This window comes from Hypanus sabinus, chromosome 7 (assembly GCF_030144855.1).
Source record: "Hypanus sabinus isolate sHypSab1 chromosome 7, sHypSab1.hap1, whole genome shotgun sequence".
In the NCBI taxonomy this organism is placed as follows: Eukaryota; Metazoa; Chordata; class Chondrichthyes; order Myliobatiformes; family Dasyatidae; genus Hypanus; species Hypanus sabinus.
The window spans coordinates 13,730,682-13,874,860 of NC_082712.1; the positions used below are offsets into that span (position 1 = coordinate 13,730,682).

General features: G+C 46.7%; 1 protein-coding gene across 2 annotated transcripts; it reads right to left on the bottom strand.

Moving 5' to 3' along the window:
* Positions 1 to 56,485: 56,485 nt before the first annotated feature.
* phf24 (PHD finger protein 24) lies at positions 56,486 to 121,222 on the bottom strand. Of its 2 annotated transcripts, none has more exons than XM_059973814.1 (8): positions 120,983 to 121,222; positions 103,705 to 104,197; positions 80,313 to 80,498; positions 75,649 to 75,727; positions 72,392 to 72,594; positions 70,612 to 70,778; positions 61,721 to 61,822; positions 56,486 to 58,552 (listed from the first exon to the last, which is right to left on the bottom strand). In XM_059973814.1, exons 2-8 carry the CDS (start codon positions 104,080 to 104,082, stop codon positions 58,456 to 58,458), a joined length of 1,212 nt encoding a protein of 403 aa, XP_059829797.1. In that variant the 5' UTR covers positions 104,083 to 104,197; positions 120,983 to 121,222; the 3' UTR covers positions 56,486 to 58,455. The 2 variants fall into 2 exon arrangements, with proteins under 2 accessions (XP_059829797.1, XP_059829799.1); XM_059973816.1 differs by lacking the exon at positions 120,983 to 121,222 and adding an exon at positions 107,121 to 107,207.
* Between the last annotated feature and the right edge of the window lie 22,957 nt (positions 121,223 to 144,179).

The window sequence follows — 144,179 nt, forward strand, 5'->3', positions numbered from 1 at the left end:
CTGACGTTGCTCCACTGCTTAAGACAAGCTCTAAAAATAAAGTAGAAAATTATAGTAGTGGGAAAGTTACTGGAAGGTATTCTAAGGGACTGGATGTATCAGTATTTGGATAGACCAGGACTGACTAAGGATAGTCAGCATGGTTTTGCATGTGGTAGAGATTTCCGAGGAAGTTACCAGGAAAGTTGATGAAGGCAAGGCAGTGGATGTTGTCTACATGGCCTTTCACAAGGCATTTGACAAGATCCCACATGGGAGGTTAAACATAGAAACACAGAAAAACCTGCAGCACAATACAGGCCCTTTGGCCCACAAAGTTGTGCCAAACATGTCCTTACTTTAGAAACTACCTAGGATTACGCATAGCCCTCTATTTTTCTGAGCTCCATGTACCTATCCAGGAGTCTCTTAAAAGACCCTATTGTATCAGCCTCCAGCACCTTTGCCGGCAGCCCATTCCACGCACTCACCACTCTCTGCATAAAACTCTTACCCCGACATCTCCGCTGTACCTATTTCCAAGCACATAAAAACTTTGCCCTCTTGTGCTAGCCATTTCAGTTTGGGAAAATGACTATCCACATGATCAATGCTTCTCATCACCTTGTACACCTCTATCAGGTCACCTCTCATCCTCCGTCACTCCAAGGAGAAAAGGCCAAGCTCACTCAACCTATTCTCATAAGGCTCGCTCCCCAATCCAGGCAACATCCTTGTAAATCTCCTCTGCACTCTTTCCATGGCTTTCACATCCTTCCTATAGTGAGGCAACCAGAACTGAGCACAGTACTCTGGGTGGGGTCTGACCAGGGTCCTATATAGCTGCAACATTACCTCTCAGCTCCTAATCCCACGATTAATGAAGGCCAATGCACCGCATGCTTTCTTAACCACAAAGTTAGCCTGTGCAGCTGTTTTAAGCATCCTATGGACTTGGGCCCCAAGATCCCTCTGATCCTCCATACTGCTAGGAGTCTTACCATTAATACTATATTCTGCCATCGTATTTGACCTACCAAAATGAACCACTTCACACTTATCTGGGTTGAACTCCATCTGCTACTTCTTAGCCCAGTTATGCATCCTATCAATGTCCCGCTGTAACCTCTGACAGCCCTCCACACTATCCACAACACCTCCAACCTTTGTGTCATCAGCAAATTAACTAACCCATTCCTCCACTTCTTCATCCAGGTCATTTATAAAAATGACCCGGAGTAGGGGTCCCAGAACAGATCCCTGAGTCACTCCACTGGTGACTGACCTCCATGCAGAATATGACCCGTCTACAACCACTCTTTGCCTTCTATGGGCAAGCCAGTTCTGGATCCACAAAGCAATGTCTCCTTGGATCCCATGCCTCCTTACTTTCTTAATAAGCCTTGCATGGGGTGCCTTGTCAAATGCCTTGCTAAAATTCATATACACTACATCTACTGCTCTTCCTTCATCGGTATGTTAATCACATCCTCAAGAAATTCATTTAGGCTCATAAGGCATGACCTGCCTTTTACAAAGCCATGCTGACTATTCCAAATCATATTACACCTCTCCAAGTGTTCATAAATCCTGCCTTTCAGGATCTTTTCCATCAACTTACCAACCACTGAAGTAAGACTCATTGGTCTATAATTTCCTGGGCTATCTCCTCTCCCTTTCTTGAATAGGGGAACAACATCCACAACCCTCCAATCCTCTGGAATCTCTCCTGTCCCCATTGATGATGCAAAGATCATCACCAGAGGCTCAGCAAACTCCTGCCCCTGGGATATTGGTCCTCCTGCGATTCAACCTGTCCTTTTTGTACAGGTCACACCTGCCCCAGAAGAGGTCCCAATGATCCAGAAATCTGTATCCCTTCCCCCTGCTCCAATCCCTCAGCCATTCATTTATCCTCCACCTCATTCTATTCCTATACTCACTGTCACGTGGCATAGGCAGTAATCCCGAGATTACTACCTTTGTGGTCCTGCTTCTTAACTTCCTTCCTAGCTCCCTGTCGTCTGCTGGCATGACCTCCTCCCTGCTTTCAGGTTGGTCAGGAAGGTTCAGTCACTCAACATTCAAGATAAGGTTGTAAATTGGGTGAGACACTGGCTTTGTGGGAGAAACCAGAGAGTGGAGGCCTGTGATTTGTGGAGTGCTGCAGGAATTGGTGATGGGTCCATTGGTGTTTGTCATCTATATCAATGATCCGGAACATAGAAAATTGAGGGGAGAATTGATAGAGGTATATAAAATTATGAGGGGTATAGCTTTTTCCTCTGAGGTTGGGTGGAATTACAGCTAGAGGTTATGGGTTACACTCACACACACACACACACACACACACACACACACACACACACACTCACACTCACACACGCATGCACACGCACACACATGCACACGCACACACATACGCACATACACACATGCACACACAAACACACGCACATACACACATACACACACGCAGAAGTTTTACAAAGTACTTTGATGTTCTGAGCCAGTTTACTCCCCTCTTCTGCTTCTCCTGTGACTGACCTGTGTCAATCCTATAGTAGGGGAGTCTAGGACCAGATGACACAGGCTCAGAATGGAGGGATGTCTGTCTAGGACAAAGATGAGAAGGAATTTCTTTATCCAGAAGGTGGTGAATCTCTGGAATTGATGACTGTGGAGGCGAAATCATTGGGTATTTGTAAAGCAGAGGCTGATAGATGGGGAGGAGGCAGGAGATTGGGGCTGAGAGGGGAATGGATCAGCCACGATGAAATGGCAGAACAGACTTAATGGGCCAACTGGCCTAATTCTGCTTCTATATCTTATGGTCTTAATGTCAAAATATCATCAGTATCTTTATATCATGGACCTACCCTGCTAGGGTTCTTGAGCTAAGTAATTACCCCAGCGTGGTTACAGGGATCAGAGGGAGTGGAAAATTTATTTAACAGATCAAAACACTTGTAATGGAATAGAAGGATATCCTTTTCGAACACAGATGAGGCAGTATTCATTGTTGTTGATATCTGTGGAGACCATGTCATTGAGTCTATTTAAAGATGATCGGTTCTTGATTCTTATGGGTGTCAAAGGTAGGAGAAGGCAGGAGAACAGGGTTGCAAGGGATAATAAATCAGCTATGATGGAATAGTGGAGGAGACTCGAAGGGCTGAGTGGCCTAATTCTGCTCCTGTGTCTTATGACCTTACGGTCTTAGAGTGCAGAAGAGGTTCCGTGGAAGAGGAGACTAAAGGAAAAAATTTGCAGGGGTGGAGATGATATTAGAATGATTTGTCAATTTGTGCAATAACCTCCTTAGTATGAACAGACAACACGCCTCTGCATAATTTGGCAGCAGCTGTGTTTGTAAGATAGATTGGTTATCTGTTTATGGAAGTAAAGTGGACTATGAAAATATCATATTATTCCATGAACATGACTGTGCTGTGACGTAATGGAACACAACACCCACACTGAGCAAACCCTGCGCAGATCAGGGAAGGTGCAATTCTCCGTGACATTACATTCCTCGTGAAGGGTCTCGGCCCGAAACACTGACATTTATTCCTCTCCACACATGCAGCCTGACTTGCCCAGTTCCTCCAGCACTGTGTTAGTCACTAATTTTGGGTGTCTGGTTTTCTGTACTCTGAAGATCCGTGTGAATTATTTCAGCCCAGCTAAGCTGCTGGAACTTTGAGAGGTATCATTTACACTGTGTTTTTCTCTGCAGCTACACAATGGGACCTTTGTATTTGAATCACTTGCAGTTACCCTGGTTTTTAAGTTGAAACCCTGGATGTGTTTCAGGGAGCTTCCACTGAAAGTGTCTCTGCATGGTTGTGGGATGGGAACCAAACTGAAGAGACTGGAGAAGAGGAGGTTGGCTCACAAATAGAAAAAGCTTGCAGAAAGTGCGAGAGGGAAGAGTAGATGGTGATAGAGAAGGGACGCGCTCAGACTGAAGGTTTCAGATGTGGTCTATTTTAACGCAAGGAGTGTTGTGAACAAAGTCGATGAGCTTAGAGCATGAATCAGTACTTGGAGCTATGATGAAGTGGCCATTTCAGAGGCTCAGGGACAGGAATGGTTACTTCAAGTACTGGGTTTTAGATGTTTCAGAAAGGACAGGGAGGGAGACAAAAGAGGTGGGGGCGTGACACTGTTGATCAGAGATAGTGTCACAGCTGCAGATAAGGTGGACGCCATAGAAAGATTGTCTATGGAGCAGATAGGGAAACAGACCCTGGAAAGGTGTAATAATAACAGAGATGTCGTGACGGGAGATTTTAATTTCTCAAATATCGATTGGCATCTCCCTAGAGGAAGGGGTTTAGATGGGGTGGAGTTTGTTAGATGTGTTCAGGAAGGTTTCTTGACAAAATATGTAGATAAGCCAACAAGAGAAGAAACTGTACTTGATTTGGTATTGGGAAATGAAGCTGGTCATGTGTCAGATCTCTCAGTGGGAGAGCATTTTGGAGATAGTGATCATAATTCTATCTCCTTTATAATAGCATTGGAGAGAAATAGGAACAGACAAGTTAGTAAAGCATTTAATTGGAGTAAGGGGAATTATGAGGCTATCAAGCAGGAAATTGGAGGTTTAAATTGGAAACAGATGTTCTCAGAGAAAAGTATGGAAGAAATGTGGAAAATATTCAGGGGATATTTGTGTGGAGGTCTGTATAAGTACATTCCAATGAGACAGGGAAGTTATGGTAGGGTACAGGAACCGTGGTGTACAAAGGCTGTAATAAATCTAGTCATGCAGAAAAGAAAAGCTTACAAAAGGTTCAGAGAGCTAGGTAATGTCAGAGATCTAGAAGATTATAAGGCTACTAGGAAGGAGCTTAAGAAAGAAATTAGGAGAACCAGAAAGGGCCATGAGAAGGAAATGGCGGGCAGGATTAAGGAAAACCCCAAGGCATTCTACAAGTATGTGAAGAGCAAGAGGATAAGATGTGAAAGAAAAGGACCTATCAAGTGTGACAGTGGGGAATTGTGTATGGAACCAGAGTAAATAGCAGAGGTACTTAATGAATACTTTGCTTCAGTATTCACTAAGGAAAAAGAACTTGGTGATTGTAGTGATGACTTGCAGCAGACTGAAAAGCTTGAGCATGTAGATATTAAGAAAGGGGATGTGCTGGGGCTTATGAAAAGCATTAAGTTGGAAAAGTCGCCGGGACCGGATGAGATGTACCCCAGGCTACTGTAGGAGGTGAGGGAGGAGATTGCTAAGCCTTTGGCAATGATCTTTGCATCATCATTGGGGACAGGAGAGGTTCCAGAGGATTGGAGAGTTGCGAATGTTGTTCCTGTATTCAAGAAAGGGAGTACAGCTAGCTCAGGAAATTATAGACCAGTGAGTCTTACCTCAGTGGTTGGTGAGTTGATGGAGAAGATCCTGAAAAGCAGGACTTATGAACATTTGGAGAGATATAATATGATTAGAAATAGTCAGCATGGCTTTGTCAAGGGCAGGTCATGCCTTACGAGCCTGATTGAATTTTTTGAGGATGTGACTAAATACATTGATGAAGGAAGAGCAGTAGATGTATATGGATTTCAGCAAGGCATTTGATAAGGTACCCCATGCCAGGCTTATTGAGAAAGTAAAGATGCATGGGATCCAAGGGGACATTGCTTTTTGGATCCAGAATTGGCTTGCCACAGAAGGCAAAGAGTGGTTGTAGACGGGTCATATTCTGCATGGAGGTCAGTGACCAGTGGAGTGCCTCAGGGATCTGTTCTGGAACCCTTACTCTTCGTGATTTTTATAAATGACCTGGATGACGAAGTGGAGGGATGGGTTAGTACGTTTGCTGATGACACAAAGGTTGGAGGTGTTGTGGATAGTGTGGAGGGCTGTCAGAGGTTACAGTGAGACTTCGATAGGATGCAAAACTGGGCTGAGAAGTGGCAGATGGAGTTCAACCCAGATAAGTGTGAAGTGGTTCATTTTGGTAGGTCAAATATAATGGCAGAATATAGTATTAATGGTAAGACTCTTGGCAGTTTGGAGGGGATCAGAGGGATCTTGGGGTCTGAGTCCATAGAAAGCTCAAAGCATCTGCACAGTGTGGTTGAGAAGGCGTATGGTGTATTGGCCTTCATCAATCGTGGAAGTGAATTTCGGAGCCGAGGAGTAATGTTGCAGCTATATAGGACCCTGGTCAGACCCCACTTGGAGTACTGTGCTCAGTTCTGGTCGCCTCACTATAGGAAGGATGTGGAAGCCATAGAAAGGGTGCAGAGGAGATTTACAAGGACGTTGCCTGGATTGAGGAGTATGCCTTATGAGAATAGGTTGAGTGAACTCAGCCTTTTCTCTTTGGAGCGACGAAGGATGAGAGGTGACTTGACAGAGGTGTATAAGATGATGAGAGACATTGATCATATAGATAGTCAGAGGCTTTTTCCCAGGGCTGAAATGGTTGCCACAAGAGGATACAGGTTTAAGGTGCTGGGGAGTAGGTACAGAGGAGATGTCAGGGGTAAGTTTTTTACACAGAGAGTGGTGAGTGAGTTGAACGGGCTGCCGGCAACGGTGATGGAGGTGGATACAATAGGGTCTTTTAAGAGACTTTTAGATAGGTACGTGGAGCTTAGTAAAATAGAGGGCTATGGGTAAGCCTAGTAATTTTTAGGGTAGGGACTTGTTCGGCAGAACTTTGTGGGCCTAAGGGCCTGTATTGTGTTGTAGGTTTTCTGCTTCTATGCATTGGTACTGTTTCATGCACCCACACTGAGGTTGTCAATTTCATCAACTTTGCCTCTAATTTCAACACCCTGCCCTTAAATTCACTTGGTACAGTTCTGACACCTCTCTCCCTTTTCTTGATCTCTCTGTTTCCATCTTTGGAGACAAACTGTCACCTGACACCTTTTATATACTTACTGATTTCCTCAACTATCTTGTCTACACCTCTTCCCACCTTGTCTCCTGTAGAAATGCCATTCCCTTTTCTCAGTTCCTTCATCTCCACCACATCTGTTCCCAGGATGCACTTTCCCTTTCCTGGACATCAGAGATGTCGGCATTCTTCAAAAAAACAAGCTTTCCATTCCTCTACTATTGATGCTGCCCTCACCTGCATCTCCTTCATTTCCCAAACATCCACGTTTAGCCCATCCTGCCTCTTTAATAGGGATAGAGTGCCTTGTATCTGCCTACCAACCCATGAGCCTCTGCATCCAGCTGCAACTTCCATCATTTCCAAAGGGATCCTATCTCCAAACACATCTTTACCTCCCCCTCCCTCCACTTTCCAAGAATCGCCCAATCCATGATTCCCTTGTCTATTAGTCCCTCTCTGCTAATCTCCCTCCTGGTGCTTATCCCTACAAGCAGCCAAAGTGTTGCACCTGCCCATTCACCTCCTCCCTCACCTCCATTCAGGGCCCAAACAGTCTTTCCAGGTGAGGCAGCACCTCACCTCTGAATCTGCTGAGGTAGTCTATTGTATCAGGTGCTTCCGAGGCGGCCTCCTCTACATTGGTGAGGCCTGTTGTAATTTGAGGCACCACTTTATCAAACACCTCCACTCCATCCACCAAAGGTGGAACTTCCTGGTGGCCCAACAATTTAATTCCAGTTCCCATTCCTGTTCCAACATGTTGGTCCATGACCTCCTGCTGTGCATGATGACAACCCCCTCAGGATGAAGGAACAACACCTTACATTCCTTCTGGGTAGCCCCAACCTGATAGCATGAACATTAATTTCTCCTCCAGTAAAGAAATTTTTCCCTCTTCCTTCCTTCCTTCATCTTCTATTGCCCACTCTGGCTTCTAAGCTCTTCTCACCTGCTCCTGGTGTCCTTCCTCCTTCCCTTTTTCCCACAGTCCACTCTCCTCACCCATCAGATTCCCTCTTCTCCAGCCCTTTCTCTTTCTCACCCACCTGGCTTCACCCACCACCTTCCAGCGACCCTCCTTCCCCCACCCCCGCCTTTTCACTCTGGCGTCTTACCACTTTCTTATCAACTGTTTATTCTTTTCCATAGATGCTGTCTGACCTGTTGAATTCCTCCAGCATTTTGTATGTGTTGCTCTAGATTTCCAGCATTTGTATAATTTTTCTTTTTTTGTGTGTTGCTCTGTACTGCTGCCACAAAATTTCATGATATTAAACCTGATTCTGATTCTGTGGGCTTTGCTCATTTATTTGAAGAATACAGAACAACCAAGAGTGAGCAAGAGGGCTAGAAGTTAAGAACATGAAACAGACCATTTGGCCCACAAGTCTGTACTGAACTCCATGCCAAATTAAACTATTCATGTGTCTGACTGATGGCCTCTTGAACGCCATCGGACCTGATGGTTTACTTCTTAGATTGCACTGTTTAATTGTTATTTTCTTTGCAGCTGATCAATTAATTACCTGCTTGTATTGTAAGTAGTTCTAATGTGCTTATAATAGTTTAATTTGTTGCAGGTGGCTATATAAAATATAATTCTGGAAAGCTTTGGAAGTTTCTTTGTTCTGCATTTCTTGAATAAACACTTTCTCATTGGTTAAGTTGGTACTGCAGTATTTGAGTGAGTACTTTCCAATTGGCTGTCTCTTATCCACAGATTGGAATGGAATTTTCCTCATCTCTATAGTATAAAATAACTAAGCACAGTGCAATGGCATCTTAATTGTGGGTATAATTAGGATGAGAAAGACGATGGGGAAACGGTTGGAGGATGGGTTGAGAGATAAAATTGATCAGCTATGATGGAACAGCAGACCAGACTTGATGGGCCGAATAGCTTAATTATGCTCCTGTCTCTTATGGGCTTAAGGTTTTAACCTTCTTAGCTTCTTTACTCTTAGCTCTCTCTTCACCACTGCCTCTGGCACTGTCTGTTCAACTTTCCTCTGTTCTATCAATTCTTCAGAAATCAATCATGAAGCAATAGGTTTATGCCTCCTTCTTGATTTCTGGGAAAAAAAACCCTTGGATTAAAAACACCAGAATCCAGGAACACCTCTGTGGTGAACTACATATACCTGTCTGGACACACCCCTCTGCTGACTGCTCCTGTGGCTCCTCCCACAGACCCCTGTATAAAGGCTATTGGAGGCACTGCTCCTCCCTCAGTCTCCAGGATGTTGTGTGATGGTCTCTTGCTGCTGACTGCTCTCTTCCAGCTAATAAAAACCTATCTCTCGCCTCACGTCTCTGAGAGTTATTAATGGTGTATCAACCTCCTACCACTAACACCAGTAACTCATCCATCACTCTCTATGAAAAACTTGTCCCATACATCTCCCTTCAAAATCTTCTTTCCTGTGTTAAATGCATGTAACCAATAGTTCAATCTCTGGAAAAGGACTTTGTCTCTCTCCTCTATCTACACCTCGCAAAACTTTATAAACCTCTATCAGCTCTCCCCTCAGCCTCAGACACTCCAGAAGAAACAGAGGAGGTTTAGAACATAAAACATTACACACAATACAGGCCCTTCAGTGCACAGTGTTGGGTCGACCCTTTAACCTGCTCTAAGATCATTCTAACCCCTCCCTCCTACATAGTCCTTCATTTTTTTTAATCATCCATGTGTCTAAGAGTTTCTTAATATATCTGCCGCTACCGCCACCCCTGGCAAAGTATCCCGCACACCCACCACACAGTCGGTGTCAAAAAATGCCGAGAGGAGCTGATAGGGTCCTCCTCTAGCCAGAGAGGGGCGAGTAACTTGAGCACATTCCCAGAGAGAGCTGAAGGCTCTAGAACGGGTAATCAAAAATGTCCAACATCACCAGCACCAGCCTACGTGCCAGGGCAAGGACGTAGATACAGAAAGGTGCCCTAAAAGTGCCAGTAACATCATGAAGAATCCCACCCACCCTGTGGATGAACTGCTTGTCCTGCTCCCATCAAAGAAGAGGCTGCATAGCATCCACACCAGGACCACTAGACTCAGAACAGTGACTTTCCCCAAGCAGCAAGGCTGATCAACACCTCCACCCACTAACCCACCCCCCCACATCACACCCACCCAACCACCACTACTTTATCATTTTCTGTCAGTTGCCTTATGTACAGACACTCCTGTGCCTGGCGTCACTTCATGGACACACAATCAATCTTGGTATATAAGCTATCTTATGTATTTATATTTGTGGTGTTTTTTTTAGTTATTGTGTTCTTAATCACCTGTGATTTTTGCGCTGCATCAGTTGCAGAATAATTATTTCATTCTCCTTTACACTTGTGTACTGGAAATGTCATTAAACGATGTTGAGGATTGGTGTGAGCAGAGTCACTGACAGTGCTTGCAAAGGATCTAGATGGGTACTTGAATCTCCCAGCCACAGAGACCTACAAGACAAGTGTCCTAGAGCCAAAGGATTCTGCAGCACTGATGGCACACCCTTAATGTGACCAAGGTGTCTTTGTGAGCTGATCCCATTTTCCTCCAAACCTGTCAATCATTGTTATTGGACCCACCTCTACACTTCCGCTGGCAGTTCATTCCGTACACCCACTACCCTCTGTGTGAAAAACCTCTTTAGATAGAACAAAGAACATTATGGCATAGTACAGGCCTTTTGGCCCATTTAACCTACTTTAAGATCAATCCAACTCCTCCCTCTCGCATACTCCTCCATTTCTCTATCATCCACATGCCTATCTATGAGTCTCTTCAATGTATCAGCCTCTACCACCATGTTCCACACACCCACTGCTATCTGTGTAAAATCCCTACCTGACATCCCCCCCTATACTTTCCCTTAATCACTCTAAAATTATGCCTCCTCATATTAGCCATTCCATCCAGGAAAAAGGTCTCTGGTCATCCACTCTCCCTATGCCTCTTATCATCTTGTACAAGTTTATCCAAGCTCTCCTTGTAGTTCATACCCTCGAATCCAGGCATCATCTACTTCTGACCCTTCCTTTCCAGTCTCAGGACAAAACATTGACTTTTTATTAGTGCCTGACCTGCTGAGTTCCTGCAGCAATTTTGTGCGTGTTGCTCAAGATTTCTTGTTGCATGAATGAAGTCACTGGAGAAAAGTACTGGTAGATACAAAGCAGCTTCTGTATTCAACAGCAGGCATCATACGGAGACGCTTTTGGTCGAAAGGTCTTGTTGGCCAATGAGGGGCTCCATATTTTATGTGCTAAACATGAAAGGACAACTCCATATTTGCAATGTATGGACAATGCTTTCTTTGAAACCACACACAACCTTCACACCTCATGATTCTCATCCACACCACAGACATCTAAATGAACTTTAATCAGCAATGTCTGATCTGGGATTCATGGCTCTTTGGAACCCATCGTTCAGAGCTACACTCCAAATTAAATCCACAATACATATTCAGATGTGAATGTTAATTCATTTGCTAAGTGTAAATGTGCTAACCACAAAAACTGCTCAAATAGTCCCTCCTCTTGGACTTCCTGGACAAAAATAAATTTGTACTCAGGAAGGTCAAACTAAAGGAAGATCTACTCCAACAGGCCAGCAAAAATGTTCTGCCTCGGAATTCCACACCACCTTCCCCCCCCCCGCCAGTTATTTTATGTGCATCTACATCTATCCCTAATCACTACTTACAACATGCTAAGCAGACAGATTGTTCCAGAAAACAGTCTTTAGAAATGCAGCTTCCTTCATAAGTCTGACGGCTCTTCCCCTGCTGAATGATTCACCCCTGCATTCTCTGGTAACTAAGGCTACATCCACACTACGCCGGATAAATCTGTAACCGAAGCTTTTTCTCTTCGTTTTTACCCTCCGTCCACACTAAAATGGCATTTTCGACCCTGAAAATGGAGCTTTTCAGAAGCGCTTTCCAAGGTGGGTTATTTTTGAAAACGCTGCTCGGGCAGATCAGTGTGGACGGGGTAACCGGAGACTTCTGAAAACGCTATCAGACGGCAGCTTGGTATTTCAATGTTTTCTTGAATGCAACCTAACAGTTTCAGAGCAGATGGCAAAGAGACTGAAGCCGGAAGAGTTAGAAATGTACTCACCAAATACTTTGACCCATAACTTACTGAATAAATAAGTATACTGTACTCACTTTGCCCTGTTTTCTGCCCTTGCTCGTATGAAGGTGGTTTACAGTATCTCTATAACACTGGCTATCACCCCTAAATGACCTGCTTCATCTTCTGAAGCCATTAGTAGACCATCTACATATTGTAAGCTGGTCAACCAGTAGAGTGTTAAGCTGAGCTTTTCCAAAGTCTGTGTCATGACCTTATGAAAAATGACTGGGCTATTGTGCATTCCCTGGGGGAATCTGGCGGTGTGCCTACTCCACACTGCTGACAAAGCAATCATCCCGGCTTCAGTCTCTGACGATCAAGGCAGCTGCAACCATACTGCGAGAGAGCTGGAGAACAGGCTTGGGCAGGCTACCACACGGGAGGTGTGGAGAGGAATGACGAACATCACTGACTTCAATCAGCCTAATGTACAGCCTCAGAATGCAGCCATGAATGGCGGAATGAGTTAAACCAATTCTTCAATAGGTTTGACAATTGCCCTCCTGTTTACAATCCCCTCAGCAAACCAGTCCAGGTGCTGAGGCACACAATGCTCCCTTAGCAACAATGCTTGCCCACCTCCCTCCTCCTCCTCCCTCATCCAGTTTGACACATGGATAAACAACACAGGCTACCACTGTCTACATCCCCTCCTTGCCCTGCATCTACCATCCACCCCAACTGCTACTGTCCCGATCTTCACCTCCCCCTGCCCCCTCCTTCCACCAATCCCCAGTCATCATGGACTCAGCTTCACCACTGAGCGGGTGAGAAGGGCTCTGGGGAACCTCAGACGCAGCAGAGCAATGGGACCAGATGGTGTGAACCCCAGGGTCCTGAAGGAGAGTGCTGATCAGCTGTGTGGAGTTCTCCAGTGCATTTCCAATCTGAGTCTCAGCCTGGAAAGGGTTTCGACTGTGTGGAAAATATCATGTACCCACTTCCTGGTACCCAAGAAGGGCCAAATGAAAATCTTCAATGACTACCGTCCAGTGGCCTGACCTCACACAGCATGAAGACCCTAGAGAGGCTGGTCCTGGCTCACCTCTGACCCCTGGTCAGATCAGGCCTCGATCCCCTGCAGTATGCTGACCGGGAGCACGTTGGAGTCGACGATGCTGTCATCTTCCTGCTGTACAGAGTCTGCTCCCACGTGGATAAGCTGGGCAGCACTGTGACGATCATGTCTTTTCATTTCTCAAGTCCTTCAATAACATACGGCCCTCACTGCCGGGGGAAAAGCTCCATTCAGTTCCATTGTATCCTGGATAATGACCACGTGACTGGCAGACCACAGTTCATGCAGCTTCAGGGCCGTGTGTCAGACACTGAGTCACGTCATCTGCACAAATTCCCTGATGACTCAGCAACAGAGGGAGGGTGGGAGGGTGAATACAGGGCCCTGGTGGAGGACTTTGTCAATTGGTGTGAGCTGAATCATCTGCAGCTCAGCATCAGTGAGGCAAAGGAGACGGTGGTGGACTTTAGGAAGACTAAACCTGCACTGCTCCCTGTTACTATTGATGGTGAGGATGTGGACGTGGTGAGGACCTATAGGTACCTGGGGTGCACCTGGATGACAGACTTGATTGGAGCATCAACACAGAGGCTGTGTACAAGAAGGGCCAGAGTCGCCTCTACTTCCTGAGGAGACTGAGGTCCTTTGGAGGGTGCAGGCCTCTCCTGTACACGTTCTACCAGTCTGTTGTTGCTAGTACAATCTTCTATGCAATGGTGATCTGGGACAATGGCATCAACATGGGTGATGCCAACAGGCTCAATAAAATAATTAGAAAGGCTGGCTCTGTTATAGGAGTCAAACTGGACACACTGGAGGCTGTGGTAGAACAAAGGACCCTCCGGAAAATCCTGGCAATTCTGGACAATGTTTCTCACCTTCCGTATGCCACCTTGGCTGAACAGAGGAGCACTTTTAGGAAAAGAATAAGACAACTGCGCTGCTCCAAAGAAGTCATTAGGTTCTATAACTCCTATAGCCCGGGACTGATGACCCCCCCTGTTTAAGGTGATGTATTTTTTATTCTTTCTTTCTCCTCTTCTGACATTCGTATACCTGTGCACTTGTAATGCTACAGTGACACCGTCATTTCCTTTGAGATCAATAAGTTGTCTATCAATCCCTGTTAATTGCACGAGTTCGCTGCCCTGGCTTGTCTATATTACTTCTCCCTTTCCTGAAACTACAACGGCCCCTGCTTCCCTTAGGATGTCTGATCCAAGGACAGACATTATTGAGACATACCCAGAACTACACTGGGAACTGCTCTCCCCCGATTGAATATTTGCGACTCACTTCTTTCTGCTTTCACTGTTTTCCCTCCTACACCGCGAATATCAGTGGCCTGTCCGGTTGTTGGCATGGGGAGGTCTGTATCGATACCGATGCCCCTGAGTCCACTAACCTGAACATATCGTATTGCCGTCCCCCTAACGGTACGTCTGCGGCTCACCAGCACCGGCAGTGGGGCCGCCGCCCCCGCGACTATTTCTGGCCCAGGAGCCGTCTTTACTCGCTCTTTGATCTGATCGACAGTCAGACTGGGCACCGATGGGGTAGGAGATGGCGTGTCTGCTGTGATGTTCACCTGTTTGTCTTTGGACACCGCCTCCAACCTTGTCCCAACAGGCCGCACCTGTATCATATCAACTCCTTTACCTTGCCACGTCTACTCCAGCAATTCCCCTCTTCGTGCGGGCAAACACAACAAACCCTCTGGGACATCACAGCAGCTGCATCCGCTGTAACCACTCTACGATTTCTCTTGCAGTTTGCCCCCCCCCCCCCTCACCCCGGAATACTCCTCATACGCTCGATACTTACATTGCGCATAATCCATGGCCGTCTCATCAGCTTTTTGAATCACTGTCATCACCGCTCCCCAATTACTCACCTACTCACCTATTTTTGAAAAGTACTCAGCCACTTAGACCTCTAACATCGCCGGCCACACGATGGGCCGGGAAGACATCCCACTCCCGACTCTAATCATTGTTGCTGGAAGGAAGTCACCGGAGGAAAGTACCGGTAGATACTTGAAGCTCCAAGCTTTCAAGAGCCCGGTGCACAAACTCCTCTCATCTCTGGGAGGGAAGTCACATGCTTCTTCATAAGCTATCATGAAGGGGACCAGGATGGCAATGCTTGGCTGTTGGCAGGTAGGGTTAATACCTGACTTTCAAGAGCACTTGTGAGTTTATGTTCCAGCTGGACTTAGTCCTTGAACTGCTGGAGAACAGTGCGGAAAGATCAGGTGCTGTTTTCTCCCGGTAGGGATTCGTTTTTAGTTCCAAGTGCTCCTGTAACGTTTTGTCAGTCTCTCTGAATTATGGAGGACAGCGTGTGTATAAATGTCTCTCTCCAGCAGACGTCATCACGATCATCATGACTCCAGTGTCTCTTTATTGTACATATGATTTTTTTTTTGGTGTTCTATCGCTGAGCAGCAGTGAACCATCTGACTGGCCAATCAGAGTTCTCTTTGGGAAGTAGTTGATCAGCATTTCTGATCTGTCTATTGTTCACGATTGCACTTAATAAAAAAGCAATACAAAGCAGCTTTTGTATTCAACAGAACAGGTACAGCCGGCATCATATGGAGACACTTTCGGTTGAAAGATCTCACTAGCCCAAAATGAGGCTCTGTAGTTTATGTGCCAAACATGAAAGGACAATTTCATATTTACAATGAATGGGCCATTCTCTTAAATACCCTCCACACCCTTTACATTTACAAGAATACTAAAATCATTCTCATTCTCTTTACACCATTCCTGTAACGGGGCGACCAGATCTGCACACAAAACTCCAAGAACAGATTTTATAACCATTGTTAAGTGCCAGAATCGCAGCTGAAGGGCAGTTGTAGTTGGGAGCTGGATATCCAAGGTTACTTGTTGTATTGGAGGAATAGCAGATGGGGTGGCATGACTTCACTGGCAAAGAATGGCATCAAGTCAGAAGAAAGATGTGACATAGGATCGGAAGATGTTGAATTCTTGTGGGTTGAGTTAAGAAACTGCAAGGGTAAAAGGACCCTGATGGCAGTTACATACGGGCCTCTCAACTGTGGCTGGGAGGTGGATCACAGATTACAACAGGAAATAGAAAAGGCATGCCAAAAGGGCAATAATATGGTAGTCATGGGAGATTATAACATGCAGGTCAATCAGGAAAATCAGTTTGGTAATGGATCTCAAGAGTGAGTTTGTTGAATACCTGAGTGATGGCTTTTTAGAGCAGTTTGTCATTGAGCCGACTAGAGAATCAGCTCTACTGGATTGGGTGTTCTGTAATGAACTGGAGGTGATTAGGGAGCTTAAGGTAAAAGAACCCTTGGGAGGCAGTGATCACAATATGATTGAGTTCAATGTAAAATCTGATAGGGAGAAAATAAAGTCTGAAGTAGCAGTATTTCAGTGGAGTAAGGGAAATTACAGTGGTATGAGAATGGAGTTGGCCAAAGTAAATTGGAAGGAGCTGCTGGCAGTGAGCAGCAATGGCGTGCATTTCTGGGGAAAATGAGGAAGGTGCAAACATGTGTATTCCAGAAGTGAAGAAATACTCAAATGGGAATATAGTACAACTGTGGCTGACAAGGGAAGTCAAAGCTAATGTAAATACAAAAGAGAGGACATACAACAAAGCAAAAATTAGTGAGAAGACAAAGGATTGGGAAGTTTTTAAGAACCTACAGACAGCAAATAAAAGAATCATTAGAAGGGAAAAGATGAAATATGAAAGCCAGCTAGCAAATAACATCAAAGTGGATAGTAAAAGCTTTTTCAAGTATGTTAAAAATAAAAGAGAAATGGGAGTGGATATAGGACTACTAGAAAATGAGGCAGGAGAAATAATAATGGGGGACAAGGAGATAGCAGATGAACTGTGGAAGACACGAGCAGTGTTCCAGATGTTGTAGTGTGTGAAGGAAGAGAAGTGGGTCCAGTTACTGTTACAAGGGAGAAGATGCTCAAAAAGCTGAAAGACCTAAAGGTACATAAATCACCCGGAGCAGATGAACTGCACCCTAGGGTTCTGAAAGAGGTAGCATTAGTGATTGTGGCAGCATTAGAAATGATCTTTCAAAAATCATTGGACTCTGGTGTGGACTGAAAAATTACAAATATCACACCATTCTTTAAGAAAGGAGAAAAACAGTAGAAAGGAAATAATTATAGACCAGTTAGCCTGACCTCAGTGGTTGGGAAGATTTTAGAGTCAATTGTTAAGGACAAGGTGATGGAGTACTTGGTGACACAGGACAAGGTAGGACAAAGTCAGCATGGTTTCCTTCAGGGAAAATCCTGCCTGATGAACCCATCAGAATTCTTTGAGAAGATTACAAGTAGGATAGATAAAGGGGATGAAGCGGATGATATATATTTGGACTTTCAGAAGGCCTTTGACAAGATGCCACACATGAGGCTGCTTACCAAGTTAAGAGCCTGTAGTATTACAGGAAAGTTACTAACATGATTAGAGCATTGGCTGATTGGTGAGAGGCAGCGAATGGGAATAAAAGGATCCTTGTCTGGTTGACTGCCAGTGACTAGTGGTGTTCCGCAGGGGTGGTGTTGGGAAAACTTCTTTTTATGCTGTATATAAATGATTTAGATGATGAAATCGATGGCTTTGTTGCCAAGTTTATAGATGACACGAAGATTGGTGGAGGTGCAGGTAGTGTTGAGGAAACAGGTAGGATGCAGAAGGGCTTAGACAGATTAGGAGAATGGACAAGAAAGTGACAAATGAAATGCAATGTTGGAAAATGCATGGTCTTGCACTTTGGTAGTAGAAATAAATGTGCAGACTATTTTCTAAATGGGGAGAAAATCCAAAAATTTGAGATGCAAAGGGACTTGGGAGTAGTTATGCAGAACACCCTAAAAGTTAACTTGCAGGTTGACTTGGTGATGAGGAAGAGAAATGCAATGTTAGTATTCATTTCAAGTGGTCTGGAATACAAGAGCAGGGTTATGATGCTGAGGCTCTATGAGGTACTGGTGGCCTCACCTTGAGTATTATGTACAGTTTTGGGTTCCTCATCTCAGAAGAGATGAGGAGCTGACATTGGAGAGGGTCCAGAGGAGATTCACAAGGATGATTCTGGGAATGAAAGGGTTATCATACGAGGAACATTTGATGGCTCTGGGTCTGTACTCACTGGAATACAGAAGAATGAGGGGGGATCTCACTGAAACCTTTCGAATGTTGAAAGGCCTAGACAGAGTAATATGGAAAGGATGTTCCCATGGTGGGAAAGTCTAGGACAAGAGGCCATAGCTTTAGGATAGAGGGACGTCCATTCAAAACAGAGATGCAGAGAAATTTATTTAGCCAAAGAGTGGTGAATTTGTGGTATTTGTTGCCATGTGCAGCTGGGGGGGGGGCATGTTGTTGGGTGTATTTAAGGCAGAGATTGATAGGTTCTTGATTGGACACGACATCAAAGGTTACGGGGAGAAGGCTGGGAAATAGGGGTGAGAAGGAGAAAAAAAGGATCAGACATGATTGAATGGCAGAGCAGTCTTGATGGGCCAGATGGCCTAATTCTGCTCCTGTCTTATGGTCTTAAAACTAAACAATGTCTCTGGTTGTGTCAGGTTAACCAGAATAACCAGTGATGAACAAAAAGGCCTTGCTAGGTAGTACTGAAGGGTTAAACAGAATATTGGAGGGTTATTGAGTCTCTTAAGCTATCAGACTCTTCAATATCCAGAGCCTGGACTGACACCTTGCCCTATTGTCCTGTTTATTATTTATTGTAATGCCTGCACTGGTCTTGTGCACTTTATGCAGTCCTGTGTAGGTCTGTAGTCTAGTGTAGCTTTCTCTGTGTTGTTTTTTTTAATTATGTAGTTCAGTCTAGTTTTTTGTACTGTGTCATGTAACACTATGGTCCTGAAAAACATTGTCTCGTTTTTACGAAGTACTGCACCAGCAGTTATGGTCGAAATAACAATAAAAGTAACTTGATTTGACTTGAAAAGATTAGATTGATCATAGATTCAGTCAAAACAGTGCTAGATGTATGTGGGGTGCCTTTCTCATGGTGAAAAGAGAATTGTCCTCCACTGTACACTGCCCCAGAAGACATAGGTACATTGTTGATAGAAAAATGGAGATATATGGAAAGGAAGAATTAGGGTAGGTTGTAGGGATGGCACAATATTGTGGGCTGAAGGGCCTGTACTATGCTGTAGTGTTGTATGTTCTATGCCCTATGAGTTACACTGAGGAAGACTTTGCACAGGGAGTGGTGGGTGCCAGGAGAGGGGCTGGAAGCAGATACGATAGCGATGATGAGTCACATGAAAATGCAGGGAGGACAAGTTTTATTTGTCACGTGGATAGTGACACCTCCTGGGAAATGAGTCTATGACCAACACAGTCCAAGGATTGTGCTGGGGGAAGGCCGCAAGAGTCAGCTTGCTTCCAGTGCCAACGTAGCATGTGACACATACTAACACTAAACGGAACGGTTCTGGACTGTGGGAGGAAACCCACACAGTCACGGACAGAGCGTATAGACTCCTTGCAGACAGCGGAAAGAATCAAACCCCAGTCCCCGCACTGTGAAGCGTTACGCCAGCTGCTAGACCACGTGCAGGCAGACGGGATTAGTATGGATTGCCAGAAACATCGTCCTTGTGTTGCACTGTTCTGCTCTAAATTCAGTCTGTTCATTCTCTGTGTATTGAACAGCCAGCTCCAGGCCAGACAGGCTCCGACAAGATCTTGGAACTGAAAATCAAGATGTACTGTTGAAATCAGATCTCACAGGGCTTGGTGGGTGTAGCTGTCACCTACGCAAGGCTGGAGGTTGTCAGTGAAAAGTCAGATTTTTACAAAATGAGTCACAGATTTTATTAGACAGCGTTCAGAGTCTGATAGTGTGCACAGAACTTACCGCGTAAGGACTGACCACCGTAGAGCCCCATAGAGTCATTCAGGCCCTTCGGATCTCTGAGTTCGTGCAGGCCATCAACCACCCATCTACACTGATCCCATTTTATCTGTTTGTTTGTTTGCTTGTTTACTTATTTATTGTTTATTTCTTTAGAGATACAGCACAGTAACAAACCCTTCCAGCCCATCGAGCCCTCACCACCCAATTGCACCCACGTGACCAATTCACTTCCTAACCCAACCTGTATGCCTTTGGAAAGTGGGAGCTTCCGGAGAGAACCCACGTGTCCACAAGGAGCACATTCCTTACAGGCAGCGATGGTGCTCTGTACTCCGGGCTGCAGGGATTGAAGAGAGAGGCTGTTGGGACCAGCGGTGAGAGTCCGGCCAGTCAATGCACTGCTCCACAATGTTTACTCTGCTCTCCTCACTGCTAAGGTTGAGGCTGTGGCCTGCACTGGCTGCCCTGGGCTTCGTGCCTGTGAGCACTGTGACATTTTACTCCGCCGTGTGATGAACTGAGGCCGAGGTTGCAGCCTGCACCGGATGATCCGGCTTTGTGTCTATGGACCCTCCTGCATTCAAATGTTTTTATTGTTTACATGATTTGTGTTTTTCTTTTCTTTCTCTGCACATTGGGTGGTGTCTTTTTTTAATTGAGTTCTCTCAGGTCCCTTGCTTTGTGGCTGCCTGTTAAGTTGTATAATTTATACATACTTTGATCATAAATATACTTGAAACTTTGAACCTGGGTCACTGGTGTGATAGTGTTACACCAATTGCTCCTTTTCCCCACATTCTTATCAGCCCCTCCCCCACACATTACTCTATCTTATTCATTTATTTAGAGAAACAGCCCAATGAACCTGAGCTTAATTACAGGACAATTTACAATGTCCAATTAAACTACTAATCAATATGTTTTTGGACTGTCGGAGGAAACCAGACTGTCAGGAGGACACCTACGTGATCACTGGGAGAACGTACAAACTCCTTACAGCAGATGCCAGATTTGAACTTTGAACTGATGCCCCCAATTGCAATAGAGTCATGTTGACTGTTATGCTACTGTGGCGCCTCACCCGCTCTCTAGGGGCAATTTAGAGTGGCCAGTTAGCCCACCGTGTCTTTGGGATGTGGGAGGAAACTGAGTGCAAGGGGTTAACCCACATGGCACAGGGGGAGAATGTGAGAGTCTCTGGACAAGTTGAGAAATCGTGCCTCAGTCATTGTCTTTGCTGTCTTCGATCGTAGGATATGACAGCAACCTCTCGGTATCTTCCCCGCAGCACAATGTCAGCAGAACATAGAACAATATAGAACATAGGACACTACATCATAGTACAGGCCCTTCAGCCCACAATGTCATGCCAAACCTTTACCATTAATCGCTAGATTCTCTCCACGTTCCACGCGCCTACTACTCTCTGCGTAAAAAAAAGTGACCTCTGACATCTACTCTACACTTTCCTCCAATCATCTTAAAATTAAGTCCCTTCGTATTAGCCATTTCCACCCTGGGAAAAAGTCCCTATGTCCATCTATTGAGCTGATCTGGGAGTGATGGATTGTTGTCACTTATTTCCTTTGTCTGATTTGCTTTTATTTTGTTTTCTTTACAAAAACAGGGAATTATTACAAAAATCTATCAGGAGGTTCTATGGAACTGGGAAGAATTCCGAGAGGAGTTCCGAAGAACTTTATTAGTACACAGTCATACTTTGATCTCTGTGGCTTCAGCCTCCTATAATGAATTCCAGTGTAGCTGGAGGGAAATTCCCTGTTTCTGGACACCACAGAATTCACAAATAGCAGATACTTCCTGATCTTATTAAAGATAATTGGAGATTGTTGCAATCAGTTTTCAGAAAATAAAACCAAACTGATACTTTGTGGCCGGTGAAACCAATCATGTAACCATATAACAATTACAGCACCGAAACAGGTCGTCTTAGAAACATAGAAAATAGGTGCAGGAGTAGGCCATTCGGCCCTTCTAGTCTGGTCCGAACACTTACTCTCACCTAGTCCTACCGACCTGCACTCAGCCAATAACCCTCCAATCCTTTCCTGTCCATATAACTATCCAGCAAACACGAGGAAATCTGCAGATGCTGGAAATTCAAACAACACACTCAAAAAGCTGGTGGAACACAGCAGGCCAGGCAGCATCTATAAGGTGAAGTACTGTCGACTTTTTGGGTCGAGACCCTTCGTCAGGACTAACTGAAAGGAAAGATACTAAGAGATTTGAAAGTAGTTGGGGGAGAGGGAAATGCAAAATGATAGGAGGAGGAGGTGGGATGAAGCTAAGAGCTGGAAAGATGATTAGCGAAAGTGATACGGAGCTGGAGAAGGGAAAGGATCATGGGACGGGAGGCCTCGGGAGAAAGAAAGGGGGAGGGGAGCACCAGAGGGAGATGGAGAACAGGCAGAGTGATGGGCAGAGAGAGAGATAAAAAACAAACAACTAATATGTCAGGGATGGGGTAAGAAGGGGAGGAGGGACATTAACAGAAGTTAGAGAAGTCAATGTTCATGCCATCAGGTTGGAGGCTACCCAGACGGAATATAAGGTGTTGTTCCTCCAACCTGAGTGAAGCTTCATCTTGACAGTAGAGGAGGCCATGGATAGACATATCAGAATGGGAATGGAACATGGAATTAAAATGTGTGGCCACTGGGACATCCTGCTTTCTCCGGCGGACCGAGCGTAGGTGTTCAGTGAAATGGTATCCCAGTCTGCATCGGGTCTCACCAATATATAAAAGGCCACACCGGGAGCACCAGACGCAGTATACCACACCAGCCGACTCACAGGTGAAGTGTCACCTCACCTGGAAGGACTGTCTGGGGCCCTGAATGGTGGTGAGGGAGGAAGTGTAAGGGCAGGTGTAGCACTTGTTCCGCTTACAAGGATAAGTGCCAAGAGGGAGATCGGTGGGAAGGGATGGGGAGAACAAGTGGACAAGGAAGTCGTGTAGGGATCAATCCCTATGGAAAGCAGAAGGGGGGGAGGGAAAGATGTGCTGGGTAGTGGGATCCTGTTGGAGGTGGCGGAAGTTACGGAGAATTATATGTTGGACCTGGAGGCTGGTGGGGTGGTAGATGAGGACAAGGGGAGCCCTATCCCGAGTGTGGTGGGTTCAATCATCAATCACCTTTCCAGCTCTTAGTTTCATCCCAACCCCCTCCGGTCTTCTCCTATCATTTCGCATTTCCCCCTCCGCCCACTACTTTCAAATCTCTTACTATCTTTCCTTTCAGTTAGTCTTGACAAAGGGTCTCGGCCCAAAACGTCAACAGTGCTTCTTCCTATAGATGCTGCCTGGCCTGCTGTGTTCCACCAGCGTTTTGTGTGTGTTGTTCATATACCTATCCAATTTGTTTTTAAATGACAATAGCAAACCTGCCTCGACCACTTCTACTGGAAGCTCATTCCACACAGCTACCACTCTCTGAGTAAAGAAGATCCCCCCCCCCCGTGTTACCCCTAAACTTTTGCCCCCTAGCTCTCAACTCATGTCCTCTTGTTTGAATCTCCCCTACTTTCTCAATGGAAAAAGCCTATCCACATCAACTCTATCTATCCCCCTCATAATTTTAAATACCTCTATTAAGTCCCCCCTCAACCTTCTACGCTCAAAAGAATAAAGACCTAACTTGTTCAACCTTTCTCTGTAACTTAGGTGCTGAAACCCAGGTAACATTCTAATAAATCTCCTCTGTACTCTCTCTATTTGTTGACATCTTTCCTATAATTTGGTGACCAGAACTGTACACAATACTCCAAATTTGGCCTTACTAATGCCTTGTACAATTTTAACATTACATCCCAACTCCTATACTCAATGCTCTGATTTATAAAGGACAGCATACCAAAAGATTTCTTCACCACCCTGTCCACATGAGATTCCACCTTCAGGGAACTATGCACCATTATTCCTAGATCACTCTGTTCTACTGCATTCTTCAACGCCCTACCATTTACCATGTATGTCCTATTTTGATTAGTCCTATCAAAATGTAGCACCTCACACTTATCACACTTAAACTCCATCTGCCATCGTTCAGCCCACTCTTCTAACTGGTCTGAATCTCTCTGCAAGCTTTGAAAACCTACTTCATTATCCACAACACCACCTATCTTGGTATCATCTGCATACTATGTATCATCTGGATACAATGGAACCACATGAGCAATACGCCAATCCTCCGGCACCATCCCCGTTTCTAATGACATTTGAAATATTTCTGTCAGAGCCCCTGCTATCTCTACACGAACTTCCCTCAAAGTCTCAGAGGGAAGACCTGTCAAGACCCGGAGACTTATTCACTTTCATATTCCTTAAAAGTGTCAGCACTTCCTCTTCTTTAATTATCATAGTTTCCATAACTTCCCTACTTGTTTCCCTTACCTTATTCAATTCAATATCCTTCACCTTAGTGAATACTGAAGAAAAGAAATTGTTCAAAATCTCCCCCATCTCTTTTGGCTCTACACATAGCTGTCCACTCTGATTCTCTAAGAGATCAATTTTATCCCTCACTATCCTTTTGCTATTAATATAAAGGTAGAAACCCTTTGGATTTATTTTCACCTTACTTGCCAAAGCAACCTTGTATCTTCTTTTAGCTTTTCTAATTTCTTTCTTAAGATTATTTTTACATTCTTTATATTCCTCGAGCACCTCATTCACTCCATACTGCCTATATTTATTGTAGATCTCTCTCTTTTTCCGAACTAAGTTTCCAAAATCCCTTGAAAACCATGGCTCTCTCAAACTTTTAACTTTTCCTTTCAACCTAACATAAACATAAAGATTCTGTACCCTCAAAATTTCACCTTTAAATGACCTCCATTTCTCTATTACATCCTTCTCATAAAACAAATTGTCCCAATCCACTCCTTCTAATTCCTTTCGCATTTCCTCAAAGTCAGCCTTTCTCCAATCAAAAATCTCAACCCTGGGTCCAGTCCTATCCTTCTCCATAATTATTCTGAAACTAATGGTATTGTGATCACTGGATCTGAAGCGCTCCGCAACACATACCTCAGTCACCTGACCTATCTCATTCCCTAACAGAAGATCCAAAACTGTCCCTTCTCTAGTCGGTACCTCTATGTATTGCTGCAAAAAACTATCCTGCACACATTTTACAAACTCGAAACCTTTTACAGTACAGGCTTCCCAGCCTATGTGTAGAAAATTAAAATCTTCCACAATCACAACCCTATGCTTTCTATCTGCTATCTCCTTACAAATTTGCTCCTCCAATTCTCGCTCCCCATTAGGTGGTCTATAATACACCCTTATAAGTGTTACTACACCTTTTCCATTCCTCAATTCTACCCAAATAGTCTCCCTAGACGAGCCCTCTAATCTATCCTGCCAAAGTACCGCTGTAATATCTTCTCTGACAAGCAATGTAACACCTCCTCCTCTTGTTCCTCCGATTCTATCACACCTGAAGCAATGATATCCAGGAATATTTACTTGCCAATCACACCTCTCCTGCAACCATGTTTTCACTAACTGCTACAACATCATATTTCCAGGTATCAATCCATGCTCTAAGCTCATCCACCTTTCTTACAATGCTCCTAGCATTAAAATAAATTCATTTAAGAAATTCTCCACCTCTTCCTCTCTGTTTATCTCTAACAGTACAAAGAACTTTACTGTCTTCTTTTTCTTCCTTCTCCCATACATCTGTTCCTACACTCTGGTTCCCCTCCCCCCTTGTATCTAGTTTAAATCCACTGGAACCTCTCTAGTAAGCCTACCTGCAAGAATATTTGTCCCTCTCCAGTTCAGATGTAAACCGTCCCGCTGGAATAGGTCCCACCTTCCCTGGAAAACTGCCCAATTATCTATAAATCTGAAGCCCTCTCTTTTGCACCATGTCTTCAGCCATGTGTTGATCTGCACTATCTTACTATTTATAAACCCGCCTGCACGTGGCACTGGTAGGAATCCAGAGATTGCTATCCTGGAGGTCCTGTCCTTTAACTTGGCACCTAGCTCCCTAAACTCACCTTTCAGGACCTCCTCACTCTTCCTACCCACGTCATTGGTCCCTACGAGGACCAATCATTGGGTATGAGATCACACACAAAATGCTGGAGGAACTCAGCAGGCCAGGCAGCACCTTTGGGTAAAAGCACAGTCAACGTTCCAGGCTGAGATCCTACGGCAGGTTGTGAGATGTTTTGATTCTGTGCCTTTTAAACTACGTGGGAAAAGACAAAAGAGATTGGACATTTTTAAAAGAGAGCAATACACATAAAATGCTGGAGAAACTCAGCAGGTCAGACAGCATCTCTGGAAAAGAGTAAAAAGCTGAAGTTTCCTTCATCGTCATGAAGGGGTCAGCCTGAAACGTCAGCTGTTTACTCTTCTCCAGAGATGCTGCCTGGCCTGCTGAGTTCCTCCAGGACTTTGTGTGTGTTATTTTGACCTCCAACACCTGCAGATTTTCTCTTGTTCTTAAAAGAGATTTGCTTCATTTGTCACTTATACATTGAAACAAACAATGAAATATATCAAATAAAAATCAGCGAGGATAATGCTGGTGCCCGCAAGTGTCCTCCCATGTGTCCACTTAGGTTTCCTCTGGGCCCACTGCGGTTTCCTCTGGGCCCACTGCGGTTTCCTCTGGGCCCACTTGGGTTTCCTCTGGGCCCACTGCGGTTTCCTCTGGGCCCACTGCGGTTTCCTCCCACATTCCAAAGACGTTCAGATCAGCGTTAGTACACTGTGAGCGTGCTATGTCGGTATAAATTTATAAAGTACGTGATGATGGCAACTGACACTGTGGTGAATTGTTTCTGGTTGAACAAATAGGAAGCGTCATGAGAGAGAGCTTCTGGATTCTTTCCCGAGAGAGGCAACACTTTATCAGCCTCTAACCTATTGGCACAAACATCGGTTTCTCCTTACGGCAATGTTTCACTCCCCCCTCCCCTCTTCTCTATTGTCCACTCTGGCCTCTTAGCTCTTCTCACCTGCTCCTGAGTCCCTCCTCTTTCCCTTTCCCCTACAGTCCACACTCCTCTCCTATCAGCTTTATCTTTCCCACCCACCCGGCTTCCCCTGCCCCTCCCCATCTTTTTATTCTGGTGTCTTCCCCCTTACTTTCCAGTCCCGAAAAAAGGGTCTCAGTCCGAAACAGCGACTGTTTATTCATTTGCACAGATGCTGCCGGACCTGCTGTGTTCCTCCAGCATTGTGTGTGTGTGTGTCGCTCTCTCCTGTGCCAATAAAGACTTTGATATTTCCCATTTACAGCTTCTGTGTGGCTCAGTTTCAGTCAGTCACAACTGTCTGGAGTTTGACATTCAGATTCAGATTCATCTGACTTAATTGTCACACGTAAACCGAAGCATACGGTGAAATGAGCTAACAACAGCTCAGTCCGAGGATACGCTGGGGGTAGCCCCAAGCGTTTCATCGCGCTTCCGGCACCCATGTAGCAAGCCCACAAGTTACCAACCCTAACGATACGTCTTTGGAATGTGGAATGCCGCAGTCATGGGGGAGTGTATAAACTCCTCCCTGACAGCAGCAGCAATTGAACCACTGGCACTCTTAAGTGTCACGCTAACTGCTACACTATCATGTCACCCCGATTTTAGTCTGCAGTTTATCGTAATTTCAAGTGTTTGCACTACGGAACAACAGATTTCACGCTATCTACACTGAGTGGCCACTGTATTAGGTACACCTGTACCCCTGCTCATTAATGCAAATATCTAATCAGCCGATCGTGTGGCAGCAACTCAATGCATAAAAGCATGCAGACATGGTCAAGAGGTTCAGTTGTTGTTCAGAATGAGGAAGATATGTAAAGGACAGGCAGGTGGTAGAGAAGGGACGCGCTCAGTCGGAAGGATCGAGGTGCATCTATTTTACCGCAAGGAGTGTTGTGAGCAAAGCGGATGAGATTAGAGCATGGATCAATACTTGGAGATACGATGTGGTGGCCATTACAGAGACTTGGATGGCTCAGGGACAGGATTGGTTACTTCAAGTGCCAGGTTTTGGATGTTTCAGAAAGGACAGGGAGGGAGGCAAAAGAGGTGGGAGCATGTCAGAGATAGTGTCATGGCTGCAGAAAAGGAGGAGGTCATGGAGGGGTTATGTACGGAGTCTCTGTGGGTGGAGGTTAGGAACAGGAAGGGGTCAATAACTCTACTGGGTGTTTTTATAGGCCACCCAGTAGTAACGGGGACATCGAGGAGCAGATAGGGAGACAGATCCTGGAAAGGTGTATTAATAACAGAGTTGTCATGATGGGAGATTTTAATTTCCCAAATATCGATTGGCATCTCCCTAGAGCAAGGAGTTTAGATGGGGTGGAGTTTGTTAGGTGTGTTCAGGAAGGTTTCTTGTCACAATATGTAGATAAGCCTACAAGAGGAGAGGCTGTACTTGATCTGGTATTGGGAAATGAACCTGGTCAGGTGTCAGATCTCTCAGTGGGAGAGAATTTCGGAGATAGTGATCATAAATCTGTCTCCTTTACAATAGCTTTGGACAGAGATAGGAACAGACAAGTTAGAAAAGTGTTTAACTGCAGTAAGGGGAATTATGAGGCTGTCAGGCAGAAAATTGGAAGCTTAAACTGGAAGCAGATGTTCTCAGGGAAAAGTATGAAAGAAATGTGGCAAGTATTCAGGGGATATTTGCGTGGAGTTCTGTATAGGTATGCTCCAATGAGACAGGGTAGTTATGGTAGGGTACAAGAACCATGGTGTACAAAGGCTGTATTAAATCTAGTCAAGAAGAAAAGAAAAGCTTACAAAAGGTTCAAAGAGTTAGGTAATGTTAGAGATCCAGAAGATGATAAGGCTAACAGGAAGGAGCTTAAGAAGGAAATTAGGAGAGCCAGAAGGAGCCATGAGAAGGCCAAGGCAGGCAGGATTAAGGAAAACCGCAAGGCATTCTACAATTATGTGAAGAGCAAGATAATAAGACATGAAAGATTAGGAACTATCAAGTGTGACAGTGGAAAAGTGTGCATGGAACTGGAGGAGATAGCAGGGGTACTTAATGAATGCTTTGCTTCAGTATTCACTTTGGAAAAGGATCTTGGTGATTGTAGTGATGACTTGCAGCAGTCTGAAAAGCTTGAGCATGTAGATATTAAGAAAGAGGATGTGCTGGAGCTTTTGGAAAGCATCAAGTTGGATAAGTCACTGGGACTGGTCAAGATGTACCCCAGGCTACTGTAGGAGGTGAGGGAGGAGATTGCTGAGCCTCTGACAATGACCTTTGCATCATCAATGGGGACAGGAGACGTTCCGAAGGATTGGAGGGTTGCGAATGTTGTTCCTTTATTCAAAAAAGGGAGTAGAGATAGTCCAGGAAATTATAGATTATTGAGCCGTACCTCAGTGGTTGGTAAGTTGATGGAGAAGATCCTGAGAGGCAGCAATTATGAACATCTGGAGAAGTATAATATGATTAGGAGTAGTCAACATAGCTTTGTCAAGGGCACGTCGTGCCTTACGAGCCTGATTGAACTTTTTGAGAACATGACTAAACACATTGATGAAGGAGGAGCAGTAGATGTAGTGTATATGGATTTCAGCAAGGCATTTGATAAGGTACCCCATGCAAGGCTTATTGAGAAAGTAAAGAGGCATGGGATCCAAGGGGACATTGCTTTGTGGATCCAGAACTGGCTTGCCCACAGAAGGCAAAGAGTGGTTGTAGACGGGTTATATTCTGCATGGAGGTCGGTCACTGGTGGTGTGCCTCAGGGATCTGTTCTGGGACCCCTACTCTTTGTGATTTTTATAAATGACCTGGATGAGGAAGTGGAGGGATGGGTTAGTATGTTTTCTGATGACACAAAGGTTGGAGGTGTTGTGGTTAGTGTGGAGGGCTGTCAGAGGTTACAGCGAGACATTGATAGCATGCAAAAACTGGGCTGATAAGTGGCAGATGAAGTTCAACCCAGATAAATGTGAGGTGGTTCATTTTGGTAGGTCAAATATGATGGCGGAATATAGTATTAATGGTAAGACGCTTGGCAGTGTGGAGGATCAGAGGGATCTTGGGTCTGAATCCATAGGGTGCTCAAAGCAGCTGCGCAGGTTGACTCTGTGGTTAAGAAGGCATATGGTGCACTGGCCTTCACTAATCGTGGAATTGAACTTTGGAGCCAAGAGGTAATGTTGCAGCTATACAGGATCCTGGTCAGACCCCACTTGGAGTACTGTGCTCAGTTCTGGTCGCCTCACTACAGGAAGGATGTGGAAGCCATAGAAAAGGTGCAGAGGAGATTTACAAGGACGTTGCCTGGATTGGGGAGCATGCCTTATGAAAACAGGTTGAGTGAACTTGGCTTTTTTCTCCTTGGAGCAACAGAGGATGAGAGGTGACCTGATAGAGGTGTATAAGATGATGAGAGGCATTGATCGTGTGGATAATCAGAGGCTTTTTCCCAGGGCTGAAATGGTTGCCACAAGAGGACACAGGTTTAAGGTGCTGGGGAGTAGGTACAGAGGAGATATCAGGGGTATCAGAGAGTGGTGGGTGCATGGAATGGGCTGCCGGAAATGGTGGTGGAGGCGGATACGAAAGGGTCTTTTAAGAGACTTTTGATAGGTACGTGGAGCTTAGTGAAATAGAGGATTATGGGTAAGCCTAGTAATTTCTATGGTAGGGACATGTTTGGCACAACTTTGTGGACCGAAAGACCTGTATTGTGCTGTAGGATTTTCTATGTTTCTAACTGATTTTGACTGTGGATTGATTTTTGGTGCTAGACAGAGTGGTTTGAGCATCAGAAACTGCTGTCTCCTAGGATTTTCCCACACAACAGTCTCTGGAGTTTACAGAGAATGGTGCAGAAAACAAAAAGCATCCAGTGAGTGGCAGTTCTGTGGGTGAAAACGCCTCGCTAACGAGGGAGGTCAGAGGAGATTGGCCAGACTGGATCAAGCTGACAGGAAGGCAACAGTAACTCAGATAACCACAGGTTACAACAGTGGGGTGCAGAAGGGCACCTCTGAACACACGACACATAGAAGCTGGAAATGATGGACAGCAGTAGCAGAAGACCACAAACATATACTGAGTGACCTCTTAGCACAAGAGGTACCTAATAAAATGGCCACTGACTGCACAGGCTGTAATAATTAATGTGAGTCAGAATTTGAATCTGATTCTGTGATGTGACTTTCAGGAATCACTTCAATAAATGCTGTCCTTGCCATTGACATTTAGATTCTGAAAAATAAATTAAGAACCCTCCATGGTTTCTGCTTCTATTTCTGATGTGTATCAGAACATTTCACAACTGATCAATACACTGCCTGCCCTCTGGCGCTAACTTCAGCACTATTATCTCCAGAGGCTGATGCCCAGCATTCCTTTTAATGAACAATTGATATTATAATTGGTTTACACGGCTCCGCAGAGAGCCACCCTGTGGGGGAAGATCGATTCGTGCCAAACACACTTTGGCAATGCTTGTTAATGCCTGGGTGGTGCAGAGGCAGAGACAGAAGAGAAACTGCTTCACTGCTCCAGGTACGATCCCTACCTCCAGCGTTGTCTGTGTGTTGTCTGCACGCTCTCCCTGTGACCTCCACTGGATTCCCTTTGGTGCATAGACCAGTACAGCAGGCACAGGCCCTTCAGCCCACAATATTGTGCCAACCCTTTGACCTACTCCAATCAAGTTAACCCTTCCTCCTCCATTGCCCTCCATTTCTCTATCATGCAGTTTCTTAAACATCTACGTTGTATCTGCCTCTACCACCACCCCTGGTGGGGCGTTCCACACAGCCACCACTCTCTGGGTGAAAAAAAGGACCTCTGACATACCCTCTATACTTTCCTCCAATCACCTGAAAATTACATATGCTCATATTAGTCATTTCCACCCCGGGAAAAGTCTCTGGCTGTCCACTCGACCTGTGCCTCTAATCATCTCGTACACCTCTATCAAGCCACCTCTCACCCTCCTTTGCTTCACAGAGAAAAGCCTAAGCTCACTCAACCTATCCTCCTCATAAGACATAAACACAAATAATTCTGCTGATATGAGACTATATAAAACAATTGTCAGGCCTTACTTGGAATATTATGAAAAGTTTGGGGCTCATTATCTTAGAAAGGACATGCTGAAACTGGTGTGGATTCAAAGGAGGTTTACGAAAATGATCCCAGGATTGAACAACTTGTAATGTGAAAAACATTTGATAGCCCTGAGGCTGTATTCACTGGAAGTCAGAAGAATGAGGGGTGACGCGTTGAAAGCTATTCAAGAGTGGAACTGGATTTGGAAAGGTTGTTTCCTGTCATGGGAGACTCTAAGACCAGAGGATACAAACACAAACTAGACAGGCATCCTTTTAGAAAGGAGATAGCCAGAGAGTGGTGAATCTATGGAATTCTTTGCCTCAGGCAGCTGTGGATGCCAAGTCTTTATTATATTTAAGGCAGAGGTTGATAGATGCTTGATTTGACAGGGCATGAAGGCAGGAGATGGGAGCTGAGAGGAAAATTGGATAGCTATGATAAGACATAAGACACAGGAGCAGAATCAGGCCATTCTGCCCATTGAGTAGATTCCACCATCCATATAACCATATAACAATTACAGCACGGAAACAGGCCATCTCGGCACTTCTAGTCCGTGCCGAACACTTACTCTCAACTAGTCCCACTGACCTGCACTCAGCTCATAACCCTCCATTCCTTTCCAGTACATATACCTATCAAATTTTACTTTAAATGACAATATTGAACCTGCCCCTACCACTTCTACTGGAAGTTCGTTCCACACAGCTACCACTCTCTGAGTAAAGAAGTTCCCCCTCGTGTTACCCCTAAACTTTTGCCCCTTAACTCTCAACTCATGTCCTCTTGTTTGAATCTCCCCTACTCTCAATGGAAAAAGCTTATCTATGGCAACTCTACCTATCTCCCTCATAATTTTAAATACCTCTATCAAGTCCCCCCTCAATCTTCTACACTCCAAAGAATAAAGACCTAACTTGTTCAACCTTTCGCTGTAACTTAGGTGCTGAAACCCAGGTAACGTTCTAATAAATCTCCTCTGTACTCTCTCTATTTTGTTGACATCTTTCCTATAATTTGGTGACCAGAACTGTACACAATACTCCAAATTTGGCCTTACTAATGCCTTGTACAATTTTAACATTACATCCCAACTCCTATACTCAATGCTCTGATTTATAAAGGCCAGCATACCAAAAGCTTTCTTCACCACCCTATCCACATGAGATTCCACCTTCAGGGAACTATGCACCATTATTCCCAGATCACTCTGTTCTACTGCATTCTTCAATGCCCTACCATTTACCATGTATGTCCTATTTTGATTAGTCCTATCAAAATGTAGCACCTCACACTTATCACACTTAAACTCCATCTGCCACCGTTCAGCCCACTCTTCTAACTGGTCTGAATTTCTGTGCAAGCTTTGAAAACCTACTTCATTATCCACAACGCCACCTATCTTAGTATCATCTGCATACTTACTAATCCAATTTACCACCCCATCATCCAGATCATTAATGTATATGACAAACAACATTGGACCCAATATAGATCCCTGAGGCACACCACTAGTCACCGGCCTCCAACCTGACAAACAGTTATCCACCACTACTCTCTGGCATCTCCCATCCAGTCACTGTTGAATCCATTTTACTACTTCAATATTAATACCTAACGATTGAACCTTCCTAACTAACCTTCTGTGTGGAATCTTGTCAAAGGCCTTACTGAAGTCCATGTAGACAACATCCACTGCTTTACCCTTGTCAACTTTTCTCGTAACCTCTTCAAAAATTCAATAAGATTTGTCAAACGTGACCTTCCACACACAAATCCATGTTGACTGTTCCTAATCAGACCCTGTCTATCCAGATAATTATATATACCATTTCTAAGAATCTTTCCATTAATTTACCCACCACTGACGTCAAACTTACAGGCCGATAATTGCCAGGTTTACTCTTAGAACCCTTTTTAAACAAAGGATCAACATGAGCAATATACCAATCCTCCGGTACTATCCCCGTTTCTAATGACATTTGAAATATTTCTGTCAGAGCCCCTGCTGTTTCAACACTAATTTCCCACAAGGTCCTAGGGAAACATCCTGTCAGGATCCGGAGACTTATCCACTTTTATATTCCTTAAAAGCACCAATACTTTCTCTTCTTTAATCATCATAGTTTCCATAACTTCCCTACTTGTTTCCCTTACCTTACAAAATTCAATATCCTTCTCCTTAGTGAATACTGAAGAAATGAAATTGTTCAAAATCTCCCCCATCTCTTTCGGCTACACACATAGTTGTCCACTCTAATTCTCTAAGGGTCCAATTTTATCCCTTACTAGAAACCCTTTGGATTTATTTTCATCTTACTTGCCAAAGCAACCTTGTATCTTCTTTTAGCTTTTCTAATTACTTTTTTAAGATTCTTTTTTACATTCTTTATATTCCTTGAGCACCTCATTTACTCCATGCTGCCTATATTTATTGTAGAACTCCGTCACCTGACCTATTTCATTCCCTAACAGGAGATCCAACACTGCCCCTTCTCTAGTCAGTACCTCTATGTATTGCTGCAAAAAACTATCCTGCACACATTTTACAAACTCCAAACTATCCAACCCTTTTACAGAATGGGCTTCCTAGTCTATGTGTGGAAAATTAAAATCTCCCACAATCACAACCCTGTGCTTACTACAAGTATCTGCTATCTCCTTACAAATTTGCTCCTCCAATTCTCGCTCCCCATTAGGTAGTCTATAATACACCCCTATAAGTGTTGCTACACCTTTCCCATTCCTCAATTCCACCCAAGTAGCCTCCGTAGACGAGTCCTCTAATTTACCCTGCCCAAGCACCTCTGTAATATTTTCTCTGACAAGCAATGCAACACCTCCTCCTCTTGCCCCTCTGATTCCATCACACCTGAAGCAATGAAATCCAGGAATAATTAGTTGCCTATCACACCCTCCTGCAACCATGTTTCACTAATAGCTACAACATCATATTTCCAGGTATCAATCCATGCTCTAAGCTCATCCACCTTTCTTACAATGCTCCTAGCATTAAAATAAATGCATTTAAGAAACTCTCCACCTCTTCCTCTCTGTTTATCCTTAACGGTGCAAACAACTTTACTATCTTCTTTTTCTTCCTTCTCCCCTACATCTTCGGTCTGAGCGCTCCCCTTCTCTATCACCTGCCTCTCCTCCCTCACACACTGTCTACTAGCTTTCTCTATTTGTGAACTAACCTCCTCTCTCCTAGACTCTTCAATTTGATTCCCACTCCCCCCCAACCATTCTATTTTAAAGTCTTCCCAGTAGCCTTAGCAAATCTCCCACCAGGATATTGGTCCCCCAGGATTCAAGTGTAACCCGTCCTTTTTGTACAGGTCACACTGTAACAAAAGAGTTCCCAGTGATCCAGAAACTTGAATCCCTGCCCCCTGCTCCTATCCCTCAGCCATGCATTTATCCTCCACCTCATTCCATTCCTACTCTCACTGTGGTGTGTCACAGGCAGTAATTCTGAGATTACTACCTTTGTGGTCCTTCTTCTCAACTGTCTTCCTAACTCCCTATGTTGTCCTTTCAGGACCTTTTCCTTTTTCCTACCTATATCATTGGTATCTATATGTACCACAACCTCTGGCTCCACACCCTCCCACTTTAGGACATCTTGGACACGATCAGAAACATCCTGGACCCTGGCACCAGGGAGGCAAACTATCATCCAGGTCTCCTGACTACGTCCACAGAATCGCATATCTGACCCCCTAACTATCGAGTCCCCTATTACTACTGCCTTCCTCTTTCTTTCCCTACCCTTCTGAGCTACAGGGCCAGACTCTGTGCTAGAGGCATGGCTGCTGTTGCTTTCCTCAAGTAGGCCGACCACCCCCCCCCCCAACAGTACTCGAACAGGAGCACTTATTGTCAAGGGGTACAGCCACTGGGGTACTCTCTAGTACCTGACTCTTCCCCTTCCCTCTCCTAACTATGACCCACTTGTCTTCCTCTCGTGGCCCCGGTGTGACCACCTGCCTATAACTCCTCTCTATCACTCCTCACGCTCCCTGACCAGACGAAGGTCATCGAGCTGCAGCTCCAGTTCCCTAACACAGACCCTTAGGAGCTGCAGCTCAACACACCTGGCACAGACGTGGATGTCCGGGAGGCTAGGAGACTCCAGGGCCTCCCACATCTGACACCGAGAACAACAAGCTGCCCTCACACTCATACTTCCCCCTTTCCTCAAATAACAGGAAAAACTGAAAACTAAACCGACCTTGCCTCTCCTGTTTCCGTCTGAGCCCGTTGAGCCAAAGCCCTTAGGCCTTCACTCTGCTCCCGGCTCAACTCCACTGCCCGCTGTATAAGGCTGTGTCCTTTTTAAATCTTCCGCACTTCGCTGCCCGTCGTCACACGCCTGTGCAGTCCCGTCTCTCTTAACCTCAATGAGAAGAAAAAATCAAAATGGCTCCTGCCGCTCTCCAGTTCTGATCCTCTGACTTCCTTCTCCAAATTCAGGATAGTAAAGTTGTTTGCACCGTTAGTGATAAACAGAGAGGAAGAGGAGGAGAATTTCTTAAATGCATTTATTTTAATGCTAGGAGCATTATAAGAAAGGTGGATGAGCTTAGAGCATGGATTGATACCTGGAAATATGATGTTGTAGCTATTAGTGAAACATGGTTGCAGGAGGGTGTGATTGGCAACTAAATATTCCTGGATTTCATTGCTCCAGGTGTGATAGAATTGGAGGGGCAAGAGGGGGAGGTGTTGCATTGCTTGTCAGAGAAAATATTACAGCGGTGCTTGGGCAGGGTAAATTAGAGGGCTCGACTACGGAGGCTACTTGGGTGGAATTGAGGAATGGGAAAGGTGTAGCAACACTTATAGGGGTGTATTATAGACCACCTAATGGGGAGCAAGAATTGGAGGAACAAATTTGTAAGAAGATAGCAGATATTTGTAGTAAGCACAAGGTTGTGATTGTGGGAGATTTTAATTTTCCACACATAGACTGGGAAGCCCATACTGTAAAAGGGTTGGATGGTTTGGAGTTTGTAAAATGTGTGCAGAATAGTTTTTTGCAGCAATACATTGAGGTACCAACTAGAGAAGGGGCAGTGTTGGATCTCCTGTTAGGGAAAGAGATATGTCAGGTGACGGAGGTATGTGTTGGGGAGTACTTCAGGCCCAATGATCACAATGTCAATAGTTTCAATATAATTATGGAGAAAGATAGGTCTGGACCCAGGGTTGATAATTTTGATTGGAGAAAGGCTAACTTTGAGGAGATGCGAAAGGATTTAGAAGGAGTGGATTGGGACAATTTGTTTTATGGGAAGGATGTAATAGAGAAATGGAGGTCATTTAAAGGTGAAATTTTGAGGGTACAGAATCTTTATGTTCCTGTTAGGTTGAAAGGAAAGGTTTACAATTTGAGAGAGCCATGGTTTTCAAGGGATATTGGAAACTTAGTTCGGAACAAGAGAAAGATCTGCAATAAGTATAGGCAGCATGGAGTAAATGAGGTGCTCGAGGAATATAAAGAATGTAAAAATAATCTTAAGAAAGAAATTTGAAAAAAATAAAAGAAGATACGAGGTTGCTTTGGCAAGTAAGTTGAAAATAAATCCAAAGAGTTTCTACAGTTATATTAATAGCAAAAGGATAGTGAGGGATAAAATTGGTCCCTTAGAGAATCAGAGTGGACAGCTATGTGTGGAGCCAAAAGAGATGGGGGAGATTTTGAACAATTTCATTTCTTCGGTATTCACGAAGGAGAAGGGTATTGAATTGTGTAAGGTAAGGGAAACAAGTAGGGAAGTTATGGAAACTATGATGATTAAAGAAGAGGAAGTACTGGCACTTTTAAGGAATATAAAAGTGGATAAGTCTCTGATCCTGACAGGATATCCCCTAGGACCTTGAAGGAAGTTAGTGTAGAAACAGCAGGGGCTCTGACAGTAATATTTCAAATGTCATTAGAAACGGGGATGGTGCCAGAGGATTGGCATACTGCTCACGTGGTTCCATTGTTTAAAAAGGGTTCTAAGAGTAAACCTAGCAATTATAGGCCTGTCAGTTTGATGTCAGTGGTGGGTAAATTAATGGAAAGATTCTTAGAGATGGTATATATAATTATCTGGATAGACAGGGTCTGATTAGGAACAGTCAGCATGAATTTGTGCGTGGAAGGTCATGTTTGACAAATCTTATTGAATTTTTTGAAGAGGTTACTAGGAAAGTTGACGTGGGTAGGGAAGTGGATGTTGTCTATATGGTCTTCAGTAAGACCTTTGACAAGGTTCCACACGGAAGGTTAGTTAGGAAGGTTCAATCGTTAGGTATTAATATTGAAGTAGTAAAATGGATTCAACAGTGGCTGGATGGAAGATGCCAGAGAGTAATGGTGGATAACTGTTTGTCAGGTTGGAGGCCGGTGACTAGTGGTGTGCCTCAGGGATCTGTACTGGGTCCAATGTTGTTTGTCATATACATTAATGATCTGGATGATGGGATGGTAAATTGGATTAGTAAGTATGCAGATGATACTAAGGTAGGTGGCATTGTGGATAATGAAGTAGGTTTTCAATGCTTGCAGAGAGATTTAGGCCAGTTAGGAGGGTGGGCTGAAAGATGGAGTTTAATGCTGGTAAGTGTGAGATACTACAATTTGGTAGGAATAATCAAAATAGGACATAAATGGTAAATGGTAGGGCATTGAAGAATGCAGTAGAACCGAGTGATCTAGGAATAATGGTGCATAGTTCCCTGAAGGTGGAATCTCATGTGGATAGGGTGGTGAAGAAAGCTTTTGGTATTGTTACGTACCCGTGACACGTGACAGTGGTGTTGAAGCTATACTGGACTTGAGGTAATGGTCTTGTGATGGTGGAGTGACGTCACTTTCCCGCCAGTAGAGGTCATGTGACAGGTTTTTTTTACAGGGTATAAAAGGAGGACCCCTCCCTGTGAGGAGGGGCAGTTCGTGGCTGGATTTGCCATTTTGACTTCATGCCACTGCGTGGTACAATATTATGATGCAGTTTGGTTGTAAGATGGAGTTTTATTTAATGCCTAAAGTTTAAAAGGTCATTGCCGGCAGTCTCTTTATAATACTGCCAGTTGAGAATCAGTGGAGAGTGAAGATCAGAGTTCGGGAGTTAAAAGATCGAGGAAAGTTGATTTTGACGGTGAAGCAGGTTCAACCTTGTTTGATCCTCATTCGGAAGGAATTTGTGTTAATCCCTGCGAAATAGCAGAAAGGATTGGGAACAGTTTTGTAAAGGAAAGGTCAGTGCTTTTAAGCTGTTCCATTTCCATCTTCGTAAATTCTTCGGTGAAAAGTATAGTTCGACTGGGAACCACAGCAACACGACGTGAAAGAGAATTTAAATGTCTAAAAAGTCTCTCCTTTAATGGACTGTAAGCATTTTGAACTTTTGCAGTACTACTTTGAAGTACTGTTTTTGCAACATCGCTTTAAAAACTGTTTAAGCTTCATTGCTTTAAAAACTGTTTAAGCTTCATTGCTTTAAGAACTGTTTAAGCTTCATTGCTTTAAGAACTGTTTAAGCTGCCACACAGCAGCTGATTTCCTGTTACGTTAGTGGTTTGTTTACTTTTGGAGGTTTGTTTTTCAGTGTTTAATAAACATTTTGTTTGATATAAAAAAAACCCTGTCTCACTCATATATTTATTGTTGCTGAGTCCGTAAAGTAAGCTGGCCTTCATAACTCAGAGCATTGAGTATAGGAGTTGGAATGGAATGTTAAAATTGTACAAGGCATTGGTGAGGCCAAATTTGGAGTATTGTGTACAGTTCTGGTCACCAAATTATAGGAAAGATGTCAACAAAATAGAGAGAGTACAGAGGAGATTTATTAGAACGTTACCTGGTTTTCAGCACCTAAGTTACAGCGAAAGGTTGAACAAGTTAGGTCTTTATTCTTTGGAGCGTAGAAGGTTGAGGGGGGACTTGATAAAGGTATTTAAAATTATGAGGGAGATAGGTAGAGTTGCCATAGATAAGCTTTTTCCATTGAGAGTAGGGGAGATTCAAACAAGAGGACATGAGTTGAGAGTTAAGGGGCAAAAGTTTAGGGGTAACACGAGGGGGAACTTCTTTACTCAGAGAGTGGTAGCTGTGTGGAATGAGCTTGCAGTAGAAGTGGTCGAGGCAGGTTTGATATTGTCATTTAAAGTAAAATTGGATAGGTATATAGACAGGAAAGGAATGGAGGGTTATGGGCTGAGTGCAGGTTGGTGGGACTAGGTGAGAGTAAGTGTTCAGCACAGACTAGAAGGGTCGAGATCGCCTGTTTCCGTGCTGTAATTGTTATATGGTTATATCTTCTTTTTCTTCCTTCTCCCATACAGCTGTTCCTACACTCTGCCCCCTAGTTTAAATCCACTAGAGCCTCTCCGACAAACCTACCTGCAAGAATATTTGTCCCCCTCCAATTCAGATGTAAACCGTCCCACCGGAACAGGTCCCACCTTCCCTGGAAAACTGCCCAATTATCTATAAATCTGAAGGCCTCCCTCCTGCACCATGTCCTCAGCCATGTGTTGATCTGCGCTATCTTACTATTTCTAAACCCGCCTGCACGTGGCACTGGTAGGAATCCTGAGATTGCTATCCTGGAGGTCCTGTCCTTTAACTTGGTGCCTAACTCCCTAAACTCATCTTTCAGACCTCCTCACTCTTCCTACCCATGTCATTGGTCCCTACATGGACCACGACATCTGGCTGCTCACCCTCCCTCTTGAAAATACTGAGAACTCAATCCGAGATATCGCGGACCCTGGCACCAGGGAGGCAACAGACCATCCGGGATTCTCAATCTCTTCCGCAGAACCTCCTATCTGTCCCCCTAACTATCAAATCCCCTATCACTGCAGCTCTCCTCTTTTCTCTCCTTGCCTTCTGAGCTGAGGGTCCAGTCTCGGTGCCAGAGACGCAACCACTGCAACTTGTCCCTGGTAGGTCATTCCCCCCCAACAGTATCCAAAATGGTATACTTATTGTTGATGGGAACGGCCACAGGGGTGCTCTGCTCATTCCTTCAAGGTGAAATGGTGGAGCAGACTTGATGGGCCAAATGGCCTAATTCTGCTCCTGTGTCTTATGGTCTTATTTCCTTATGGTCCGATCCCAACACAAGTGGGTTGGTAGGTTAATTGCTTGTTGTAAATTGTCCCTAGAGTGTGGTTGAGGGGGGTTGGGAAGTCTATGGGAAAATGACATGGGATCAGTGTAGGATGTGTAAGTGGGTTGTTGCACACAGATCCTGTTTCCCGCTGTGTCTCTGTATAACCTTGTGATTGTTCCAGTGGGAACATCAGGAAGGAATTTTGCTAAGTATCTTTACTCCGTCTGCCAGATCAGGCGAGATTTCCCTGGGGCCAATCTTTTTAGTTCCATTACCCACTCCCGTTCAGACACGTCAGTCCCTGGTCTCCTCTACTGTCACAACAAGGCCATATTCAGTTTGGAGGAGAAACACCTCCTATTCCATCTTTTCTGTTTATTACCTCCCAGTTTCTTGCTTCATCCCCTCCTCCCCCACCCAAAAGCCCTCTCCCTCACCTGGTCTCACCCTTCACATGCAAGAATGTACTCCTCACCCTACACCCCAACCCTCTTATTCTGGTTTCTGTCCCTTTCCTTTCCTGTCCTGATGAAAGGTCTTGGACCAAAACATTGACTGCTTATTCCCCTCCAGAGATGCTGCATGGCCTGCTGAGTCCCTCCAGCATTGCCCAGAAGGAGGTAATGACAAATCATTTCTGTAGAAAAATTTGCCAAGAACGAACATGGTCATGGAAACTCCCTGATCACCGATGTCAGATGACCTGGTACGATGATGGTGACTCTGGAAGGAGCTTACTGTGTTCAGTGGCACCACTCTGCCCCCTAGTGTTTGTGCTGTGAACCTGTCACTGGTACGTTCGTAAATGGGTTTTTTACTCTCATTGAAAAAATAATTTTACATACAGTACCATCCATACAAATACATTGAGGTAACCCACACAAAGTGCCAGAGAATTCAGCTGGTCAGGAAATGAATAAAGAGTCAATGCTTCAGGCTGAGACCCTTCATCAGGACTGGAAAGGAGGGGGAAAGATGCCAGAATTTTAAAAAGTGAGGGAGGGAAAGATGGAAAGCTAAAGCTGATGTGAGCCAGGTGGGTGGGAAACATAGAGGGCTGCAGAATCTGATAGGAGAGGAGAGTGGAGAAGGGAAGGAGGAGAGGACCCAAGGGGAAGTAATAGGCAGGAGAGAAGAGATAAGAGGCCAGATTGGAGAAGGGGAGGGAACTTAATTTTGATGGGAAAATAAATCAATATTCATGTCCTAATGTTGGAGGCTACCCAGCCAGACTATAAGATGCTGCTCTTCCACCCTGAGGGTGCCTTACCTTGACACAAGAGGAGGCCATGGACCAACATGTTCGAAGAACATTGCAGATCAGTACAGGACCTTCAGACCATGATGATCTGCTGACTTTTTTTACCTACTCCAACATCAATCTACTATAAGACCATGAGACATAGGAGCAGAATTAGGCCACTTGGCCCATCGAGCCTGCTCCACCATTCAATCACAACTGGTCCTTTTTTTTCCCACCTCAGCCCCACTTCCCGGCCTTCCTCCCATAACTTTTGATGGCATGGCTAATCAAGAAACTATCAATCGCTGCCTTAAATACACCCAACGACCTGACCTCCTCAGCTGCACATGGCAACAAATTCCACAAATTCACCACCCTTCGGGTAAAGAAATTTTTCCACATCTCTGTTTTGAAAGGGCGCCCCCTATCCTGAGGCTGTGCCCTCTTGTCCTAGACACCCCCACCATGGGAAACATCCTTTCCACATCTGCTGTGTCAAGGCCTTCAATACTCAATAGATATCAATGAGAACCCCCCCCCCCATCCTTTTAAATTTCAGCGAGTACCAGCCCAGAGTCATGACACCTGGTCAGCTGTCAGATCTCTCAGTGGGAGAGCATTTTGGAGATAGTGATCACAATTCTATCTCCTTTACAATAGCATTGAAGAGGGATAGGAACAGACAAGTTAGAAAAGCTTTTAATTGGAGTAAGGGGAATTATGAGGCTATCAGGCAGGAAATTGGAAGCTTAAATTGGAAACAGATGTTCTCAGGGAAAAGTATGGAAGAAATGTGGCAAATGTTCAGAGGATATTTGCGTGGAGTTCTGTATAGGTACGTTCCAATGAGATGGAAGTTATGATAGGGTACAGGAACCATGGTGTACAAAGGCTGTAATAAATCTAGACAAGAAGAAAGGAAAAGCTTACTAAAGGTTCAGAGAGCTAGGTAATGTTAGAGATCTAGAAGATTATAAGGCTAACAGGAAGGACCTTAAGAAGGAAATTAGGAGAGCCAGAAGGGGCCATGAGAAGGCCTTGACGGGCAGGATGAAGGAAAACCCCAAGGCATTTTACAAGTATGTGAAGAGCAAGAGGATAAGATGTGAAAGAAAAGGACCTATCAAGTGTGACAGTGGGGAATTGTGCATGGAACCAGAGTAAATAGCAGAGGTACTTAAGGAGTACTTTGCTTCAGTATTCACTAAGGAAAAAGAACTTGGTGATTGTAGTGATGACTTGCAGTGGACTGAAAAGCTTGAGCATGTAGATATTAAGAAAGAGGATGTGCTGGAGCTTTTGGAAAGCATCAAGTTGGATAAGTCACTGGGACTGGATGAAATGTACCACACACTACTGTGGGAGGCAAGGGAGAAGACTGCTGAGCCTCTGGTGATGATCTTTGCATCATCAATGGGGTCTGGAGGGGTTCCTGAGGATTGGAGCATTGCGGATGTTGTTCCTTTATTCAAGAAAGGGAGCAGAGATAGCCCAGGAAATTATAGACCAGTAAAACATACTTCAGTGGTTGGTACGTTGATAGAGAAGATCCTGAGAGGCAGGATTTAGGAACATTTGGAGAGGTATAATATGATTAGGAATAGTCAGCATGGCTTTGTCAAGGGCAGTTTGTGCCTTATGTGCCTGATTGAATTTTTTGAGGATGTGACTAAACACATTGATGAATGAAGAGCAGTAGATGTAGTGTATATGGATTTCAGCAAGGCATTTGATAAGGTACCCCATGCAAGGCTTATTGAGTAAGTAAGGAGGCATGGAATCCAAGGGGACATTGTTTTGTGGATCCAGAACTGGCTTGCCCACAGAAGGCAAAGAGTGATTATAGACGGGTCATATTCTGCATGGAGGTTGGTCACCAGTAGAGTGTCTCAGGGATCTGTTCTGGGACCCTTACTCTTTGTGATTTTTATAGATGACCTGGATGAGGAAGTGGAGGGATGGGTTAGCAAGTCTGCTGATGACACAAAGGTTGGAGGTGTTGTGGATAGTGTGGGGGGCTGTCAGAGGTTACAGCAGGACATTGATAGGATGCAAAACTGGCCCGAGAAGTGGCAGATGGAGTTCAACCCAGATAAGTGTGAAGTGGTTCATTTTGGTAGGTCAAATATGATGGCAGAATATAGTATTAATGGTAAGACTCTTGGCAGTGTGGAGGATCAGAGGGTTCTTGGAGTACAAGTCCATAGGACACTCAAAGCTGCTGCACAGGTTGACTTTGTGGTTAAGAAGGCATATGATGCATTGGCCTTCATCAATCGTGGGATTGAATGTAGGAGTCAAGAGGTAATGTTGCAGCGATATAGGACCCTGGTACTTGGAGTACTGTGCTCAGTTCTGGTCGCCTCACTACAGGAAGGATGTGGAAGCCATAGAAAGGGTGCAGGGGAGATTTACAAGGATGTTGCCTGGATTGGGGAGCATGCCTTATGAGAATAGATTGAGTGAACTCGGCCTTTTCTACTTGGAGCGATGGAGGATGAGAGGTGACCTGATAGAGGTGTATAAGATGATGAGAGGCATTGATCGTGTGGATAGTCAGAGACTTTTTCTCAGGGCTGAAATGGCTAACATGAGAGGGCACAGGTTTAAGGTGCTTGGAAGTAGGTACAGAGGAGATGTCAGGGGTAAGTTTTTTTACGCAGAAAGAGGTGAGTGTGTGGAATGGGCTGTCGGCAACGGCGGTGGGGGCGGAAATGATTGGGTCTTTTAAGAGACTCTTGGATAGGTACATGGAGCTTAGAAAAATAGAGGGTTACGGGTAACCCTAGTAATTTCTAAGGTAGGGTCATGTTCGGCACAACCTTGTGGGCTGAAGAGCCTGTATTGTGCTGTAGGTTTTCTATGTTTCTATGTTTCTAAATGTTTCTCATATGATAACCCTTTCATTCCCAGAATCATCCTTGTGATCCTCCTCTTGACCCTCTCCAATGCCAGCACATCTTTTCTTAGATAAGGAGCCCAAAGTTGTTCACAATACTCAAGGTGAGGCCTCACCAGTGCCTTATAAAGCCTTAGCATCACAACCCTGCTCTTGTATTCTAGACCTCTTGAAATGAACGCTAACATTGCATTTGCCTTCCTCACCACCGAATCAATCTGTAATTTAACCTTCAGGGTGTTCTGCACAAGACTCCCAAGTCCCTTTGCACCTCAGATTTTTGGATTTTCTCCCCATTTAGAAAATAGTCTGCCAAGTTAGTTCTACTACCAAAGTGCACAACTATGCATTTTCTAACATCATATGTAATTTGCCACTTTCTTGCCCATTTTCCTAATCTAAGTCCATCCTACCTTTTTCCTCAACACTACCTGCACCTCCACCAATCTTTGTATCATCTGCAAACTTGGCAAAAAAACATCTTTTCCATCAACTATATCATTGATATACAGCATTAAAAGAAACTGTCCCAAAACTAACCCCTGCAGAACACCACTAGTCACTGGCAGTCAAGAAAAGGGTTCTTTTATTCCCACTCGCTACCTCCTACCAATCAGCTAACCATACCAGTAACTTTCCTGTAATACCATGGGCTCTTAACTTGGTAAGCAGCCTCATGTGTGGCACCTTATCAAAGGCCTTCTGAAAGTCCAAATATACAACATCCATTGCATCCCCTTTATCTATCCTACTTGTAATCTCCTCCAACAATTCCAACAGGTTCATCAGACAAGATTTTCCCTTAAGGAAACCATGCTGACTTTATCCTATCTTTTCCTGTTCCACCAAACACTCCATAACTTCATCCTTAACAACGGACTTCAGCACCTTCCCAACCATTGAGGTCAAGCTAACTGGTCTATCATTTCCTTTCTGCTACCTCACTCCTTTTTTAAAGAGTGCTATGACATTTGCAATTTTCCAGTCCTCTGGAAACATGCAAGAGTCCAGTGGTTCTTGGAAGATCATTACTAATGCCTCTGCAATCTTCTCCGCTTCCTTTTCCAGAACCATCTGGTGCAGTTCAACTGGTCCAGGTGACTTATGTAACTTTAGGTCTTTCAGCTTTTTGAGAATTTTCTCCCTTGTAATAGTAACTGCACTCACTTCTCTTCCCTCACACTGTTCGACATCTGGCACGCTGCTAGTGTCTTCTACAGTGAAGATTGATGCAAATGCTCATTCAGTTTATCTGCCATCTCCTTGACCCTGTTATTATTTCTCTGTCCTCATTTTCTAGTGCTCCTATGTCCACACTCATCTGTCTTTTAATTTCTATATACATGAAAAATCTTTTTCTATCCACCTTGATATTGTTTACCAACTTGCTTTCATATGTCATCTTTTCCCTCCTAATGATTTTTTAGTTGCTTTCTGTAGATTTTTAAAATCTTCCGTATCCTCTATCTTCCAGCTAACTTTTGCCTTGTTGTATGCCCTCTCTTTTGCTTTTACAATGTCTTTGACTTCCCTTGTCAGCCACAGTTGTACTATTTTACTATTTGAATATTTCTTTGTTTTTGGAATACATCTATCCTGCACCTTTCTCTTTTTTCCCAGAAACTCACACCATTGCTGCTCTGCTGACATCCCTGCCAGCAGCTCCTTCCGATTTACTTTGGCCAACTCCTCTCTCACACCTCTGTAATTTCTTTACTCCACTGAAATAAACTTGCAATGCAACTTGAAATTTGCTAGGGAGGAAGTAAAGTCTGATGTAGCAGTATTTCAGTAGAATAAGGGCAATTATGGCAAATGGGAAAATAGTACAACTGTGGCTGACAGGGGAAGTTAAAGTTAACGTAAAAACAAAAGAGAGAGCATGCAACAAAACAAAAATTAGCAGGAAGATAGAAGATTGGGAAATTTTTTAAAACCTACAGAGAACAACTAAAAGAATAATTAGAAGGGAATGATGAAATATGAAAGCAAGCTCGCAAATGATATCAAAGTGGATAGTAAAAGCGTTCTCAAGTATGTAAAAAATAAAAAAAAAGAGATGGGAGTGGATATAAGACCACGAGAAAATGAGGCCAGAGAAATAAAAACAGGGGACAACGAGATGACTAATGAACTAAATGAGTACTTTGCATTGATCTTCACTGTGGAAGACACTAGCAGTATGCCTGGTGTTGTAGTGTGTGAAGGAAGAGAAGTGGGTGCAGTTACTGTTACAAGAGAGAAGGTGCTCAAAAAGCTGAAAGACCTAAAGGTACATAAGTCACCCAGACCAGATGAACTGCACCCTAGGGTTCTGAAAGAGGAAGCGTTAGAGATGGTGCTGCATTAGCAAAGTTCTTCTATTGCCGGAAATGTGGTTGAGGGGGAGAATAAAAAGGATCAGCCATGATTGAATGGCGGAGCAGACTCAATGGGCCAAATGGCCTAATTCGGCTCCTATATCATATGGTCTTATGGAAATACTGCTGCATCAGACTTCACTTTCTTCTTATCAAAGTTCAAGTTGAACTCAATCATTTTGTGATCATTGCCTCTTAAGGGATCCTTCGCCTTAAGCTCCCTAATCGCCTCCAGTTCATTACATAACACCCAATCCAATAGAGCTGATCCCCTAGTAGGCTCAATGACAAACTGCTCTAAAAAGTCAACTCATAGGCATTAACAAATTCACTCTGTTATGATCCATTACCAACCCGATTTTCACAATCAACCTGCATATTTAAATCTCCCATAACTATCATAACACTACCCTTTTGACATGTCTTTTCTATTGCCCTTCGTAACCTGTGGTCCACATCCCAGCTACTGTTTGGAGGCCTGTATATAACTGCCATCTGGGTCCTTTTACTCTTTCAGTTTCTTAACTCAACCCACAAGGATTCAACATCTTCTGATCCTGTCAACATCTTTCTACTGATTTGATGCCATTCTTTACCAGCAGAGGCACACCATCCCCTCTGCCTACCTTCCTATCCCTCTGATACGAAGTGTAACCTTGGACATTCAGCTCCCAACTACGATCAACCTTCAGCCACGATTCAGTGATGGACACATCATACCTGACGATCTGTAATTGTGCGACAAGATCATCCACTATACTTCTTACACGCCATGCATTGAGATATAACACTTTGAGGGCAGTGTTTGCTACACTTTTTGATTCTGCATCCCTAATGCACTGATACTCACCCTGCTGGCTGCAGTTATGTCCCATCATCTGCCTGCCCTTTGGTCCATAACTGCTGGTACAGAACTTAGTAAAAATGAGACAACAGTACATAAACTAGACTGAACTACATAAAAGACAACACAGAGAAAAAAAACAACTACACTAGACTACAGACCTACCCAGGACTGCATAAAGTGCACAAAACAGTGCAGGCATTACAATAAATAATAAACAAGACAATTGGGCAGTAAGGTGTTAGTCCAGGCTTTGGGTATTGAGGAGTCTGATGGCTTGGGGGAAGAAACTGTTACACAGTCTGGTCGTGAGAGCCCGAATGCTTCGGAGCCTTTTCCCAGATGGCAGGAGGGAGAAGAGTTTGTATGAGGGGTGCATGGGGTCCTTCATAATGCTATTTGCTTTGTGGATGCAGTGTGTAGTGTAAATGCCCGTAATGGCGGAAAGAGAGACCCCGATGATCTTCTCAGCTGACCTCACTATCCGCTGCAGCGTCTTGCGATCCGAGATGGTGCAATTTCCGAACCAGGCAGTGATGCAGCTGCTCAGGATGCTCTCAGTACAACCCCTGTAGAATGTGGTGAGGATGCAAGGGTGGGAGATGGCCTTTCCTCAGCCTTCGCAGAAAGTAGAGATGCTGCTGGGCTTTCTTTGCTATGGAGCTGGTGTTGAGGGACCAGGTGAGATTCTCCGCCAGGTGAACACCAAGAACTTTGGTGCTCTTTACGATCCTGAACAGCCCTAACAAAGTACTACCCTGAAAGCACGTACCACCAGGCTCAAGGACAGACTGAGCAGTCCCCTAGCAGAGCTGACACCCACCTCGTTGTGATCTTGCACCACAATGCCTGGCTGTGCTGCTCATTCCCTGTAACTGAGGCACTATTCTGCATTGTTACTGCTTTCCATTGTACAGCAAAGTTTTTCACTGTACACGTGACAGCAATAAACTGTACGTTTGCTGTGAAGTGTTTGCAGAATGCTGTGGATGTGACTGGTGGTACAGTAAGGCAAGGCTTCTCATCCCCTTCCCTCCGCACCCCCTTTTCCGTTGTTCTCTCCCGTTTTCCTCCCTCATACGGTCAGAATGGATCAGAGTGGCAGACATGTGAGACCAGCCCGTAATGTTCAGTACTCCTGCATTCTACCAGGCTCTTGGGATCTGAGTGTTAAAGGTCAGAAGAATGAGGAGAGATTTGATGGAGATGTATACAACTATAATGGATATGGTTAGGGTAACTGAAAGCAGGGTTTTCCCACTGTAAATGCAGGCAGGTTCCACTGTATCTCTAAATTTAAAAAAAAATCATCCTCAGGTTCCCCATAAATATTTCACCCTTCGCCCTTAACCCATGACCTCTAGTTCAAGGGGAACTTGAAGATGTTTTTTTTTAAATTTAGGAATTTTCAGGCCCAAAAACTCGCACCACCCAATTACACCCATGTGTCCCGTTAACCTACAAAGCCACTCGTCATGCAATCAGAGGAAATTGAGGGAAACCCACGCAGTCATGGGGAGAACGGAGTAACTCCTTACAGGCTGCAGTGGGAATTGAACCTGGGTCGCTGATGATGTAATACTGTTGCACTGACCGCTACGCTACTGTGTCATGCTGAACTTCTTCACTCAGAGGGTAGTGAGAGTGTGGAATGAGCTGTCAATGGAAATGGTAGACGCAGGTTCAATTTCAACATGTAAGAGAATTTTGGATAGGTACATGGTTGGGAGGGCGATGGTCCAAATGAAGAATGATGGGACTAGGCAGAATAACAGTTCGGCACAGACTAGATGGGCTGAAGGGTCTGTTTCTGTACCTTCGTGCTCTATGACTCTGACAGCCCTGTACAGTGCCATGTTTGCACATCACCAGACTAAATGTTGCTGGTCTCTTTAACATATTACTGCTGTTCAATGCACTAGAGTGACAAACGTCAGGAAAATGTGATGGATTTATGGAGCATAACAATGCTGTGTCCTGCATTTTGACTGCACCTTCAAACTGGAGACCTTGTGCCAACACAGCCACAAAATATCCCTGTTGTCACTGATCAACTGAACTCAGAGCACACCACCAGGTTCGGGAACAGTTATTACCCCTTTACCATTGGGAAGGAGGTACAGGAGCCTCAGGCCTCACACCACCAGGTTTGGGAACAGTTATTACCCCTTTACCATTGGGAAGGAGGTACAGGAGCCTCAGGCCTCACACCACCAGGTTCGGGAACAGTTATTACCCCTTTACCATTGGGAAGGAGGTACAGGAGCCTCAGGCCTCACACCACCAGGTTCGGGAACAGCTATTACCCCTTTACCATCGGGAAGGAGGTACAGGAGCCTCAGGCCTCACACCACCAGGTTCGGGAACAGCTATTACCCCTTTACCATCGGGAAGGAGGTACAGGAGCCTCAGGCCTCACACCACCAGGTTCGGGAACAGTTATTACCCCTTTACCATCGGGAAGGAGGTACAGGAGCCTCAGGCCTCACATTACCAGGTTCAGGAACTGTTATTAACCCTTTACCATCGGGAAGGAGGTATAGGAGCCTCAGGCCCCACATCACCAGGTTCAGGAACTGTTATTAACCCTTTACCATCGGGAAGGAGGTACAGGAGCCTCAGGCCTCACATCACCAGGTTCAGGAACTGTTATGACCCCTCAACCATCAGGTTCTTGAACCAGAAGGGATAACTTCACTTGCCCCAACGCTGAACTGTTCCCACAACCTATGGATTCACTCTCAAGGACTCATCATCTCATGTTCTCGATATTTATTTTTTATTTATTAATTAATTTATTTTTTTCTTTTTGTGCTTGTACAGTTCGTTGTCTTGGGCACACTTGGTGCCTGTTCTGCTGGGTACAGTCTTTCATTGATCCTATTGTGTTTCTGTTATTTGCTGCAAATGCCTGCAAGAAGATGAACCTCAGGGTTGTATGTGGTGACTTACACGGATGTACTTTGATAATAAATTTACTCCGAACTTTGAACTTTGAGCAGCATGGCCCAGTCATCACACTGTTCTGAACCAGGACAGAAACTGTTATTTTATACAGAATTAGTTCATCAGTTATGATATTGACCATTTGGTAAATTGTGTACGTTTGAATTTGTTATTTGCACAATCAATCACCATTCACAATACTGGTGTTTAAGTCAATAGAAACTACAGCAAATGTCCCTGTGTGCTTCACATCCTTCTGTTATTCTCCTATCTCGCCTGTCTTTGGTGCCCCCTACTGTGCAAAGAGAAGCTATGGTCTTCAAAGATCTTTCTAGAAAAGGTCTCACTTCAGAGGCCTCACTTGGCTGGATTAATCACACACTGCCCCAGACTGTCCTTGCCTGGGTGTTGTCTTTAACCCTTGCCTACCGCAACTCCTGCTGCCCCTCAGTCTTAGAGTCATACAGGATGGATGCAGGCCATTCGGCCCGATTCATGCATGCTGATCAAGATGTACATCTGATAGTCCCATTTCAAGACTGAAGTGTACTTTGCATGCAGTGAAAATGTGTTGACAACTAGCACACACAAGGGTGTCCTGAGGGCAGCCCACATTTGACCTGTATCTCTCTAAAGCTTTCCTATCTGTCCTTTAAACGTCATTAATGTACCTACCTCAACCACTTCCTTATTCCATACACTGATCACCCTCAGTACATGGGAGGTGAAGTCTCTTCCCTTTCACCTTAAACCTGTGCCTTCACGTTCTCGATTCTCCAACTCCGCGGAAAAGACCTCGTGGATACACCCCATCGCCCTATCCTTCTCACTCATGATTTTATGCAGCTTTTAGAACACAGAACTGTACAGCACAGGAACTGGTCCTTCAGCCCACTGTTGTGTCAATCCAATTGAATTAGTTATCAAATGACTAACTTCTGCCTGCACAATGTCCATATCCCTCCATTTTCCTCACATCCCTGTGCCTATCTAAATGTCTCTAATGTATTTGCCTCTGTCACCTTCCCCAGGCAGTGCATTCCAGACACCCACCACTCTCTGTGTGAGGAACTTGACCCTCACATCTCCTTCGAAATTATCCCCTCATTTTAAATGCACTCCCTCTGGTATCAGACATTTCAACCCTGGGAGGAACATCCTGTCTGTCCGCTCTACCAATGCCTCTGATAGTCTTATAAACCTCCATCAGATCTCCCCTCAGCCTCCGCTGCTCCTGAGAAAACAACCTCGGTTAAAGCACAAGATCTCTGATTCAGGCAACATCCTCGTGAACTTCTTCTGCATCCTCTCCTAAGCTTCATTTTCCACGCTCAATAGAATCGACCCAGCCTGTCCAACTATCCTACATGGCAAGGAACTGCCGAAAGTGAGGGGGGCAGATCGGCACATCACAGAGGCTAGCCTCTCTTCCTCGGACTCAGTTTACACTTCCGCTGCCTCAGTGAAGCAGCCAGCGTAATCCAAGACCCCCATTCACCCCAGCATTCTCCCTCCTCCATCTCCTCCCCCCACTGGACAGAAGATAGAAAAGTGCAGCGCCAGCAATAGGGGTTCAATTCCTGCTGCTGTCTGCAAGGAGTTTTTACATTCTCCCATGAGCGCATGGGTTTCCTCCGGGTGCTCTGGACTCCTCCCATGGTCCAAAGACGTACAAGTTAGGGTCAGTCGGTAAGCTGTCGGCATGCTGGAAACACGGCAACACTTGTGGGCTTCTCCCAGACTGTGCTGGACATTGATGCATTTCACTGTGTTTCAATGGAATGTGACAAATTAAGTTAGCCTTTATCTTTGTCGTCATCGTTCCTCGCCGCGCCTTGTGATGCATCGGGTGGCAACCTTGGCATTTCTTTACCATTTGTCTGTTTTACATGAGGACAAGTTGCTAGCCCAACACTCAACCCTGCACAGATGGAAACTGTGCAAGGAGGCAACTAAATTAGAACCTGGGACCACTTGCCTTCAAGTCCATTACAGATGCCATTACGCCACTAGTTAGCTAACCTTTAATCTTTAGACAGCAATTTCTCTGTTTTAAGTGAGCTAGATTCAGAGGAAATCTCTCTCAGTAAGGTCCTGCCCTAACAAATCCCTTATGGTGGGAGACCATAGAGCATAGAGACAGTTTCACCACCCTTTGGCTAAAGAAATTCCCCCTCTTCTCTGTTCTTACTGGACGTTCCTCTATACTGAGGCTGTTCCCTCTGGTCCTAGACTCCCTCACTGTACAAAACATCTTCTCCACCTCCACTATATCAAGGTCTTTCAATGTTCAACAGATTAGAATGAGATCCTATTCATCCTTCTAAACTCCAGTGAGTACAGGACCAGAACCATCAAATGCTCCTCACATGTTAGCCCTTTCATTCCTGGACTCACTCCTCTGAATCTTCTCTCGACTGCCTCCAATGCCAGCACATCCTTCCATGGACAAGGAGCCCAAAACTGCTCACAATAATCCAAGTATGGTCTGACCAATGCCTTATATATTCTAGTCCTCTCGAAATGAATGGTAACATTGCAGCTGACCTTTAGGGAATCCTGCACGAAAAGTCCCTCTGCACCTCAGATTTTTGAATTTTCTCCCTGTTTAGAAAATAGTTTATGCTTTATTCCTTCTGCCAAAATGCATCCGTCGCTTTGCCCATTCTCCTAATCTATCCAAGTCCCTCTGCTCTCTCCACACTACCTTTGCCAGCAAAACGGAGAGCTTTAGTTTTCTCCAGCTTTCTGCACTCATTCTGAATGATTCGGTGTGCTCAGTGCTACATTGTGAGAGACATCAGCACAGTCAAGGTGTTCGGTCTATTCAATATATTTATTAGAGTTTTGTCCCTTGATGGGAGCATATGGCTTAAACAGTTCACTCATCAGTAATGTATAGTCACATAGCAACAGGGGTTCGATATCTGTGCTAATGATTAGTAAAGGGAACTAGGGAAATCATGCGGTTGATTTAATCTAGCTCTCCACCCTCACACATGATCCAGTAAATCTCCATGCCATACAACCCACTGCACCTCTCTCTCACTATAATCCAGTGATCCCCTCCCTCTCCCTCACTGTATAACCCAATGATCTTCTCTCACTGTATAATCCAGTGACTTTCTCTCACTCTATAACCCAGTCACCTCTCTCTCACTGTATAACCCAGTGACCTTCTCTCACTGTATCACCCGGTGACTTACTCTCACTGTATAATCCAGTGACTTTTTCTCACTCTATAACCCAGTCACCTCTCTCTCACTGTATAACCTGGTGACTTTCTCTCACTGTATAATCCAGTGACTTTCTCTCACTCTATAACCCAGTCACCTCTCTCTCACTGTATCACCCGGTGACCTTCTCTCTGTATAATCCAGTCATCTTCTCTCACTATAATCCAGTGATTCCCCCCTCTCTCTCTCTCACTGTATAACCCAATGACCCTCCCACTCACTGGATAACCCAGTAACCATTTCTCACACTGTATAACCCAATGACCCTTTATCTCACTGTATGACCCAAAGACCCTCTCACTGTATAACCCATTGACTCTCTATCTCACTGTAAAACCCAGTGACCCTCTCTCTCACTCTATAACCCAGTCACCTCTCTCTCACTGTATCACCCGGTGACTTTCTCTCACTGTATAATCCAGTGACTTTCTCTCACTCTATAACCCAGTCACTCTCTCACTGTATCATCCGGTGACCTTCTCTCTGTATAATCCAGTCATCTTCTCTCACTATAATCCAGTGATTCCCCCCTCTCTCTCTCACTGTATAACCCAATGACCCTCCCACTCACTGGATAACCCAGTAACCATCTCTCACACTGTATAACCCAATGACCCTTTATCTCGCTGCATGACCCAAAGACCCTCTCACTGTATAACCCATTGACTCTCTATCTCACTGTAAAACCCAGTGACCCTCTCTCTCACTATGTAACCTAGTGACCCTTCTCTTTCACCATATAACCCAGTGTCCCCCTTTTCTCATTGTATTACCAGTGCACCCCAACTGGATAATACAGTAACCCTCTCTATCACTGTATAATCCAGTGATCCTCTCTCTCACTGTATAACCAAGTGACACCCTCTCTCTTACCATATATCCCAGTGAACCCCTCTCTCACTTTATGACCCCAGTGTCCTTTTCTCTCACTGTATAGCCCAGTGCAACCCTCTCTCCCACCTTAACCCAGTCCCCACTCACTGTATAATCCAGTACCCCCACTGTCTAATCCTGTGATCGCCTCTCCCTCATGGCATAATCCAGTGACCCCCTCTCACTCTATAATCCAGTTCCCCATCACTGTAACCTATTGCCCCCTTTCACTGTATAAACCAGTGAACATCTCTCACTGTATAACCCAGTGACCCCTCACCCACTTTATAATCCAGTGCCCCTCACTTTATAATCCAATGACCCCTCGCTCTCACTGTATAATCCAGTGACCCTCTCTCCCTCACTGTATAATCCAGTAACCCCCTCTCATTGTATAACCCAGTGACACTTTCTCACTATATAATAGTGACCCCCTCCATTGCACACTGTACAATCCAGTGAGCCTCTCTATCTCACTGTATAACCCAGTAACTTCCCTCTCACTGTATAACCTAGTGACCCTCTCTCTATCTCTGTGAACCCCCACCCAGTGCAGCTCTCACATGCTGAACAGATTAAAACTAAACAAAGTTCTGCAATGTGTAACCCCATTAAACACAGTACAAATTGCATCACCCCAATGGAATCATTCTCTCCTCAAAGGTATCAACGTCTCTTTAATTAAAGTCCCTCCAACATGAACTGGGATGATCCCAGAAACCGTCCACATTCCAAAGAGCCAGGCCTTCGATCCCAGGCATCAACGTCCTTCCCCGTGAACACAATGGATCTCGGAGAAGCAATTCTTCACAGGAACCCCCTGAGGCAATAACCTCAAATTTAACTTGTCGCTTTTTACTTCATCCCCCTCCCCCACCCACCCACCCACCTCCTCACCCGGTCTCACCCGTCACCTGCCAGCTTGTACTCCTCCCCCTCCCCCACTTTCCTAATCTGGCGTCTTCCCCCTCCCTTTCCAGTCTCGATGAAGGGTCTCAGCCCAAAATGTCGACTGTTTATTCATTTCTACAAATGCCAGCTGACCTGCTGAGTTTCTTCAGCATTTTGTGTATTTTTCTATTCCAGCACACTCGCTCATGGGCACTGCTCCCGCCACCTGGCAGCCGAGTCTCGCCCACCACTGTCATTACACGACAACATGTGGCACAACGCACGCAAGGCAGGACCAACACTTCGTCAAGGCACCAGGGTCTCCAGGCATTTGAATCGCAGAGACTGAGGCTACTTGGCCCATTGAATCTTTACCATTCCCTGATTTATTTCACTGGCTAGGTATACTGGGGGGGTGGGGGGTCAAAATTACCTGGGAAAATTACAGAGGATAACACTTCTGGGGAGTTACTGGTGGAGGAGGGATTTAGATTCAGTGGGTGGGGGAGAGAGTCGGTGGGGTGTGTGAGGGGATTCAGTGGGTGGGGAGAGAGTCGGTGGGGTGTGTGAGGGGATTCAGTGGGTGGGGGAGAGAGTCGGTGGGGTGTGTGAGGGGATTCAGTGGGAGGGGGAGTGCCCATGGGGTGTGGGAGGGGATTCAGTGGGTGGGGGAGTGCCCATGGGGTGTGTGAGGGGATTCAGTGGCTGGGGGAGAGAGTTGGTGGGGTGTGTGAGGGGATTCAGTGGGTTGGGGAGTGCCCATGGGGTGTGTGAGGGGATTCAGTGGGTGGGGGAGAGAGTTGGTGGGGTGTGTGAGGAGATTCAGTGGGTGGGGGAGAGAGTCGGTGGGGTGTGTGAGGGGTTTCAGTGGGTGGGGGAGTGCCCATGGGGTGTGGGAAGGGATTCAGTGGGTGGGGGGAGAGAGTCGGTGGGGTGTGTGAGGGGTTTCAGTGGGTGGGGGAGTGCCCATGGGGTGTGGGAAGGGATTCAGTGGGTGGGGGGAGAGTGCCCATGGGGTTGTGGGAAGGGATTCAGTGGGTGGGGGGAGAGTGTCCATGGGGTTGTGGGAGAGGATTCAGTGGGAGGGGGAGTGTCCATGGGGTTGTGGGAAGGGATTCAGTGGGTGGGGGAGTGTCTGTGGGCTGTGGGAGGAGATTCAGTGGGTGGGGGGAGAGTGTCCATTGGGTGTGGAGGGGGAATCAGTGAGTGGGCAGAGGGTGGCGGGGGGGGGGCTTCTGTATCAAGACAGGTTAATAAATGCTGAGGGTTTCTCACAGAGGGAGGGGCTGTGTGCTGTCAGTTGGGACCTGCCCCAAAAGGCCCTGTAATGTCAGGTATTGAGTTTGTGACTGACTCACAGCAGAATAACTGAGGCAGTAATGTTCAGTGAGGCTGAGGAAAGGGAGGATGACTGGCCAATAACCTCAGACTGTCCACTCCCTCCTCAGCCCCATATCCGGAGGGTTGAGGGGCAAAGGTCACCACAAGTGTCTCTTTCCACCGTCGCTTGTGTCCCCTCCCTGCACCGCCAGTGTGTGGGGAACGCAGGGCAGGAGAGGAGTGGGGAGGGGGGGCGAACTGGGAGGGGCTGCCAGTGAGGAGGAGATAGGGAAGGTGCGTGTGGGAGAGTAATGGGGAAGGGATAGGGTTGGTGAGGGAGGATGAAGGGTTGGAGATTGTGGGGCAGGGGAGGTGGAGTAGTGGGAGAGGGAGGGGTAGGGATTATCATGAGAGTAAATGTAATTAGGATGGGGAGTAGGGAAGGGGAAGGGGAGCACGGAGGGAATGGAGATGGGGAGGAAGGGCAAAGGTGAGGGGCTGAGGGAGCAGTAGGGAGAGTGGGTAAGTGAATTGGTGGTGGAAGGGTGAAGCTGGGGATGGAATGAGGTGGAAGAGGGGTTAGGTAAGGAGATGAGGAGCTGAGAGAAGGGTTGAAGAGGTGAGTGAGGGAGTGTAGGGTTGAGGGGCTCAGGGAATGGTTAAGGTAAGGAGTGAGGGTTCAGCCTTCAGAGCGAGCTCCCCCGGTTTAGGCCGGGGGCTGGAGGTGAATAGCTGCACTGTTGGGCCGGGCAGCCAGCACGTAGATGGCACTTTCCTTGAGGAAGGATTTCCAGTTGACGGGCCTGTGGAGAGAGCAGGGAGAGAGACTGAGCAATGGGGAGACAGGGAGTGAGGGGGAGAGGGGGGACAGAGGGGAGAGAGAGAGAGAGAGTGAGCAATGGGGAGACAGGGAGTGAGGGGGAGAGGGGAGAGAGTGAGCAATGGGGAGACAGGGAGTGAGGGGGAGAGGGGGGACAGAGGGGAGAGAGAGAGAGAGAGTGAGCAATGGGGAGACAGGGAGTGAGGGGGAGAGGGGGGAGAGAGGGGAGAGAGAGAGAGAGACTGAGCAATGGGGAGACAGGGAGTGAGGGGGAGAGGGGAGAGAGACTGAGCAATGGGGAGACAGGGAGTGAGGGGGAGAGGGGGGAGAGAGGGGAGAGAGAGAGAGAGACTGAGCAATGGGGAGACAGGGAGTGAGGGGGAGAGGGGAGAGAGACTGAGCAATGGGGAGACAGGGAGTGAGGGGGAGAGGGGGGAGAGAGGGGAGAGAGAGAGAGAGAGACTGAGCAATGGGGAGACAGGGAGTGAGGGGGAGAGGGGAGAGAGAGGGGAGAGAGAGAGAGAGAGACAGCAATGGGGAGACAGGGAGTGAGGGGGAGAGGGGAGAGAGTGAGCAATGTGGAGACAGGGAGTGAGGGGGAGAGGGGGGAGAGAGGGGAGAGAGAGAGAGAGAGACAGCAATGGGGAGACAGGGAGTGAGGGGGAGAGGGGAGAGAGACTGAGCAATGGGGAGACAGGGAGTGAGGGGGAGAGGGGGGAGAGAGGGGAGAGAGAGAGAGAGACTGAGCAATGGGGAGACAGGGAGTGAGGGGGAGAGGGGAGTGAGAGGGGAGAGAGAGAGAGAGAGACTGATCAATGGGGGAGACAGGAGCGAGGTGAAAAGGAGGGAATGAGGAGGGAGAGAGAGACTGAGCAATGGGGAGACAGGGAGTGAGGGGAGAGTGGGGTGAGAGGGGAGAGAGAGAGAGAGAGACTGAGCAATGGGGAGACAGGGAGTGAGGGGGAGAGGGGAGTGAGAGGGGAGAGAGAGAGAGAGACTGATCAATGGGGGAGACCAGGAGTGAGGGGGAGAGGGGGGGAGAGACCTGAGTAATAGGGGAGACCGGGAGTGAGGGGGAGAGGGGGGAGAGAGCTGAGAAATAGGGGAGACCGGGAGTGAGGGGGAGAGGGGGGAGAGACGTGAGTAATAGGGGAGACCGGGAGTGAGGGGGAGAGGGGGGAGAGACCTGAGTAATAGGGGAGACCGGGAGTGAGGGGGAGAGGGGGGAGAGACCTGAGTAATAGGGGAGACCGGGAGTGAGGGGGAGAGGGGGGAGAGACCTGAGAAATAGGGGAGACCGGGAGTGAGGGGGAGAGGGGGGAGAGACCTGAGAAATAGGGGAGACCGGGAGTGAGGGGGAGAGGGGGGAGAGACCTGAGTAATAGGGGAGACCGGGAGTGAGGGGGAGAGGGGGGAGAGACCTGAGTAATAGGGGAGACCGGGAGTGAGGGGGAGAGGGGGGAGAGACCTGAGTAATAGGGGAGACCGGGAGTGAGGGGGAGAGGGGGGAGAGACCTGAATAATAGGGGAGACCAGGAGTGAGGAGTGACACACACTCAAGGATTCAGGAACAGCTTCTTCCTCTCCACTATCCAATTTTGAAAGGTCCATGAACCCATGAACGCCACCCCACTATTCCTCGTTCACACGACTTATTGAGTTTTGAAACTTCTAGTGTTTTTATGTCTTTGCCCTGTACGGCTGCCTCAAAATGACTAATTTCACAACATTTTATTCATTAATAATAAACCTGATTCTGATTATAATTCTGATCGGTCTCTGGACCATGGGGAATTATCTGTATGGGGAAATTTCCACTGACTAGAGGTTACCATGGTGATGGTGAGGTTTGGATCTTTCAACAGGGAGCATCAATAGAATTAACTTGGGAGTGGGTAGGAAACAGAGAGGGGGAGAGGGAGGAGAGATAGGGTGTAGGGTAAGTGAGGGTGAGAGAGAATGAGAGAGGGTGGGAGAGTGAGAGAGAGGGGGGAAGGAGTGAGAAAGGGAGAGAATTTATAGAGAGGTTGTGTAGAGAGGGAGATGTAGAGAAAGGGGGAGATGGGAAGATGCCAGGGGAGGGAGCAAGGAGGAAGAACAGAGGGGGAAGGAGAGAGAGAGGGGGAAGAGATGGGGAAGGGGAGAGGGAAGTAGAGGAGGGAGTGGGAGACACGGTGAGAGAGGGAGGGAGAAGAGGGAGAAAGGGAGAGGGGGAAATAGAGGTGTAGAGAGTTGGGGTGACAGTGAGGAGAGGGGGAAGAGAGGGTGAGAGGGTGTGAGAGAGTTAGAGTGGGGAGGGTGGGGGAGAGAGAGAGGAGTGAGAGAGAAGGGAAAGAAAGAGGGAGGGACAAGGGAGGGGGGGAGAGAACAGGACCAAAGATTTGTTCTTGGGGGGGGGGGCTATTTATAAATGGAGATGAGTTCCTGATCGAGAGGGTAATTTGTATCTGGGAAATTGGGAAGTGAGGAGTCTTTGATGTGAAACTCTGCTTCAGTATCCCCGAAGGCTGCCTGACCAGCCGAGATTCCAACGCTCTCCACTTTCGCTGATACTGGATCCAACTGTTTACTTCTTAGATTGTTATTTTCTTTGCAGTTTAACAATTAATTACCTGCTTGTATTTTAAGTGATTCTCATATGCACATAACAGTTTAATACACCGCTGGAGCAGGGCTTCCCAACCGTTTCTGCGCCATGGACTCCTATCACTAACTGAAGGGTCTGAGACTCCAGGTTGGGAACCCCGGATCTAGTGGTTACATTGGTATAATTCTGGAAACTTCTCTCAGTACTGAGTAGTTGAATAAATGCTTTCTCATCGGCTAACTCGTATCTATAAATTTGAATGGAATTTTCCTTACCTAGGAGTATGAAAATAGCGGATTGCAGGGCAGCGCCACCTTAATCTTAGTTTTCCCTACACCTAGCTCTCTCTGCCACTGTTTGCTCAGGCTTTCCCTTGTTCTATCAACACTTCATTAAACAATTGTGCAGCAGCAAGTTTTGTGCATCTTTCCTGACTTCTGAAAGAACTATGGATGGGAAACGCCAGCACCCAAAAGTGAGGACGGGTCTCTCCGGAGATTGCCCTCCCTTAGAAGGGGCTTCAGCAGGTTGTTGCTGTTGATGGGCGGTGGCCGCCCCACTCACCTGCTCTCCTCTGGGCCCTTGCAGAGCAGGGACTTGTCCTGGACTCTCCCGCGTCCTTTATTTGCTGGGCTTCCCTCCGACATGGGTTCGACGTGGCTGATACTGGGAGAAACAGACACATTGTCACCCCCTGCTGCATCAGCTCAGCTGACGAGAGGCCACAGAACACTGCTGCACAGAAATAGGTCTTTCGGCCCAGCTGGTCTGTACCAATCTATTAATTTGCCTGGTCTAATTGATCTACACCATGGCCTTCCATACCCGTCCCATCCATACACTTATCCTAATTTCTCTTAAATGTTGAAATTGACCCCTCATCCACCACTTGCACCTTCACCGCCCTCTGAGTATAATAGCTTTCCCTCGTTTTCCCCTTAAGCATTTCACCTTTCACCCTTAATCCCTGACCTCTAGATAGTCTCACCCAACCTCCCTGGAATAAGCTTGCCTGCATTTACCCAATCTAAACCCCTCATAGTTTTGTATACCTCCACCAAATCTCCCCTTGTTCTCCTACAGTCCAGGGAATAAAATCCTAACCTATTCAATCTTTCCCTGTAACTAAGCACCTCGTCCCAGCAAAAGGATTGCGGGTCCCTCAAACATGTCCCGCCATTCAATCATGTCGTAATTTTCCAAAATGCATCACCTCACATTGGTGAGTCACATCCGACACCTGTGTGGGAGAGTCTCTGCACGGGAAAACCACTGCACTGGGGCAATTCCACTCTCTCGACCTCAGAAGCCCAGGTCCACTGGCATGAGTAGTCACCACAAACTGGGGACTTCCTTGGTCGCAATGGATGACCATCTGTGCCTTGTCCTGCCCTTCGCTCTCCACGGAGCGTTGCAGATCCACCTTCCTGGCCGTTGGATCTCACTGGAGACCTCATCCGCCCAGTCCACCAGAGCTGACTTTGCACGCTAGGGCAGTCCCTATCTCACTGGGGTAACAACCGCCTGTCGTAGGGATGTACCAGGGTGTGGCCGCTGCCACTGAGTATCGGGCTGGGTCCAAAGGTGAGTGAGCTGCCCCAGACTGGTCATGACAATTCATACACCAGAGGTGCTACCCTCCCTGGACACGTCCTCACAGTTATCCGTATTGAAATCCACTTGTCATTCATTGGTCCACTTCTCTAAGTGATCCAGATTCCCTTGAATCTAGCCTTCGATAACCTTCTTCGCTACCAACAACACCAAGTTTTGTGTTACCTAAAAACTTGCTGATAAATCTTTGTGCACTCACACCCACATCATTTCTATACAGATATGAATAAGTGGGATAGACAGATGTTGGCCAAACACGGGACAAATGGAATTAGCTTCAATGGCGAGTTAGTCAGCATGGACCATTTGGGATGCTGGACCTGTTTCAGTTCTGTCGTCGGAGGCTGCAGAGGGTTGTAAACTCAGCCAGCTCTAACACGGGCACAGCTCTCCCCACCATGGAAGACACCTTTGAAAGATGGTGCCTCAAGAGGCAGTGTTCATCATTACGGACCTCCATCACCCAGGACATGCCCTCTTCTCGATGCTGCTATCAGGGAGGAGGTACAGCAGCCTGAAGACACGCACTCAACCACTCAGAAAAAGCTTCTTCCCCTCCACCATCAGATTTATAAATGGCCAATGAACCCATGAACACTACCTCACTATCCATTTTCTTTCTAATTTAAGCAGTTTGACGTCTTTGCACCATACTGCTACAAAACAACAAATCTCATATTATATTAACACAAGAGATTCTGCAGATGCTGGAAGTCCAAAGCAACACCCACACCCTACTGGATAAACTCAGCAGATCAGGGAGCATCCATGGAGACGAATAAACAGTAGACATTTCAGCCTGTGATCCTTCATCAGAATCAGAATCAAGTTGAATATCACTGGCAGATGTCATGAAATTTGTTGTTCTGTGGCAACGGTACATTGCAATACACAATAATAAAAACTATAAATTACAATAAGAAATATATATCGCATAAATATTAAATTAATAAGTGTATTGAAGAGAGAGCAAAATCTTGTGAGGTGGTGTTCATGGGTTCACTTTCCATTCACAAATCTGTTGGCAGAGGAGAAGAAGCCATTCCTGAAACATTAAGTGTGTGTCTTTGGGCTCCTGTACCTCCTCTGTCAGAGGGCACATCCTGGCTGATGGGGGTACTGAATGATGGATGCCAGCTTTTTGAGGCATCACCTTTTGACGATGACCCCGACGCTGGGGAGGTCGGTGCCCATGATGGAATTGGCTGAGTTTGCAACTCCCTGCAGCTTTTTCCAATCCAGTGCAGTGTCTCCCCCCCCCCCCCATACCAGACGGTGACACAACGAGTTAGAATGCTCTCCACGGTACATCAGTTCCTCCAGCATTTGTGTTGCATTCTGTAATCTAGTGATAATAAATCGGATTCCGATCTGAGTCATTCTCTCGCTACAAGAAACCTCTCACTATTTCCTCCCACAACAAATCTCATCTCTAACGATACCACAAGAATCCTTCATTACAGAACCCCCGTCAACCCACGGAAGCCCGTTCCACATGGAAGGTTAGTTAAGAAGGTTCAGTCGTTAGGTATTAATGCTGGAGTAATAAAATGGATTCAACAGTGGCTAGATGGGAGATGCCAGAGAGTAGTGGTGGATAATTGTTTATCGGGATGGAGGGCGGTGACTAGCGGGGTGCCTCAGGGATCTGTTTTGGGCCCAATGTTGTTTGTAATATACATAAATGATCTGGATGATGGAGTGGTAAATTGGATTAGTAAGTATGCCGATGATACTAAGGTAGGAGGTGTTGTGGATAATGAGGTGGGTTTTCAAAGCTTGCAGGGAGATTTATGCCGTTTAGAAGAATGGGCTGAACGTTGGCAGATGGAGTTTAATGCTGAGAAGTGTGAGGTTCTACATTTTGGCAGGAATAATCCAAATAGAACATACAGGGTAAATGGTAGGGCATTGAGGAATGCAGAGGAACAGAGAGATCTAGGAATAACAGTGCATAGCTCCCTGAAGGTGGAGTCTCATTGTAGATAGGGTGGTGAAGGCGGCTTTTGGAACGCTGGCCTTTATACATCAGAGCATTGAGTACAGAAGTTGGGATGTAATGTTAAAATTGTACAAGGCATTGGTAAGGCCAAATTTGGAATATTGTGTACAGTTCTGGTCACCGAATTATAGGAAAGATATCAATAAATTAGAGAGAGTGCAGAGACGATTTACTAGGATGTTACCTGGGTTTCAGCACTTAAGTTACAGAGAAAGGTTGAACAAGTTAGGTCTCTATTCATTGCAGCGTAGAAGGTTGAGGGGGGATTTGATCGAGGTATTTAAAATTTTGAGAGGGATAGATAGAGTTGACGTGAATAGGCTGTTTCCATTGAGAGTAGGGGAGATTCAAACGAGAGGACATGATTTGAGAGTTAGGGGGCAAAAGTTTAAGGGAAACACGAGGGGGTATTTCTTTATTCAGAGAGTGATAGCTGTGTGGAATGAGCTTCCTGTAGAAGTAGTAGAGGCCAGTTCAGTTGTGTCATTTAAGGTAAAATTGGATAGGTATATGGACAGGAAAGGAGTGGAGGGTTCTGGGCTGAGTGCGGGTAGGTGGGACTAGGTGAGATTAAGAGTTCGGCACGGACTAGAAGGGCCGAGATGGCCTGTTTCCGTGCTGTGATTGTTAACCCGAACATGCTGTCTTCTCATTGCTACCATAAGGGAGGAGGTACAGGAGTCTGAAGACACACACTCAATGGTTTACAAACAACTTCTTCCCCTCCGCCATCAGATTTCTGAACATTCCGTGAACTCATCAACACTAGCTCACTATTCCATGTTTCTATTTATTTTTGCAATTTATAGTAATATTTTGACTTGTACTGTACCGCTGCAACAAAACGACAAATGTCACCTCAGGTGTCAGTGATGGTAAAACTGTCTCTGATTCTGAATTTATCAGTACAGGTCTACTCTCTCTGCCTTTCTCATCACTAAGCGACTGTATCTCAGCCAAGTCGGATCAGAGTAGCTAGCATGTTGCCCATATTAGGCGCTGCTCGCTACAAGGAAATGTTGGATAAACGTGGATTGTTTCCTTTTCATCAGCTCCTCTGTCTCTGTCAGAGGTGGCCATCTCTGCCAATCAAGTCTATGCTAGCCTATTCTCCAGTCAGTTTTGCTGTGAGCTACTCATACCACAAAATGGTGGTCGGGAAGTGTCTAGTGTGGCAATGTAATGGGTAGTGCTTGTCGCTAGCAGAGCTGAATGTGTAAGTCTCCCCCTGCCAGTACATAGCCTCTCAGACAGCAAGCCTCATATAGTGTCTCCTTGCTGGTGACACATGGAAACTGAACTCCTTTCAGACTCAGGTTAAATTACAAAGGATGGGGAGGAGGTCTGGCCCCTGCACATGTGGCATGCAGGCCTACTGGCATGTGGACACACCCTGGTGCTCATGAACCAGATCCCCAGCTACTGGTAAATAGCCCCACTGCCTTGTGGGCAGCCTCGGGACAGACAAAGGCTACAGGAGGAAACCCACACATCAAATCCAGAGTGGAGTCACTAAGATGGCTGGCCGCCATTGACCATCCAGCAGCTCCTGCAGCCAAGCTGGTACCAAATATATTGCTTCATAAGCTTTCCTCAGGACTACACCGGTGAGGCCGAGAGGGGCATCTTGACGACTGAGCATCTCAGGATCTCCAAACCTTCCACCCAGGCTCGCGATGATGATCGTCATCAACCATTGTCCTTCGAGTCAGACGGATAACTCTTCCAACATCCCAGAGCCTACCACACACCCACAAACTAATGGGAGTTGTACTGTGGCCAATTACTATCCCAATTTACACATCGTTGGAATGTGGGAGGAAACCAGAGCACCCAGGAGAGCTCTATGTGGTCACAGAGAGAATGTGGAAACTCCGCAGACAGATCCCGAGGCCAGGATCGAACTTGGCATCTCTGGAGCTGTGAGCCAGCAGCTCTACCCACGCTCACCACTGTGCTGTAGAGGAGGCCACGGTGGCATAATGGGATAAATGGCCTGGGTTCAAGAGAGAGGTACTTGCTGCTCTTTTTTCAAAATAAATGATGAGGCTTTGGAGAGGGGGCAGAAGAGGTTTACCAGGATGCTGCCTGGATTAGAGGGTATGCGCTATAACCCAAGGCTGGACAAAACTTGGGTCGCTTTCTCTGGAGTGGTGGAGGCTGAGGGGAGATCTAATAGAGGCTTATAAGATGATGAGAGGCAGATTAGACAAGGAGTAAATTTTTATCAGGGTTGAAATTTCTAATACCACAGGGCATGCACTTAAGGTGAGAGGGGGTAAATTCAAACGAAGTGTGAGGGGCATTTTTTTCACAGAGGGCAGTGGGTACCTAGAATGTGCTGCCTGAGGTGGTGGTAGAGCTTCTCTACGGATTGTCACCTTGTCGTGGTGGAGAAGCGTGTGTGGTCCTGAGATCCTGAGAGCGATGCCATCTGGAGCGATGCTCCTGGTAGGGTCACCCATGGTGGTAAGGTCAAGGGTGAGGTCCCTGACAAAGAACAGTTCAACCAAGAGTTCACGGGTGGAACAGGCAGACGAAGTTACTTCAAACTCAATGGCTGTGAAGGCGGATGAAGGCTGCAACAAATCCATCAGCTCCAATCGTCGTGGTTTCCATGTCACTGGAATCAGTTGGTTGATTTGTGAAGTATCGTGTGCTTCTTGGAGTGCAACATCAAGTACATGTTAAACAAATACACACATAGGCATCTTCACTCTGTGGGCCACTTCCTCAGAATGAAGACCATCATCCTCGACCTCGAGAGATAGCCACAGTAGAGGGAGAAACATAAGGGAGTTTTAAGAGACATTTGGAATGTGAGGAAAATGTGTAGGCAGAGGAAATTAGTTTAGTTGGCCATTTGATTACAAATTTAATTGGCTCAGCACAACACTGTAGGCCAAAGGGCCGTGTGCCTGTGCTGTACTGGTCTATGTTCTATGCTCTAAAATAGTCTCATCTTCCATTGACATCGGTAAAACCAAATTTGGAGTACTTTGTACAATTCAGAACCTTGATATAGTAAGGGTGTGTTGGCGCGTGGCCAAGTGGTTAAGGCGTTAGTCTAGTGATCTGAAGGTTGCTAGTTCGAGCCTCGGCTGAGGTTGCATGTTGTATCCTTGAGCAAGGCACTTAACCACACATTGCTTTGTGACCGGTGCCACACTGTATCGGCCCTTGCCCTTCCCTTGAACAACATCGGTGGCGTGGAGAGGGGAGACTTCCATACAACTTTGCCCAGGCTTGTGCTCTGGAAACTTTCCAAGGCACAAATCCATGGTCTATGGAGACAAACAGAGGCTTACAAGATGGGGGGGTGGGGGGAGGCTGAGTTTGAAGGAGAGACTGGACAATCTGGGAATGTTGCCAAAAAGCACGTATCACCAGGATCAAGGACAACTACTATCTCACTGTTAGATTATTGAATGATCTAGCTAGGCCTTGTACCTTATTGTCTGCCTTCTGTTGTGATGAAATGATCTGTATGGAAGGCACGTAGAACAAAGTTTTTCACTCTACCTGTAAAAATAATAAACCTATTTACTAATTCACCCTCTGGACCAGGGTAACTTCTTCCTCTCAATGTGTTGATCTAAATGGTTTTATCTAAGAAAGGATGTGCTTGTGTTGCAAAGCACCCAGAGGAGGTTCACGAGAATTATCTCTGGAATGAAAGGGTTACCATGGTGAATGTTTGATGGCTCCAGACCTGAACTCACTGGAGTTTAGAAAAATGATGGTGGGGGCGGGGAGGATGATCTCATTGAAATCTATTGAATATTGAAAGAATGAATGTGGAGAAGATGTTTCCAATAGCAGGAGTGTCTAGGAGCCGAAGACACAGCATTAGAATAGAAGGATGTCCATTTAGAACAGGGTTTTCCAACCTTTTTTATGCTTTTGATCGATACCATTAAGCAATCTGGACCCCAGATTGGGAACCCCTGATTTAGAACAGAGATGAGGAGGAATTTCTTTCACCAGAGAGCGGTAAATGCGTGGAATTCGTTGCCACAGCTGGCTGGAGGCCAGGTCATTGGGTCTATTGATAGTGAATGATCAGCCATGATCTCAGAATGGCGGTGCAGACTCGAGGGGCCGAATGGTCTACTTCTATTGTCTATTGTCTATTTAAAGTGGAGGTTGATAGGTTCTTGATTAGTCAGTCTGTCGAATGTTAAGGAGGAAGGCAGGAGAATGGGATTGAGAGGGATAATAAATCAGTCATGATGGAATGGCGAAGCAGAATGAAGGGCCAAATGGCCTAATTCTGCTCCTATGTCGGGTTATCTGGCCTTGACGGTATAGCAGTCTTCGTCTGCTTAGGGATTTGGAGCCTTGGAAATCTCTGCAAACATCCTGCGGGCGAAACACTCTCACTCACAGGAACCTGAAGGGAAATGGAACCATTCCTGAAACTTGGCAGCACAGTCTCACTGCTCTCATTGACTTGGAACAGGACTGTTAGAATTACCACAGCTTATTACAACATTTCAGCTCCAGCTGTCTCATAGCACATCCACTACCTTTCATAGAACATGGCACAGGCCTTCAACCATCAATGTTGTGCCTAACCATTTAAATTAATAATCAAATGGTGGTGGAGACTCAGTGGGCCAAACGGCCTATTTCTGCTCCTGTGTCTCATGGTCTTCCTTCCCTCCAATCACATGGCCGTTTTTATCTTTTTCTGGAACAGTGCGTGGCCCGCAAGCGAGCAGAGTGTGAAAATCCTGGCAGGCTGCTGAGTGTCATTACTGAAGCCAGGGGGAGCCTCGTGTTCAATTATGTGAGACTGTAGACATTCTGTAATTATGCAAATTAATGCATTAGGGGGTCAGCTAAACAGTCTCTGCAGCAGCTCTGGGTGTCCCACTGAGCCTCCTTGGTACTCATTAGCTTTTTTAATTACTGGAAGTACTCAGCCAGCATTAGAGTTCAAGAGCCCTGAGGTAATATGCAGCTCAATAAAACCCTGGTTAGACCGCACTTGGAATATTGTGTTCCGTTCTGGTCGCCTCATTATAGGAAGGATGTGGAAGCTTTAGAGAGGCTGCAGAGATCTGGCAGGGTGATGCCTGGATAAGACAGCATGTTTTATGAGGGTGGGTTGAGTGAGTTAAGGCTTTTCTTTTTGAATCAAAGGAGGAAGAGTGGTGATTTGATAGAGGTGTACATGATGAAGGGGCATGGATTTATTGATTTATTTATTTAGAGATGCAGTGTGGAACTGAGCCTTCTGGTCCAATGAGCGGCAGCACACAGCAGCCCGCCGCCGAATCACAGGACAACTTACAATGAGCCTTCTCACTAGAATGTCTTTGGACTGTGGGAGGAAACCCACTCACAGGTGGAACGTACAAACTTTCTTACAGAGGTCGCTAGAATTCCCCAAGCTAACTGTGGAGCCTAATTGAGTGGACAGCCAGGGTGGAAATGGCTCATACGAAGGGCCATAATTTAAGGTGATGGGAGGAAAGTATAGGGGGAACGTCAGACGTAATTTTTTTTTACACAGAAAGTGGTGGGTGTGTGTAACATCCTGCCGGGGGTAGTGTTAGAGGCAGGTAAGTCAGACACATTTAAGAGACTCAGATAGGCACATGGATGTAAACTTCTACGTTCTACTATGAGAGAAAACTAGGTAACCCGGAGGAAACCCGTATGGTCATGAGGAACCATGCAAACTCCTTACAGGCAGTAGCAGGTTACTGGCATTGTGACAGTGTCATGTTAACCACTATGCCATTATATTAAAAGCACTGTGATCTGATCAAGGTTTGAAGCTTCCTACCGCACCCCCCCCACCCCAAACTCCGGATGCAGCAGCTCTCACCTGACACTGCAGGACTGCGAAGCCTTGGTGTTCTTGCGGAACCAGGATTGCTGGGCTCTCTTACACTCGGCAGCTGTGATCAGGCCATCCTGGTTCTGATCCAGGCTCCGGAAGATGCTGCGAGCCCGCTCGCGTTCCTTGGCAGTCAGGAGGCGCAGGAGGGAGTTCTGGAAAAACAGATGGCAGTGTTGGGTTTGAAACCTTGGAGTCAAGGTCACTTGGAGCCCCCATGGGGTTCCAGTTCAGAAGGCAGGTGTCCAGACCACGACGAGTTAGGGCAGGTGTGGAAATGGTTTCACAAAGGTTGACCCCCTTCCTCCCTCCTCATATCTTCTCTCACCCTCCCCCCCCCATCTTAATATTGACCTGGACCAGCCCCTGAGTGCCCTCACAAAGGAAGCAGAACAGCACCTCTTCTTTCTTAGAAGTTTGTGCAGATTCAGGATCTCACCAAAAACCTTGACAAACTTTGAAAGATGCGCAGTGGAGAGTATCCTTACTGGTTGCCTCAAGGCCTGGTCTGCTTAGGAGCAGAAATGTGTACAAAAAGTGGTGGACACGGCCCAGCCCGTCATGGGTAAAGCCCACCCCACCACTGAGCACTGTCACAAGAAAGCTTCAACCTTCATCAGGGACCCCCATCATCCAGGGCATACTCCCTTCTCACTGCTGACATCAGGCAGGAGGTACAGGAGCCACAGGCCCCACACCACCAGATTCAGGGACAGTTATTCCATCAACCACCAGGCTCCTGAACCAGAGTGGATAACTTCACTCACCTCAGCATACTTTCAAGGAAACTTGGAATATAGTGTCCAGTTCTGGTCACTTTACAGGATATGGAACCATTAGCATGGTGCAGCGGAGATTTACTGGCATCCTGCCTGGATTAGCAAACCATAAATAAAAGGGATCCTACAGACACTGGAAATCCAGAGCAACTCACACAAAATGCTGGAGGAACTCGGCAGGCCAGGCAGCATGTATGGAGAGGGATAAACAGTCAATGTTTTGGGCTGAGACCCTTCTTCAGAACTGCAAATGAATGGGGAGTAAAGAATAACAAGGTAGGGGAGAGGAAGAAGTACAAGCCAAGTGAGGGGTTAGGTGGGTGGGTGGGGTAAGGGTGATGAAATAAGAAGCTGGGAGCCGACAGGTGGAAAGGGTAAAGGGCTGATGAGAAACGGAATCTGATAGGAAAGAAGAGTGGACCATGGGAGAAAGGGAAGGAGAAGGGGCACCAGAGGGAGGAGATGAGAAGAGGTAAGAAAGGAGCCAGAGGGGAGAATTGAAGAAGAGGGAAGGGTAGGGGGAAATTGTCTGCAGCGTTTGCCCCTCCCCTTCCCTCTTCTTCAATTGCTATTAGGTTGAGGCTACCCAGACGGAATAGGATGTGGCCTCGACATGGCAGAAGAAGAGGCTGTGGACCGACATATCGCGATGACACTGGCGATAGGAATTAAAATGCTTGGCCAACGGGAAATCTTCCTCTTGGTTGATGGAGCAGGGATGCTTGACAAAGCTGTCCCCCAGTCTACACTGGGTCTCACCGAAGTAGAGGAAGCCACATTGAGAACAGCAGACGAGCCTGACATATTCACAGGTGAAGCGCTGCCTCTCCAGGCAGGATTGTTTGAGGCCCTGTGTGGAGGTGGATGGGCAGGTTGTCCGCTCGCAGGGTTAAGGGACAGGAGGGAGATTAAGGGCGAGAGATGAATAAACAAGGTGATCTGAGGGGATCTTCCTGTCGTATCCCGAGCCTTGGGCCTGGCCCACCTACCTGTGAGCGGGTTCTCTGTAGCAGCAGCAGGGTCTCATGGTACAGAAAGTCTGTCCACTCCATCTGGCCCTTCTTGTCGCCATCCAGGGCTGTGAACTGGGCCACAGCCAGCTCCTCCATCTCCTCGTTCATCTGCTCATCAAAGAGCTGCTTGTGGACAAAGTGCTTGAAATGGAGGAAATCGTCCGAGGTGAGGCAGGACTCTGGAAAAGTAGGAGGTGTTCCAGCATGAGTTGTGTAGGGAGATCTCTGCAGCTGCCTGCGGGGGGTGGAAGGAGGGAAGAGAGGGAAGAGTGGTTGGGAGATACTGGGCATTAGGGATGGTGGGAGGGAGGGAACGAGAGATGGGCTACGGGAGATATTGGATGAGGAAGGGAGAGAGATCTTCTCGGACATGGATGAGACCACTTGGAGCTAAATCAGGAGGCTCCTTGCCTCACAAGATGCAGGTCCTCATGAGGAGGGTATTTGACCTCCTTCAGAGAGGCAGATCTTTGAAGTGGTATCTGACCCCCACCCAAGAGTCAGATCCTCGGACATTTGCTTCCACAGGGATAGACAAGACCCTTGCATGGAAAGAGATCATCGCTGGCTGTGGTTACAGATAATCACACTGCCCCCCAGTCAATCCGATTGGGAATTCAAAATCAGCCCCAGAGAGCGGGAAGTGCTGGTAAGGAGACAGAGATGAGCTTTATTTGTCACACGTGCATCGTCTGTGTCAAATCAGATCAGTGAGGATTGTGCTGGGCAGCCCCAAGCGTCACCACGCTTCTGGCTCCAACACAGCACGCCCACTACTCACTAACCCACCCACACGTCTGTGGGACGTGGGAGGAAACTAGAGCATCGGGAGAAAACCCACATGGTCTCAGGGAGATTGTAGGGTGATTGAATCCGATCGTATACCTGACACTGTATCAGCATCGTGCTATCTGCTCTGTTACCCTGCCACCCCTGGTGAATCTGAGCAGGTAAGGGGGAAAAGTATAATGAAGTGCAGTGGGGGATGTGGTGGGGACACAGCCAGCAACACCAGTCATTGTGTGGATGGACCAGTCACCGTCCCTTTTCAGTTTCAGAATCTGAGTGTAGATGGCAAGGCCAGCATTTATCGCACCTCCCCACCTGACACTGGGGAAGTTGGGGGGGGGGGGGGGAATGATATGCCCCCTTGAACAACCGACGTCCTTCTGTAACTTAGTTATTTTGAGAAACCGGCCTTCGAGCGATGCTGTCAGCAACCTATCTATTTAACCCTAGTCTAATCACTGGACAATGACCAATTAACCTACAAACCAGAACATCCTTATGGGAGGAAACTGGAGCACCTGGAGGACATCCCCATGGACACACAAACTCCTTGCAGATGGATTCAAAATTGAACTCCGAACTCTGACCACCTGAGCTGCAGTAGCCTCACGCTAACGGCTACACTGTCGTGGTTAAGGTTGGTTGGGTGACTAAGGTGTACTGTTGAAAGTGTCCTGACTGGCTGCATCACAGTCTGCTTGCTGCTCCTTTTCACACCTTGTGGCAGCTTTTTTTTCCCATTTCTGTAGCATCTGGTGTTTTTTTATGAGGCCAAGTTGCCAGCTCGATTCTCGACCCCGCACAGAGAGAAAGCGCTCATAGGGCTTTCAAACTCCGGTCAAAGTCTGGTGCTGATGTCACTACGCCACCGGGCGGCTAATCATGGTCTGGTATGGAAATGCAAATGTACAGGAGCATAAGAAGGTGCAGAGAGCAGTGGACTCCCCCCAATACATCACGGTCACACCCCTCCCCACCGTCGGTCGTGTCTACAGAGGGCACTGCCTCAAGAAAGCAACATCCATCATCAGAGATCCCCACCACCCGGCCACACCATCTTCTCACAGCTCCCACGGACAGGAGGGACTGAATCCTGAAGTCCCACACCATCACCCGGCCACACCATCTTCTCACAGCTCCCACGGACAGGAGGACTGAAACCTGAAGTCCCACACCATCACCCGGCCACACCATCTTCTCACAGCTCCCACGGACAGGAGGACTGAAACCTGAAGTCCCACACCATCACCCGGCCACACCATCTTCTCACAGCTCCCACGGACAGGAGGGACTGAATCCTGAAGTCCCACACCATCACCCGGCCACACCATCTTCTCACAGCTCCCACGGACAGGAGGACTGAAACCTGAAGTCCCACACCATCACCCGGCCACACCATCTTCTCACAGCTCCCACGGACAGGAGGACTGAAACCTGAAGTCCCACACCATCACCCGGCCACACCATCTTCTCACAGCTCCCACGGACAGGAGGGACTGAATCCTGAAGTCCCACACCACCACCCGGCCACACCATCTTCTCACAGCTCCCACGGACAGGAGGGACTGAATCCTGAAGTCCCACACCACCACCCGGCCACACCATCTTCTCACAGCTCCCACGGACAGGAGATACTGAATCCTGAAGTCCCACACCACCACCCGGCCACACCATCTTCTCACAGCTCCCACGGACAGGAGGGACTGAATCCTGAAGTCCCACACCACCACCCGGCCACACCATCTTCTCACAGCTCCCACGGACAGGAGGGACTGAATCCTGAAGTCCCACACCACCACCCGGCCACACCATCTTCTCACAGCTCCCACGGACAGGAGGGACTGAATCCTGAAGTCCCACACCACCACCCGGTCACACCGTCTTCTCACAGCTCCCACGGACAGGAGGGACTGAATCCTGAAGTCCCACACCCAGCAGGTTCAGGAACAGCTAATTCCCTCCAACAATTTGGTTGTTGAACCGACAGCAAAACCCTAATCACTACCTCAGTACAGCAGCACTATCACCACTTTGATCACTCTGCATATTTTTTTTGTTCTAATTGATGCCTCCTCGTGAATGCTGTTGACCTGACACTCTGAGCCTGTGGTGCTACTGTGAGGAAGTTTCTCATTCCACCTGTGCACACACGGACTTGTGCAGGTGACAGTAAACCCAACGTTAATGAATAAACTCTTCTCAGGATCCTGATAATAATGCAAAGTTTGTCATTGAAACGTCGGTTAAAATCAATACCTGCACCTGGCTGGAAGCCCGAGAAGAGCTTATTCATCATATAAGCCGGGAAAGCACCAGATCCTATTTCAAACTCCACTTTGACTTTGAGTTTGAGGGTTCTAAATTATTTCCGTTCTGCCCCCTGATGAGGAATGCGTTAAGCCCAGGGGTGGGAGAAGGGGTCAGGGCTCAGGACACAGACAGACCTGGGATGACCCTGCATTGACGGAAGACTTCCTTCAGGCTGAACATTTCCTCCTCGGTCAACAGCAGGTTCACGTTATCCTGGCAGGGAGAGGGAAAGAGACGGAGGGAGTGGGGGAGGAGTGAGATTGGGGGTTAGAGGGGGGGAGAGTGAGCAAGAGTGTGGGGAGGAAGAGGGCAAGAGGGATTGAACAGGGAGGGTGAAGAGGAAGGAGGCAGGATGAGAGAGCACGAGGGGAGAGGTTGTGGGGAAGAGAGGTGGAAGGAGGGAGAGAGGAAGAGAGGAAGGAGAGAGAAGGTGGAAGGGGAGGGAGAGAGGGGTCAGAAAGGGGGAGAGATGGAGAAAGAGAGAGAGAGAGTTAAGACATGACTGGCATTGAGGATGCTAGTGTTACCTCTCCTTGCTAGGCACAGTGCCAGGAAGACAGACCCCACAGAGAGCCCAGTGTGGAGACATAAAAGGAGACTTGGCCTCCACAGGCACATTGAGAGGAGCCATTTGGCCACTCGAGCACACTTCCATAATGTCACCTACACTCCTAACATCAGTCTGGCCCCCTACCTCATTGCAGGGGGGGGGGGGGGAGCCATTCCACCAGCCTCAGGACCAGGTGGGTACCAGCCTCAGGACCAGGTGGGTACCAGCCTCAGGACCAGGTGGGTACCAGCCTCAGGACCAGGTGGGTACCTTGGCACCACTGCTGGAGGGACTGACCTTGGTTGGATAAGAAGAGAGATCTCGACCACCAGATCTGAAGTAGTGCTGGGATCCTTGAATGTCATCTCTAACCGGGCAGCCCAGAGGAGGCTCACCAGTATGATTCCAGGAATGAAAGGGTTAATGAAAGAGGAGCATTTGATGGCTCTGGGCCTGTACTCACTGGAGTAAGAAGAATGAGATGGGGTCTCATTGAAACCAATTGAATATTGAAAGGCCTAGATAGAGTGGATGCGGAGAGGATGTTTCCTATATTGGTGGAGTCTAGGACCAGAGGGCACAGCCTCAGAATAGAGAGACAACCATATTGTACAGAGGTGAGGAGAATTTTTTTAGCCAGACTGTGGTGAATTTGTGGAATTCATTGCCACAGATAGCTGCGTAGGCCAAATCATTGGGTATATTTTAAGTGGCGATCAATAGGTTCTTGATTAGTAAGGGCGTCAAAGATTATGGAAAGAAGGCAGGAGAAAGGGGTTGAGAGGGATAATAAGGTAGCCTTGATGGAATGGCAGAGCAGACGATGGGCTGAATGGCCCAATTCTGCTCCTAGGTCTCATGGTCTTTTGGTCACTCCCTCTGGAATACCCCATGTCAGTGGATCGCCAGCCAAGTGGAGTATCAGTTCCTCGGTCAGCAGAAGGTTCCGGTATCCTGAGGGGGAGATAGCGAGAAGGGCTGGGGCCCCGTGGGTCAAGCAACAGGGTGGGGGTGAGATACCCTTCTCTAATTACCCCGGTGGGTGGTGGAGAATGAAGATCTCAAACCTCTGCTGCCTTCAGGCTATGACCGCTCATGGGGAAGTTCTCGGAGTAAACCTCAAGTGAAACCTCTGGAGCTGGAGTCCCTAAGGCAGTCCTATGTTGAGTTCAACGCTGACTGGCATCTCCTGCGATGCCACTGGTGCCAAACTGTAACAGTCCCTGCTGTTCCTTTGCACCCATCAGCAGCGAGGAGAGGGGGAGCCTGTTACACGGGCAACAGCTCACTCTCCATATCGAACAGCCCAGGCTTGTGTATCACATAGACAGCTGGGACACAACATCCATGGCTGACAGGACCTCAAGGGCGGTGGTGATCTGCCGTTACTCTGGTGACAGGGCTCCCACAATGCTTTTGGGAAGGGGACAATTCAACTGGATTAGGCCATTTGAATATTATTTATTGATATGTAGAAACCCAGCCCAGTGCAGGCCCTTCCTTCCCAACCAGTCTGCACTGCCCAACCACACCCACGTGATCAATTAACCGACAGACTGGTGCGTCTTTGGAAAGTGAGAGGAAAGCGGAGCAGCCACAGGAAACCCGCGGGGTCACAGAGAGAACGTACAAACTCCTAACTGAACACAGGGCGCTGGCACTGCAAAGCGTTATGCTAATTGCTAAGTCACGATGCCACTCCTGTTGAAGAAATCCCCTCATTCCACCTGCACTGTTCAATCAGATCACTTTACCTCTGCCCCACCGTGAGTTCAAGCAGTCGCTCCCATCGATGCTGATGGAGGATATTATTGAAATTCTGAGACCTATGGATTGGACTGTGGACTGTACTTCAAACTAACTGGAGTTCATATTGGTCTCCTTCAGTTTCCAGTGTTGTCGCTCACTCGTTCTTGTTGCCAGTTGGCGTGTTGAGGGTTGGGGCGTTTGATGTCTTTGTTGCCGTTTTCCGTGTGGGGCAATCTGAGGGTGGGGGGCTGGGGGACTGGGGTTTGCGAGTTTTTGTTTCTTTTATTGTGCGGGGGGGGGGGTTTGATTTCTTTCCTTCAACAACTTCTGTGGTTTACTTTGTTCTGTGGCTATCTGGAGAAGGTGAATCTCAGAGATGTATACTGCATACATACTTTGATCATAAATGAACCTTCGAACCTTTGATTTTCCAGCCCTAATCCCAATCGTAGGATTCACTTAACACCTAAATCAAACATGGAACACAGAGTGGTACAGCACAGTGTTACGAATGATGCGCAGAAGGGTACAGAATCGCCAATGCCCACCCCCCCCCCCTTTTTGAGAATCGCAAGATTGCTATTATTTCAGGTCTGATACCCAGGAAATGAGAGAGATACACAGCATGTCAGGAAATGAGAGAGAGACAACGCCAGAATACAAGATGGAATGTCTCCTATTGACAAAGAGAGGGATTACTGCTATTGTCTCTTGAAGGAGGAATTGTGTATTGAGTACTGTTCTATTCATTGAAACCCCTCAGGGGGCAACTAGAGTGGTCTGGTTGAGGGATTGCATCATCCCAACCTGATTGACATCTGAGACCCCGTGAGTGGGGATAAAGGTGAGGGTCTGGGGAACACCCCTCAGATGCACCAGGAGAGACGCTATGAGACCGGTGGGGGCTTGTGTGTGTGCACCCTTGCCTGGGTGATGAGTCCTCCACGGAATGGTCTAGCTAAAGGACGGAAACGGATCCAGATCGTAAAAGGAAAGTCGGCAAGTTAATAGAAGTTACTGCTTTTTCTCTCTTTCTCTCTCTCCAGCAATTGCAACACAGTGATCAACAACGACTGCAGCCTGTATGAACTGAACTGAACTTTATATTTCCATCGGACAATTCATTATCCCCTAGACAATGATAGAGCTTATTTCTTATTGATTATTATTATACCCGCACTTTTAGGTTTAGTATTGATGACGTATATTATCTGTATATTTGCATTGATACTATTTTTGTGTATTTTTACTAATAAATACTGTTAAAAATAGTATCATCAGACTTCAACAGGTACTCCTATCTTTGCTGGTAAGACACCCAGTTACGGGGCTCGTAACAACAGAAACAGGCCCTTCAGCCCGCAAAGTCTCTGCTGAACATGATGCCACTCCAAACCCACCCCTTCTGGTGCATATTCATCAGCCTGTACAACTGTCTCTTACCTGTTGCCAATGTATCTTCCTCCCCCACCACCCCTGGCCGCCCATCTCTGGTACCCACCACTGTCTGTGTAAAATACGTCTCCTATGCCCTTAGTGTTTGACACTTCCACCCAGGGAAAAAGATTCTGACAATCTAACCCATCTCATCACTTTATAAACCTCTACCAGCAATCCCCTCAGTCTCGAGGCTCAACAGAAATCATCGTGTGTTCGGTAGCATAATGCTCTACTGCTCCAGGGAATCCAAAACCCTTTGTACCTCTGATTTCTGAATTCACTCCCTGTTTAGAAAATAGTTCACGCCCATATTCCTCCTACCAAAATGCATGACCACACACATCCCCACACTGTATTCCATCTGCCCATTCTCTCTCAGTCTCCCTGCTTCCCGAACACAACCTGCCTCTTCGCCTATCTACGTATCACCCACAAACTTGGCCACAAAGACATTGATTCATTTTTCTGCTGCTGCGAAAAGAACAGAAGCATTTCGAAGCATTTCTAGCTGGGGTCTGCCTGCCCACTGCTGTAAAGGAGAAACTCTTCGAGGCATCTGCTCACATTAACACTGGACGCACTAACACCAGCAGACTGGCCAACATGGACAGCACCTCCATCACAATAAAGCAGCACCAACTCTGACGGATAGGTTAGTCACCCGGATGCCTAACTTGTGTCTGCCCAAACAGATCTCTGCTCCCAGTTGAATGAAGGCCCTGGTGGATGAAGGAAACGCTTCAAAGATAACATCAAAATCACCTTACGTCTAAAAACTGGGAAGACATTGCACTCAATAGATTCATCTGGAGGAAATCTGTCCAAGAGGGAGCTGAACTACATGAGAACAACCTCCACTGTGCCGCAGACAACAAGTGGCAGCTGTGTAAGGAGAGACTGAAGCCCCACCACCAACCACGGTCACCACTTACTCGTGCCCACATTGCACCAGGATGAGTGGATCTCAATATTGGCTTCTACAGCCTCCCGAGGACCCGGCAGTTGACAACCCATCAGGAGAGCTTCGTACTCTACCTGAGAGATGACATTACTACTCACACAGTACTGGCAACTCCAGCCCACAGCCGTGTGCGCCGTCTCCTTCAGCTCCTCGATGCCGCCGGGGCCGAGCTGGGCCACCCGTTGCAGGCAGCCGTCGTGGAAGACCCGGGTGCAGGTCCGGCAGGGGTATAGCTCGTCGGCCGTCCACACCTCGCAGATTTCACACATCTCGTCGCTGGTCACCTGCGGAGCGAGGGGGAGAGCGGGCAGACAGGTGGGGAGGGAGAAGGGAGAGGGGGTAACCAGGGAAGGGGGAAGGAGGTGAGAGGGGGAGAGGGAAGGGGGAAGGAGGTGAGGGGGGAGGAGAAGAGGTGGTGGTGAGGTTGGGAGATGTGGGGTTGGGGGATAGGAGTTGGGAATTATTATGTTTAATGGATTTTTTGCACAGTGTGGCTTCTTTTGCACATTAGTTGTTTGTCAGTTTGTTGGTCTCAGCCTATGGAGAGTTTTTCATAAATTCTATTACATTTCTTTATTTTCCTGCAAAGGCCTGCAAGGAAATGAATCTCCTGGTTCTATATGGTGGCATAGACACAGTTTGATAATAAATCTACTTTTACTTTGATTAGCCTTCCATTTTTCTTTCATCCTTGTGTCTATCCACCCGTCTCTTAAATGGCAAGTTAAGTATATTTCACGATTGTACAGAAATAGATCTACTTTTGTGGACAGAGTTGACAACGTGGAGTTTGCGATGATTTGTCTGCAGATTTTAGAATTGGCTTATTTATACTGTTATTATTTGAGAAGTTATTGATTCACTCTGTCGAATTCCAAAGAAGCAAATGGCGCAGAGTGCAAAAGAACTGCTTGTTCATTTAAAGTGGAATAGCTCATTATCCTTAGAATAGCTTCAAGTTTACTTCAACTTAAACAATCAGTGAGCACATGTTGTTGTCACTGAGCAAGATATTGCACAGCACAAGGTTTTTGCACACACTGGTCATTACAAATGAGAGGAAACAATGTCTTAGCCATTTCCACCCTGGGAAAACGTTTCTGGCTGTCCACTTGACCTCTGCTTCTTATCACCTTGTACACCTCTATCCAGTCTCCTCTCACCTTTCACGTCTTTACGGACATTAGCTCAGCAATTGTTTAAACCCTCGATAATGTGTTCCATGTTCCCAACCCTTCCCCCAACCTCCTCACTGGGACGGACAAGTGGCGATCATCTCTGCCGCCAGCCTCTGCAACCCTTTCAATAAGTCTTACCTCTTCTCACAGGAGGGCTGTGGACATGGTGTAGGCAGAAGAGATTAGTTTATTTGGCCATTGGATTACTAATTTAATTGGTTCAGCACAACCTTGTGGGCTGTTAATAACTCATCAGGGTGATTGATAAGTTTGTGGCCTAAGGTAGAAGGAGATGAGTTATTAACTTCAAACTTTCTGCATAATCACTCAAAGAGTTGAACTGCATGTGTATGTAACGAGAGCTGTATAACTCATCTCCTTCCACCTTAGGCCACAAACTTATCTAACATTGATTGGCACCTGATTAGTCCCAATGGTTTAGATGGTTTGTTAAGTGCATCCAGGATGGATTCCTGTCACAGTATGGTGACAGGCCAACTAGGGGGAATGCCATACTAGATCTAGCATTAGGTAACAAACCTGGTCAGGTCACAGATCTGTTAGTGGGTGAGCATCTGGGGGACAGTGATCACTGCTCCCTGGCCTTTAGCATTATCATGGAAAAAGATAGAATCAGAGAGGACAGGAAAATTTTTAATTGGGGAAGGGCAAATTATGAGGTTATAAGGCTAGAACTTGCGGGCGTGGAGTGGGATGATGTTTTTGTAGGGAAATGTACTATGGACATGTGGTCGATGTTTAGGGATCTCTTGCAGGATGTTAGGGACAAATTTGTCCCGGTGAAGAAGATAAAGAATGGTAGGGTGAAGGAACCATGGGTGACAAGTGAGGTGAAAAATCTAGTCAGGTGGAAGAAGGCAGCATACAAGAGGTTTAGGAAGTAAGGATCAGATGGGGCTATTGAAGAATATACAGTAGCAAGAAAGGAGCTTAAGAAGGGGCTGAGGAGAGCAAGGGGGCATAAGAAGGCCTTGGCGAGTAGGGTAAAGGAAAACCCCAAGGCATTCTTGGGAGATAAAGGTGGGAAGATGTGCCTGGAGGCTGTGGAAGTGAGCGAGGTCCTCAATGAATACTTCTCTTCGATATTTACCTATGAGAGGGAAGTTGATGATCGTGAGGACAATATGAGTGAGGTTGAAGTTCTGGAGCATGTTGATATTAAGGGAGAGAAGGTGTTGGAGTTGTTAAAATACGTAATATTAAAATACATTAGGACGGTCTAGTCCATTGATCATTATTCCAGGTTTTCATATTTTCCCTGGTTCCATTGAGTGCCTTAATTGAGGCACCTGATTCTCGTTTTGGGCTGGCACATAAATAGCTTCAGGATTCTGCTTGAGGTGCCTGGACTGTTCCCTTCCCTATAAGCCTATGCCTGTCCATTGGCCCAGCCCAGCGCTGGAGATCCCTCATCCTGAGCTGGATTGTCCCCATCTGAATCCTCAGCAGTTTACCCTGGTAGTTCCTTCGGCAAGTATTCTTGGCAAGGGTCCCGGCCCTCTGCTCCAAGGAGGTGTCCTGGCTCTGTACCCAAGAGCTGAGCAAGGTGAGTCCAAGAGCTGTGTCCTGCCCAGGCCAAGGCTCTGTGATTCCTGCCTCCCAAGACCTAGTCAAGGCTTTGTGTCTTGTCCAGTCCTGTAGCCCAGCCATGCCTTGACCTGTAGCCATGTCTTGTCTTGGCCTAGACCTGGGTTCTGGTTCCAACCAAGACCTAGGTTCCGGGTCCTTATCCAGGCTCTGTTCTGAAGTACTGCATTCCCTGTCTGAACCTGAGTTCTGTGTCCTCATCTAGTCCCGGTTCCTCACCCAGCCTGATGCTGGGATATCTTGTCCTGTTGTGTAACCTTGTCCTGTCCTTGCTGAGATCCTAGTCCCGTGTCCTTGCCTGGATCTGGGTTCTGAGCCAGAGTCAGGACCTAGGCTCCCAGTCTCTGGCTCAGAGTCCTAGCCCAGGCACCTAGTTCCAAGTTCCTTGTTCTGGTCCCATTTTCCTCGTCTCAGTCTTAGCCCTGGCCCTGAATCCTAGTCTCATCGAGGGCCTGTGTGTCAATGTCCAGCATCGTTCCCTCCTGACTTCCCTTGCTTTCTCAATAAATCTCAGCCTGTCCTCTGTACTTCAGCATCTGTGAGTTGCACTTGGGTCCACCATCAATGCCCCCTTATGACAATAAGTCCCCGGGGCCTGATGGAATATTCCCCAGGCTTCTCCACGAGGTGAGATAAGAGATTTCTGAGCCTCTGGCTAGGATCTTTATGTCCTTGTTGAACATGGGAATGGTACTGGAGGATTGGAGGGAGGTGAATGTTGTCCCCTTTTTCAAAAAAAGGTAGTAGGGATAGTCCAGGTAATTATAGACCAGTGAGCCTTGCGTCAGTGGTGGGAAAGCTGTTGGAAAGGATTCTTAGAGATAGGATCTATAGGCATTTAGAGAATCATGGTCTGATCAGGGACAGTCAGCATGGCTTTGTGAAGGGCAGATCGTGTCTAACAAGCCTGATAGAGTTCTTTGAGGAGGTGATCAGGCATATAGATGAGGGAAGTGCAGTGGATGTGATTTACATGGATTTTAGTAAGGCATTTGACAAGGTTCCACATGGTAGGCTTATTCAGAAAGTCAGAAGGCATGGGATCCAGGGAAGTTTGGCCGGGTGGATTCAGAATTGGCTTGCCTGCAGAAGGCAGAGGGTCGTGGTGGAGGGAGTACATTTGGATTGGAGGGTTGTGACTAGTGGTGTCTCACAAGGATTGGTTCTGGAACCCCTAATTTTCATGATTTTTTTTATTAATGACCTGTATGTTGGGGTAGAAGGGTGGGTTGGCAAGTTTTCAGATGACACAAAGGTTGGTGGTGTTGTAGATATTGTAGAGGATTGTCAAAGATTGCAGAGAGACATTGATCAGATACAGAAGTGGGCTGAGAAGTGGCAGATGGAGTTCAACTTGGAGAAGTGTGAGGTGGTACACTTTGGAAGGACAAACTCCAAGGCAGAGTACAAAGTAAGTGGCAGGATACTTGGTAGTGTGGATGAGCAGAGGGATCTGGGGGTAGTTAAGAAAGCTTATGGGGTGTTAGCTTTCATAAGTCGAGGGATAGAGTTTAAGAGACGCGATGTAATGATGCAGCTCTATAAAACTCTGGTTAGGCCACACTTGGAATACTGTATCCAGTTCTGGTCGCCTCAGTATAGGAAGGATGTGGAAGTATTGGAAAGGGTACAGAGGAGATTTACCAGGATGCTGCCTGGTTTAGAGACTATGGATTATGATCAGCGATTAAGGGAGCTAAGACTTTACTCTCTGGAGAGCAGGATGACAGGAGACATGATAGAGGTGTACAAGATATTAAGAGGAATAGATAGAGTGGATAGCCAGCGCCTCTTCCCCAGGGCACCACAGCTCAATACAAGATATTTAAGGTAAATAAGGTAAAATTAAAGGTGGCTTTAAGGTAAGGGGACGAAAATTCAAGGGGGATATTAGAGGAAGGTTTTTTACTCAGAATGGTTGGAACTATTTTTGAGTCTGGTGTTTCTGGAGTGAATGCTACGTAGCCTCCTCCCTGATGGGAGTGGGGCAAACAGCCCATGAGCAGGGTGGGTGGGATCCTTCCTGATGTTTCTGGCCCTTTAGCAGCACATTTCTGTGTATCTGAGGCAGAAACTTCTCTTTGGATGGAGCAGCCTGCATTGGTGAGTGAGTGAGCCTGAGGTACGTGTGAGGGTGGGATGCAGCGAAGGAACCCCAGAGAGAGACAGATCGATGTTTCCCACTTCCTCGGGTAATTAGGGACTTGTTGATCATGCATCTGTAAACATGGAACTGCGTGAGGCCCCGGTTAATTAGAACACTGAGACATCATCTGACAGACACCGGCACTGCAGGTCGCTGCTTCCCACAGAGAACCTCCTCCGCTTCACCCTGCAGTTCACACAGAGAAGGGCTGTCAACAACACGGCCTCCAGCCCTGACACTGACTGAGAAGCCTAGGTAACACGTCATTGTCAATCAGGCTGGGGGTCAGTCCGTGGGCTGCTGGGTGGCAGTGTGGCACGTTGGGCCGGAAGGGCCCGTTCTACGCTGTCTCTCTAAATAAATATAAATTTTAAAAAATAAATACTGCTCAGTGAGTGAGGTGCTCGGGTGCACGTCTGGGCTGTTAATGCTCTGTAGAGACAAGGGAGTGCAGACAGAATCAGAGTCATACAGCACAGAGACAGGCCAATCAGCCCAACTGGGCCATACTGTCCAAGATGCCCCATTTGCCTGTGTGTGGCCCATAACCTCTAAACTTCTCCCATACCAGAACCTGTCCTTCTGTTCAAGGGACTTGGTTCTTTGGTCTCAAGATCTCGGAGGATCTACCCTACACCCAGCGTATCGATGCCATTACAAAGAAAGCACAAGAGCGGCTACACTTCACTAGAAGCAGGTTTCAAGCTGTTTCTTTGCTTCGTGGCTGTCTGTGGGAAGACAAATCTCAGGGTTGTATACTGCATTCATACTTTGCTGACAAATGTGCTTTGAACCTTTGAGTCTGAGGAGATGAAAGGCATGTGAAAATTTCTACAGATATACCATGGAAAGCATTGTAACTGGCTGCACCACCATCAGGCAAGGGGAGGGTGGCAGGGCAGCCCTGTGAGGGATTTAAATAAGCTGAGAGAGTTGTAAATTCAGTCAGCTTCATCATAGGTACTCGTCTTCCCAATATCCAGAACGTCCTCAAAGAATGAGACCTCAAAGGTGGCATCCATCTTTAAGGACCCCCATTACCCAAGAGATGCCCTCTTCTCATTGCTACCATCAGGGAGGAGGCACGGGAGCCTGAACACTCACTCAATGATTCAGGAACAGCTTCTTCCTCTCTGCCATCTGATTTCTATTTTTTGCTTTTCCCTTTTGCACTATTTATTTAATTTAACTTTTTCAATAAAAAGTTTATATATATATACACACTCTGTAAGTTACAGTTTTTATTATTACGTATTGCTGAGTGCTGAAGCCACGTAATAATGAATTTCACAACAGAGGCCTGTGATATTAAACCTGATTCTGAGTCTGAACCGTCTGCTGAATGATGTGGTTTGAATCAATATACTGGTACAATGATTTCACATTGCTGGTCACAAAGCTGAGGTTGGTAGGTTCTTGGTAGGGCAGGTGGTCCAATGTTATGGGAAAGAAGGAGAATGGGGTTAAGATGGATAAATAAATTATGCAGAAAGTTTGAAGTTAATAACTCTTAAGGAGATGAGTTATTAACTTCAAACTTTCTGCATAATCACTCCAAGGGTTGACCTGCATGTGCATGTAACGAGAGCTGTATAACTCATCTCCTTCTACCTTGGGCCACAAACTTATCAATCACCCCTGCAGTGGACACTTTCTGGAGGTCAAAGATCTGTATGCTCCCCGACCGCTGGACTAAGTGTGTAAATGTAGGAGGGAACTATGTTGGAAAATAAATGTGCTAGGTTTTCTAAAATTGACTCCTTCTATCTTAGGCCACGAACTTATCGATCACCCCTCGTACTTCCCTTCCTCCGTTTGTTCAAGAACCCTGATCACTAACTCAGTACAACAACACTCTGATCACTTTGCACAACAATGGACATTTTTGTTGTAATTATATTTGCTGTTTGTCTAAACGTTTATGTCTAATGTATGCTTTGTGAATGCTGATTGATGCTCTGTGCCTGTGGTGCTGTTGCAAGCAAGTTTCTGATATACCTTGTGCCTATGTCTACTTGTGCAGATGCCAATAAACTCAACTCGATTCAGCGAGTTTGATACTGCAAGGGATGAGAGCAAGTCTGATCTAATGTACTGAAATCTCTTGCACGCAAAGGTAATAACACTTAGCCGAGTGCGTTGGAGTACTGGATAAATCTCTCACTGTTTTTCTCACGCTTGCGGTGAGTCGCTGTTGCATAATAATCAAAAATTAATTCTCAGTTCTGAACTTCACTCATAAATACAACATGCAACAACTGCTAATTGAAGTGTTTCAAATTATAATGGCCCTCTGTTTGCTAAAGTAAATATAAATCAAAGCCCAGCACAGCTTTCATGAAATGAAAGGTATTAGTCTCTGTTATAGGGAAAGATTAGGAGTTTATTCCCTGGAGCACAGCTCTGGTCATACACCAGCATGAAATATATCAATAAGATGGAAAGAGTGCAGAGAAAAAGTACAAGAATTTTGCTGGGACAGAGTTATACAGAAAGGTTGAATAAGCAAGAACCTTATTCCCTGGGGTGTAGGGGAATGGGGAGAGATTTGATAGAGGTATGAGAAATTATGAAGGGTATCGATAGAGTAAATGCAAGCAAGTCTTTTCCACTGAGGTTGGGTGAGACTAGAACTAGAGGTCATGGGTTAAGGATGAAAGGTGAAATGTTAAAAGGTGAGCATGAGGGGGAACTTCTTCAATCAGAGGGTGGTGAGAGTGTGGATCTGCCAGAGGACGTGATGGATGTAGGCTTGATTGCAACATTTAAAAGAAATTTGGGAGAGATATGGAGTTCTCTGGTCCAAGTGTAGATCAATGAATCTAGGCAGAATAACAGTTTGGCATGGACTAGATTGGCTGAAAGGCCTGTTTCTGTGCTGTAAACTCTATGACTGGTTGATTGGCTCACTGCCCAACAGAATGTCACCAGCCAATGACCGATGCAATGGTCACCCACCTCCCACAGAGAGAGACACAAGGTTAAGGAGGAGCTCACCACTCTGACTGCACGAATGGCGGGTTCTCAGCAAACAGAATACAAGTGCATAGAATGTAGAACAGTACAGCTATGAGCAGGCCATTCGGCCCACAATGTTGTGGTGACCTTGATGCCAATTTATATTGCTGTGTATCATCCGCATCATTCCAATCCCTTCATATTCATGTCAGTTTCAAAGCTCTTAAACTCCACCAAACTGCCTGATTCCACCACTACCTGTTATGTTTTATAACCCAAAAACGTTAAACTCATTAAAAGGAAAAGAGGGAGGCTCAGGAATGCGAGTCTAAGTTGGTTTTTACTTTTAGTGAGACATGTACATATCACGCGGAAGTGTCACAACATATGAAATTCAAGTACTTTTACATAAAATCCACAATGACTTATTGAAACCAATAACAAATGATTACTCAAATACACAACATGACCCTGGTAACCGAGTCTCACGTCGCTGCTGATGCTATCTGTGATATTCCGTTGAACATTGCGGGCATGCTATTTTGGCACCGGAATGTGTGGCGACATTCGTAGGCAGATCCCAGACATCGTTAGGTGTGTTGGTCGTTGACACAAATGACACATCTCACTGATGTAGATGTGATAACAGTACTGTAGGGGTACCAAGGTAGCATAGCAGTTAGTGTGACGCTATTACTCCCTGGGGCATCTGAGTTTGGATTTCAATTCTGGCGTCCTCAGTAAGAAAGTTTGCATGTTCTTCCTGTGTGTGCACAAGTTCCTCCGGTTTCCTCCCACATTCCAAAGGCATACCAGTTAGTAGGCTAATAGGTCATTGTAAATTCTCCAGCGATTAGGCTGGGGTTAAGCAGGTGGGTTACTGGGTGGTACAGCTTGATGGGCCGGTAGGGCCTGTTCCACACTGCATCTCCAAATAAATACATAAATCTGAATCTGAATCTAAATCTAACTCCAAATCTGAATCTAAACCACAATCTAAATCTGATTCTAAACCCCAATCTAACTGATTCTAAACACCAATCTATATCTGAATCTGAACCACAATCTAAATCTGATTCCAAACGCTAATCCAAATCTGAATCCAAATCCCAATCTAAATCTGAATCCAAACCCCAATCTAAATCTGATTCCAAACCCCAATCTAAATCTGAATCCAAACCCCAATCTAAATCTGATTCCAAACCCCAATCTAAATCTGATTCCAAACCCCAATCCAAATCTGATTCTAAACCACAATCCAAATCTGATTCCAAACCCCAATCTAAATCTGAATCCAAACCCTAATCTAAATCTGATTCTAAACCCCAATCCAAATCTGATTCCAAACCCCAATCCAAATCTGATTCTAAATCCCAATCCAAATCTGATTCCAAACCCCAATCTAAATCTGATTCCATACCCCAATCTAAATCTGATTCCAAACCCCAATCCAAATCTGATTCCAAACCCCAATCTAAATGTGAATCCAAACCCCAATCTAAATCTGATTCCAAACCCCAATCTAAATCTAATTCCAAACCCCAATCTAAATCTGATTCCAAACGCTAATCCAAATCTGATTCCAAACCCCAATCTAAATCTGAATCCAAACCCTAATCTAAATCTGATTCTAAACCCCAATCCAAATCTGATTCTAAACCCCAATCCAAATCTGATTCTGAACCTGAATCTGTCGGGTTTAAGAGGCAGACTTTGAATTCCCCGGGTGTGGAGGGCTCAGCGCTGAGAGATGGGATGGCAGTGGATAGGTGCTGACTGGCTCGCAAGTACGGAACTTTTCCATGTTGTTGGACTGAGGAAAATCTACTCTGTCCTGCAAGCACCAAGTTCGGGAACAGCTGACGAAGAGCGCTGGGCTAGTGAGAGAAATCTTTACTTCCTGAAAAGAGTCAACAGTCACCCAGATCCTTTCCCTTTCACACCCTGAACACACCCAGAGCATTGCTAAATCATCGTCAACTGTTTGTAAAGTGGCAGGATTACATCAACACCCTGTAATACTTCCAAACATATGAACTGCTTGACTCATCACCACTCAATCCTGTTACGATAGTTTAAATTGTTTGCTAATTAGGATACCAGATTCCCTTTCACATCCTGAACACACTGCAGGGAAGAGATTTAACAGTCCGTGCTAAATGAAGCTTTCACTCTGAAAAATGCATTAGAACAAGACATCTGTCCACATTCATAAAACCGTTAGACATAGGAACAGAATGAGGCCACTCGGCTATATCAACCATTCAGTCATGGCTGAATTACCATAGTAACACAGCACAGAGACAAGGCCGTCAGCCACCTGATTGCTGCCAGCCACAGCATTCTGTCTGCTAGTCCTGGTTGTATGTATGTGCACAGTAACCCTTCAAACTCTTCTCCTTCATGCCCCTATCCAGATACCTCTTAAATGCTGCAAACGTATCCACTCCAACCACTCCCTCGGGCAGTTCAGTCCAAGTATTTACAGTCAACACTGGTGCACCTCAGGGCTTAGCCCACTGCTCTACTGTCTCTACACCCATGGCTGTGTGGCTAGGCGTAGCTCAAATACCATCTATAAATTTGCTGACGAAACAACCATTGTTGGTAGAATCTCAGGTGGTGACGAGAGGGCGTACAGGAGCGAGGTATGCCAACTAGTGGAATGGTGCCACAGCAACAAGCTGGCACTCAACATCAGTGAGACGAAAGAGCTGATTGTGGACTTCAGGAAGGGTAAGACGAAGGAACACAGATCCTCAGAGGGATCAGAAGTGGAGAGAGTGAGCAGTTTCAAGTTCCTGGGTGTCGAGATCTCTGAGGATCTAACCTGGTCCCAACATATCGATGTAGCCATAAAATAGGCAAGACAGCGACTATACTTTATTAGGAGTTTGAAAAGATTTGGCATGTCAACAAATTCACTCAAAAACTTCTATAGTTGTACTGTGGAGAGCATTCTGACAGGCTGCATCACTGTCTGGTATGGAGGGGCTACTGCACAGGACCGAAAGAAGTTGCAGAAGTTTGTAACTCTAGTCAACTCCATCTTGGGTACTAGCCTACAAAGGACATCTTTAGGGAGCAGTGTCTCAGAAAGGCAGTGTCCATTTTTAAGGAACTCCAGCACCCAGGGCATGTCCTTTTCTCACTGTTACCATCAGGTAGGAGGTACAGAAGCCTGAAGGCATGCACTCAGTGATCCAGGAACAGCTTCTTCCCCTCTGCCATCCGATTGCTAAATGGACATTGAAGTTTTGGACACTACCTCACTGTTTTTTAAATATACAGTGTTCCTGTTTTTGCACATTTAAAAAAAACTATTCAATATATGTAAGTTATTTACTTGTGTATTTAGTAATATTATGTTTTTTTTCTCTCTCTGCTAGATTATTGCATTGAACTGCTGCTGCTAAGTTAACAAATTTCACGACACATGCCGGTGATAATAAACCTGATTCTGATTTATTTTCCCTCTCAACCCCATCCTCCTGCCTTCTCCCCATAACCTTTGACACCCTGACTAATCAAGAATCTATCAACCTCTGATTTAAATATACTCAATGACTTGGCCTCCACAGCCATCTGTGGCAATGCGTTCCATGGATTCACCAGCCTCTGGCTAAAGAAATTCTTCCTCATCTCCGTGCTAAATGGACGTCCCTCTATTCTGAGGCTGCACCCTCTGGTCCTAGACTTCCCCGCTATTAGAAACGTCCTCTCGACATCCACACAATCTAGGCCTTTCAATATCTGATAAAGTTTCAGTGAGATTCTCCCCCCACCCCCCCCATTCTTCTAAACTCCAGTGAGTACAGGCACAGAGACATCAAAAGCTCCTCAATCATTAAACACAAACAAGAGAAAATCTGCAGATGCTGGAAATCCAAGAAACACACACAAAATACTGGAGGAACTCAGCAGGCCAGGCAGTGTCTGTGGAAAAAAGTACAGTCGATATATCCATAGATGCTGCCTGGCCAGCTGAGTTCCTCCAGCATTTTGTGCGTGTTTGCTCAATCATTAACTCTTTCATTCCTGGATAATTCTCATAACCTCTTCTGCTCTCTACCCAATGCCAGAATATCTTTCCTTAGATTTTGAGCCTAAAACTGTTCATAACACTCCAAATTCAGTCATAGCCTGGAAACAGGCCTTTTGGCCCATTGAGTCAGTGCTGATCAGCAACAACCCATTTTCACTGACCTGACACTAATCCCACTTTATTCTCACATTCCCATTATTTTGCCCCAGATTCTACCCCTAGGGGCAATTTACAGCAGGCAATTAATGATCCTTCCATGTAAGGCAACATTTCACCCGTATATCTGCTAGGGTTGTCTGTTGTGACCAGTGCTCCTGAAGTGGCCTCTCATTGGTGAGACATGTCATAAATTGGGGGACCACTTCGTTGAGCACCCCCACACCATCTACCATAAGTGGTACTTACCAGTGGCCAAACATTTTAATTCCAATTCCCATTCCCAGTCTGACGTCTAGTCCATGGCCTCCAATGAAGGAGAAACACTTTGTATTCCATCTGGGTAGCCTCCAACATGATAGCAGGAACATTGATTTCTTCTTCTGGTAAAACAATTTTCCCTCCCTTTTCCATTCCCCACTCTGGCCTCTTACCTGTCCTCTACCTGCCCATCACCTCCCCCTAGGTCCCCCCCACCTTCCCTTTCTCCCATCTGACTTTACTGATGATCTTCTAGGAACCCTCCCTTTCCTTCCTTCCCCCACCTTGTTATTCTGGCATCTTTCTCCTTCCTCTCCAGTCCCGATGAAGACTGGAGAGGAAGACCAAAACGTTGACTGTTTATTCATTTCCATAGATGCTGCCTGATCTACTGAGTTCCTCCAGAATTTTGTGCTTTTTGCTCTGGTTTTCCAGCATCTGCAGAATCTTTTGTGTTTATAATTAGCTTACTAACCCGTCGGTCTTTGGAATGTGTGAGGAAACCAGAGTGCCCAGTGGAGCTAGAAGGTACAAGTCTACCTGATTCCCTGAAAGGGAGGACACATGGGACAGGGTGGTGAAGAAGGCATTGGCCTTCATTGATCAGGTCATTCAGTACAGGCACTGGGAAGACATTGGAACTGTTCAAGTCATTTGAGTATTGCATCGAGTTTAGCTTGCCCTGCAATAGGAAGGATAACATTAAACTGGAGAGGCTTCAGAAAAGATTAAAAAGGATGTTACCATGACTGGAGAACTTCAGCTACAAGGAGAAACTAGGTCCTTTCCTCCTGGAATCTAGGAGCCCTGATGGACGACGTTATGGAACACAGATTATTACATCACACTACAGGTCTTTCAGCCCATGATGCTATACTGACCCTTTAATCTACTCGACAATTAATCTAACCCTTCCCTCGTATACAAACCTCAATTTTTCTATCACCCATGTACCTATCTAAGAGCTTCTTAAATGTCCCTAATTTATCTGCTTCTATCACCATCCCTGGCAGCACATTCCATGCACCCATCACTCTGCATAAAAAACCTACCCTTTATATTCCCCTACCCATACTTTCCTCCAATCACCTTAAAATTATGCCCAATCATATTAGCCATTTCCATCTGAGAAAGAAGCCTCTGGCTGTCCAAAGCTTCTTATCATCTTGCACACCTCTGTCATCACCTCTTATCCTCTTCCAAAGAGAAAAGCCCCAGCTCGCACAACCCCTCATAAGGCATCCACTCTAATTCAGGCAGCAACCTGGTAAATCTGCTCTGCATCCCCTCTACAGCTTCCACATCATTCCTTTGATGAGGCGACGAGAACTGAACACAATATTCCAAGTGTGGTTTCACCAGGGCTTTATAGAGCTGTAACATTACCTCACGGTTCTTGAACTCAGCCCCCCAACTAATGAAAGCCAATGCACCATTCACTTTCTTAACATCCCTAACAACTTGCACGACAACTTTGAGGGACCTATACACTTGGACCCCAAGATCCCTCTGTTCCTCCACACTGCTAAGAATTCTCCATTTAGAGGTTTAGAAATGGAAAGGGGCTCGATGGTCGAAGTCTATTTTTCCAGGGCAGGGGAGTCTAAATCTAGAGTGTGTAAGTTTAAGAAGAGAGGGGACTTGAAGGGCAAATTTTTCACATGGAGAGTGGTGAGTATTTGTTACAAGCTGCCAGAAGAAGTGGAAGAGGTGTGAACAATTAAAGTGTTTAAAACAGATTTAGCTATGGATATGGATAAAAGATGTTCTGGGAGATATGGGCCAAATGAGACTAGCTCATGTGCAAAGTAAATTTGTTATCAAGGTGGTGTGTTAATATCACTCCCTTGAGATTTCTTGCAATATTCACAAAACGCTGGAGAAACTCAGCAGCTCAGGCAACATCTGTTCTTTTTCATAAATTCTATTGTTGCTTTATTTTGTGGCTGCCTGCGAGAAGATGAATCTCAAGGTTAACTGCATAGACCTTGATAATAAATGTACTTTGAAGAATTGAAATGGCAAAGCTTGGCACATAGTAACCACAAGAATTGTCACAGGGATTTGGGTTTCACAGAGCAGAGCTTCATGCTGACACAAGGTTTTCGTCTGCCCAATAAATTAAATCTTGGACAGACAGCTGTGATGCAGGGATCAGGAATTCAATGGTTTGGAGAGGTGGAGATGTTTGATAATTTACTGAGGTTGAAGTTAATTGTCACTGTATTCCTGATGTTTAGAGTTATAGATTCATGCAACCCCAGAAACAGACCATTTGGCCCATCTGATCTATGCTGAGTGAGATTCCTATCTAAGCCAGCCCCACTTTGGTCCATATCCCTCTAAACTAGGAGTTTCCAACCTGGGTTCCGCGCACCGCACAGGTAATAGTAGGCATAAGAAAGGTTGGGAATCCTTGCTCTAAACATTTCCTGTCCATAAACCTGTCCAAGTATCTTTTTTTTATTTAGAAAAAAATCCAGAACAGGATTTCTGGAATTTCTGGCCCAGCAAACCACACCACCGAGCAGCCCACCAACTGAACACTAGCTTAATCACAGGACAATTTACAATGACTGATAAATCTAACGACTGGGATGTTTTACAGTGGAGTAAAGGAAATTATAGAGGTATGAGAGAGGAGTTGGCCAGAATTGGCAGGGATGTCAGCAGAGTAGCAATGGGTGGAATTTCTGGAAGTGATTCGGAAGGCAGAGGAGATATGCATCCCAAAGAGGAAGAAGTATTCGGAAGGAAAGATGACACAACCATGGCTAACAAGAAAAGTCAAAGCCAGCATAATAGCCAAAAAGTGGGCATACAACAGAGCAAAAATTAATGGGAAGTTAGAGGATTGGGAAGCTTTTAAAAAACCATCAGACGGCAACTAAAAAATTCATTAAGAGGATAAAGATGGAAGACAAAATTAAGCTAGCCACTAATATTAAAGAAGATATCAAAGTTTTTACAGATACAAAGTGTAAATGAGAGGAGAGAGTGGATATCGGACTGCTGGGAAATTATGCTGGAGAGGTAGTAAAGGGGGACAAAGAAATGGCAGACAAAATAAATAAGTATATTGCACCAGTCTTCACCTTGGAAGACACTAGCAGTATGGTGGAAGTTCCAGGTGGCAGAGGTCATGAAGTGTGTGAAGATACCATGACTAGAGAGAAGGTTCTTGGGAAACTGAAAAGTCTGAACTAGATAAGTCACCTGAACCATTTGGACTTTGCATTAGGGTTCTGAAAGAGGTGGCCGAAGAGATCATGGAGGCATTAGTAATGACCTTTCAAGAATCACTAGGTTCTGGAAGACTGGAGAATTGTAAATGTCAAGAAGAGAGAGAGGCAGAAGAAAGGAAACTATCGGCGAGTTAGTCTGACCTCAGTGGTTGGGAAATGTTGGATTCAATTATTGAAAATGAGGTTTCAGGATACTTGGAGGAACATGTTAAAACAAGCCCTAGTTAACATGGTTTCCTCAAGGGAAAATTTTGCCTGACAAATCTGTTGGAATTCCTTGAAGAAATAACAAGCAGGATAGACAAAGGATAATCAGTTGATGTTGCGTACTTGAACTTTCAGAAAACCACACATGAGACAGGTTAACAAGCTATGAGGCTTTGGTATTACAGGAAAGATTCTAGCATGGATAAAACAGTGGCTGATCGGCAGGAGGCAAAGAGTGGGAATAAAGGGAGCATTTTCTGGTTGACTGCTGGTGACTAGTGGTGTTCCACAGGCGTCTGTGTTGGCATCGATTCCTTTTATGTTATATGTAATTGATTGCTTTGTTGCAAAGTTGCAGATGATATGAAGATAGGCAGAAGGGCAGGTAGCTTTGAGGAATTAGAGAGCCTACAGAAGTAGTTAGACAGATTAGGAGAATGGGCAAAGAAAGGGCAGAAGGAATGCAGTGTCAGGAAATGAATGTTATGCTCTTTGGTAGATGAAATGAAAAGGTTGATTATTTTCTAAATGGGAGAAAATACAAAAAACTGAGGCACAAAGGGATTTGGAAGTCCTTGTGCAGGATTCCCTAAAGGTTAATTTGCAGGTCGAGTCTGTGGTGAGGAAGGCAAATGCAATGTTTGCATTCATTTCAAAAGGACTAGAATATAAAAGCCAGGATGTAATGTTGAGACTTTGTAAAGCACTGGTGAGGCCTCACCTGGAGTACTGAGAGCAGTTTTGGGCCCCTTATCTTAGAAAGGATGTGCTGAAACTGGAGAGGGTTCAAAGGAGGTTCACGAAAATGATTCCCAGATTGAATGGCTTTTCATAAGAAGAGTGGTTGATGTCTCTGGGCTTGTATTCACTAGAATTCAGAAGAATGAGGAGTCACCTCATTGAAACCTATCAAATGGTGAAAGGCCTTGATAGAGTAGATGTGGAGAGGATGTTTCCTATGGTGGGAGAGTCCAGGACCAGAGGACACAGCCTCTGAATAGAGGGGCATCCTTTTAGAATGGAGATGAGGAGGAATTTCTTTAGCCAGAGAGTGGTAAATCTATGGAATTCTTTGCCAGAGGTGACTGTGCAGGCCAAGCCTTTATGTATATTTAATGCAGAGGTTGATAGATACTTGATTGGTCAGGACATGAAGGGGTACGGGGAGAAGACAGAAGATTGGGGCTGAGAGGAAAATTGGACCAGCCATAATGGAATGGCAGAGCAGACTCAATGGGCCAAATGGCCACATTCCACTCCTATATCTTATGGTCTTTGGACGGTGGCAGGAAACCTACACTAACAAACTAACTTTCTTACAGAGAACACCAAAATTGAACACCGAACGCCAGTGCCCCAAGTTGTAATTGTATCACACTACCTGCCTCAATCACTTCCTCTGGCAGCTCAGAGTGAAAAAATTGTCCCTTCAATCTCTCCCCTCTCAGTTTGGTTCAAAGTAAATTTATCCCGTTACATATACAGTACATCATCATTCACAACCTGAGATTGATTTTCTTGGGAGTGGCAGGTGGAGATACGTCTCTACCAAAGGAGCTGCAAGGTGCTCCTTCCCTCCGTTCGCCTGTAGGGCACCCTTGGGTGAGGAGTAGCACCAGCTTAGCCACCCACACTCAGGGTCACGTGAAGCCACGGGATCCGGTGGTGTATGGCCGTATCACATCCTGGTTATGTGACCACTGGCACCAGGCAATCTCTGAAGAGTATTGATAATGGCTGGGCTCACCCGCCTTGTAAAGACACTGCCCCGAAGAAGCCAATGGCAAACCACGTCTGTAGAAAAGTTTGCCAAGAACCATCATGGTCATGGATAGACCCTGATTGCCCACGTCATACAACACGGTTCATCACAATGATGATGGTGAATCCCAGAACACAAAACACAATAGATTTAATGAAAGGCTGCCCCCAACAGGACCTTAAAGCTGTGCCCTTTGCTCCTTGATGCCCTGACCTTGAGAAGCAATCTGAGAACAATCAACTTGTCTACTTTCCTCATAATGTCTCAAACGACGTTTGGAGAATAACAGATAGAAGTTGTAATTACATTAAAATACGCATGTACTCAAAGAGAAAGCTTCCAATTAACTGCTCAACAAAGATAATTATGAAAATGACTTAACCCAAAGGGATTGAGTGGAATAACATTCAATCCTTTCCCATTGATTTGACTTGGAACCGGTTGCAGTTTTATAAAACTCTGGTTAGGCTACATCTGGAGTATTGTGTTCAGTTCTGGTCACCCCACTGTAGCAAGGATGAGGAGGCTTTAAGGACATTCACCAGGATGTTGCCTGGATTAGAGAGCATGTCCTACTGGAGAGACTGGAATTCTACTTTTAATCTCTTCAACCCATCCCCTCCAGCTTCTTATTTCCACCCCCCCCCCATCACCTTCCCCCTCGCCTATCCCCTGCCAGGCTTCCTTCTGCCTCCTCCCTTTCCAGTCCTGATGGAAGGTCTTGGCCTGAAGTGTTGACTGTTTATTCGCCCCCCCCCCCCACCATTCATGCTGGCTGACTTAACGAGTTCCTCCAGCATTTTGTGCATATTGGACATAGTTTGTTTTGGCTGGAGCTTCAGAGGCTGAGGGGAGATCTGATAGAGATCTGTAAGTTTATGAAAGAGTGGACAGAGAGTATCTGATTCCCAGGGTTGAAATGTCGAATACCAGAGGGCAAGCATTTGAGGCGAGAGGGGTTAATTTCAAAAGAGATGTGAGGGGCAGGTTTTATTTTACACAGAGTGGTGGGTGTCTGGAATGCTCTGCCTGGGGTGGGGGTAGAGGCAGATACATTAGAGACTTTTAAGAGGCGTTTAAGTTGACACAGGGATGTGAGGGAAATGGAAGGAAATGGACATTGTGTAGGCAGAGGGGATCAGTTTAGACATTTGGTTACTGATTTAATTGGTTCAGTACAACATTGTGGGCTGAAGGGCTTGTTTATGTGCTGTACTGGTCTATGAATGGAATTGGGGTGGTCTACTGGGAGTCTTTCTGATGGAAATATTTAAGAACTGGTATGGTCCATTTGGAATCTATGTACAGTACCGTGGTACAACAAGTTAACGATATGATCTTATCACCATTACAGAAAAATGCAAATAACTAATGAAACCTGGGAGTGTTATTTGACATTTCAGAAGAGCAGGCAAAAGGCAAGCTAGGATTTTTTCTTAAGGGCTATTAGCAAGCAGAGGAGATCAGCGGGGAGAAATGATTTTGACTAAATAAAAGAACTAAAAAAATTCAGGAAATACAAGAGATGGCAGACGCTGGAATCCAGAGCAACAAACAAACAAGCAGGTCAAGTAGCACCTGTGGAGAGGATGTCAATGTTTCGGTCAGGTCCAGCATTGAGAGAAGTTATTCTGAGGTCACCAAATACTAGTTATAAGATAATATTAGAGATGTGAAAATGGACGAAATATGGCAGGTGGAATTTAATGTAGAGATACGCAAGGTGTAACACTTTGGGAGGACAAACCAGGGTAGGACTTACACAGTGTGGTAAGGCACTGAGGAGTGTGGTAGATGAGAGGGATCTGGGAATACAGATCCATAATTCCTTGGAAGTAGCATCATGGGTAGAGAGGGTTGTAAAGAGAGCTTTTTGGCACATTGGCCTTCATAAAGCAATGTATTGCGTACAGGACTTGTCATGTTATGTTGAAGTTGTACAAGACATTGGTGAGTCCTGATCTGGAGCATCATGTGCAGTTTTGGTCACCAACCTCCAGGGAAGATACCAATAAGATTGAAAGAGAACAGAGCAAACTTATTAAGATTTTTCCAGGACTTGACGACCCGAGTTATAGGGAAAGGTTGAATAGGTTAGGACTTTATTCCCTGCAGCATAGGAGATTTGATAGAGGTATACAAAATTATGAGATGTATAGACGGGGTAATTGCAAGCTGGCTTTTTCCACTCAGGTTGGGTGAGACTAGAACTTAGAGGTCATGGGCTAAGGGTGAAAGGTGAAATGTTTAAGGGAAATGTGAGGGGGAGCTTTGTCACTCAGAGGGTGGTGAGAGTGTGGAATGAGCTGCCAGCGGAAATGGTGGGTATGGGTTCAGCTGCAACATTTAAGAGAAACCTGGATAAGTACATGGATGTGAGGGGAATGGAGAGCGGTGGTCCAGGAGTGGGTCGATGGGATGAGGCAGAGTAACAGTTCTTCGTGGAATGAGAGGCTGAAAGCCCTGTTTCTGTGCTCTGTCATTCTATGACTGTGCCATAATAACACGTGGGATTTTTGACTGACTGCAAAAGGAACAAATCAAATTTACCATAAATTAATGTGGAATGCTGCAAGTCTATTTACTGATTTATTGGCAGATGGCAGGGGCAGATAGTGGGGAGCTGCGTGGCCTCTGTCTTCGCAAGGACTAGGCCTCAGGCCTCAGTTTCACCTGCTTACAGCCTCCCAGGAGAGAGGCGTTGGAGTCAGTGTGTCCCACTGGAGGTGGTGTGGCACAATTTCCAAGCTGGAGTCAGTGCTGCCCCCAGTGTTCGCTTGGCAGAAGACAAGCTGTATTAAGGTTGACTGCAGACCTTAGCAACACTCAAGAACTCAGCACCTTAGACTATATTTTTTGTGTGACTGTATTTTAATGATATACTATATGTGTTTTATGTGCCTTGTGCTGTGTTTTGCTCCTTGGCCCTGCAGTAGCACTGTTTCATTTGGCTGTATTCATGTATGGTTAAATGACAATTAAACTTGAACTACAACGTGGCTAAAATTTGTGGGACATGTATGAAGTGCCTTTCTGAATCAGTATGCCAAGAAACCCATACGGGAAAGACTACTTAAATTTGGTTTTCTGCAATGGGAAATGGCTAACTGAAAAGCTTTTGTCAAAAGGCCATTGGGGAAGAGCGATCATAATGTGGTGGGACCTCATGGAAGTTGTAGAACAGAGGCACCTTGGAGCACAAGTACGAGGCTCCCTGAAATCAGGGGCAAGTTTTTTTACACAGACAGTGGTGAGTGTGTGGAATGGGCTGCCGGTGATGGTGGTGGCCTCCATACGATAGGGTATTTTAAGAGACTCCTGGACAGGTATATGGAGCACAGAAAAATAGAGGGCAATGGGTAACCCTAGGTAATTTCTCAGGTAAGGACATGTTCGGTACAACTTTGTGGGCCAAAGGGCCTGTATTGTGCTATAGGTTTTCTATGTTTCTATGAAAGTGACACCACTGATAGACAGGGAGGTGAAGGAGACTTTCGGCATGGTGGCTTTCTCCCGACAGGGCATTGAAATTGGAACATTATTTTACAGAATTAGCTGTTGATGAGGCTGCATTCAGAATATTGTGTTCAGTTTTGGACACCCTGCAGTAGCAAAGGTACCATTAAGCTGGAAAGACTGCAGATGAGGCTCACGAGGATGTTGTCAGGACTGGAGCAAGGTCGAGCTTTTTATTGGACTGCCTAGATCTGATTCCCTGTAATGAGATAGGTTCAACTGATGAGCTTTTGTCAGAGGGCCTTTGGGGAAGAGTGGCCATAATGTGGTAGAATGTAATGGCTACAACACTTGCACATCCTTGCGTATGTTGGTTGTTAACACAAAAGATGCACTTCACTTTACGTTCTGAACTTTCGATGTTCGTGTGACAAATAATGCTCATCTTAAACACAAGAGATTCTGCAGGTGCTTGAAATCCAGAGTAAGCTACACAAAATGCTGGATAAACTCAGCAGGTCAGACAGCATCCATGGAGATGAACCAACAGTCAACATTTTGGGCTGAGACTCTTCAATTAAGACTCATCGGTTCTGCAGTCTTACAGAAAATGACGTGATGCTTAGCCATGTGGAGGAACAGAGGGAGCTTGGGGTCTACGTCCACAGACCCCTCGAAGTTGCCATGCAGGGTGGTTAAGGGTTTCAATGGCTTTGCTTTGATTCTTGTGTTCAGTGTTGTTCTTCCAAGTTTGTAGGGCCTGTTATGTTGGCGTCACTTGCAGGCTGCCCCCAGCACACCTTTAGGTTGTGTTGGTTGTTAACACCGACGATGCATTTCACTGTATGTTCAAAATCAGAATCAGGTTTAATATCACTGACACATGCCATGAAATTTGTTGACAGCAGAAGCAGTGCAATGCAGCACATGATAAATGGCTTCATGGCTTTGATATCCATTCAGGAATCGGACAGCAGGAGCTGTTCCTGAATCACTGAGAGTGTGTCTTCAACTTACGTGAGGTAAATAAACCTGAACCTTGAACGTTTAATCTTGATGAAACTTAGAGCAGGATTTTACCTTGGTATCTGGTGGTTGGAGTCCTGCGGGCACCCTGTCCACATGTTGGAGGCCTGTCCGTGCGTTCTGAGTGGGGGTGGTGGGGGGGGAGGGAGGCTGCGAGTAGGATATTGGTGTGTTTTGCTGTTGTTGTTTTGTTGTTCCAGCTCATATTGCTCTGCTGAAGGTGGTTAGCACGCTTATTTTGGCGCCAGACAACGTGGTGGCACTTACCGGCTGCCCCAACAAATCCCTAGGTTGAGTTGGACCCATTTCACTGTATGGTTTGATGTACAAATGAAATATAAATCTGAATCTGATGCAATTTAATATGAGACTTAAAACTACTGGCCGTACTGGCTGTGGCTATCAGTAAAAATAAATGGAACGGCTTGGGGATGACAGGAAGTAGTTAGCTTTTAACAAAATAATGCACAAATTTTCCTAAGGGACAAAGAAAAACAACAGGAAAACAGACTCATTCATGGATGAAAACAGAAAATAAAGATACCATTAATTCTAAGGAAGAGGCTTATGTAAGTTGCCAGAAATAGCAATAGGCCCGAGGCCTGGTACCATATTAGCTCAATGAAAGAGGACCAAGAAGTTGGTAAAAATTAAAGATTTAAAGATTAGCGTTATTTGTCACCTGCACATCAAAACATCGAAGCATGCAGTGAAATGTGTTGTTTGCGTCAGTGACCAACACAGTCCGAGGATGTGCTGGGGGCAGCCCGCAAGTATCACCATGCTTCTGCACAATCTCCTGTGTTTATGAACCTACCCTTGGTTTGCTGGTCTTTTCCACTTCACCCACTCACAGACTCTCCAGCCGTCCATTCGGTCAGACTGATCTCCTGTTCTATATTATCTTATCAGGGGCAGCACCATAGCATAGCAGTTAGCATAACGCTTTACAGCGCCAGCAATCAGAATATAGGGGTTCAATTCCCTCCCACTGTCTGTAAGGAGTTTGTACGTTCTCCCTGTGACCGTGTGGGTTTCCTCCGGGTGCCCCGGTTTCCTCCCACATTCCAAGGACGTGTGGGTTGGCAGATTAGTGGACACGTTACTGTGGAGCCAGAAGCATGGCAATACTTGCCTGGCGATAGAGACCTGCACTATCCTTGCTGATTTGATTTGACGCGATCGATGCATTTTGCTGTACGTTTTGATGTACTTAATGACAAAAAGAGTTGATTTTTAATCTTTGTCTTTAAATTTGGGACTACCCTAGATAATCGTTATGGACAACTCAGGCCAAAGTAATTTTCTCAGCTGTATGACTTACCCCTCTAAGAACTGTGTGATGTGTCACAGAAGGAATTAAGGGGAAAAGGTTTGATCCATTGGAGATCGGAATCACACTGGTTTACACTAATCTGGGGATAATCAGTAATAAATCCTACCTCCTCACGCTCCTGCAGTTTGATATCAAGTGATTGGTCATCTCCTAGTTGCCTCTTGGGCCTGATGTAAGATGGCGGGGTGCCAAGATTACTCCACTCCAGCTCCTCGGGCTCGATGCCCTTGCCATCCCTCAGCCTCTCCCAAGCCTCCTGGTTCCTCTTTGCCTCCTCGCTGCTGGGTTGGCTGGGGCTGGCCCCGGCTGCCTCCTTGTCCTGGCCTTGGCCGGTCTCCTCCACCACAAGCACCTTGCCTGGAGGAGGCTCGGCCCTGGTCCGGCTCACCCGCTTGTCCCGCAGCCCGTCCTTGAAGGCCGACACCACCACGCTGGCTTTCTGTACCTGTTCCACCGTCTGCTTTTTGGACATCAGAACACCCATTGTGTCCTGCTCGAAGCCAAGCTTCTGGAATTCAGCACGGAGTTCACTTTCTGTCTGACAGCGTCCCCGGGACAATGTAGTCGGTTCAGTTATAATATGCTCCACTCAACGGCAACTGAGAATATAACACAATTAGATTCAGATTTATTTAACACATGTACACCAAAACATAACGTTGTAAATGTGTCCTCACCAACATTTTAATCAATTACTGGAGTGCATGTATTTGCTTAAAAAAATACGTGAACCTTTGCTTTCAGTAACTGGTGTGACCCCTTTATACAGCAATAACTTCAAACAAACATTTCCAGTAACTGTTGATCAGTCCTGCACATCGGCTTGGAGGAATTTTAGGCCATTCCTCTTTAGAAAACTGCTTCAATTCTGGGATGCTTCTTTGCATGAACTGCTTGCTTCAGGCCCTTTCACAACATTTCTATAGGATTAAGGTCAGGACTTTGACTCGGCCATTCCAAAACACTAATTTTCTCCTTTTTAAACCATTCTGTTGCTGATTTACTCTTGTCTTTCAGATCATTGTCTTGTTGTATTATCCATTTTCTATTAAGCTTCAATTGAAGGACTGCTACCCTGCCCTTCTCCTGTAAAACGTCTTGATACAATTTTGAATTCATTGTTCCCTCAACAATTACAAGCTGTCCAGGCCCTGAGGCAGCAAAGCAGCCGCGCATCATGATGCTCCTTCCACCATGTTTCACAGTTGGGATGAGGTTTTGGTGTTGCTGTACAGTGCCGTTCTTTTCTTCAAACATAACAATGTGCATTTCTGCCGTAAAGTTCAACTTCTGTTCATAGAACATTGTCCCAGAAGTGTTGTGGAACATCCAAGTGGTCTTCTGCAAACTTGAGACATGCAGCAGTGTTTGTTTTCCTTCATAGTGTCCTTCCATGAACACCATTCTTGCTCCGTGGACACATGAACAGAGATTTTAGCAAGTTCAGGAGATTCCTGCAGGTCTAGGGGAGACATCAGGGGTAAGTTTTTTTACACAGAGGGTTGTGGGTGCCTGGAATGACTTGCCAGGTTTGGTGGTGCAGGCTAAAACATTGGGGGTATTTAAGAGCCTCTTGGACAGGCACATGGATGAAAGAAAAATGGAGGGTTACGGGGAAGTGTGGGTTTAGTACTTTTTTTTAAGGAATATATGTGTACTGTGCTGTAGTATTCTAGTGTCTAGTGTCTTTTGCTGTTACCCTTGGGTTCTCTTTCACCTCCTTCAGCATTGCACGTTGTGCTTTCGGTGTGATCTTTGCAGGATGCCCACTCCTAGGGAGGGAAGCAACAGTATTGAGCTCCCTCCATTTGTAGGCAGTTTCTCTTACGGTGGACTGACTCAGATCTTTAGAAATGCTTTTGTAGCCCTTCCCAACTTCATGCATCTCGACAATTCTTCTAAGGTCCTCTGAAAGTTGTTTTGATCGATGCATGGTGCACATAAACAGATCTTTCTTGAGGAGAGCAGGCTGTGTCAATATCTTGACAATGTGTGTCTTTTTTATAGGCAGGGCACCTCTCCAACCCACACCTCCAATCTCATCTCATTGATTGGAACACCCGACTGCAAGTAGCTTTTGTAGAAGGCTTTACCCCAGAGGTTCACATACTTTTTCCAACAAATACATGTAATATTAGATCATTTTTCTCAATAAATAAATTAACTAGTATAATGTGTTTTGTGTTAATTGCATTCTCTTTATCTAGTTTTAGGACTTGCGTGAAGATTTGACTGCATTTTAGGTCATTATTTATGCAGAAACAGAGAAAACTCTACAGGGTTCACAGACTTTCCAGCACCACCCTAGCTTTGCTTGTCACAAGTACATTGAAACATACAGTGCAATGCACCATCTGCGTCACCAACACAACCTAAGGATGTGTTGGGGACAGCCCAGATACCAGTGCTGACACATCACGTTCACAATGTTCAGAGAGCGCAAGCAACCACAACAACAACAGGAAAACAAGCTCCTTTCCCTTCCTCCCACCCATCCACACAAATGCATGAGGCATAGGAGCAGAATTAGGCCTTTTGGCCCATCAAGTCTGCTCCACCATTCCATCATGGCTGATCTATCATCCCTCTCCACCCCATTCTCCTGCCTTCTCCCCACAGCCTCTGATGCCCTGACTAATCAAGAGCCCATCAACCTCCGCTTTAAATACTGTATATCCAATGCTTTGACCTCCACAGCATTTGTGGCAATGAATTCCACAGATTCACCACCCTTTCTGGCTAATTTCTCCTCATCTCTGTTCAAGGGACGTCCCTCTAGTCTGAGGCCGTGCTCTCTGGTCTTAAGACTTCCACATGGTAGGAAACATCCTCTTCACATCCGCTCTATTCAGGCCTTTCAATATTGGATAGGCTTCAATGAGATTCTCTTTTCATTTTCCTACACTCCAGCAACTACAGAGCCATCAAATGCTCCTTGTATGTTAACCCTTTTGCTCCCAGGGTCATTCTTGCGAACCTCTTGGACAGGCCTTTAATAAATGAATAGTGGGAAAAAAAGCATCAGCTCACACACTAACACCTCTCCTCAGTGCACCAGTCAGCTCAGGATTCTGTCTCACATCTCACTCTCTCCTCTCAGAACCATCCATCTCCCCCCTCCACTCTCAGTGCTGACGCAGGGCTTCCATTCCGAAATGTCGACAATTCATTTCCTCCCCACAGATGCTGCCCGACCCGTGGAGTTCCTCCAGGTTGATAAGAAATATCAGCAGCAACTCAGCTTCCTCAGGAGGCTAAAGAAATTCGGCGTGTAGCCTTAGATCCTCACCAATTTTCATCGATGCCCCACAGAAAGTACCCTGACCCGTTTAGTGTGGCCACTGCTCTGTGCATGAGCGAAAGAACCTGCAGAGAGTTGTGGACGCAGCTCAGCACAGTGTGGAAACCACCCTCTAATCTGTGGTGCCTGCCTGCACTCCTCACTGCCACAATAAAGCAGCCAGGCCACCCCTCTTCTTCCCTTCGCAGCAAGAGAAGATACCAAAGCCTAAGAGTACGTACCATCAGGCTCAAGGCCAGCTGTTAAACAGTCCTTTGGTACGATAAGATGGACTCTTTACCGCACAATCTATCTCTTTGTGACCTTTCACCTCACGGTCTAGCTGCACTCTTTCTGTAACTGTGGCACTTTATTCTGCGTTCTCTTATTGTTTTCCCCTGTACTGTTGTAGTGATCTGTATGGAAGGCATGTAAAACAAAGTTTATTTCCTGTATCTCGGTAAATGCAAATTGGTAAATTGGTTTATTGTCATTACACGAATTGGCCCGCATTTTACTTATTCGGAGATATGCACGGAACAGGCCCTTCCAGCCCAATGAGCCATGTCGCCTAGCAACACGCATATTGAACTCTGGCCTAATCACAGGACAATTTAAACAACCTATTAACTACTGACCGGTACTTCCTTGGATTACGGGGAGGACACCCACGCGGTCACAGGGAGAACGTATAGACTCCTTACAGACAGTGCTGGGATTGAACTCTGAGCTCTGACACCCCGAGCTGTAACAGCATCGTGCTAACCACTACACCGCTGTGACTCTGCGAACATGGAAACTAGCCCTTCAATCCAATGCATACTCAACGGCCATTAAACTAACCAGCTAACCTGCAGACCCGAGATGCTTCAAGATCAGATCTAGTACCGCTGGGATCTGTCGTGAAATTTATTGTTTTGAAGCAGCAGTAATTTGTGATACATAATAATAAAACCTCTAAATTACAACCAGTACATACAGAAAGAAGAAAATTAAATTCAATAAGTAGTGCAAAAAGAGAGGGGAAAAAATGAGGTGGTGTTCATGGGTTCACTGTCCATTCACAAATCTGATGGCAGAGGGGAAGAAGCTGTTCCTGAATCGTTGAGTGTATGTCTTTGGTCTCCTGTACCTCCTCCCTGATGGTAGCAATGAGATGAGGGCATGTCCTGGGTGGTGGGGGTCCTTTCTGATGGATGTTGCCTCTTTGAGGAATTGCCTTTTGCAGATGTCCTTGATGCTGGAGAGGCCATGCTCATGATGGAGCTGGCTGAGTTTACAGCTTGCTACAGCTTTTTATGATCCTGTGCAATGGCCCCTCCATACCAGACACCTACCCCACTGCTTTTAGTCTAAAGATTAAAGATTGCCTTTATTTGTCACATGTTCATCAAAACATACAGTGAAAAGTGTTGTTTGCATCACTGACCAATGTAATCCAAGGACGTGCTGGGGCAGCCGCAAGTGTCCCCACACTCCTGATGCCAACACAGAGTGCCCACAACTCACTAACCCTAACCTGTACATCTTTGGGAGAATGAGAAGCGCCAGGAGGAACTCCACGGGTCACAGGGAGAACATAAAAACTCCTTACAGAATTTAGTGCTGGCTCTGTCACGTGTTATGCTCACTGCTACCCTGCCGTGCACAACAGCATCACAGGCAGATGTTCTCGGCTGTTCAGGAGTCTGGTAACGAGAGGATAAAGGCTGACTTTGAGCCTGGTAGTACTGCGGTGACTGATGTGGGCAGCTCACTCCCACCCCGCCACCTTCTCACGGGCAGTTAGGGATGGGTCATCAACGCTGGCATTGCTACTGTGACGCAGATCCCATCAATGAAGTGTAAAACCTGCCGAGGTAGTGTAATCCACATTGCATCATGATGCGAGATTCAATTAGTGTCACACGTACATCGAAACTTTTGGCACATCTACACAGCGCCGTCGCGGAAAACCAGCATCCATCATCTGGGACCCCCACCACTCAGGTCATGCTCTCTTCTCACTGCTGCCATCAGGAAGGAGGTACAGGAGCCTCAGGACCCACACCAGCAGGTTCAGGAACGGTTATTACCCCTCAACCATCAGGCTCCTGAACCAGAGGGGATAACTTCACTCACCCATCACTGATTCCACAACCTACTGATTCACTTTCAGGGACTACATGATCTCAGTCATAGCAATGTGTCTGTTTATTTTTTGTGTTTGCTCAGTTTGTCTTCTTTTGCTCATTGGCTGTTTTTGGCCTTTGTGAGCAGTTTTTCATTGACTTTATTGTATTTCTCTGTTCTACGGTGAGAAAATGAATGCCAGGGCTGCAAATGGTGACATATATGTACTTCAATAATAAATTTGCTTTCAACTTGAATTTTGAAATGAAAATGAAAATGAAAGGAAGATCGGGACTTGTGATCAGTCTTAGTAAAGTTTATTATCAAAGTACATGCAATCCTGTGCAAGGGTCTTGGGCTTGTACACAGTGAACAGCCAGGGGACCTAAGGCTTGCACAGTACTGCAGTAATTCTATGTATCGCACTGTTCTGCTGCCACATAAAAAAAACACATTTCATGACATATGTGAGTGACAATAAACCTGATTCTGATATGGATCTCTCTTGTGGACTGAGAGTGGGAAGGGGGCAGAGAGAGGGGAATCGTGGTTGGGAAAAGAGGAAGGGAGGGGGAGGGAATGGGAAGCACCAGAGAGACATTCAGTAATGATCAATAAACCAACTGTTTGGAATCAAATTACCTTGTCTGGTGTCTCGGGGCTGAGTGCAAGCCACCTCTTGCCCCTGGCACTCCTGTCACCTGCCCCACACCCCTCCCACAGCGCTCCACCCTCGACATTCCCAACAACCTTAGCTCCCACCAGATCTACAAACTCACTCTCCACTCCACAAAAGCCTTAGGCACCGAAGTTCTATATATGTGCCGAAGACAGTACTGTAGATATACTACCCTGAGATTCATATTCTTGCAGGCATTTATAAGGAAATAAATATATACAAAAGAATTTCTGAAAATCTATACATACACAAAGACTGACAAACGTCAATGTAGTAAAGAAGTCAAATTGTGCAGATAACAAAAACCACTGAGAACGTGAGCTGTAGAGCTGTGAGGGTGACTCAGTAGGTTGTGGAATTACTTCAGTGTTGAGGTGAGTGAAGTTATCCCCTCCAGTTTAAGACCCTGATGGTTGAGGGGTAATAACTGTTCCCAAAGCTGGTGGTGTGAGTCCTGAGGCTCCTTCCTGATGGCAGCAGCAAGAAGAGAGCAGGGCCTGTATGGTGGGCAAGGGTTCCCAACCTGGGGTCCACGGGCCCCTCAGTTAATGGTATAGGAGATTTTGGGATCCCCTGATGGTGGGGTCCCTGGGGAAAGATGCTGCTTTTTTGCGGCTCGGTGGGGTGAGCAGCACGTTACCAGGTCTGCGTGGAGGAGTGTGGTGGCTGTGGGTGAAGACTGCCCAGACAGGGCGAGTGTGGCAGGGAGTGACAGACTCCGAGCTGAGCTACACTGCAGATCGGCTGCAAGCATTTCCCTACAGTCAGCACTCAGCTTTTGTTGACAAAGTGAGAATCACCAAGCGGCTTTCCTTTCGCCACTCGATGCTCATGTACACAAGGTTAACCTGCTGCTGCACTGCAGCAGAACCACTGGCCCCCAGAGGCCTCGAGGTCCTTAACTTACACAGGAGGCTATTCACTCCTCAACTCCACGCCGATTCCCACCAGAGCAACCTCACGAGTCACATGCAGTCCCTGTTCTTCCCATCAGGGAAGCAGCATTCTGTACCCCCTGTACCTAATCAAGTGGCCACTAAGTGTATGTTCGCAGCCTTCTGCTGCTGAGGCCCATCCACTTCAAGGTTTAAAGTGCTGTGCATTCACAGATGCTCTTTGGCACCCCACTGCTGTAACGTGTACTTACTGAGTTACTGTCCCCTTCCGGTCAGCTGGAACCAGTCTGGCCATTCTCCTGACCTCTCTCATTAACAAGGGGGTTTTCCCAACAGAGCTGCTGCACATTGGATGTTTTTCTTTTCTTGAACCACTCTCTATAAACTCTCTGTAAGCTCTGTAAAATCCCAGGAGATCAGCAGTTTCAGAGACCACCCAGTCTGGTACCCTCAGTCGGTCCATGGTGGATCACATCTCTTCCCCATTCTGATGTTTGGTCTGAACAACAGCTGAACCTCTTGCATGCTTTTTTTGCATTGAGATGCTGCCACATGATTGGCAAATTAGATATTTGCATTAACGAGCAGGTGTACAGGTAGCTGTACCTAATAAAGTTGCCACTGAGTGTAAATTAAATGTAAATTATGCACACATTTTACAAGGAAGGATGAAATTATGGCAAAGAATAATCCATTTTAGTGCAAAGTGATCAAAGTGCAGCTGTCGTGAGGCAGTGATTAATAAAGCTAATCTGCGTTGCTAAACTGCAGGGGTTAGGGTTGTGCAGGTTGGTCGACAACTGAATAGCTGAAGGGAAGTTACTGTTCCTGAACCTGGGGGTGTGGGACTTCAGGCTTCAGTAACCTCCTGCACGATGGGAGGTGGGAGAAGATGTCAATGGCCCAGATGGTGGGAATATTTGATGATGAACTTGGGACCTTACATACTGTCCCATCCTGTAGGCCATTAACTGAAGGTCAAGGACAGATCCTTGGGGATGTCCACCAGTTACATCCTCCCAGCCTGATGACCCACTTGTTATGACTCTGCCTCTCCTGTGAAGTTATCTTCAAGAGGCAAAGTGTCAGGAAGGTGGCATCCATTATCAATCCCCCCCCCATCCACGACACAACATCCATTATCAAACCCCCCATCCACAAAACAACATCCATTATCAAACCCCCACCATCCACAACACAACATCCATTATCAAAGACCCCCCATCCACAACACAACATCCATTATCAAAGAGCCCCCCATCCACAACACAACATCCATTATCAAAAACCCCCCCATCCACAACACAACATCCATTATCAAACCCCCCATCCACAACACAACATCCATTATCAAACCCCCCCATCCACAACACAACATCCATTATCAAAGACCCCCCCATCCACAACACAACATCCATTATCAAAACCCCCCCATTAACAACACAATATCCATTATCAAACCCCCCATCCACAACACAACATCCATTATCAAAGACCCCCATCCACAACACAACATCCATTATCAAAGACCCCCATCCACAACACAATATCCATTATCAAACCCCCCCATCCACAACACAACATCCATTATCAAAGACCCCCATCCACAACACAACATCCATTATCAAAGACCCCCATCCACAACACAATATCCATTACCAAACCCCCCCCATCCACAACACAACATCCATTATCAAAGACCCCCCCATCAACAACACAATATCCATTATCAAACCCCCCCATCCACAACACAACATCCATTATCAAAGACCCCCATCCACAACACAACATCCATTATCAAAGACCCCCATCCACAACACAATATCCATTACCAAAACCCCCCCATCCACAACACAACATCCATTATCAAAGACTCCCCATCCACAACACAACATCCATTACCAAACTCCCCATCCACAACACAACATCCATTATCAAAGACCCCCCATCCACAACACAACATCCATTATCAAATCCCCCACCATCCACAACACAACATCCATTATCAAACCCCCCCCCATGCACAACACAACATCCATTATCAAAGGCCCCCCATCTACAACACAACATCCATTATCAAACCCCCCCATCCACAACACAACATCCATTATCAAAGACCCCCCCCATCCACAACACAACATCCATTATCAAACCCCCCCATCCACAACATAACATCCATTATCAAACCCCCCCATCCACAACACAACATCCATTATCAAAGACTCCCCATCCAGAACACAATATCCATTATCAAAGACCCCCCATCCACAACACAACATCCATTATCAAGGACCCCCCATCCACAACACAACATCCATTATCAAACCCCCCCCCATCCACACAACATCCATTATCAAAGACTCCCCATCCACAACATAACATCCATTATCAAACCCCCCCATCCACAACACAACATCCATTATCAAAGACCCCCATCCACAACACAACATCCATTATCAAAGTCTCCCCATCCACAATACAACATCCATTATCAAAGAGCCCCCCACCCATCCACAACACAACATCCATTATCAAAGACCCCACATCCACAATACAACATCCATTACCAAACCCCCCCCATCCACAACACAACAACCATTATCAAACCCCCCCATCCACAACACAACATCCATTATCAAAGACCTCCCATCCACAACACAACATCCATTATCAAATCCCCCACCATCCACAACACAACATCCATTATCAAACCCCCCCATCCACAACACAACATCCATTATCAAACCCCCCCACCCACAGCACAACATCCATTATCAAATCCCCCACCATCCACAACACAACATCCATTATCAAACCCCCCCATGCACAACACAACATCCATTATCAAAGTCCCCCCATCCACACCAACATCCATTATCAACCCCCCCCATGCACAACACAACATCCATTATCAAAGACCCCCCCATCTACAACACAACATCCATTATCAAACCCCCCCATCCACAACACAACATCCATTATCAAATCCCCCACCATCCACAACACCCATTATCAAACCCCCCCATCCACAACACAACATCCATTATCAAATCCCCCACCATCCACAACACAACATCCATTATCAAACCCCCCCATGCACAACACAACATCCATTATCAAAGACCCCCCATCCACAACAACATCCATTACCAAACCCCCCCCATCCACAACACAACATCCATTATCAAAGACCCCCCCCCATCCACAACACAACAACCATTATCAAACCCCCCCATCCACAACACAACATCCATTATCAAAGACCTCCCATCCACAACACAACATCCATTATCAAATCCCCCACCATCCACAACACAACATCCATTATCAAACCCCCCCACCCACAGCACAACATCCATTATCAAATCCCCCACCATCCACAACACAACATCCATTATCAAACCCCCCCATGCACAACACAACATCCATTATCAAAGTCCCCCCATCCACACCAACATCCATTATCAACCCCCCCATGCACAACACAACATCCATTATCAAAGACCCCCCATCTACAACACAACATCCATTATCAAACCCCCCCATCCACAACACAACATCCATTATCAAATCCCCCACCATCCACAACACAACATCCATTATCAAACCCCCCCATCCACAACACAACATCCATTATCAAAGACCCCCCATCTACAACACAGCATCCATTATCAAACCCCCCCATCCACAACACAACATCCATTATCAAATCCCCCACCATCCACAACACAACATCCATTATCAAACCCCCCCATCCACAACACAACATCCATTATCAAATCCCCCACCATCCACAACACAACATCCATTATCAAACCCCCCCATGCACAACACAACATCCATTATCAAAGACCCCCCATCCACAACAACATCCATTATCAACCCCCCCCCATGCACAACACAACATCCATTATCAAAGACCCCCCATCTACAACACAACATCCATTATCAAACCCCCCCATCCACAACACAACATCCATTATCAAATCCCCCACCATCCACAACACAACATCCATTATCAAACCCCCCCATGCACAACACAACATCCATTATCAAAGACCCCCCATCCACAACACAACATCCATTATCAAACCCCCCCATCCACAACACAACATCCATTATCAAACTCCCCCATCCACAGCACAACATCCATTATCAAAGACCCCCCATCCACAACACAACATCCATTATCAAACCCCCCCATGCACAACACAACATCCATTATCAAATCCCCCACCATCCACAACACAACATCCATTATCAAACCCCCCCATCCACAACACAACATCCATTATCAAACCCCCCCATCCACAGCACAACATCCATTATCAAATCCCCCACCATCCACAACACAACATCCATTATCAAACCCCCCCATGCACAACACAACATCCATTATCAAAGACCCCCCATCCACAACAACATCCATTATCAACCCTCCCCCCATGCACAACACAACATCCATTATCAAAGACCCCCCATCTACAACACAACATCCATTATCAAACCCCCCCATCCACAACACAACATCCATTATCAAATCCCCCACCATCCACAACACAACATCCATTATCAAACCCCCCCATGCACAACACAACATCCATTATCAAAGACCCCCCATCTACAACACAACATCCATTATCAAACCCCCCCATCCACAACACAACATCCATTATCAAATCCCCCACCATCCACAACACAACATCCATTATCAAACCCCCCCATCCACAACACAACATCCATTATCAAAGACCCCCCATCCACAACATAACATCCATTATCAAAGGCAGTCACGAGGAAATCTGCAGATGCTGGAAATTAAAACACACACAAAATGTTGGTGGAACGCAGCAGGCCAGGCAGCACCTATAGGGAGAAGCACCGTCGACGTTTCAGTCCTGACGAAGGGTCTCGGCCCGAAACGTCGGCAGTGCTTCTCCCTATAGGTGCTGCCTGGCCTGCTGCGTTCCACCAGTATTTTGTTGATCCATTATCAAAGACCCCTACCATCTATGGCATGCCCTCTTCTTCATACTGTCATTAGGCAAGATGTGCAGAAACCTGAAGACCTCATGGTTCAACAAAATATTCTTCCAAACTCCCCTGAACAATCCTATCACAACCTCAGACTGTAGAGGACATAATCTTAAGGTGACTGCAGAAAAGTACAAGGAGGACGTCAGTGGTAGTTTTTTTCCTTCACACAGAGAACGGTGGGTGTGTGGAACACGCTGCCAGAGATGGAGGTAGAGAGACATTAAGGACATTTTAAAAACTCTTAGAGAGGCACGTGGGTGATAGAAAAATGGCGAGCTATGTAAGAGGAAAGGGCTAGATTGACCTCACTGTAGGTCCCTAATATATCTGTTTCTACTGCCATATCTAACATCTCTGACATCCTCACCTATACTTTCCTCCAATCACCTTAAAATTATTGTCTCATATCAGCTATTTCCACCCTGGGAAAAAGTCTTTGGCTGTCCACTCAATCTTATCATCTCGTACACCTCTGACAAGTGATCTCTCATCCTCCTTCACTCCAAAAAGAAAAGCCCGAAGTTGCTCAATCTCTCCTCAAATGACATGCTCTCTAATCCTGGTAAATCCTCTCTAAAGCTCCTACATCTTCCCTACAATGAGGCCACCAGAATCCAAGTGTCATCTAAATATATGGAGGCATCCATTAGTCTCACGAGACCATGGATCTGCGCCTGCAAAGTCTGCTGGAGTGTCCTCTCCAGGGCGTAGGCCTGGGCCTGGGCAGGGTTGTATGGGAGACCAGCAGCTGCCCAAGCTGCAAGTCTCCCTCTCCACAACACCGATATTGTCCAAGGGAAGGGCAAGGGCCGATACAGCTTGGCACCAGTGTCAAGCCAGGAGTTGCCAGAATGAGGTTGAAGGCAACGTCGGACTGCCTTAGGGACTCCAGCTCTGGATTTGTCCTCGGGGTTTACTCCCGAAGCCTTTCCCGTGAGTGGGTATGGCCGCGAGGCGGATCAGAGTTTTCCCTCTCTTAGGTGAACTGCCTTCCCAGGCTGACAAACTCCATCTAAATATGGTTTTACAGAAATGCAACATTACCTGGCGGCTCTTGAACTCAATCCCGCCATTAATGAAGACCAACACAACATACACCTTCTTAGCCACCCTGTCAGTACGCGCAATAACTTTGAGGGATCTATGGACATGGATCTCAAGATCCCTCTGTTCCTCCCATCATTAAGAATCCTGTCATTAACTCCATTTTCTGCCATCAAATTCAACATTCCAAGGTGAATCAGTTCACACTTTCCTGAGTTAAACTCCATCTGCCACTTTCAGTTCAGCTCTGCATCCTATTATTGACCCATTGCAACCTATAACAATCCTCCACCCTATCCACAACTCCACCAACCTTCAGAGAATTATTCAAAAGGAACCATAGTAAAGCGTAATGACTGGAAAAGATGAGGCTGCTTTTCTTTATCTGAGGCAACGTTAAGGGGAGATACAACAAAAGGTGTTAAAATTCATGTTGCGGTCAATGGAATAAAGTCTGTAGATGTTGGAAATCCAGAGCAATGTGTACAAAAAGCTGGAGGAACTCAGCAAGTCAGACAGCATCTATGGAGAGGAATGAACTGTTGATATTTTGGGTCATGAGCTTCCATGGAAAGGAAGGGGGTAGAAACCAGATTAAGATGGTGGATGGAGAGGGCGGAGTATAAGCTGGCAGGTGATAAGTGAGATGAGGTGAGGGAGAAAGATTGGTGAGAGATGGGAGGATGAAGTGAGAAGCTGGCAGAGGATAGGCAGAAGAAGGAATCTGTTGGGAGAGGACAGTGGACCATGGGAGAAAGGGAAGGAGGATGAGCACCAGGGAAGACGATAGGTAAGAGGAGAAAAGAATGGGGAATGGAAAAAGAAAGAAAGAGGGAGGGGGCAGAAATTACTGCAAGTTAGAAAAAATGAGGTTCATGCCATCAGGTTGGAAGCTCCCCAGGCAAGATATCAGGTTCTTCTACAGCCCTTTACCTTTTCCAACTTCTCACTTTATCACCCTCCTCACTCATGTAGCCTCACCTATCACATTCCAGCTCATCCTCCTCCCCCTCCCCACACCCTCCTCTTATTCTAGCCTCTTCCCCCTTCCTCTCCAGTCCTGATGAAGGGTCGCAGCCCCAATGTCAACTGTTTATTCCTTTCCATAGATGCTGCCTGACATGCTGAGATCCACCAGATTTTGTGTGTGTTGCTCTGGATTTCCAGCATCTGCAGAATCTCTTGTGTTCAGAATATGAGATGTTGCTCCAACCAGGGTGTGGTCTCATTGTGGCAGTAGAGGAAGCCATGGAGCAACATATTGGAATGGGAATGGGCATTGGAATTAAAATGGGAGGCCACTGGGAAAACTCACTTTGTGGCCGATGGAGTGAGGTCCCATCAATGTAGTGCAGTCTGTAATGTACAGTACTGCTCCTGCAAAGAACCAGTTTTCAAGGCTTTTAGACACTGGCTATGTATGCCCACAACAATAAAATTGAATCTGAAGTGAACCGCCTTCACTCAGATTTTGGAATCCTCTATCGCTAACAAGAGCTCCAGCCAAGAATGTTCCAGCCTAAAGATCAAAATGCCACAGATGCTGATAGTGCGCCTCACAGACCATCTCACCTGCTCCCTCAACACCACCTCTTTGGTCAAGAAAGCACAGCAGTGTCTTCACTTCCTGAGGAGATCGGGGTGAGTGAAGCTCCACCACTCCCCCCACCCCCCAACCAAATCCTGATCGTCTTTTACAGGAGCACCAATCTGCATCTCCATCCGGTATGGGAACTGCAAGGCATCTAGCCGCAAATCCCGTCAAAGGTTTGGGAAGACAGCTGAGAGGGTCATCGGGATCTCTCTTCCACTCATCCGAGATATTCATCCAGAGCTCTTAGCATTGACAATGATCCCTCTCAACCATCCAACAATCTCTTTGACTCCCTGCCATCAGGCAGGAGGTACTGTAGCACTAGGACCAGGACTGTTAGTATGGGAAACAGCTTCTTCCCCCAGGCTGTAAGACCACTGAACTCCCTGTCACCACCCTGGTCTCATCACGTACGAAGTTACAGTAGCTTTGTACCGTTTACTTTTTAAATGCACCTTATTATTTGCTAACTTATTTGTGGTAATATGACTTTGTGTTTTTGTGTGAGTTATATGTACTGTGTTGTGCCCTTTGGTCTGGAGGAATACTGTCTCGTTTGGCAGTATACATTTATACAGTTGAATGACAATAAACTTGAATCTGAAACAGAAAATTCTGCAAACACCCAGCAGCTCAGGGAGCATTGTATTCAGTTCTGGTCATCCCAGTACAGGAAGGATGTTGAGGCTTTGGAGAAGGTGCAGGGGAGGTTTACCAGGATGAGGATGATGCCTGGATTAGAGGACAAGAGGCTGGATAAACTTGGGTTGTTTTCTCTAGGGTGGTGAAGACGGAGGGGAGATCTGATAGAGGTTTATAACATTACGAGAGGCATAGAGAGAGCAGACAGACAATACCTTTACCAAAGGCTGAAATGTCTAACACCAGAAGGCATTGATTTAAGATAAGGGGTAATTTCAAAGGAGATTTTTTTTTAAACACAGAGAGTGGTGAGTGCCTGGAATGCGCTAGCGGGGTGGCAGTAGAGGCAGGCACACTAGAGGCTTTAAAGTCACATTTAGATAGGGACAGGGATACGAGGGAAATGGGCATTGTGTAGGCAGAGGGGACTAGTCGGCCATATGATTGCTAGCTTAATTGGTGGAGTACAACATTGTGGGCTGAAGGGCCTGTTCCTGTGCTGTACTGGTCTCTGTTCTGTGCTCTGTCTGTGCAGAGAGAGTTAATGTATCACAGTGAAGATCCTTTATCATATTCAAGGCTGCAGCCAGTACATTAGGGAAGCTGAAAGCCACAGGGATCAGATGGGTAATTGAACTGGGGGTGGAGGATGAGAAGGGGACTCGCTGAATGGAGGGGCTGGTGAGAGGGTATCTGAGAATCCTCACTGTATGGGGTGTATGGGGGGGGACTGTGAGGGTTAGTCCGTCGTGAGCATGTTACATTGGCATCAGAAGAGTGGCAAAACTTGCGGGCTGCCCCCAGCTTATCCTCACTGATTTGACTTGATGCAAACGACACATTTCACGTTTCAAAGTACGTGTGACAAATTGGAGTTCCACCAGTCGCCAGTGCCCTCACAACAACTCCCTTTGTCCAGGCATCACTTCACAGCCCAGAAGCAAAAACTCTCGTCAATGAGGACTGACATAATCTGTATACCCGACATACCTGCACCCAACTCCATCAGTCAGTCCCGTTCAGAGACACCAGGCACTGGAACCCAGAGCAGCACACAAGACAGTGTAATGGTCAGCCTGACACTACAACTGCTTTGGGCGGTTCAAGCATTTGGAGTTCACTCCTGGCACCAACTGTAAGGAGTTTGTACGTTCTCCCCATGACCGTGTGGGTTTCCTCCGGCTGCTTCGTTTCCTCTCACAGTCCAAAGGCATACCGGCTAGTAAGTTAATTGGCCATTGCAAATTGTCCTGTGATTAGGCTAGGGTCAAATCGGTGGGCACTGTATCTCTGAATAAACAAACCAGACGGTGAAGGGACTCAGCAGGTTGAGCAGCATCTGTGGAGGTGAGAGAGGGGTGGTCGAGACCCGTGGTCTGGACTGAATTAACTGTCATACAGTTCTGATGCAGGGTCTCAGCCTGAAACATCGACTGTTTATTCATTTCCATAGATGCTGCCTGGTCTGCCGAGTTCCTCCAGCATTTTGTGTTCCTTTGATTCTCTTCCTCTTCTCCTTCATTTTCTCTCTCCCTCCATCCTCATTACCCCATCTCCTCTTCCCTCCTCACTCACATTCTACCCCCTCCACATCTCCCCGTCTTTCTTTTCTCTCTCCTTCCCCTCACGGTCAGAATTATACCTCTCCCTCAAATCCCCAATTCCCGGACCCGCCTCACCTCCATTACCCCAAAACTTGACCTTCCTCAGGAGAAAACCCTCCCCCGAGAAAGTCTTCGGGCAATTTGCAAGCGGTTTCAGTCAGGGCAGAACCATAGATCTCTGGTGTGCAATTGAGGGTCGCGACTCGAAACGTCGACTATTTCTCCTTTCCTGACCTGCTGAGTTCCTCCAGCAATGTGTGTCTCTGTGACTACGTGCGTTACAATTGTCCACACGTCCGCCTCGCCACTTTCCAACTCTCTAACGCAGCCAGGCACGCTGAGATCGCGGTAAGAGCCCCTCTCCCTCGACCTTCCGCAAGTTGGTAGTAACCTTGTCTATTAGCCCCCAGGACAGCCCCCCTTCCTCCCGCGACCACCTCAGAGCCGGGATTTCTTGGGACTTATTTAGTTGATATTAAATTAAATTTGGACTCACTGTGATCTCGTTGCAGCGTGCCAGGATCAGTCACCGGTGGGTCTCTCTCTCTCTCCCTCCTCCGGATAGGATAAGGCTGCTGATCCAATATGACTCACACAGCCGATGGAGAGGTACCGCAAGCAGAGGCCAAATTCTGCTCCAGTGCAAACTCCCTCTCTCGCCGCTGTCAGTGGGTTTGAGACGACGGCGACATGCTTCGGCTGACACCTCTCGCTCCAACTGAGAACTGGGGTAACGCTTCGCTCTCTGCACCAAGTGCCGGAGAGCTTATCCCCTCCCTCAACAGCGCACCACAGAATAATTCATTGGCTGCATCTCGGCCCCCGCCAATCCCGCAATGAATCCAGGATCGTGACGCCTCCCGGGGAAGATCCCATTTGTACAGCGGCGAGTCAAGTCCATTCAGCGGAGATGGGACGGTCTGCGGCTCCTGCGCGAAGCCGGCAGGGGGCGATGCTGAGTCGGACCAATCTGGCCTCATCGAATGAGAGCGAAAACCAAGCTGAGAGACACAAGACCGTATAACAGGAGCAGAGTTAGGCCAATCGGCCCGTCAAGTCTCTGCCATGTGATCGTGGGTAACTTATTTTCTCTCTCAACCCCATTCTCCTGCTGTCTCCCCTGAACCTTTGATGTCCCTACTAATCAAGAACTTATCATGGTCCACTCTTCCCTCCTATCAGATTCGTTCTTCTCCAGCCTTTGCCATTTCCACCAATCACTTCCCAGCTTCTTACTTCGTCGGCCCTCTCCCACTCACCTGGCTTCACCCATCACCTTTGAGCTTGGACCTCTTTCCCTTCCTCCCACACTCTATTCTGACTCCTTCCCCCTTCCTGTCCAGTCCCGATGAAGGGTCACAGCCCGAAACGTCAGCTGTTCATTCCGCTCCATAGACGCTGCCTGACCTGCTGAGTTCCTCCAGCATTTTGAGTGTGTTGCTCTGGATTTCCAGCAGCTGCAGAAAATCCTGTGTTTAAGAACCTATCAACTCCACATTAAATACACCCCACCTCATCATCAACCCTGAGGTGCGTTTAGCCCCCCACACGACTCTGAGTTCAAGAGCTGTGAGCTAATATTGCAGCTCCATCAGACTCTGGTTCAAAGTGCATTTATTATTGAAGTATGAATACTGTATGCAACCTTCAGATTCATCTTCCTGCAGGCAGCCACAAAACAAAACACAAGAGAACCCATTTAAAGGGGAAAACACACTCAACAAGACCACGTGTGAAAAAACAAACTGTTCAAACAATAAAGAAAGCAAAGAACATTAACCGCTGAGTCCCCAAAAGTGAGTCCACAACCATGAGATCACCGAGGCAACTGCAGCCGGTCCACGAGCAAGATGGCTGCAGGCCACAGTCACGGAGACAGTTCAGTGCTGAGGGAGTGTCGATGGCTGCAGGCCACAGTCACGGAGACAGTTCAGTGCTGAGGGAGTGTCGATGGCTGCAGGCCACAGTCACAGAGTCAGTTCAGTGCTGAGGGAGTGTCGATGGCTGCAGGCCACAGTCACACAGTCAGTTCAGTGCTGAGGGAGTGTCGATGGCTGCAGGCCACAGTCACAGAGACAGGTCAGTGCTGAGGGAGTGTCGATGGCTGCAGGCCACAGTCACAGAGTCAGTTCAGTGCTGAGGGAGTGTCGATGGCTGCAGGCCACAGTCACACAATCAGTTCAGTGCTGAGGGAGTGTCGATGGCTGCAGGCCACAGTCACAGAGACAGGTCAGTGCTGAGGGAGTGTCGATGGCTGCAGGCCACAGTCACAGAGTCAGGTCAGTGCTGAGGGAGTGTCGATGGCTGCAGGCCACAGTCACACAGTCAGTTCAGTGCTGAGGGAGTGTCGATGGCTGCAGGCCACAGTCACAGAGACAGGTCAGTGCTGAGGGAGTGTCGATGGCTGCAGGCCACAGTCACAGAGTCAGTTCAGTGCTGAGGGAGTGTCGATGGCTGCAGGCCACAGTCACAGAGACAGGTCAGTGCTGAGGGAGTGTCGATGGCTGCAGGCCACAGTCACAGAGTCAGTTCAGTGCTGAGGGAGTGTCGATGGCTGTAGGCCACAGTCACAGAGTCAGTTCAGTGCTGAGGGAGTGTCGATGGCTGCAGGCCACAGTCACAGAGTCAGTTCAGTGCTGAGGGAGTGTCGATGGCTGCAGGCCACAGTCACAGAGACAGTTCAGTGCTGAGGGAGTGTCGATGGCTGCAGGCCACAGTCACAGAGTCAGTTCAGTGCTGAGGGAGTGTCGATGGCTGCAGGCCACAGTCACAGAGACAGTTCAGTGCTGAGGGAGTGTCGATGGCTGCAGGCCACAGTCACACAGTCAGTTCAGTGCTGAGGGAGAGTCGATGGCTGCAGGCCACAGTCACAGAGACAGGTCAGTGCTGAGGGAGTGTCGATGGCTGCAGGCCACAGTCACAGAGTCAGTTCAGTGCTGAGGGAGTGTCGATGGCTGCAGGCCACAGTCACAGAGTCAGTTCAGCGCTAAGACAAGTGTCGATGGCTGCAGGCCACAGTCACAGAGTCAGTTCAGCGCTAAGACAAGTGTCGATGGCTGCAGGCCACAGTCACAGAGTCAGTTCAGTGCCGAGGGAGTGTCGATGGCTGCAGGCCACAGTCACAGAGTCAGTTCAGTGCTGAGGGAGTGTTTGAGGGAGTGTCGATGGCTGCAGGCCACAGTCACACAGTCAGTTCAGTGCTGAGGGAGAGTCGATGGCTGCAGGCCACAGTCACAGAGTCAGTTCAGTGCTGAGGGAGTGTCGATGGCTGCAGGCCACAGTCACACAGTCAGTTCAGTGCTGAGGGAGTGTCGATGGCTGCAGGCCACAGTCACAGAGTCAGTTCAGCGCTAAGACAAGTGTCGATGGCTGCAGGCCACAGTCACAGAGTCAGTTCAGTGCTGAGGGAGTGTTTGAGGGAGTGTCGATGGCTGCAGGCCACAGTCACAGAGTCAGTTCAGTGCTGAGGGAGTGACGATGGCTGCAGGCCGCAGTCACAGAGTCAGTTCAGTGCTGAGGGAGTGACGATGGCTGCAGGCCGCAGTCACAGAGTCAGTTCAGTGCTGAGGGAGTGTCGATGGCTGCAGGCCACAGTCACACAGTCAGTTCAGTGCTGAGGGAGTGTCGATGGCTGCAGGCCACAGTCACAGAGTCAGTTCAGTGCTGAGGGAGTGACGATGGCTGCAGGCCATAGTCACATTATCAGTTCAGTGCTGAGGGAGTGTTTGAGGGAGTGTAGATGTCTGCAGGCCACAGTCACAGAGTCAGTTCAGTGCTGAGGGAGTGTCGATGGCTGCAGGCCGCAGTCACACAGTCAATTCAGTGCTGAGGGAGTGACGATGGCTGCAGGCCACAGTCACGGAGACAGTTCAGTGCTGAGGGAGTGACGATGGCTGCAGGCCACAGTCACGGAGACAGTTCAGTGCTGAGGGAGTGTCGATGGCTGCAGGCCACAGTCACACAGTCAATTCAGTGCTGAGGGAGTGTCGATGGCTGCAGGCCACAGTCACAGAGTCAGTTCAGTGCTGAGGGAGTGTCGATGGCTGCAGGCCACAGTCACGGAGACAGTTCAGTGCTGAGGGAGTGTCAATGGCTGCAGGCCGCAGTCACACAGTCAGTTCAGTGCTGAGGGAGTGCCGATCACTGCAGGCCACAGTCACAGTGTCAGTTCAGTGCTGAGGGAGTGTCGATGGCTGCAGGCCACAGTCACACAATCAGTTCAGTGCTGAGGGAGTGTCGATGGCTGCAGGCCACACTCACAGAGACAGTTCAGTGCTGAGGGGGTGTCGATGGCTGCAGGCCACAGTCATAGAGTCAATTCAGTGCTGAGGGAGTGTCGATGGCTGCAGGCCACAGTCACATTATCAGTTCAGTGCTGAGGGAGTGTTGATGGTTGCAGGCCACAGTCATGGAGACAGTTCAATGCTGAGGGAGTGACGATGGCTGCAGGCCACAGTCACGGAGACAGTTCAGTGCTGAGGGAGTGTCGATGGCTGCAGGCCACAGTCACACAGTCAGTTCAGTACTGAGGGAGTGTCGATGGCTGCAGGCCACAGTCAGAGAGTCAGTTCAGTGCTGAGGGAGTGACAATGGCTGCAGGCCGCAGTCACGGAGACAGTTCAGTGCTGAGGGAGTGTCGATGGCTGCAGGCCACAGTCACACAGTCAGTTCAGTGCTGAGGGAGTGTCGATGGCTGCAGGCCACAGTCACAGAGTCAGTTCAGTGCTGAGGGAGTGTCGATGGCTGCAGGCCACAGTCACAGAGTCAGTTCAGCGCTAAGACAAGTGTCGATGGCTGCAGGCCACAGTCACAGAGTCAGTTCAGCGCTAAGACAAGTGTCGATGGCTGCAGGCCACAGTCACAGAGTCAGTTCAGTGCCGAGGGAGTGTCGATGGCTGCAGGCCACAGTCACAGAGTCAGTTCAGTGCTGAGGGAGTGTTTGAGGGAGTGTCGATGGCTGCAGGCCACAGTCACACAGTCAGTTCAGTGCTGAGGGAGAGTCGATGGCTGCAGGCCACAGTCACAGAGTCAGTTCAGTGCTGAGGGAGTGTCGATGGCTGCAGGCCACAGTCACACAGTCAGTTCAGTGCTGAGGGAGTGTCGATGGCTGCAGGCCACAGTCACAGAGTCAGTTCAGCGCTAAGACAAGTGTCGATGGCTGCAGGCCACAGTCACAGAGTCAGTTCAGTGCTGAGGGAGTGTTTGAGGGAGTGTCGATGGCTGCAGGCCACAGTCACAGAGTCAGTTCAGTGCTGAGGGAGTGACGATGGCTGCAGGCCGCAGTCACAGAGTCAGTTCAGTGCTGAGGGAGTGACGATGGCTGCAGGCCGCAGTCACAGAGTCAGTTCAGTGCTGAGGGAGTGTCGATGGCTGCAGGCCACAGTCACACAGTCAGTTCAGTGCTGAGGGAGTGTCGATGGCTGCAGGCCACAGTCACAGAGTCAGTTCAGTGCTGAGGGAGTGACGATGGCTGCAGGCCATAGTCACATTATCAGTTCAGTGCTGAGGGAGTGTTTGAGGGAGTGTAGATGTCTGCAGGCCACAGTCACAGAGTCAGTTCAGTGCTGAGGGAGTGTCGATGGCTGCAGGCCGCAGTCACACAGTCAATTCAGTGCTGAGGGAGTGACGATGGCTGCAGGCCACAGTCACGGAGACAGTTCAGTGCTGAGGGAGTGACGATGGCTGCAGGCCACAGTCACGGAGACAGTTCAGTGCTGAGGGAGTGTCGATGGCTGCAGGCCACAGTCACACAGTCAATTCAGTGCTGAGGGAGTGTCGATGGCTGCAGGCCACAGTCACAGAGTCAGTTCAGTGCTGAGGGAGTGTCGATGGCTGCAGGCCACAGTCACGGAGACAGTTCAGTGCTGAGGGAGTGTCAATGGCTGCAGGCCGCAGTCACACAGTCAGTTCAGTGCTGAGGGAGTGCCGATCACTGCAGGCCACAGTCACAGTGTCAGTTCAGTGCTGAGGGAGTGTCGATGGCTGCAGGCCACAGTCACACAATCAGTTCAGTGCTGAGGGAGTGTCGATGGCTGCAGGCCACACTCACAGAGACAGTTCAGTGCTGAGGGGGTGTCGATGGCTGCAGGCCACAGTCATAGAGTCAATTCAGTGCTGAGGGAGTGTCGATGGCTGCAGGCCACAGTCACATTATCAGTTCAGTGCTGAGGGAGTGTTGATGGTTGCAGGCCACAGTCATGGAGACAGTTCAATGCTGAGGGAGTGACGATGGCTGCAGGCCACAGTCACGGAGACAGTTCAGTGCTGAGGGAGTGTCGATGGCTGCAGGCCACAGTCACACAGTCAGTTCAGTACTGAGGGAGTGTCGATGGCTGCAGGCCACAGTCAGAGAGTCAGTTCAGTGCTGAGGGAGTGACAATGGCTGCAGGCCGCAGTCACGGAGACAGTTCAGTGCTGAGGGAGTGTCGATGGCTGCAGGCCACAGTCACACAGTCAGTTCAGTGCTGAGGGAGTGTCGATGGCTGCAGGCCACAGTCACATTATCAATTCAGTGCTGAGGGAGTGTCGATGGCTGCAGGCCACAGTCACACAGTCAGTTCAATGCTGAGGGGAGTGTCGATGGCTGCAGGCCACAGTCACTGAGTCAGTTCAGTGCTGAGGGAGTGTCGATGGCTGCAGGCCACAGTCATGGAGACAGTTCAGTGCTGAGGGAGTGTCGATGGCTGCAGGCCACAGTCATAGAGTCAATTCAGTGCTGAGGGAGTGTCGATGGCTGCAGGCCACAGTCACATTATCAGTTCAGTGCTGAGGGAGTGTTGATGGTTGCAGGCCACAGTCATGGAGACAGTTCAATGCTGAGGGAGTGACGATGGCTGCAGGCCACAGTCACGGAGACAGTTCAGTGCTGAGGGAGTGTCGATGGCTGCAGGCCACAGTCACACAGTCAGTTCAGTACTGAGGGAGTGTCGATGGCTGCAGGCCACAGTCAGAGAGTCAGTTCAGTGCTGAGGGAGTGACAATGGCTGCAGGCCGCAGTCACGGAGACAGTTCAGTGCTGAGGGAGTGTCGATGGCTGCAGGCCACAGTCACACAGTCAGTTCAGTGCTGAGGGAGTGTCGATGGCTGCAGGCCACAGTCACACAGTCAGTTCAGTGCTGAGGGAGTGTCGATGGCTGCAGGCCACAGTCACATTATCAATTCAGTGCTGAGGGAGTGTGGATGGCTGCAGGCCACAGTCACACAGTCAGTTCAGTGCTGAGGGAGTGTCGATGGCTGCAGGCCACAGTCACACAGTCAGTTCAGTGCTGAGGGGAGTGTCGATGGCTGCAGGCCACAGTCACAGAGTCAGTTCAGTGCTGAGGGAGTGTCGATGGCTGCAGGCCACAGTCATGGAGACAGTTCAGTGCTGAGGGAGTGTCGATGGCTGCAGGCCACAGTCACACAGTCAATTCAGTGCTGAGGGAGTGTCGATGGCTGCAGGCCACAGTCACTGAGTCAGTTCAGTGCTGAGGGAGTGTCGATGGCTGCAGGCCACAGTCATGGAGACAGTTCAGTGCTGAGGGAGTGTCGATGGCTGCAGGCCACAGTCACATTATCAGTTCAGTGCTGAGGGAGTGTCGATGGCTGCAGGCCACAGTCACAGAGACAGTTCAGTGCTGAGGGAGTGTCGATGGCTGCAGGCCACAGTCACACAGTCAGTTCAGTGCTGAGGGAGTGTCGATGGCTGCAGGCCACAGTCACAGAGTCAGTTCAGTGCTGAGGGAGTGACGATGGCTGTAGGCCATAGTCACATTATCAGTTCAGTGCTGAGGGAGTGTTTGAGGGAGTGTCGATGGCTGCAGGCCACAGTCACAGAGTCAGTTCAGTGCTGAGGGAGTGTTGATGGCTGCAGGCCACAGTCACAGAGACAGTTCAGTGCTGAGGTGAGTGTCAATGGCTGCAGGCCACAGTCACAGAGTCAGTTCAGGGCTGAGGGGAGTGTCGATGGCTGCAGGCCACAGTCACAGAGTCAGTTCAGGGCTGAGGGGAGTGTTGATGGCTGCAGGCCACAGTCACAGAGTCAGTTCAGGGCTGAGGGGAGTGGCGATGGTTGGATGGTTAGTCCACACTTGGAATATTGTGTTTAGTTCTGGTTGCCTTATTACAGGAAGGATGTGGAAGCTTTAGAGAGGGTGCAGAGGAGATTTACCAGGATGCTGCCTAGGTTAGAGAGCATGTTTTATGAGGATAGGTTGAGCAAGCTTTGGAATGAAGATAAGAGGTAATTTGACAGAATTTTATACATGATCAATAGAGGTATAGATTGAGCAGATATCATTTTTCCCAGAGCAGAAATGTCTAATAATTTTATCATTATTGGAGGAAAGTACAGGGGGCATGTCAGAGGTAGTTTTCACAGAGAGTGATGGGTGTGTGGATGACCCTGCTATGGGTGGTGATAAAGGCTCCCAGAAATTCAACAGAAGGAATGCATGCTCTTAGGGGCACTTAAGAGACTCTTAGATTGACACATGGGTGACAGTAAAATGGAGGGTTGTGTGTGAGGTAAGAGTTAGATTGATCTTGGAGCAGGTTAAAGGGTTGACAGAGCATCGTGGATTGTAGGCCCTGTATTGATCTATGTTCTATATTTCTATTTTCCAATAAATCGCTGCAGGAAAACGAATCTCGAGGTAGTACTTGGTAATAGAAGTACTTTGAAAACAAATTCACTGAACTTCAAGATGATAACATTTGGAATTGGATGTGGTAATTTGGTCAACATTGGGCTGAACAACCTGTAAACATGGTGAATGACTGATTCTATAACCCTGCGTCAGGACCGAGAGTGGGGAGGGACTACAGCCAGTGTAAGGACCTTACAACCTGGATGGAAAAGGAATTCACCCTGTTTACTGCTCAACCTTCTATCGATTATTTTCAACCAGTGAACCTGAATTAGAATCAGGTTTAATACACTACCAGAAGTTGTGAAATTGGTTGTTTTCTGGCAGCAGTACAATGCTCCACATAATAGTTACCACTGATTACAATAAGAATATATAAAGAATAAATAGGTAGTGAAAAAGTGTAAAATACTGAGGTGGTGTTTATGGGTTCACTGTCCATTCAGAAATCTGATGGCGGAGAGGAAGAAGCTGTTCCTGAATCACTGAGTATGTGCCTTCAGGCTCCTGTACCTCCTCCCTGATGGTAGCAATGAGAAGAGGGCGTGTCCTGGGTGATGAGGATCCTTAATGATGGATGCCTCCTTTTGAAGATAGCTTCTTGTTCCTGATTTACTGAAAGATTTCTCAAAGTAAATTTATTATCAAATTACACACATGTCACCATATACAACCCTGAAATTCATCTTCCTGTGGGAATTCACAGCAAATACAAATACAATATAATCAATGAAGAACTGCACACAAAGACTGACAAGCAACCAATAAGCAAAATAAAACAAACTGTGCAAATAAAATAGTAAATAAATAGACAGACAGATAGATAAATGGATGGATGGATGGATTCATTATTAAATAAGTAGAGTGAGTGAGAGAGAGAGAAATGCAGGTAGACAGATAGATAGATAAATGAACAAATGAATCACCCTAAGAACTTGGGTTGCAGAGTCCTTGAAAATGAGCCTGTAGCTTGTGGAATCAGTTCAGTGTTGATGTGAATGATCTTGTATTCACTGGTTCAGGAGTCTATCAGAAGCCTTCTCTTCTTGAACTCTCTGTTAACTCTCCTGTAAACTACCTTGAGCTGAAGGATATCCTATCTGTTGGCTCTCCATGCCCTCCTCCTGTTGAATTTCTGGGATTCTCTACCCCAGCTAACTCAGAATCAGAATTGGGTTGACTATCACTGGCATATGTCAAGAAATTTGTTGTTCTGTGGCAGCAGTAGATTGCAATACTAAAATAATAATTGTATTCTATACAATTATTGTTTTATTATTCCATTGCAATGATAAAATCTATGAATTACAATAAGAAAAAATACAGTGCCCTGCAAAGGTCTTAGGCACAGGTGCAGTGTATAGCCAGGGTGCCGAAGACTTCTGCACGTACTGTAGTAATTTTATAAATTGCACTGTACTGCTGTGGCAAAAAATAAAACAAATTTCATGACACATGTGAGTGATGATAAACCCGATTCTGATACGGGTCTCTATTGTGGACTGAGAATGGGAAGGGGGCAGAGAGAGGGGAATCATGGTTGGGAAAAGGGAAGGGGAGGGAGCAGGAAGCACCAAAGAAACATTCTGTAATAATCAATAAACTAATTGTTTAGAAACAAATTACTTTACCTGGTGTCTCAGGGTTTGGTGCCTCTGCACCCACACCAACCCCTCCCCTAGCACTCCATCTGTCTCACACCCTTCCTGCAGTGCACCCTGACTATATACTGTATATGTGCCTAAGACTTCTGCACAGTACTTAAATATATCTTTTGAATTAAATAACTGGTGCAAAAAGACAGCAAAAAAGGGGGAAAAAGTGAGATAGTGTACATGAGTTTGTTGTTGATTCAGAAGTCTGATGGCGGAGGGGAAGAAGATGTTCCTGAACCACTGAGTGTGTGTCTTCAGGCTCCTGTACCTCCTCCCTGATAGTAGCAATGAGAAGGGGGAGTCCTGGGTAATGGGGGTCCTCTGTGAAGGATTGTAGATCCAAAATATAAAAATTTATTGAAAGGAAAACTAGAGAATCAGGAATGTTAGTCAAACTTTGACTTTACTTTAAGTGAGGCATGCACACATCACCTGCTGTCATGGTATGTAACATACGGTATAATCCGCAAAGCATTATGTAAACAACAAAGACTGTTTAATCAAACAATATATTTACAATATTACTCAAATATTATTGAAATATGAAATACTCCCTCCAACTTATTACAGAATGCATCTCAGCTATATACACAGTATACTATATATAAAACAACTATTATATACAGACATCCACAGCATAGTAAATTTTAATTTGTGCCATTCAGGCCTAAAGATTTCACTCTTGTGGAATAACGTCTTTCCTGACATGGACAGTCACTCTGCTTGGCTGGTGAAGTTTGTGGCTGTGAATCGTTCTCGGGTCCTGGGGCTTCCTTCGTACTGGTTATGGGAGTTGACTCGGGGACATCAGGAAGTGGTTCTGACAGTTCTGGGCACGTTTCTTCAGAACAGGGCGGCCTCCGGAACAGTGCACGGCAAGCTTCACTGGATGATGTGGATCACACCGTGTGAGGACAGTGTCTGACGTCGCCATTTCCTTCGCTTTTTGGGAAGCCACCTCACATTGGCTTGTCCATTGTCGTTTCTTCCCGGTCTGTAGGGATGAGTTCGGGGGGTGGAGCACAGTAGATGCGTTACACCTGGGGACAACTAGAAAGTCTGGCCTGGGACAGAGAACTTTGGTGAGCTGCTGTCTGCGGCTACGCCCCAGGAGGGGTGGTGGACGGAAGTAGGTAGGTAAGTGAGCCTTTGGAAGGGGAAAGGAGCTTGTGGGTGGTATAACCTGGAGAGAAAACGAAGGTTGTGTGGGGTGTCCCAGGGAGAATGCACAAACTCTGTAGGAGTTTGGGATCGAACCGGCATTACTGGAGCGATTAGCTGCGCCACTATGGAATGGTTTACAGGGTGACTTGGATAGGTTAGGTGAGTGGGCAAATTCATGGCAGATGCAATTTAATGTGGATAAATGTGAGGTTATCCACTTTGATTGCAAGAACAGGAAAACAGATTATTATCTGAACGGTGGCCGATTAGGAAAAGGGGAGGTGCAACGAGATCTGGGTGTCATTGTACACCAGCCATTGAAGGTGGGCGTGCAGGTACAGCAGGCGGTGAAAAAGGCAAATGGTATGTTGGCATTCATAGCAAAAGGATTTGAGTACAGGAGCAGGGAGGTTCTACTGTAGTTGTACAAGGCCTTGCTGAGACCACACCTGGAGTATTGTGAGCAGTTTTGGTCCCCTAATCTGAGGAAAGACATTCTTGCCAGAGAGGGAGTACAGAGAAGGTTCACCAGATTGGTTCCTGGGATGGCAGGACTTTCATATGAAGAAAGACTGGATCGACTAGGCTTATACTCACTGGAATTTAGAAGATTGAGAGGGGATCTTATTGAAACATATAATATTCTAAAGGGATTGGACAGGCTAGATGCAGGAAGATTGTTCCTGATGTTGGGGAAGTCCAGAACGAGGGGTCACAGCTTGAGGATAAAGGGGAAGCATTTTAGGACCAAGATGAGGAAAAACTTCTTCATACAGAGAGTGGTGAATCTGCAGAATTCTCTGCCACAGGAAACCGCTGAGGCCAGCTCATTGGCTATATTTAAGAGGGAGTTAGATACGCCCTTGTGGCTAAAGGGATCCAGGGGTATTGAGAGAAAGCAGGTACAGGGTTCTGAGTTGGATGATCAGCCATGATCATACTGAATGGCGGTGCAGGCTTGAAGGGTCGAATGGCCTACTCCTGCACCTATTTTCTATGTTTCTATGTCTGGGGAAGGAATTGAACCCTTACCGCTCGGCTTTACAGAGGTGAATTGAGCAAGTCACAGCCCAGTGTCCTGCCCCTGTTGTCCCCACGCTACAAATCCCAGCTCCCAGACACTGTGCAGTATATCTCAGTGCCCTGACATTGGGGCTCTCCATTGGGCTGGGGTCCACTGTGGATGTTGTGTCCTATCTGTCTACGTTCAATAAGCAAGCCAGGGCAGTAGGATATGGAGAGCAAGCTGCGGTCCATGCCGCAGGCTCCCCCACGCACTGGTGAATCCAGAGGAACTGTAGAGACTGATACAGTTGGCACCAGTGGCACCGCAGGAGTTGCCAGTCAACACTGCAGGGCTGCCTTAGGGACTCCAGCTGTGGAATTTTCCATCAGGGTTCACTCCCAAAGCCTTCCCCATGAGTGGGTATAGCCACAAGGCAGAGGAGGTTTGAGATCAGAGTTTCCCTTCTAGTTGAGCTGCCAGCCACAGCTGCCCAGAGTAACTGATTCTCAGGTGCCTTTGCCCTTTCTCCATTCACTAGAAATTTCTCCATTCATGGTTCTGCCGGGCTCAGTAGCTGAGCTGCATATGAAGGCCAGGAGCTTGGTTGTCAGAGGCTCTTTGAGACACACGCCATTGGGAGCATTTAATAGGTAGTGGGATCTTGTCCCCAGTACCCTCCCAGAGTACGACAACCTTAAGGAAGCAGCCCCCATACACAGCACTGTAAACCTCGGCCCCCAAACACTGCACAGTAAACCTCAGCCCCCATACACTGCATTTGGCACATCAGAAAGGTTCATCGATCAAAATCTCCATAAGAAACACAACCTTTAGTGAGCAAACATTTGGCAAGACACAAAATGTGCAAGCTGGCACTCAGAGGCCTAAATTCAATTTATGTTATAAATATATCATGTTGTCACAGAGAAAAAAGTATATAAATGTTTAACTCGTGGAGTAATATGAACCTTTTAACACAACCCATCCATATTAACCGATGTGCCTTCCTGAGTTGGTCCCACTCGGCCGCATTTGGTCCAGTTCCAACTTTCTTATCCACATCGCTAAACACCAGGGATTCTGCAGATGCTGGAAATCCAGAGCAACTCACACACAATACTGGAGGAGCTCAGCGGGACAGGCAGTAATGTGCCAAAGAGGCAGCATCCATCACTGATGACCCCCATCACTGAGGGCCCCCTCACCCAGGACATGCCCTCTTCTCATTGCAACCATCAGGGAGGAGGGGCAGGAGCTGGAAGGCACAAAGTTTCAGGAATAGCGCTTACCCTCTACCATCAGATTTACGAAAGAACTTTGAACCCATGAACACCACCTCACTACTTTTTATCTCATTTTGCACTCCTCATTTAATTGAACCCTTTAATTACATTTTTTTAAACGTACATCGCAAAACCTATATTGCAATGTACTGCTGCCACGTAACAACAAATTTTGTGACATGTGCCAGTGATATTAAACCTGATTCTGATTCTGGTGGGAGGAAACAGTTGATATTTCAGGTGAAGAAAGGACCTACACCCTAATGAAGGGTCTCAGTGCAAAACTTCAGCTGTGTTCCCCCTCTTCTCTGTCTTGAACTGACACCTGACTTACTGAGTTCTATCCACGTACCTGTCCGAACATCTCTGGCAGCTCATTCCATACGCCGACCACCCTCTTTGCCCCAGAGATTTCTCTGTAAAACTGTAACACTTCATTCTGTATTTGGTATTTGCTTTTCCCTTGTTCTACCTCAATGCACTGGGTAATGAAATGGTCTCTTTGGACAGTACACAAAGTGAAGTCTTTTACTGTGCCTCAGCGCATGTGACAACAATAAACCCATTTACCTATTTCCAATGTAAAATATCACTCTCTCACCTGCATCCTTCAGTTTTAGAATCCTCTACACTGGGGTAAAGACTGTGACTATCCACCTTATCAATGCTCCTCGTGATTTTATAAACACCAATAAAGTATAAACTCAGAGTCCCACACTCGAGAGAACACATTATTCTGGCTTCTGCCCTCTTCCTTTCCAGGCCTAAGGAAGGTTTCAGACCAGAATGTCAACTGTTCATAGCCCTCCATAGATGCTGCCTGACACAGTACAGACTCTTCGAACCGCCATGTTGAATCGACCTTTTAACCTTCTCCAATATCAGTTTAACCCTTCCCTCAGACATGCGGCTGCCCCCCCACACCCCCACCCCCGCTATCTTTCCTTCACCCATGTGCACTTCTTAGAGACTCTTAAATGTCCCTAATGTATCTGCCTCTTTCACCCCTTCCACACACCCACCACTCTCCATGTATAAAACCCACCTCTGACATCCATCCAATGCCTTCCTCCAATCACCTTAAAATTATGCCCTCTCCTGTTATTGCACCCGTATCATTGTATCTTGGATAGCGGACTACCCGACTGGCAGACCACAGCCTGTGTGGCTTCAGAGCCGTGTGTCAGATATGGCTATAAGCAGCACTGGGGCCCCATTTGCTCCCTTCCTGTTTACCCTGTATACCTCGGACTTTAGGTACAACACTGAGTCACGTCATCTGCACAAATTCCCTGATGACTCAGCAACAGAGGGAGGGTGGGAGGATGAACACAGGGCCCCGGTGGAGGACTTTGTCAATTGGTGCGAGCTGAATCATCTGCAGCTCAACATCAGTGAGGCAAAGGAGACGGTGGTGGACTTTAGGAAGACTAAACCTGCACTACTCCCTGTTACTATTGACGGTGAGGACGTGGATGTGGTGAGGACCTATAGGTACCTGGGGTGCACCTGGATGACAGACTTGAGTGGAGCATCAACACAGAGGCTGTGTGCAAGAAGGGCCAGAGTCACCTCTACTTCCTGACGAGAATGAGGTCCTTTGGACGGTGCAGGCCTCTCCTGCACACATTCTACCAGTCTGTTGTTGCTAGTACAATCTTCTATGTGGTGATGTGCTGGGGCAATGGCATCAACAAGGGCAATGCCAATAGGCTCAAAAACTGATTAGAAATGCTGGTACAACAAACTGGAGGAACTCAGCAGGTCGGGCAGCACCCATGGAAACGAGCAGTCAACGTTTCGGGCCGAGACCCTTTGTCAGGACTGAAGAAGGGTCTCGGCCCGAAATGTTGACTGACCATTTCCATGGATGCTGCCCGACCTGCTGAGTTCCTCCAGCTTGTTGGACGTGTTGCTTTGATCACAGCATCTGCAGTGTACTTTGTGTTTAGAAAGGCTGGCTCTGTTATAGGAGTCAAACTGGACAGACTTGGAGGCTGTAGTAGAACAAAGGACCCTATGGAAAATCCTGGCAATCCTGGACAATGTGTCTCACCCTCTGTGTGTCATCTTGGCTGAACAGAGGAACAATTTTAGTAATAGACTAAGACAACTGCACTGTTCCAAAGAGTGCTATAAAAACACAGAAACATAGAAAACCTACAGCACAATACAGGCCCTTCAGCCCATAAAGCTGTGCCGAGCATGTCCCTACCTTAGAAATTACCTAGGGTTACCCATAGCCCTCTGTTTTCTAAGTTCCATGTACCTAGCCAGGAGTCTCTTAAAAGACCCTATTGTATCTGCCACCACCACTGTCATCGGCAGCCCATTCCACACACTCACCACTCACTGTGTAAAAAAACTTACCCCTGACATCTCTTCTGTACCTACTTCCAAGCACCTTAAACCTGTGCCCTCTCATGCTAGCCACTTCAGCCCTGGGAAAAAGCCTCTGACTATCCACACGATCAATGCCTCTCATCATCTTATACACCTCTATCAGGTCATCTCTCATCCTCCGTCACTCCAAGGAAAAAGGACCGAGTTCACTCAACCTATTCTCGTAAGGCATGCTCCCCAATCCAGACAACATCCTTATAAATCTCCTCTACACCCTTTCTATGCTTTCCACATCCTTCCTGTAGTGAGGCAACCAGAACTGAGCACAGTACTCCAAGTGGGGTCAGACCAGGGTCCTATTTAGCTGTAACATTAACTCTCGGCTCCTAAACTCAATTCCACAATTGATGAAGGCCAATGCACTGTATACCTTCTTAACCACAAAGTCAACCTGTGCAGCTGCTTTGAGTGTCCTATGGACACAGACCCCAAGATCCCTTTGATCCTCCACACTGTCAAGGTTAATGTCTTACTGTTAATGTCCTACCATTAATACTATATTCTGCCATCATATTTGATCTACCAAAATGAACCGCTTCACACTTATCTGGGTTGAACTCCATCTGTCACTTCCCAGCCCAGTTTTGCATCCTATCAATGTCCCACTGTAACCTCTGACAGCCCCCCACACTATCCACAACACCTCCAACCTTAGTGTCATCAGCAAACTTACTAACCCATCCCTCCACATCCTCATCCAGGTAATGTATAAAAATCATGAAGAGTAAGGGTCCCAGGACAGATCCCTGAGGCACACCACTGGTGACCGACCTCCATGCAGAATATGACCCGTCTACAACCACTCTTTGCCTGCTGTGGGCAAGCCAGTTCTGGATCCACAAAGCAATGTCCCCTTGCCTCCTTACTTTCTCAATAAGCCAGTTCTGGATCCACAAAGCAATGTCCCCATGCCTCCTTACTTTCTCAATAAGCCTTGCAAGGGGTACCTTATCAAATGCCTTGCTGAACGCTATATGAGGTCATTCTTACCCACGGCCATTAGGCTTTGTAGTGAGTCAACCTATAGCGGGGGGAAGTAATGACACCGCCCCCCCCCCCGTTAGACTGTTTGAGGTACCTTTTTTTTTATTCTTTCTTACTTTCTATCTTTAATATCTCTATATCTCTATTTTTCCCTTTCAGGGTTCTTTTGAAGACCCTGACCTGGAGTTACACACTGACTACGGTTCTTTGCGGGAATGGGACCCGCTCTCGGGGTTTCACGACTGGCCGATATCTGGCAGAACAAGGGCGCGGTCTACAAGCTCAGCTTGCCTTCGGAGGCCTGGGATTTCGTGGCTCTGGAGATGGGAGGATCAGAGGTCGGTGTCCAGGCAGGAGATCAGTGTGTCGTGGGAGTCGGAAGACCTTAGGCAGTGTGCCTGAAGTCTGAGGCCTTTGAGTGCAGAGCTCAGAAAAAGCAATGCGACGGACTTTTAACATTGTAAACCAGCCAGTTGTTTGTTATGTCTCCCCTCTCGCTGTGACACAGAGACAGCCCTCTCTCCCTTATTACGGAGAGAGAGAGAGCCTGTGGTATGTCGAACGCCGGGTGAAACGCGGAGTCTTTGCTGTTGTTTTGCTCACACTTGAGTGCTCGGTGGTGGGGGCCGATGCTTTTTTTTGCTGGTGGGGGTGGTTGTTTCTTGCTGCTGCTTACATGTGGGAGGGACGGAAGCTGGGTTCTAACATTTAACTTTCACTTTTTGGGGGCACTCTTCTGTTTTCGTGGATGGTTGCAAAGAGAAACAATTTCAGGATGTATATTGTATACATTTCTCTGACATTAAATGTATCTTTGAAACCTTTGAACCTTTGAAACTTCTCTTCTAATATTTGTATCTCTGTGCTCTAGTAATGCTACTGTGACACTGTAATTTCAACTAAGTATCTACCTGCATGGGGCGATTGATAAGTTTGTGGCCTAAGGTAGAAGAAGTCTATTTTGGAAAACCCAGCACATTTATTTTTCAACGTAGTCCCCTCCTACATTTACACACTTACTCCAGTGGTTGTTGGGCAAACGGATCCCTTCTTTGTAGAAATCGGCATCTTGGACCTGCAAGAGTGGTCCACAGCATGGGGTGATTGATAAGTTTGTGGCCTAAGGTAGAAGGAGATGAGTTACACAGCTCTCATTATATGCACATGCATTTCAACTCTTTGAGTGATTATGCAGAAAGTTTGGTTAATAACTCATCTCCTTCCACCTTAGGCTACGAACTTATCAATCACCCCATGCTGTGGACCACTCCTGCAGGTCCAAGATGCTGATTTCTACAAAGAAGGGATCTGTATGCCCAACGACCGCTGGACTACGTGTGTAAATGTAGGAGGGGACTATGTTGAAAAATAAATGTGCTAGGTTTTCTAAAGTTGAATCCTTCTACCTTAGGCCACAAACTTATCAATTACCCCTCATATCTATCAATTAGCTCTGAGAAAAAGTCTCTTACGAGAGGCTGCACCTCTCATCCTCCTTCACTCCAAAGAGAAAAGTCCTCCTCAGAAGACACGCTCTCTAATCCAGGCAGCATCCTGGTAAATCTCTGAATCCTCTCTGGAGTTGCCACATCCTTCCTATAATGAGGCAACCAGAACTGAACACACTACTCCAAGTGAGGTCTGACCAGGGTTTGTAGAGCTGTAACACTACCTCGTGGCTCTTGAACTCATACACCTCCTTAACAACCCTTTCAACTTACATGGCAGCTTTGAGGGTTCCATGGACCTGGACACCAAGATCCCTCTGTTCCTGCACATGGCTAAGAATCCTGCCACTAACCTGGTATTCTACACTTTGGAAGTTCAACTTCACACTTTTCCTCTTATCAATGCCTCTTATCATCTCATACAACACTATCAAGTCTCCTCTTGTCCTCCTTCATCCCAAAGGAAAAAGCCCTATCATCCTTGTGAATCTTATCTGCACCCTCTCTTCTACAGGCTGGCAGGTCAGATCGGAAGGGTTCAAGGAAAATTGGCAGGTCAGATTCAGATCAGATCATTTTTTAATTGATCCAATGTTCATTGGTATTTATAATGAAATACTAAACACAAGAGAAAATGTGCAGACGCTGGAAATCCAGAGCAACATACACAAATTGCTGGATGAACTCAGCAGGTCAGGCAGCATCTATGGAGGGGAATAAACAGTTGATGCTTTGGGCTGAGAACCTGCATCAGAATGAAGCTCTGACTGAGCTTTTCCAGCACCCAGACGCAAACACAAGGAAGGCTTTACTTTCTTAACAGGTTTAGAATGATCATCTTCTCACCAAATACTCGAACAAATTTCTGCAGAGGTACTGTTGAAAGTATGGGCTGCATTACAGCCTGTATGGCAATTCAAATGCACAGGAACCCAAGAAGCCACAGAGAGCAGTGGACTCAGCACAATACATCCCTCCCATCATCGGCCGTATCGACAGGAGCCACTGCCTGAAGAAACCAGTCTTTAATCTTTCTTTGTGAACGATCTTGTGTGCCTGCAATGCTGCTGTCAGTAGGGTTTCATTGCACGTGTGTAGACAGAGTGAGAGGAAATTATGACAGGGTGGACAGCCAGAGTCCTTCTGGAAAAGCCAAAATACTTGAGGGCACAGCTTGAATGCGAGAAGGGGAAAGATTTACGGAGGTGCAGTACCCAGGGCAAAGCCTTTACCTGGAATTCACTGCCAGGGTTGATGGTGGAACCAGATATGATAGTGACAGGTAGGACAGTGAAATTTTCAAAACAGTGGCAGTGGCTTCTCCAGCTCATAAGAATGCTGCTAGTTTTACATTCTTAGGTAGATATTGTGTACCTTATCTTTTTGTGTTTTATTGTGCTGCATCAGATGCAGAACGATTATTTCATTCTCCTTTACGCTTGTTTACTGGAAACGGTGTTGGATCTTGACATTTAACAAGAGGTTGTTAGGCATAGAAATGGTGAGGGAATGAGGGATATGGGTCATGGGAGGCAGATGGGATCAGTTTGGGTTGAGATCATGCGGATCACGAGAAGTTGCATGTGTTTCATTTGACATTTTGGTTGGCATGGGCGTTGTGGGCCGAAGGGCCTGTTCCTGTGCTATAATGTTCTACTGGTCAGCTGCATCATCAAGTAAATACTACCTGACATAGAGCAGAAAGCAGTACAGTGCAGCAACAGGCCCTCTGGCCCACAATGTTGTGCTAAGCTAAATAAAGTGGTCATCACATAGCTGACTGAACTAATCCCCTCTGCCTTCACAACATCCATATCCCTCCATTTTTCTCACATTCACGGGACTATCTAAATCTCTTAAAAGTCCCAAATGTATCTGCCCCCACCACCACCCCAGGCAGAGTGTTCTGGGCACATACCACTCTCCGTGTAAAGAAATTGCCCCTCACATCTCTTTTGAAATGATCTCCTCTCACCTTAAATGCATGCCCTCTGGTATTAGACATTTCAATCATAAACAGCAGAGATCCTAGTGGAGATCTGCAGAGCACCACTAATCACCAGCTTGAATAGGTCCCTTCGACCACTACCCCCCAGTCTTCTTTGGACAAGCTATTTCTGACTCCAAACAGCCAATATACCATCGATCCCATACATTTAAACTTCTGCACGAGCCTCCCATGAGGGACTTTGTCAAACGTCTTACTGAAATCCACATAGATAATATTCACAGCTCTAACTTTATCAATCATCCTCATCACCTCATCAAAAAATTCAATCAAGTTAATAAGACACAACTTACCCTGCACAAAACCATGCTGGCTCTCTCCAACTAGGCCGTGGCTTCCAAATGCTCATAAATCTTATCCCTAAGAATTCTCTCCAGTAACTTCCCCACCACTGACATGTGACTCACCGGACTGCAGTTTCCAGGGTATTCTCTGTTTCCCTTCTTGAATAATGGAATAACATTAGCTTTTCACCAGTCTCTCACCTGCAGCTAGAGAGGACACAAAGATATTGAACAAGGCTCCAGTAATCTCCTCTCTTGCCTCTCTCAGTAACCTGGGGTATATCCTATCAGGCCCCGAGTCACCCTAATGCTCTTTAAGAAACCCAGTAAAACCACCTCCTTAACATTGAAAAGCCTTAGCATATTACATAGATCAGTCCAGCACAGGAACAGGCCATTCAGCCCACAATGTTGTGCTGAACCAGCTAAACCCCAGATCAAAAACACCCAAACACCAATCCCTCCGACCTACACCGTGTCCATATCCCTCCATCTTCCTCATATTCACGTGCCAATTCAAACGTCTCTTAAAAGCCTCTGATGTATCTGCCTCTATGACCACCCCAGGCAGTATATTCCAGGCACCCACCAAAACTTACTCCACACCCCCTTGATCCCACCCCCTCTCACCTTTACAAACACGAGAAAATCTGCAGGTGCTGGAAATCTGAGCAACACACACACAATGCTGGAGGAACTCAGCAGGCTGGAAAAAGTACGGGCCGAAACATCGACTGTGCTTCTATCAATAGATGCTGCCTGGCCTGTGAGTTCTTCCAGCAGTCTGTGTGCCCTCTCACCTTTAACACATGCCCTCTGGTATTAGACATTTCTACCCTCAGGAAAAATATGCTCCCTGTCTGCTCTATCTGTGCCTCTCATAATCTTACAAACTCTATCAAATCTCCCCTCAGACTCCGTCGCTCCAGAGAAAACAACCCAAGTTTGTCCAGCCTCTCGTGTTAGCACATGCCCTCCAAACCAGGCAGCACCCTGGTAAACCACCTCTGCCCCCCTCCACTCTCTGACCTGTTGTGCTCCTCCGGCATTTCGCGTACTGTGCCATCCTTTCTTCCCTGCGTTGTGATGGTGCTGACCTGATTTCGAGTGTCCTTCCCATTACTGCAGGCCCTTGGGTGGTCATTATACACGGTCAGTAGAGTTGTGTAATCTGTCAGCTGACCAGCTGCCGTCACCGGGAGTCAGGCAGACACCTCAGCACTAACACACAAGCACAACTATTCAGTACAAATTGCCACTGCTTTGCCAGCACGACTGCATTCACCGGGCCAGAATGGGACCGGTGGAGATAAGCACATCTTGACCCCTCTCTCCTTTCTGCAGGGATCGCTTACTAGGTGACTCCTTTAACCACTTGGCCCTCCCCTCTGATCTCCCTCCTGCCACTTATCGCTGTAAGCGGTACGCCTGCTCCACCTGCCTCTACGCCTCCTCCCTCACCGCCACTCAGGCCCCCAAAACAGTCGACACTTCACCCGCGAGACTGCTGGGATTGTCGACTGTATCCGGTGCGCCATTCTGGCCTCCTCATGTCGGTGAGATCGGACGCTGGTTGCAGGATTGCTTTGTCGAACATCTTCGCTCCACATCTGCTGCAAGGAGCCCATTCCCATTCCCACATATCAGTCTATGGCCTCCTCTACTGTCACAATGAAGCCACCCTCAGGTTGGAGGAACAACACCTTATATTCCATCTGGGTAGCCTCCAACCTGATGGCATGAACATCAATTTCTGGTAATTTCTCCCCCTTCCCACTCTCTCTTTCTCCATCCCCAATCTGAAACCCCCCTTATACTTTCTCTTCTCCTCATCTGCCCCTCTGGTTCCCCTCCTTCTTCCCTTTTCTCCCATGCTTCATTCTCCTCTCCTATCAGAATCTTTCTTCTTCAGCACTTTACCTTTCCACCAATCAACTCCCAGCTTTTTAATTTCTCCCCCACCCACATACCTTCCCCTTACTTGGTCTCACCTATCACGATGTCAGCTTGTACTCCTTCCCCTCCCCCTCCTTCTTTATCTGACTTTTTCCCCTTTCTTTTCAGCCCTGATGAAGTGTCACGGTCCAAACTGTCAACTGTTTATTCCTCTCCATAGACGCTGCCTGACCTGCTGATGTCCGCCAACATTCTGTGTGCGTTGCTCCATGTATAATGTGGATTGTTTTGACCTTGTTCCACTGGATCTAGTCCCTTAGCCCAGAAGGTCCGTGGACACAGTGGTTCACAGTTGGGACAGTGGACCAGCAGCTGGCCCAATGATCCAGGAAATGAAAGGGTTAACGCATGAGGAGCATTTGATGTCTGTGGGCCTTTATTCGACGGAGCTTAGAAGAATGAGAGGAGATCTCACTGAAACCTATCGAATATTGAAAGACCAAGATAGAGTGGTGGAGTCCAGGACCAGAGGACACAGCCTCAGAATAGAAAGAGGTCCTTTTAGAACAGAGATGAGGAGGAATTTCTTTGGGCAGAGGAAGGTGAATCCATAAATATTCATTGCCCAGACAGCCATGGGGAGCAAGTCTCCAGGTTTACTTGAAGAAGAGGTCCGTAATTACTTAGGGTTTAAAAGGTTATGGGGAGAAGGCAGGAGAACGAAGTTAAGAGGGAAAATAAATCAGCCATGGTGGAATGCCAGAACAAACCCAACAGGCTGAGTGGCCTAATTCCCCTCCTCTGTCTTGTGTTTTATGAACAGGAGGCCCACCTAGTCTGGGTGAAACACGACCACCATCCCTGACCGATCCAATCTCAGGGTCTCCAGGGCCATTAGAACCACCACTGGGGAGACCTTGTCGGCATCACCGATC

Excerpts from the sequence above, each read along its gene's own strand:
- phf24 (XM_059973814.1), bottom strand. The coding sequence starts at position 104,082 with ATGGGTGTTCTGATGTCCAAAAAGCAGACGGTGGAACAGGTACAGAAA. Across the intron at positions 72,595-75,648 it reads TCAATGCAGGGTCATCCCAG|AGTCCTGCCTCACCTCGGAC; the intron begins GTCTGTCTGTGT and ends CTACTTTTCCAG. Across the intron at positions 58,553-61,720 it reads AAGGGCCCAGAGGAGAGCAG|GCCCGTCAACTGGAAATCCT; the intron begins GTGAGTGGGGCG and ends CTCTCTCCACAG.